Source organism: Schistocerca gregaria, chromosome 9 (assembly GCF_023897955.1).
Source record: "Schistocerca gregaria isolate iqSchGreg1 chromosome 9, iqSchGreg1.2, whole genome shotgun sequence".
NCBI classification, from domain to species: domain Eukaryota; kingdom Metazoa; phylum Arthropoda; class Insecta; order Orthoptera; family Acrididae; genus Schistocerca; species Schistocerca gregaria.
The window spans coordinates 107,957,435-108,101,613 of NC_064928.1; the positions used below are offsets into that span (position 1 = coordinate 107,957,435).

The window sequence follows — 144,179 nt, forward strand, 5'->3', positions numbered from 1 at the left end:
TTCCACTGCTGACCGCTGCCTGCGGCATTGCATGTTTTCCGTCAATAGCAGCGAGACAATGGTGGAAATTACGCTACAGCCAGTTGTTCGTACCTTGAATCTGTCATATGAAATATTGTCATATTTTTTTTATTTTCTGGCTGTTTGGAGCTGACGCCAGACAACACAATAGCCAATCAGAAATTATACCAGAGAAGACTAACGATGTCATCATTGATCCAGTTCTCCACAACTTGTTAAGAAAATTTATTATTTACTTATTTGTTCTTTATTTATTTATTGCAAATTAAAGACCTGTTATCTGATACTTCGAAACAAATCATACAGATTACACTTTTCGTTCGTCATGTTTTTTGTAGCTTTTTTTTCTGCAATATTTGACAAAGAATTGGCTATTGTTTCTTTAAAACACAATAATTTGAGGTTGAAATTTAAATAAAACATTGGGTTTTAAGAAAAATGTAAAAAGATGATATGATAGAGGAGAGATTTGTTAGTGTCATCATCGATTGCGACTGGCGGTGAACACCTCGGAATGGCTTCTTCGAGCTGTTGACGGCCAGTCAGAAAAAAATACTTTACAGTTATTAGGAGAGAAATTGTGTTGCTAATCCTATACATTAACATCAGGTATTCATCCGACTACAATGCCGGGTGCTTTCTTTGCTAGATTGACAACACCTTACTCTACATTTACTCTAGTATTTGCTCTCCTTAACAATTGTTTTACCGATATGTACAACTTGCCATGGTATTTTGTCATGTTATATCATAAGAAAAGTTCGGAGTAGGTATTAAAATCCATGGAGAAGAAATAAAAACTTTGAGGTTCGCCGATGACACTGTAATTCTGTTAGAGACAGCAAAGGACTTGGAAGAGCAGTTGAACGGAATGGACAGTGTCTTGAAAGGAGGGCATAAGATGAACATCAACAAAAGCAAAATGAGGATAATGGAATGTAGTCGAATTAATTTGGGTGATGCTGAGGTAATTAGATTAGTAAATGAGACACTTAAAGTAGTAAACGAGTTTTGCTATTTGGGGAGCATAATAACTGATGATGGTCGAAGTAGAGAGGGTATAAAATGTAGACTGGCAATGGCAAGGATACCGTTTCTGAAGAAGAGAAATTTGTTAACATCGACTATAGATCTAAGTGTCAGGAATTCGTTTCTGAAAGTATTTGTATGGAGTGTAGCCATGAATGGAAGTGAAACGTGGACGATAAATAGTTTGGACAGGAAGAGAATAGAAGCTATCGAAATGTGGTGCTACAGAAGAATGTTGAACATTAGATGGGTAGATCACATAACTAATGAGGAGGTATTGAATAGAATTGGGGAGAAGAGGAGTTTGTGGCACAACTTGACTAGAAGAAGGGATTGGTTGGTATGATATGTTCTCAGGCATCAAGGGATCACCAATTTAGTACTGGAGGGTAGGGTGGAGGGTAAAAATCGTAGAGGGAGACCATGAAATGAATACACTAAGCAGATTCAGAATGATGTAGGCTACAGTAAGTACTGGGAGATGAAGAAGCTTGCATAGGATCTAGTAGCATGGAGTGGCGCATCAAACCAGTCTCAGGACTGAAGACCACAAGAAAAACATATCTGATTCATAATTCAAGGTGTCTTATTTACTGCTACATCTCATCTTCCTCCTCCTTCTCATCCTCTTTGGGTTCACTGTTGTCGCTGTCACGGTTTGTGTCGCAGTCCACCCTCTGCAGATTGTTGTTATGTTGCATATACGTATGTCGATGTCGTGTCCGCAGGTACTCTTCATGTGTTGCTTTTGAAATACCGTTTGTTAGCGCATGTAGTTGTGCCCACTATTCGTCGTCTCTTATTGCTATTACACAGGGTGGTTCAAAAGGTACGGCCAACCTTTCGGGAAACATTCCTCACACACAAATAAAGAAAAGATGTTACGTGGACATGTGTCCGGAAACGCTTAATTTCCATTTTAGTTTCGTCAGTATGTACTGTACTTCCTCGATTCACCGCGAGTTGGCCCAACTGAAGGAAGGTAATGTTGACTTCGGTGCTTCTGTTGGCATGCGACTCATTGCTCTACAGTACTAGCATCAAGCACATCAGTGCGTAGCATCAACAGGTTAGTGTTCATCACGAACGAGGTTTTGCAGTCAGTGCGATGTTTACAAATGCGGAGTTGGCAGATACCCATTTGATGTATGGATTAGCACGGGGCAATAGCTATGGCGCGGTACGATTGTATCGAGACAGATTTCCAAAACAAAGGTGTCCGACAGGAAGACGTTCGAAGCAATTGATCGGCGCCTTAGGGAGCACGGAACATTCCAGCCTATGACTCGCGACTGGGGAAGACCTAGAACGAGGAGGACACCTGCAATGGACGAGGCAATTCTTCGTGCAGTTGACGATAACTCTAATGTCAGCTTCAGAGAAGTTGCTGCTGTACAAGGTAAAGTTGACCACGTCACTGTATGGAGAGTGCTACGGGAGAACCAGTTGTTACCGTACCATGTACAGCGTATGCAGGCACTATCAGCAGCTGATTGGCCTCCACGGGTACACTTCTGCGAATGGTTCATCCAACACTGTGTCAATCCTCATTTCAGTGCAAATGTTCTCTTTACGGATGAGGCTTCATTCCAACGTGATCAAATTGTAAATTTTCACCTTCAACATGTGTGGGCTGACGAGAATCCGCACACAATTGTGCAATCACGGCATCAACACAGATTTTCTGTGAACGTTTGGACAGGCATTGTTGGTGATGCGTTGCTAGAACATGTGCCTTTACAAGTACGACACAACATGTGGTTCATGCACGATGGAGCTCCTGCACATTTCAGTCGAAGTGTTCGTACGCTTCTCAACAACAGATTCGGTGCCCGATGGATTGGTAGAGGCGGACCAATACCATGGCCTCCACGCTCTCCTGACCTCAACCCTCTTGACTTCCATTTAAGGGGGCATTTGAAAGCTCTTGTCTACGCAACCCCGGTATCAAATGTAGAGACTCTTCGTGCTCGTATTGTGGACGGCTGTGGTACAATACGCCATTCTCCAGGGCTGCATCAGCGCATCAGGGATTCCATGCGAGGGAGGGTGGATGCATGTATCCTCGCTAATGGAGGACATTTTGATTATTTGCTGTAACAAAGTGTTTGAAGTCACGTGGTACGTTATGTTGCTGTGTGTTTCCATTCCATGATTAATGTGATTTGAAGAGAAGTAATAAAATGAGCTCTAACATGGAAAGTAAGCGTTTCCAGACACATGACCACATAACATATTTTCTTTCTTTGTGTGTGAGGAATGTTTCCTGAAAGTTTGGCCGTACCTTTTTGTAACACACTGTATATGTTCGTCTGTTTCTGCTATGTCTAAGTGTAGTCTACGTCTCGTGTTCGCGTATTGCACGCAGAAAGACAGTGTGTTCTGGGGAACTTTCCTCCCCACACGTGCACGTAGATGTCTGCCTCACGCTCAATCGGTGTAAGTGCGTCTGATAAGGGTCGTTTACTGTTAAGAAAGGTACCATACGACGTCTGAAATCGGTATGTTTTACTCCCAACCGTTCCCTCATGTCGGAGAAGAAGTCGTGCAGTCTTAACACTTACATCCCACTCACCTTGACATGTATCCAAACGCCAGCTATTAAAATGACGTGTCGTCTGTATCGGTACACCAGTTAGGAAACGAAAAATTACAGTAAATCCTGGGGAAATAATGCTTGTTATTTGGACATTTTAAAAAGGATGTTTAAACACTCGCCAGGATAGCTGCGATGTTTAGCACGCCGTATCCCCGGGTAGAATCTACGCTACGAATAACGAGAGCGGTTATAGTGGTCAGCCTCGATGTACTTGAATTTTAGTTGGTTTCCGACATCCCACTAGGTGAATGTAGGTCTCGTACCACCTAAGTTATACAATTCGCAAACATTTTGAAAACAATGCAGTCATGGCAGTAACTAATAAGGGAAGGAAAAAGAAGAAAAATGGTTCAAATGGCTCTGAGCACTATGGGACTCAACTGCTGTGGTCATTAGTCCCCTAGAACTTAGAACTACTTAAACCTAACTAACCTAAGGACATCACACACATCCATGCCCGAGGCAGGATTCGAACCTGCGACCGTAGCAGTCGCACGGTTCCGGACTGCGCGCCTAGAACCGCGAGACCACCGCGGCCGGCGGAAAAAGAAGAAATGGTAGAAGATAAAGGAAGTCAGAAAAACTCAATCGATGGATTAATACGATGCCTTCGAGTTTTCAGTGCAAATAAATTAAGAACGTGTACGAAATCAGGCAGAGTGTATCTGCAACACCACATACCTTGGCGCTGACCAAGAATAATATGAATACTCCTATGCTTCCAGCTATGGATGAAATACCTCTTTCTCTTGAGTCGACTAACCAATCAGTCAACCACTAATAAAATATTTCGCATGAGTCTTCGACTTCACAGGCAACAGTTCGCATCTACAAACGGCGGCAACCGCATTTATCTGGATACTTTTTTTTATTTCACCTGATCTGATTAGGGTTATTAGGCCCTCTCTTACATAGCACTTTTTTACATCATATTTACCTAAGAAATAACAGTTTTAATATGACAAATAGTTTTAAAATTAGTTGATTGTCTATAACGACAATTTGAATGAATATTATTGATTATGAAGTAATAAAGTCAATACTGGCAGTACTTGTTCTGCTGTCATTGTTGCCATTAATAGTGATCATAGTAATAATAGTAATCAAGATATATTATAAAAGTATGTGTACAAAGTGCGTCCCGCTAAAAACCAGAAACGAGTCCCGGTACGATCAAGGGAATTGCATGGTGTGGTCACCCTCTATCCCCCATCCATGAAGAAGGTTTCTCTTTTTTTACATGAAGGGCTTACTTTTGAAGCTACAAGGGCTGGGAAGTTTCGTCCTTTAGAAATTGCTAGAACATTCCAGAACATTCGAGAGTATTCGAGAACATTCCAGAATGTTCCGGAATGTTACACAATGACCCGGATTTTTCTGAAATGTTCGGGAATTCCAGATCATTGTGGAGCATTCCAGAACAATCTGGAACGTTGTGGAATGTTCTGGAACATTGTGGACCATTCGAAGCCTATTTGGTACGTTCTGGAATTCGGCTACTGATTCGTAGGGGTATATAAAGCTAGACCCGTCGTGGGACCGAATGTCAGTTTCTTATCAGTGACGAAGGCAGGAATCGAAAAAGTAGCGCCGTGAACGAATAAAAACAAACAGCGATGTGTGAGTAGGCAAAGTGATACAGTGAGGAATATAAGTAGAAAATAAAGTGCGTAAAGTGTACTTAGTGTATTTGTTAATAAAAGGTCGAGTTGATTTATATTTTAGACAATGTCATAACGTAAAATAAGAGGAGATCTTCCCAATTCTGAATAAAAACGGCGAAAACAAAAAGGACGGCGAAAAAACGAAACAGACGAAGACTGCGAAGCATTTTTAAGTTCCCAACGAACGGAAATGAACACCGTGAGGAGCAGAGAAACCGAAGAACAAGAAGAATCAAGAATTGCGACACAATCTTATAACAAAAGACTGAAAACTCAAGCCAGCCATTAAAACACCACCCTGAAGGATGCGCGGACTAGAAAAGTAAACAGTACCACGTAACAAATGAAGCATTGCATTACGACCCGACGAAGGAATCTAAAGAACACAAAAAAATCATAGTCGGAAAAATGGACAACATCTGCCAATATTACAACGCGAAAAAATGCAGTAGTAAAACACCAGGATTCTGTTGCATGGATGGAAAAATTCGATTACTAACTCCCTGAACGAAGCCGGACACCGCAGATATAAATAATAGCAATAATAATGATTTTGGCAGAGATGGCCGGCCGCTGTGACCGAGCGGTTTTAGGCGCTTCAGTCTAGGGGACTGATGACCTCAAATAATAAGTCCCATAGTTCTTAGAGCCATTTGAACCATTTTTATAGATGTACAAAACAGGTTTCTCTGTTATAGCGATTTCTGGAAAAATGAAATTTAAAGAGACTTCATCAGCTACGAATAAACGAGGAAGATCTGGATGGAAAGAAGGATGTACAAGGGTAACGAGTGCGTACACCAACAACGTGTATCATTATTGTTGCTTTAATATAGTATGTCATTAATGGTCTTCTGAAGCTGTAGATGTTATTCAGTTCTGTAGCATACTACAGAGGTTATTCCACAGTCGGGTTCCTGCTACAGAGAAGGACTTCGAGAAAGTGGCTTAACGATGGAGTGAGACAGAAACGGTTTTGCTTTCATGGAAACATGTGTTTCTCTAAATTGTTCAGAGAAGTGCATTAAGATCGAGGAGAGATATGCGGACAGTGCAGATTGACAAAACAGTAGAGAAAACAGAGGGTACAGAAATCTCTGCGCTTGTCTGAACACAACCAGGATAGTTGTGCATATGATAGCGAAGTATGATGAAAGAGTTGCACATCACAGTTATAATCAACATGGGCATTCATAACTAGTTGCAAGCACGGTGAACTTCCTGAGAAAGAACTTGTTGGATAACATCGCCATAATTAATAATTGGAAATGTTCGTGTTTGTGCAAGTTTCTTCTTCCGGTCAAGAGGAAAAGCTTTTTACGTTTTTGTTGGGCATGGAGAGATACTGATATCTTGTTGTACGTTGCAGTTACGCGCTCAATCCAATTTCTATTTTCATCTGTTATTATTCCTGGTTTTTGCTGAAGGGGTGAGGTTGATATTTGTCTAATACTTCGGGCTAATGACTTAGACAGCCCAACCAGCACCACTTGGGTTTTGAATGGGTTGTTAGAGTGAAGCGAGTCAAGGAGTCATGTCAGGATTTGGAGACCTAATTATCTATATTAAAAATAACACAGTATGACCTAATGTTACATTAACACGTTGATATCAACTGGACTAAAGATAAAAAGAAACCAGTATGACGATATTTTTGCCTCACATTAACGTATTTCCTTAGCACTCCAACAATTGCTTCGCTTATTTCCTTCACTGCTAATCCGCATCGCTGTCTGTAAATTTTGAATAGGTGCAGCAAAATTCGCGAATGAATCTCCAGTTGCGTAAAAGCGGAATGCAGATGCTAATTCTTCCGAAAAAGTTATTGCTTTCCTGTAAGGCATATGTTGCCTGCTGACTTTTGGTGTAACTAAATTTATAGGTCTTTCAGAGCCTGTTAAAGGCAACCTCGCGAATTTTTTATACTGCCCAGTGAACATTTGATTTTCTGGAACATACAACAGTGGCTAGGCAACTGCTTTCGTACCAGTTCGTGGTCCAAATAAGTTTCTTTTCTTCTTCTTCTTCTTCTTCTGGAATAAAGAGTAACTCACTAAAGCCCAAGAACGAAATTCGACTTCAGTGTGACATCTTCACTCCGAATAAATACGAAGCGCTGTCGAGCACAGCAGGGTTACGCCGCCGCGCCACAGATGAGGTAATGCCGTTAATGCTACGTTACGCATAAACGCAATGGTCAGCCAACACCTTAAGAGACCTAGGGGTATCTTATCCCAACTGTACACATTTCCGTATACCAAGACATATACACTCCTGGAAATTGAATTCATTGTCCCAGGAAGGGGAAACTTTATTGACACATTCCTGGGGTCAGATACATCACATGATCACACTGACAGAACCACAGGCACATAGACACAGGCAACAGAGCATGCACAATGTCGGCACTAGTACAGTGTATATCCACCTTTCGCAGCAATGCAGGCTGCTATTCTCCCATGGAGACGATCGTAGAGATGCTGGATGTAGTCCTGTGGAACGGCTTGCCATGCCATTTCCACCTGGCGCCTCAGTTGGACCAGCGTTCGTGCTGGACGTTCAGACCGCGTGAGACGACGCTTCATCCAGTCCCAAATATTCTCAATGGGGGACAGATCCGGAGATCCTGCTGGCCAGGGTAGTTGACTTACACCTTCTAGAGCACGTTGGGTGGCACGGAATACATGCGGACGTGCATTGTCCTGTTGGAACAGCAAGTTCCCTTGCCGGTCTAGGAATGGTAGAACGATGGGTTCGATGACGGTTTGGATGTACCGTGCACTATTCAGTGTCCCCTCGACGATCACCAGAGGTGTACGGCCAGTGTAGGAGATCTCTCCCCACACCATGATGGCGGGTGTTGGCCCTGTGTGCCTCGGTCGTATGCAGTCCTGATTGTGGTGCTCACCTGCACGGCGCCAAACACGCATACGACCATCATTGGCACCAAGGCAGAAGCGACTCTCATCGCTGAAGACGACTCGTCTCCATTCGTCCCTCCATTCACGCCTGTCGCGACACCACTGGAGGCGGGCTGCACGATGTTGGGGCGTGAGCGGAAGACGGCCTAACGGTGTGCGGGACCGTAGCCCAGCTTCATGGAGACGGTTGCGAATGGTCCTCGCCGATACCCCAGGAGCAACAGTGTCCCTAATTTGCTGGGAAGTGGCGGTGCGGTCCCCTACGGCACTGCGTAGGATCCTACGGTCTTGGCGTGCATCCGAGCGTCGCTGCGGTCCGGTCCCAGGTCGACGGGCACGTGCACCTTCCGCCGACCACTGGCGACAACATCGATGTACTGTGGAGACCTCACGCCCCACGTGTTGAGCAATTCGGCGGTACATCCACCCGGCCTCCCGCATGCCCACTATACGCCCTCACTCAAAGTCCGTCAACTGCACATACGGTTCACGTCCACGCTGTCGCGGCATGCTACCAGTGTTAAGGACTGCGATGGAGCTCCGTATGCCACGGCAAACTGGCTGACACTGACGGCGGCGGTGCACAAATGCTGCGCAGCTAGCGCCATTCGTCGGCCAACACCGCGGTTCCTGGTGTGTCCGCTGTGCCGTGCGTGTGATCATTGCTTGTACAGCCCTCTCGCAGTGTCCGGAGCAAGTATGGTGGGTCTGACACACCGTTGTCAATGTGTTCTTTTTTCCATTTCCAGGAGTGTACATAGCAAGATGATGTAAGTTGCGTAGTCAATTTCTGCTTATACGTGCTCTGTTCAAAAAATTCTGGAACATTCGTAATTTCGCACCAATAATGTACTGGAATTACTTTTGAATACATTGTGGGAATGAACAGTGATCAATTTTTTTACAAATTTTGACTATAAAAAACAGTCTTGATCACAATTTATTTTTTCCGGTGACGGGTTTCGATCACTGCTGTGGTCATCTTCAGACCAATGAGCAACAACCTCCTTCTGGTGGTAAATCAGAGGTGTTTACTCGTTGGTCTGAAGATGACTACAGTAGTGGTTGAAACCGGTCACCGGAACAAATAAATTGTGATCAAGACTGTTTTTGATAGTAAATAAATGTGCTGGAAGTTTCATTGTTGTATGTCTGTTAGCTATTGTTCAGAGCTGTATTGAACAGACTGTTGTGTCGCACAGTTTGCGAATTTCGAGATGGCAGAGTTAGAGGAGCAACGCATCTGTGTTAAATTTTGTGTGAAACTCTAGAAAATCTTTACAGAGACACACCAAATGATCCAGGAACATTACGGTTATGTGTGCTTAAGCCGTACTCGTTGTTACGAATGGATCACACAGTTTAAAAATTTCATGACGGTAGTCAAAGATTATAAAGGCACATTTGCATGCCGTGCTGAGTTTCCTCGGAAACGCGTAATCTTAATTAAATAATTAATTTCTGACAAATAAATAAAGCCTATGGCACAGAAGTGCAGCGCTATGCCGCTGATAAAACAAAATACAATTACGACACTCTTGGTCTTGTACAATAGCTGGTGCGGGAAGCACGTATATTTTATTAACTGGCACACGCTAATTTGGTATTATATAAGAACACTGCGAGTTGCAATCTCACTAGGCACTCGACTCTGTAAAGATACTATATTTATGAAAGTAAGTTGAATTATTTAACTGTAGCCTTATTCGTTGAATATATCTGATTTAACTAACTGTGTAGCGTTGTCGCTTCCCACGCCCGGGTTCCCGGGTTCGATTCCCGGCGGGGTCAGGGATTTTCTTTGCCTCGTGATGGCTGGGTGTTGTGTGTCCTTAGGTTAATTAGGTTTAAGTAGTTCTACGTTCTAGGGGACTGATGACCATAGATGTTAAGTCCCATAGTGCTCAGAGCCATTTGAACCATTTTGAACTAACTGTGTAAACGTTTATATGTTTAGTATACAGTCACCTCTGTACGACGTATTGACATGGCTGGCAGATTATTCTAATATTGAGATTATGAGTCCGCACCTACCGCAGCAGTCTTTGGAAACGATTTAAATACGAAGTCCGATTATTTGGGTTACATTTCACGGTCAGCTACGAATAACATTGCATTTACGAAAAAGCCATTGTCAAGCGTCTGATACCAAATAATTAAACGTCCATGTTCTAGATAAGCAAATGTTAATTACAACCAATCACTATCATACATATACAATAATTAATATTTTATTTATTTATTTATTTATTTTATATGCTGACATCTACCGACGACTCTCTTGTCACGACGTGAACGGAATTGTGCGTGCCTGTCGGAGATTGACTGTCCGAGAAATTGCAGAAGAATGTAGTATTTCAGTTGGATCATGTCATGAAATCGTGACACAGCCTCTCAGAATGCATCGTGTTGTCGCCAAGTTCGCCCCATGGCTCATGAGTCAAGACCAGAAAGAAAAAAAAAATAGTTCAAATGGCTCTGAGCACTATGGGACTTAATACCTGAGGTCATCAGTCCTCTCGAACTACTTAAACCTAAGTAACCTAAGGACATCACACACATCCATGCCCGAGGCAGGATTCGAACCTGCGACCGCAGCGGTCACGCGGTTCCAGACTGAAGCGCCTAGAACCGCTCGGCCACACCAGCCGGCAGACCAGAAAGACCTTCGCCTCTCAATCTGTGAAGAGCTTTTGGATCGCACAAATGAGAACGAGATGTTCCTTAAGAGAACCATAGTTGGTGATGAGACCTGGGTGTACAGTTATGATGTTGAGACCAAGTTTCGATCTTCACAATGGGTCGGGAAAGATTCTCTAAGATAAAAACAGCTCGTCGGGTCAGGTCATATGTCAAAACCATGATTATTGTTTTCTTTGACTTTGAAGGATTAGTTCGTCACGAATTCGTGCCACAAGGATTAACTGTTAATCGATGGTACTATCGGGACGTGTTGCGCGCCTACGGGAAAATGTGAGAAGGAAACGGCCTGCAATGTGGTGAGACAATTCATGGCACCTGTATCGCATTCATCCCTGTTGGTGCATGACTGTTCCACAAAAAACGAAATCATTGTGCTGCCTCATCCTCCGTGTTCTACAGAGCTGGACCCTGCGGACTTTTGTTATATTCAAAGTTGAAAACCCCCTTGAAAGGACGAAGATTTACAAGGATAGACGAGATAAAAGAAAATTCGCAGACGGCGCTTGCGCGATCCGTAAGAGGTGTCCTAATACTTCTTCCAGAAGTGGAAACGGCATTGGGAATGGTGTACTAATTATAGAGGAGAGTATTTCCAAGGATACCGTGCACAATAAGTAAAAGGCAAGAGTAGAAAAATGTTGTGGATGTGGTTCCGGAATTTTCTGGACAGACCTCGTATGTCAACAGCTTTCCAACTCCACTCAGAGTGATTTCCCTAAATCGCTTCAGCAAATGCCGGGATACTTCCTTTGAAAGGGCACGGCTGACATCTTTCCCCATCCTTTCCTAATCCGATGGGATGGATGACCCCGCTGTTTGGTTCCCTCCCCCAAATCAAGCAGCCAACCTCTCAGATACGTTATCTGATCAAAAGTATCCAGACACCTACTGGTGTACATTACGAAGCGGTGTGTCAACCTTTCGCATTTATGACGGCTTGACCTCTGTTAAAAACTCTTCCAGTAAGTTGTTTGAACGTCTCTGGTGAACTGGAAGCCCATTCTTCCTAGAGACCCGATAACAGAGAAGGTAGTAATGTTGAATCCTGGGGTATGGAGCGAACTCAACATTCTAACTCATCCCAAAGGTTTCCATTGGGTTCATGTCGGGACTCTGGGCAGTCAAGTCCATTTCAGGAATGTCAGCATGCGCAAACCAGTGCTTCACAGATGCTGCTCTACGACGGGGGGCATTCTCATGTTGATACAGTCACCATCTGCGAACTGCTCTTCTGCTGTACACAGCACATAGTGCAGTAAAGCATGTTCTTATCCTTCCACATTCAGCGATTACTTACGTGCTATAATGGGATCAGACTCTAACCTAGGAAAAAAACCATACCTTAACACTGCCTCATCCAAACTTCACTGTTAGCACTACACAGGACGGCAGGTGACGTTCTCCAGCCGTCCACCAAACCCAATTCCTTCCACCGGATTGCCACATGGTACAGCGTGATTCATCATTCAAAATCGTTCAATTCCAATCATCTGCTGCCAAGTGGCGCAGCTCTTCACACAACCTCAAGCGTCACTTTGTATTCACTACCTATATGTTTGCCTTATGAGCTGCTGTTCTACTACTGCACTCTATTCTTCATAGCCCGCTACGCACAGTCAATCCACTTATTGTGTCCAGAACACCATAATTAGTGTCTACTCAACTGTAGTAAAATTTAAAGTCTGAATATGTTTTGCCCAATAATGAGCTACCAAATTGCCATATTATTAGCTAGTTGTAAATCTAGTGGGGTACAGTTTAGGCTACAGTCTGAGCATGTCAGCAGGTGGTCCGCCGTTTGGACATTCCCACAGTCAAATAGTGGTTCCCCATCGAAGAAGCCCCCTCGAACAAGGTTATATTCGCTATTTGAGACCTGTAGAGATCTCCCAGGATGTGAAGGATTTGTTACTTCCAGACTCAAGTTCTTCCTTCAGCTGCAGGATAGGATTTATTGTTGCCTCCTGCCATAGCTCAGTGGCCGAGCGGTTCTAGGCGCTTCAGTCTGGAACCGCGGGACCGCTACGGTCGCAGGTTCGAATCCTGCCTCGGGCATGGATGTGTGTGATCTACTTAGGTTAGTTAGGTTTAAGTAGTTCTAAGTTCTAGGGGACTAATGACCTCAGATGTTAAGTCCCATAGTACTCACAGCCATTTGAACCATCCATAGCTCAAGTCTAAGCTTTTCGACAGTGACGCTGATCGGCTCTGACGTTCAGAGGAAGCACTTTCTGGAGCGAAGCCGCCTGGGTTGCTGTTGGTGCCCGTGTATAGGGTGACGATTATTTGTCATCTGTTTTTTCCTCTCCACCTGGGCAACTACTTGTTGGGGGGGAGCTATCCCTGTGAGAGGGTAGGTCTTCTCCGTCGGCGTGGCCCTCAAAATTCCTGAAATGATGCGGGATGACTCATACGCGGCTACATCAATGTCTTTCACTAATCTAAATTCAGCATGTCAGCTCTGCTGACCGACCCACTGTGCTGTTACTGCTTCTCAAATCCTTAACTCCTTTTATAATGACGTGTGTGGCTGTCGAGACATCTAGTGCTCAGTTACGCATTACATAGGGCTGTCTAGAAACTTTTGATCAGATGTTGTTGTTGTTGTTGTTGTTGTGGTCTTCAGTTCTGAGACTGGTCTAACGCAGCTCTCCATGCTACTCTATCCTGTGCAAGCTTCTTCATCTCCCAGTACTTACTGCAGCCTACATCCTTCTGAATCTGCTTATTGTACTCATCTCTTGGTCTCCCTCTCCGATTTTTACCCTCCACACTGCCCTCCAATGCTAAATTTGTGATCCCTCGGTGCCTTAGAACATGTCCTACCAACCGATCCCTTCTTCTAGTCAAGTTGTGCCACAAACTTCTCTTCTCCCCAATGCTATTCAATACCTCCTCATCAGTTCAATGATCTACACATCTAATCTTCAGCATTCTTCTGTAGCACCACATTTCGAAAGCTTCTATTCTCTTCTTGTCCAAAGTAGTTATTGTCCATATTTCACTTCCATATATGGCTACGCTCCATACAAATACTTTCAGAAACGACTTCCTGACACTTAAATCTATACTCGATGTTAATAAATTACTCTTCTTCAAAAACGCTTTCTTTGCCATTGCCAGCCTACATTTTATATCCTCTCTACTTCGACCGTCATCAGTTATTTTGCTCCCCAAATAGCAAAACTCGTTTACTACTTTAAGTGTCTCATTTCCTAATTCAATTCCCTCAGCATCACCCTACTTAATTCGACTACATTCCATTATTCTCGTTTTACTTTTGTCGATGGTCATATATTACCCTCCTTTCAAGACACTGTCCATTCCGTTCAACTGCTCTTCCGAGTCCTTTGCTGTCTCTGACAGAATTACCCAGAATTACAATGTCATCGGCGAAGCTCAAAGTTTTTATTTTTGCTCCATGGATTTTAATGCCTACTCCAAACTTTTCATTTGTTTCCTTTACTGCTTGCTCAATATACAGATTGAATAGCATCGGGGAGAGACTACAGCCCTGTCTCACTTCCTTCCCAACCACTGCTTCACTTTCAAGTCCCTCAACTCTTATAACTGCCATCTGCTTTCTGTACAAATTGTAAACAGCCTTTCGCTCCCTGTATTTTACCCCTGCCACCTTCAGAATTTGAAAGAGAGTATCCCAGTCAACATTGTCAAAATCTTTCTGTAAGTCTACAAATCCTAGAACTGTAGGTTTGCCTTTCCTTAATCTTTCTTCTAAGATAAGTCGTAGGGTCAGTATTGTCTCACGTGTTCCAAAATTTCTACGGAATCCATGCCGATTTTTTCTAGTCTGTAAAAATGCTGCTGAAGCTGTTTTAATATTGAAAACAGTTTACCAAGATGACGCTATTGGGAAATCTGAAGTGTAATAGTGGTTTGCTCAATTTAAAAATGCCGATTGATGACTAACTTCGTCCTGGATGTCCATCAACTGCCCGAATCGACGAAAATATTTTTAAAAAATCGAGACCTTGTGCTCACAGACCGTCGAAAGGCAATTAATCAACTGTGAAAGATTAGTGGGTTATCTTGGAACCCGGTTCAGCGAATTTCAACACAGCATTTGAGAATGAAAAGAGTTGCTACCAAATTTTGTTCCTTGGGTTCTGACTGACAATCAAAAGGACCGTCGAGTTGAAACATGTTATGCTTTGAAACAGCAGCTTGAAACTGATCCAGATTTTATGTCAACGGTCATTACTGGTGATGGGTCATAGTGCTATGGTTACGACCCAGAAACAAAGCAACAGTCAAGCCAATGCAACACGTCATCGTCACCCTATCAAAAAATGTCGTCAAGTCAAATCAATCATCAAATGGTTCAAATGGGTCTGAGCACCATGGGACTCAACTTCTGAGGTCATAAGTCCCCTAGAACTTAGAACTACTTAAACCTAACTAACCTAAGGACATCACAGACAACCATGCCCGAGGCAGGATTCGAACCTGCGACCGTAGAGGTCGGGCGGTTCCAGACCGTAGCGCCTAGAACTGCTCGGCCACCCCGGCCGGCCAAATCACGCATCAAAACAATGCTGATTTGCTTTTTTGAGTCAAGGGCGTAGTTCATTCAGAGTTTGCTCCCCCACGTCAGACCATCAATGAAACCTTTATTTGGAAGTTTTAAGAAGATTGCGCAACAACATTCGTCAGAAAACACGCGATTTGTGGGAGACAGGAGACTGGTTCTTGCACCGCGACAAGGCAACTGCACACACAGCCATCTCTGTTGGACAGTTTTTGGGTGATACTGGCATGGTTCCTCTGCCGAATGCACCTTTACTCGCCTGACTTGTCTCCATGGGACTGTTTCTTATTTCCATGCATATTAAGGGACGTGAAAGAGTACCGATTTGACAACACTGAAACAGTTGAGAAAAAAACGAGGGAGGAGGTGCCAGCCATTTCTAAAGATGACTACAAAAAAATATTTCGAACAGTAGAAGCACCAGTGGGGCAAATGTATAAGTTGTAATGTAGAGTATTTTGAAGGGGGTAAGGCTGTTTTGTAAACAGTTTGAGAATATATAGCTTTTAAAAATAATACCGGTTTTTTGGGTACTCGCTCATATACAACAGTCCTGTTCATACACTTGGACAACGAAAACCAACTGTACAGTGTTTTCAAGATTTACGAGATGATCCGATGGCGTTTGAAAAAATTCATAATGTACTGCTAAGAAAACTGCAGGACACGTGGAAAACCACCTTTAACACATACGTTTTTCTTCTTCTTCTCCTTTTAGTGTTGAACCCTGAGGTTGGTTTGCAGTACACGCCATTCCTCTCTTCTGCTTTCTTTTTCATTTTTACGTATGCATTACACCCAACGTCATTCATGATCTGTTGCATGTATGATATCCTTGGTCACCCCCGCCGATTCCTTTCCTCAATAGCTCCTTCTGTTATTGTTCCAATGATGTTGTGTCTTAGGATGTGCTCTACAAGTTTTTCTCTTCTTGTTTGGAAGTGTCTCCACAGAGATCTGGTTTCCTGTACTGTTCAAAGCACCTCTTCATTTCTTACTTCGTCTCTCCAGCTGATCTTCACCATCCTTCTATAGATCCACATCTCTAGGGCCTATAGCTGTCTTCTCTCTTCTCTTCCCATCTTCCCCGTGGCCGGCCGGCGGGGGAGCGGCGAAGGGAAGCGATAATAGGCAGCTTAGGGTGGCTCAAGCTCTGAGAAAGCGGTAACGGGCTGCCTTAAGATGAGTGACAGTGAGTCGATGGTTGACCCCATGCTGGAGTACCAGAAAGCAGATGGAGAACTTGTACGCCTGTTGATAAATGTCCGCCGTTCTATTTTCAGTGAAACATGCGAGAAAGCTGCGCAAAGCTATGGTGGAGCGGTCAAAATACGCGTGTTCATGACTATAGCAACTTCACACTGAATTCAGAGTCCACAGAGCCTGAAATAAATTAGGTAAAGAGCGACAGAATGAAATACGACGGCCTCCGATGGGAACGTAGGACCAAGGAATTCGAAGTACTCTCCTGGGAGTCAGAATTCCGGAAACATTGGTGTTTGTGCAGACGCTAACCTTGATGGGTGGCCTGGGAGGAGCTAAATAGCAAAAATTGAGAAGAAGGTAAATTTTGTGGGAATTTGTTCACTTCCAAAGGCAGAAATTGGTCCGCACTGGGAAACAACGCATAATTAACGCGACTTGCGCTACAATTGGCATAAGTGATTTTGCTGGAGGGGAAACCGAGGCGAAGAGCGGACTGTGAGAAGTCTCCGTAGGGGTCTTCTGTTCCCAGCTTGCCTAGAGTGCGGACGTGGCGTTCTTTACTCAACTTGCCTGAGAAAGAGTGAGCATCTCTGCAGTTTAGGACTTAGCAAATGGAACGATTGAGCTTGGAGATATGAAGTTTTGGTTCAGCTATGTACTGAGCAAGATAGCTAGGAGTGAATAGACAAGCATAGCCTTGCAGCATCACGAGGTCGGCCGACGCCCACACAACGACAACACTCTGCCACGCTGTATTTGGTGATATTGCGCTCGCTCCACCCACTGATTAATTTGTTGGATCACGTCAGCAAAGTTTCCACGAGTGTTTCATGGGACGTGTACTGTAGAATTCTTCTTGCACTACGCATTACTCCTGGGTCAGTTGATAGGAATTACTTTTGAGTTATCACGCTTTACTCCACGCAAACGCAATTTATTACCACTGCCTGATAGGAGAGTTTTGTAATGTGATGATTGAAGGTCGGGAGTTAAAATAAATTTGTGCTAATCGACTGCATCTGTTTTCACTCAAGTAGTTGAGATCCCAAGTCACTTTCTTAATTAATTTTATGTTCAACATTTGCACCTGGTGTTCAATAGCTGAATATCACATCAATGTGCACCGCTTTTTATTAAAAGTGATCAATTCTGAATCAATCAATGTCAACATTGCCACCACAGTTCAATCAGGAGTCACAGGGCCTTATTACTTTTTTTGCGTTATCCAATATTGCAGCAGTTTTGCGTCTCTGTTGATCTCTTAGTCAATTGGCTAGGCAAACACACGCCAAAACCAGATAAATGACGGGTGGGGTGTTACACTGCTGAGTAAGTTCCTCTTCTGCTGAAATGGAATTCTGGCGTTTTTGTATTCTGCTCACAGTCTCTTTCCGGCTTCTAGCATCCCTTGGATTTTGCTCCCAGGTAAGTAAATTCCTCTAACACTTCCAGCTCCTCTCTTCCAATTCTGATCCTCAGACGTTCATATTCTGATCCTGTACTGCATACCATCACTTCAGTCTTTTTCGTGTTTATTCTCATTTCATACTGATTGCATAGAATCCTTTCCATTGTTCCTCTATATCTTCTTTTACCTCCATGACTACAGCAATATCATCTGCATAACATAGCATGTCTATCTTCTGCCCATTAATTTTGATCCCCACCTCAGTAGTTTCTCGAACTTGGTCTACAGCTTTCACGGTATAAGAACTGAATATAAGAGGAGAGAGAGAACATCCTTGTCTTACCCCTTTTTTAATACTTGTTCCTTTTTCCTGGTGACAATTCCTAATCACTGCCACCTCATTCTTATAGTATCAAAACGGATGTCTTTGTACTGTATTCAACTTTTCCTCAGCACTCTGAGCATCTATTCCCATATAACGTTATCAAATGCCTTTTCCCGGTCTACAAAGACAATATAAGTTGGTTTATTTTTCTGTAACTGCTTTTCGATAAGGAGTCTCAGTGTCAGAATCGCTTCCCTTGTTCCCAATCCCCTTCTGAAACCAAACTGATCTTCATTCAGCATATCCTCCACCTTCTCTTCACTTCGCTTCAGGATTATTTTTATAAGAATTTTTGATGCATGTGATATTAGGCTTAAAGTTCGGTATTGTTCGCATTTTCTTGCTGCTGATTTCTCTGGTATAGAAACAATGATGCATTTCTGGAAGTCTGTCGGTATCTCTCGTATGTTATAGATGGACCTAACAAGTCTAAGCAGCATCGTTTTCAATTTGTCATTAGCATTCTTTATTAGTTCTGCAGGGATGTCATCAATACCCGTTGCTTTGTTGTCCCGTAATTCCTTTAGCGCTTTGTCAAATTCTTCTCGCGGAATGTCATCTCCCTTGTCATCTTCATCTATTTGCTCTTCTCTTCCTATTACATCCTCCGAAAGAGGTGTTCCGGCGTACAGCTACTGTACATATTCTTTCCATCTCTTCACCATGTTTTCACCAAACAGCATTTTCCCCTCTTCATTTTCTATTGTGCCTGAAACTGTTGTTTTACGTTTGTTAAAAAATGTATTTACTGTGCTGCAGGCTAAATCAGTTAGCAATCACTTGTAACATGCAAAATGCTGGAACAGGACTGTGTTTCTTGTTAAAATAGGTCACACAATTTGCAGTATCGTACCCCCAAGTGACCGGGTCCTTTTTATTTGGTGCCGAGTGCCCAGGCTGCAGATTTCTGGATCTGCGATATGAGGCGGGTAATTGTAGGGTTCCCCTTAATGTATCAGGGGTACACTACACAACGGAAGTAGTTACTCGGGTAGCAGACTACTTATGAAATGCATAAATGCATTTTTTTTTAGCGAAATCAGACCGCGTACAATGTAAAGACACTTCAACTGCCAAAATTTTAACAATAAATTGTCGAAGTGTTCGTAGCAAAGTTCCAGACCTTACTACCCTTCAGGAAAGTTGTTACGTTCCAGAGTGCCTTGTTCACTGTCCGTCTCGCTCTTGTCTGTGCGGACCAGGTGTATTGCTGCCTGGTTTTCATTGGTCGGTATCGTCCTACCAACGACCTTCTGCATTTACATCTGCATCTACATGGATACTATGCAAGTCACAGTTAAGTGCCTGGCAGAGGGTTCATCGAACCACCTTCACAATAATTCTCTATTATTCCACTGTCGAACAGCGCGCGGAAAAAAGGAACACCTATAACTTCCCTTGTGAGCTCTGATTTCCCTTATTTTATTTTATGATCGTTTCTCTATATGTAACTCGGCGTCAACAAAATATTTTCCCATTCGGAGGAGAAAGTTGATTGAAATTTCGTGAGAAAATATCGCCGCAACGAAAAATGCCTTTGTTTTAATAGAGTCCATCCCAAATCCCGTTTCATGCCCATGACACTCCCTCCGCTATTTCTCGATAGTACAAAACAAGCTGCTCTTCTTTAAACTGTCTCGATGTACTCCGTTAATCCTATCCGGTAAGTACCTAGGACCGCGCAGCAGTACGAAAAAGCGTAGTGTAGGCAGTCTCTTTAGTAGATCTGTAACATTTTCTAACTGTTCTGCCAATAAAACGCAGTCTTTGGTTAGCCTTCCCCACATAATTTTCTATGTGTTCTTTCCAATTTAAATTGCTCGTAATTGTAATTCCTAGGTATTTAGTTGAATTTACGGCCTTAAGATTATATTGATTTATTCTGTAACCGAAGTTTAATGGATTCCTTTTAGCACTGACATGGATGATCTACTTTTCATTATTTAGGGTCAATTGCCACTTTTCGCGCCATTCAGGTATCTTTTCTAAGGTGTTTTGCAATTTGTTTCGATCTTCTGAAGAGTTTACTAGACGATAAACGACAGCATCATCTGCAAACAAGCTAAGACGGCTGCTCAAATTGTCTCCTAAATCGTTTATATAAATAAGTAACAGCAGAGGGGCTATAACACTACCTCGGGGAACGCAAGAAATCACTTCTGTTTTACTCGATGACTTTCCGTCAATTACAACAAACAGTGGCCTCTCTGGCAGGACATCACGAATCCAGTCAGAGACGATATTCCACAAGCACGCAATCTTATTACAAGCTGTTTTTGAGGTACGGTATCAAAAGCCTTATGGAAATCTATAAATCAGTTTGAAATCGCTTGTCGATAGCACTCAACACTTTGAGTGAGTAAAGAGCTAGTTCTGTTTCACAAGAACGACGTTTCCTAAGTCCATGATGACTGTGTGTTAGTATTCAGTTCTCTTCGAGGTTATTCATAATGTTCGAACACAATATATGTTCCAGAATCGTGCTCCATATCAACGTTAATGATTTGGGCTCGTAATTTTGTGGATTACTCCTACTGCTTTTCTTGGATTCTGGTGTGACCTGTGCAATTTTCCACTCCTTGGGTACGGATCTTTCGTCGAGCGAACTGTTGTGTGTGATTGTTAAGTATGGAGCTAATGAGTTGCATACTTTGAAAGAAACCTTACTGGTGTACAGTCTGGACCAGAAGACTTGCTTTTATTAAGTGAATAAGTAGCTTCACTACTCCGAGGATATTTGCTACTACGTTACTCATGTTGGCCGCTGTTCTTGATTCGAATTCTAGAATATTTACTTCATCCTCTGTGGTGAAGGAATTTTGGCAGGCTGTGTTTAGTAATTCCGCTGTGGCAGCACTGTCGTCGGAAGTATTTCCATTGCTATGGCGCTGAGAAGGCATTGATTGTGTCTTGCCGCTAGCATACTTCACATACGACCAGCATCTGTTTGGATTTTCTACTAGGTTTCGAGACAAAGTTTCGTCGGGGAAACTTTTATAAGCGCCTCGCACTGAAGTCCGTGCTAAATTCCGAGCTTCTATTAAAGATCGCCAATCTTGGGGATTTTGCGTTCGTTTAAATTTGGCGTGCTTTTTTTGTTGTTCCTGCAACAGTACTCTGACCCATTTTGTATACCAAGGGGTCAGTTCCGTCGTTTCTTAATTTATTTGGTACAAATATCTCAAATACTGTCGATAATATTTCTTCGATTTCAAACCACATCTGGTCTACACTAACATTGTTAATTTGGTAGAAGTGGAGATTGTCTCTCAGGAGGGCATCAAGTGGATTTTCGCCCACTTTTTTGAAAAGATACAGTTTTCGTTCATTTTTGGAGGGTTTGGTGATTACAATATTCAATCTTGCCACGGGAATCCTGTGTTCACTAATCCCTATATCCGCTTTGAAACTTGTGATTAGCTCAGGATATTTGTTGCTAAGAGGTCAAGTGTGTCTTCACAACCGTTTGCTATTTTCGTGGGCTCATGGACTAACTACTCGAAATAATTTTCAGATAATGTGTATAGCACAATTTCGGATGATTTTTATGCGTACCTCGGATTTAAACATGAATTTTTGCTTATATATCGAGGGTAAATTAAAGTTACCACCAACTATAATTGTATGAGTCAGGTACGTTCGCAGTTACGCATCTGAGTTAGGAAGTCGGTAAAACGATCCAATTATTATTTTATTCCGGCTGCCGAGAATGACCTCTGCCCATACTAGCTAACAGGAACTATTTGCTTCAATTTGTCTAGAAGATAAGCTACTTCTGACAGCAACAAACAGGCCACCATCAACTGTCTTTAGCTTATCCTTTTGGGACACCTTCAGCTGAACCTATCCCCAGTTTAAGCCAGCTTTCAGCGCCTATAACGATTTGAGCATCAGTGCCTTCTATTAACGCTTGGAGCTCTGATACTTTCCCAACACAGCTAAGGCAATTTACAACTGTTCCAGATGGTTCCTGTATCTACGTTCATCCTATGTTCGACCTGCACCCTTTGAGACTGAAGCCGTTTTTGTATTCCCCCGAGATCTCCTAACCCGAAAAACCGCCCAGTCCATGCCACAGACGTGCTGGATGTCCGTTGGATACGCGCGGCCGGCACACAACAGTAATACCCCCCCCCCCACCCCCCCACCCCCCCCCCCCCTCATGCAGCTTTAAGCTGTGTAGCGAAAGCCATCACCGCTTGGAGATGAGGACCAACTCGGCTCATCTTCAGGTGTCGTAGCTGTGCTGTGGTCCTCGAGCACTGCGTATACCAGGCTGACTCTCTGTTCTTAGCTCATAGGCAGCATACCGCGCCTGGTAGACTCGGCGCTCGAGGATCACAGCACAGCTACGACACCTGAAGATGGACTGATAACAGTCCGAAACCGGTCGTGTGAAAATAATGAAATTTACAAGTGATGCGGTGTGTTCAACCTCTCGTATTTAAAGGAATCCGCTAAATTTCTATTGGACGATAAAACACTCAAATTTAAAGGCTATAAATTCAGCTAAATACTTAGGGACTTCAATTAAATTGAAATAGTCACATAGATACTGTTGTGGGGAAAGCACACAAGAGATTGAGATACATTGGCAGAACACATACAAAATGCAACAGGTCTACTAAACAGATTGCCTACACTACCCTTGTGCTTTCTCTTCTGGAGTACTGCTGTGTGCCAGCCGGAGTGGCCGTGCGGTTCTAGGCGCCACAGTCTGGAGCCGAGCGATCGCTACGGTCGCAGGTTCGAATCATGCCTCGGGCATGGATGTGTGTGATGTCCTTAGGTTAGTTAGGTTTAAGTAGTTCTAAGTTCTAGGTGACTGATGACCTCAGAAGTTAAGTCACATAGTGCTCAGAGCCATTTGAACCATTTTACTGCTGTGCGGTGTGGGATTCGCATCAAATAGGATAGACGGAAGACATCGAAAAAGTTCAAAGAAGGCCAGCTCGTTTTGTATTATCGGCAAACAGCAGAGAGAGCGCCGCGCATATGATACACAGACTGCGGTGGCAATCATCGAAGCAAAGGCGTTTCTCGCTGAGACAGAACCTCCTCGTTAAGTTTCAATAACCAGCCTCCTCAGAGCGTAAAAATATTTAGTTAGCGCCCACCTACATTAGGATGTATGATCATCATAATAAAATAAGAGAAATCGGAGGTCGCATGGAAAGATTTGAGTGTTCATTTTCCCCTAGCGCTGTTCCTGAGTGGAACGGTAGAGAAACAGCTTAAAGTTAGCTCGATGAACCCTCTGCCAGGAACTTAATCGTGAATTGCGTAGTAATCACGTAGAGCAGGGGTCTCCAAACTACGGCCCGTGGGCCGAAACCGGCCAGCGAGGGCCGGCGAACCGTCCCGCGTTACCTGGCCTGGTATCCGGCCCGCCAAATATTTGAGGTGGTACCTAGACTGGCAACAATTGAGTTTCGAGGCCTATCGCGACCAATACACCGCGACATTGTCGGAACTCTATCCTTACAAAGCGGAAGGTCATGGTTAAACTTGTGGCTATCCACAATAAACAGACAGACCATACTCCGTGCGATAGTGGAAAAAAAAACTGTTAACAGACTAGTTTGGCGAAAACATTTCAAGTAAAAAAATTGTTTGCATTTTATTCTACTCGCGAGTCTGGTGCAAGTCTTTCAAATGGACGCCACTTCGGCGACTAGCCTTAGTAATCAATCATTATGGAAGATGCTTCTTAAGCGAGGTTTCACTTTCTTTACGTATTTCGATTTTCAGATGTTCCTTGTCTCTTCGAATTCAAATTTTGAATTGTCCCACACCTACTAGTACAGCGCATAAAACACTAAAAAACTAGTGAGACACTCGCAACATAGACACAATCACGCAACAGAACTATCAAATATATGCTCTGGCTCTGCTACTCGCTACAAGGCTACATAACTAAACTAATTGTTGCCTTGCTTGAAATAACAATGCGTTGACATACTCTACCTCTGTTACATCTTGTAGTAAATAGTGTTTGCTAAGAATGATTTTGAGATTTCGTTAACTTTGCAGGACGCTTTCGTAAAGAATGTGCAGTCACATACTTTTTTGCCGGTGAAATTCACCAGAATAAAATACTCCAGAAATTCGGTCAGGTACTTCCACCAATCAAAATTATGTAATTAAATAAAAATCGTAGGCAGGGGTAAAATACAGGGAGCGAAAGGCTATTTATAATTTGTACAGAAACCAGATGGCAGTAATAAGAGTCGAGGGGCATGAAAGGGAAGCAGTGGTTGGGAAAGGAGTGAGACAGGGTTGTAGCCTCTCCCCGATGTTACTCAATCTGTATATTGAGCAAGCAGTAAAGGAAACAAAAGAAAAATTTGGAGTAGGTATTAAAATTCATGGAGACGAAGTAAAAACTTTGAGGTTCGCCGATGACATTGTAATTCTGTCAGAGACGGCAAAGGACTTGGAAGAGCAGTTGAACGGAATGGACAGTGTCTTGAAAGGAGGATATAAGATGAACATTAACAAAAGCAAAACGAGGATAATGGAATGTAGTCAAATTAAATCGGGTGATGCTGAGGGAATTAGATTAGGAAATGAGACACTTAAAGTAGTAAAGGAGTTTTGCTATTTAGGAAGTAAAATAACTGACGATGGTCGAAGTAGAGAGGATATAAAATGTAGACTGGCAATGGCAAGGAAAGCGTTTCTGAAGAAGAGAAATTTGTTAACATCGAATATAGATTTATGTATCAGGAAGTCGTTTCTGAAAGTATTTGTTTGGAGTGTAGCCATGTATGGAAGTGAAACATGGACGATAACTAGTTTGGACAAGAAGAGAATAGAAGCTTTCGAAATGTGGTGCTACAGAAGAATACTGAAGATAAGGTGGATAGATCACGTAACTAATGAGGAGGTATTGAATAGGATTGGGGAGAAGAGAAGTTTGTGGCACAACTTGACTAGAAGAAGGGATCGGTTGGTAGGACATGTTTTGAGGCATCAAGGGATCACAAATTTAGCATTGGAGGGCAGCGTGGAGGGTAAAAATCGTAGAGGGAGACCAAGAGATGAGTACACTAAGCAGATTCAGAAGGATGTAGGTTGCAGTAGGTACTGGGAGATGAAGCAGCTTGCACAGGATAGAGTAGCATGGAGAGCTGCATCAAACCAGTCTCAGGACTGAAGACAACAACAACAGTTCGTTTCAGTGCTAGCTATTCCCAAAACCTTAGATTTTTGCGATTTCATCTTTCCTTTAGCCTTACATTACGGTGGTCATGGAGTGCTAGGGATCTTTAATCCCACTAGGTAGATCTTGGCCCTTATGACTTCGTGGAGGAATCAATGTGGCCCGCAGGCTAAAACGTTTGGAGACCCGTGATGTAGAGGTAAATGTGTAATGGAGAGTTTCCACAAAAAAATTCGAACGCATTATTTTCCAGCACGCCCTCGCGTGTTTCTTAAGGCCAGATTGTCGTTCAAAATGGCCCAAATTAAGAATTTTTATTGCATTTTTTGTAAGGTATTCATGTTCAGAATGTTGAGACGAAAAGGGTTTTCACTCCGCGCGTTACAATTCGTACAGCTCATTGTTCGGATCAGTGTCGAGGTCCCGGTGGGCCTTTCTCAGACGGAGACGCCCGTCTCAGGTAGAAAACTTGTCTTTCCTGGACGCACTTTCACAAAATGATTTGTACTGCAATATACATGTAAACATATACTTCGAAAGAGAGACGAACATCGTTGGTTGGTTGTTTGGGGGAAGAGACCAAACAGCGAAGTCATCGGTCTCATCGGATTAGGGAAGGACGGGGAAGGAAATTGGCCGTGCCCTTTCAAAGGAACCGTCCCGGCATTTGCCTCGAGCGATATAGGAAAATCACTGAAAACCAAAATCAGGATGGCCGGACGAGGGATTGAACCGTCGTCTTCCCGTATGCGAGTCAAGTGTGCTAACCACTGCGCCACCTCGCTCGGTTGTGCAGGCTGCCAAACGCAGCATATCCAGTTCAGCCAGATCGGTTTTTACCGCGAAGAAGAAAGGGAAATGCTCTCCAGGCACAATTCGAGTTAGAGGAAGGGTCGGGTATACGGTCCTAGAATTGCAGATTAAACGGAAGTAACGAAAACGCTTTCTTTTTTGGGGTCAAATTTTGCTCACAATTGCTCAAAACATAATTTTTGTCCGCCATATTAGATTAGCTATTAGCAATTTTGGAAATCTTACTTCAGATTTGTGATAAGCGGCATCAAAAATACATAACAACATGTAGTTTTTATGCAAACTGAACTAATAATAAAGATAAAACTTGTCCCTAAACTTTAAACAGGTTTTTGTCGGAGAAAGGTATTTTCAGATCTGCGTGCCGCATAAAATAAAAGCGGTTCGATGTAGTAACTTCTACCTTTGACCCCCCAAAAAGTAAATACCTTTCTTCGGAACTTATACCTGTAATATATGAAATTTGTTAATATTAACTATTTTTGTAAAGCCATAAAGAGTGAAAAAGCCAAAAATCTAACTCAAAGTTCGAGTTAACACCATACCGTTAGATTTAAGATTATTTCATAGTGGTTAGGTATTGTTGTTGTGGTCTTCAGTCCTGAGACTGGTATGATGCAGCTCTCCATGCTACTCTATCCTGTGCGAGCTTCTTCATCTCCCAGTACCTACTGGAGCCTACATCCTTCAGAATCTGTTTAGTGTATTCATCTCCTGGTCTCCCTCTGCGATTTTTACCCTCGACGCTGCATTCCAATACTAAATTGGTGATCCCTTGATACCTCAGAACATGTCCTACGAACCGATCTCTTCTTCTAGTCAAGTTGTGCCACAAACTACACTTCTCCACAATTCTAATCAATATCTCCTCATTAGTTATGTGATCTACCCATCTAATCTTCAGCATTCTCTTGTAGACCGCATTTAGAAAGCTTCTATTCTCTTCTTCTCCAAACTATTTATCGTCCACGTTTGACTTCCATACAATGTTGCACTCCATGTAAATACTTTCAGAAACGGCTTCCTGACTCTTAAATCTACTCTCGATATTAACAAATTTCTCCTTCTTCAGAAACGCTATCCTTGCCATTGCCAGTCTACATTTTACACTCTCTTTACTTCGAACATCATTAGTTATTTTGCTCCCCAAATTGCAAAACTCCTTTATTACTTTAAGCGTCTCATTTCCTAATCTAATACCCTCAACATCACACGATTTAATTCGACTACATTCCATTATTCTTGTTTTCCTTTTCTTGGTGATCATCTTATATCCTCCTTTCAAGACACTGTCCATTCCGTTCAACTGCTCTTCCAAGTCCTTTGCTGTCTCTGACAGAATTACAATGTCATCGGCGAACCTCAAAGTTTTTATTTTTTCTCCATGGATTTTAATACCTATTCCGAATTCTTCTTTTGTTTCCTTTGCTGCTCGCTCAATATACAGATTGAATAACATCGAGGATAAGCTACAACCCTGTCTTGCTCCTTTCCCAGCCAATGCTTCCCTTTCATGCCCTCGACTCGTATAACTGCCATCTGGTTTCTGTGCAAATTGTAAATAGCCTTTCGCTCCCTGTATTTTACCCCTGCCACTTTCAGAATCTTAGGTATAAGCTCCCATAAATTTAATTCAAATTGGGTATCGAGAGATGCTATTCATTTTTTATTTTAAATAGCTGCTGAGGGGATACACTACACGCAGTCTATGTACTGCAAACTCACTGACCTTTTATCACAATTAAGGGAGCCATTTTGTTTTTTATTGAAATTAAGTATTGTAAGTAGGATGTTTAGGTTTTTATGTTTGTAACACCACGTAGCGCTCTGTATGAAAATCACTGACTGTGCTGTGTGCAGTCTGCGTCGGTTTGCATTGTTGAAAAACTCTCCATTGTGTTGGGCAGTTAGCTATTAACAGCGCTTAGCGTTGCGCAGTTGGAGGTGAGCCGCTAGCAGTGGTGGATGTGGGGAGAGAGATGGCGGAGTTTTGAGAGCGGACGATCTGGACGTGTGTCTGTCAGAAAAACGAAATTTGCAAGACTGGATGTCATGAACTGATATATATATATATGACTCTTGAACACTATTAAGGTAAATACATTGTTTGTTCTCTACCAAAATCTTTCATTTTCTAACTATGCCTATCAGTAGTTAGTGCCTTCAGTAGTTAGAATCTTTTATTTAGCTGGCAGTAGTGGCGCTCGCTGTAGTGCAGTAGTTCGAGTAATGAAGATTTTTGTGAGGTAAGCGATTCATGAAAGGTATAGGTTATTGTTAGTCAGGGCCATTCCTTTGTAGGGATTATTGAAGGTCAGATTGCGTTGCGCTAAAAATATTGTGTGTCAGTTTAGTGATGATCAGAATAAGTAAAGAGAGAAATGTCTGAGTACGTTCAGTTCTGCTTAGCTGTTTCAGAATCAAATAACGTAAGAGGTTTATCAGCACAGTAATTCATGAATTTTTCTAAGGGGACGTTTCAGTATGTTTTTGTTGTTGTGGTTTTCAGTCCTGAGACTGGTTTGATGCAGCTCTCCATGCTACTCTATCCTGTGCAAGCTTCTTCATCTCCCAGTACCTACTGCAGCCTACATCCTTCTGAATCTGCTTAGCGTACTCATCTCTTGGTCTCCCTCTACGATTTTTACCCTCCACGCTGCCCTCCAATGCTAAATTTGTGATCCCTCGATGCCTCAGAACATGTCCTACCAACCGATTTCTTCTTCTATTCAAGTTGCGCCACAAACTCCTCTTATCCCCAATTCTAGTCAATACCTCCTCATTAGTTATGTGATCTACCCATCTAATCTTCATCTTTCTCCTGTAGCGCCACATTCCAAAAGCTTATATTCTCTTCTCGTCCATACTGTTTATCGTGCACCTTTCACTTCCATACATGGCTACACCCCATACAAATACTTTCAGAAACGACTTCCTGACACTTAAATCTATAAACGATGTTAACAAATTTCTCTTCTTCAGAAACGCTTTCCTTGCCATTGCCAGTTCAGTATGATCAGTCAAAATCCCCAAACAGAACCTCTGCGTGTCTTTTGATTGTCTCGAAAATAATTTTCAAAATTTGTCAATTTTTGGCTCATTTGAATGATGGGCTGGCCTTAATAGTGTGAGACCCGGAAGCGCAAATCTCGGTCAGGCCTGTGTTGTAATCATTTAGTTGGTTATCCCAAAGCGGCCATTAACGATGGCGTAGCATCCGTCAGATGTAGGGTGGCCAATGGTTGTGGACAGCAGGCTTTTCCGCGTGACCTGCTCCAGGAGGTGTCGGCCTGGTGGGATCGCAGAGAACGGCGAGCGTGGGTGAGTTGGATGTCGGCGCCAGGTATCGATCGCGAGTCTGCGAGGTCACCAGACACGCCGGAGCCACGGCGGCTGCGATGGTCCGGCGCCGGCGCCCATCCGGCACCGCGTCTGAGCTGCAAGCGGTGGATGGACCGTTGTCCCTCATCCAAGCGGGATCACCTCGCGTGCGAGGTCACAAGTTCAGTCTTTAGTAAGGCAAGACTTCAAGAAGAATATAATAATTCCAATCCCAAAGAAAGCAGGTGTTGACAGATGCGAAAATTACCGAACTATCAGTTTAATAAGTCACGGGTGCAAAATATTAACGCGAATTGGCCGGCCGCGGTGGTCTAGCGGTTCTAGGCGCTCAGTCGGAAACCGCGCGACTGCTACGGTCGCAGGTTCGAATCCTGCCTCTGTCATGGATGTGTGTGATGTCCTTAGGTTAGTTAGGGTTAAGTAGTTCTAAGTTCTAGGGGACTGATGACCATAGCAGTTGAATCCCATAGAGCTCAGAGCCATTTGAACCATTTTAAAGCGAATTCTTTTCAGACGAATGGAAAAACTAGTAGAAACCGACCCCAGGGAAGATCAGTTTGGATTCTGTAGAAATAATGGAACACGTGAGGCAATAGTGACCCTACGACTTATCTTAGGAGAAAGATTAAGGAAAGGCAAACCTACATTTCTAGCATCTGTAGTCTTAGAGAAAGCTTTTGACAATGTTGACTGGAATAATTTCTTTCAAATTCTGAAGGTGACAGGGGTAAAATGCAGGGAACGAAAGGCTATTCACATTTTGTACACAAAGCAGATGGCAGTTATAACAGTTGAGGGACATGAAAGTGAAGCAGTGGTTGGGAAGGAAGTGAGACAGGGCTGTAATCTCTCCCCGATGCTATTCAATCTGTATATTGAGCAAGCAGTAAAGGAAACAAAAGAAAATTTCGGAGTAGGTATTAAAGTCGATGGAGAAGAAATAAAAACTTTGAGGTTTCCCGATGACATTGTAATACTGTCAGAGACAGCAAAGGACTTGGAAGAGCAATTGAACGGAATTGACGGTGTCTTGAAAGGAGGGTAATAGATGAACATCGACAAAAGTAAAACGAGAATAATGGAATGTAGTCGAATTAAGTAGGGTGATGCTGAGGGAATTAGATTAGGAAATGAGACACTTAAAGTAGTATAGAAGTTTTGCTATTTGGGGAGCAAAATAACTGATGATGGTCGAAGTAGAGAGGATATAAAATGTAGACTGGCAATGGCAAGGACAGCGTTTCTGAAGAAGAGAAATTTGTTAACATTGAGTATTGATTTAAGTATCAGGAAGTCGTTTCTGAAAGTATTTGTATGGAGTATAGCCTATATGGAAGTGAAACATGGACGATAAACAGTTTAGACAAGAAGAGAATAGAAGCTTTCGAAATGGGGTGCTACAGAAGAATGCTGAAGATAAGATGGGTAGATCACATAACTAATGAGCAGGTATTGAATAGAATTAGGAAGAAGAGAAGTTTGTGTTTCAACGTGACTAGAAGGGATTGTTTGGTAGGACATGTTCGGAGGCACCAAGGGATCACAAATTTAGTATTGGAGGGCAGCATGGAGGGTAAAAATCGTAGAGGGAGACCAAGAGATGAGTACAATAAGCAGATTCAGAAGGATGTAGGCTGCAGTAGGTACTGAGAGATAAAGAAGCTTGCACAGGATAGAGTAGCATGGAGAGCTGCGTTAGACCAGTCTCAGGACTGAAGACCACAAAAACAACAACAAGGTGGCTATAATTTCGCACCTTACAAGCACTCATCCACATACTTTACCGAGAACAACAACCACAATTAGATATCATTTGATAGGTTGTGCTTCGTATATATGAATATTTAAAGGAGACTGACATTGTCACGTAAGTAATTGTTGACGCATATTGCACAAAAGGTGACGGACTGTCTTTATTATAAAAACGGCGTAATGAATGATTGCCTATACTAGTAGAGGTTGGAAGGCCAGTGGATGTGAAACGGCAGGCAGAACTCAAGCTCTGCGTGGAAGGCCCGCACAGGTGTTGGTCCTGCTTAAACACAGGAAGTAGCTTGACGGACGTCGTGGCCTCGGAGCTCTGGAGCACAATAGGAAAGATACAAATGAAGACAATGTGAGATAAAAATATGGTGGACATATAAACGGAGACAAACACTTTTTAAAATTCATGGAGCCGTTTACGGGCGTAGAGTCCAAGCTAAAATTTGTTCAGACACTTGGACACATACATAGACGATAATTGTCACACGTGGACGTAGCTGCACAAAACGAATAACATTGAACCACTTAAGCACAGAACGACGGCACACACAGAACACGAGGCGTTGATCTCTGGGACACGAATGTTCACTAACTGTGTACGAGTCTGGTGACCTGCCAAGAGAGGAGGAGGGGGGGAGAGGGAGAGGAGAGAGCAGATGCCATGGGCAGAGGAGATAGGCAGAAGGGAGGAAGGGGGAAGGGAAGCCCGTGGGAAGAGGAGTGAAGGGAGGGAATGGGGGAAAAGGAAAGAGAAGGGTGGGAGGGTGCCTAAGGGAAAGGACACAGTAAGTGGGGGCGAGCAGGAACAAAGTTGATAGGAGGGGTAAATGGAGGGGAGGAGGGCATCATCAGGGAGCCACCTTGGGAGAGGGTAAGTACGGTGGAGAGATGGAGACCGGGTGGGAGGTGGGAATACAGGCGCGGCAGTGGGCGGGGGTGGGAGAGGACGAGCGAGACAAGATGATGAGGATGGTCGAGTTTGTGGGAGGTGTACAGGATCCGTATCCTTTCAAGGAAAACGAGGAGGTGGGGGAACGGAATGAGGTCATACAGGATCCACGTGGGGGAGGGGAGACGGATGCAATAGGCGAGGTGAATAGCATGATTTGAAGGGATTTATAAGGTAGAGGGGGCGGAGATCCAGGCCGCATGGGCGTAACAAAGGATAGAGCGGATGAGGGATTTATAGGTGTGGAGGATGGTGGAGGGGTCCAGACCCCACGTACACCCGGAAAGGAGCTTGAGGAGACGGAGTCGGGAGTGTGCCTTGGCTTGGATTGTCTGGAAATGGGGGGTCCAGGAGAGCCGAAGGTCGAGGGTGACGCCAAGGTACTTGAGGGTGGGGTGAGGACGATAGGAGGGCCATAGACGGTGAGATAGAAATCAAGGAGGCGGAAGGAAGGGGTGGTTTTGCCTACAATGATCGCCTGGGTTTTGGAGGGATTGACCTTGAGCAACCACTGGTTGCACCAAGCAGTGAACCGGTCAAGATGGGATTGGAGAAGGTGTTGGGAGCGCTGCAGCGTGGGGGCAAGGGCAAGGAAGGCGGTGTCATTAGCAAACTGGAGAAGGTGGACAGGGGTGACGGCGGCGGAATGTCCACTGTATACAAAAGGTACAGAAGGGGGAGAGGACAGAGCCTTGGGGCACACCGGCGGAGGGAAAAAAGTGTAGGAGTCCGTGTTATGGATGGTGACGTAGGAAGGACGGTGGGAGAGAAAGGAGCCGATCAGATGGACATAGTTAATGAGAAGGGGGAAGGTTTGGAGCTTGAAGAGGAGACTGGAATGCCATACACGGTCATAAGCACATTCGAGGTGCAGGGAGAGGAAGATTGCGGAGCGACGGGAATTTAGCTGTTCGGAAAGGAGATGAGGTGAAGAAGGAGAGGGTCGAAGGAAGAGAAGGACGGCCGAAAGCCACACTGGGTAACGGGAAGGAGACGGTGCCGGCAGAGATGCTGGTGGATGCGTCGATTGAGGATAGATTCCAGGATCTTGCTGAAGACCAAGGTAAGGGTGTTGGGACAGTAGGAGGAGATGGCGAACGGCGGTTTGCCGGGTTTAAGGAACATCAGGATACGGGCAGTTTTCCATAGGTCGGGGTAGTAACCGGTGGACAGGACTACATTGTAGAGCCTGGCCAGGGTGGAGAGGACAGAGACAGGAGCTTCACGAAGGTGATGGTATGTGACACGATCGCGACCAGGAGCAGTGTTGCGTTTTGTGCGGAGTGTAGCAATGAGATCCTGTGTAGTGATAGGGGCATTGAGTTCCGTATGTGCAATGTTGTCCAAGTACTGGAAACCAGGTGCGAGGGCATTGACAGAGGTGTCAGTTCGATCGCGGACATCCGGGAAGAGGGAGTAATCGAACTGGGGATCATCAGGGATGGAAAACACATCGGACAGGTAGGAGGCAAAGTGATTGGCCATACTAAGGGTGCAGGGGAGGTGTGATCATCATGGAGAAGAGGATAGTAGAGGGAGGGTTTAGTTCCGGTAAGACAACAGAAGACTGACCAGAACTTGGAGGAATTCATAGGTAGGGTAGCATTTAAACTGGGGCATGTCTGTCTCCAGTCCTGTCATTTTTTAGCCGCGAGCAAATTACAAATGTGTCACTGTAGTTGCCGGTGGCATCGTAGTGTGTCCGGGTCACGCATGTGAAGAAAGGCACGGTAGATATGATGGGATTCATGGAAGAGGAGGATGGCCTGTGGGGGTAGGGTAGGACAGTGTGGGTGGATGGCGACAGTAGGGACGTGGGCCTCCACGGCCTCAGACAAGGTCTGTTGGAGAAAGGAGGCGGCATGGATTACATCGTTAGGGTGGTGGTAGGTGAAAGGGTGACTATCGACCTGGGTGGAGATGGTATCCCGGTAGGCCTTCCAGTTGGCACGGTAATAGTCATGGACGTACTTGGGGCGAGGGTCATTACGAGGGTCGGGGCGGGGGCGACGACCGTCAGAAACGGTGAGGAGGACAGGGAGGTGGTCGCTACCCATAGGCTCCAGGACATCCACCGTTATGCAGGCAAGGAGGTTAGGGGAGGAAAGGATAACATCAGGAGTGAAGCTGGATTCGGGATGGGTGTGCTGGGGATGGGGACGAGGTCGCCTTGAAGGGAGGAGAGGAACCGATGCCACCGCCGTAACTGGGCGGCGGAACGACTATGGATGTTGAGGTCGGCGGCGATCACGTAGGAGGAGAAGGTACGGTCAATGTGGGAGAGGAAGGTGGTATCGTGTTGAAGTTGCATGGGCAGCTGTACCTGTACACGCCATACAAGGTCTGTTTGACTCAATGCCCAGGCGTATCAAGGCCGTTATTACGGCCAGAGGTGGTCGTTCTGGGTACTGATTTCTCAGGATCTATGCACCCAAATTGCGTGATAATGTAATGACATGACTGTGCTAGTATAATATATTTGTCCAATGAATACTCTTTTACCATCTGCATTTCTTCTTGGTGTAGCAATTTTAATAACCAGTAGTGTATTACACCACTCAATTAGGAGATTCAAGTGCCGTTGGAGAGAGTGGTTAGTAATGAGAAAGGGGGGCGGATAGTGGGTTGGGAATGACTCCAGTGTGAAAAAAGGAGAGGGGGCAGGTCGGAGCCTTGAGGTGCACCCGAAGTAGGGTGAAATATGCGGGAGCAGATGTGATTGACTGTGCCATAAAGGAAGGATGCCGTACAAACACTTATTCGATTTTTTTATCAGGTCCCTTGAACTTTAAATGATACAGTGAGAAGTACCTTCTGTCATGCAGTTACAGCGTTTTCCAGAATACGGATATAGATGTAGATCAGACCTGAATCTAGGGGGGACGGGGCGGGGCAAACCGGGATATCTGCCCCGGGCGCCAACTTGCAGAGGGGACGCCAAACTGAAATTCTTCAAGAAAAAAAAAAACTTTGTTTCATAAAGCGCCTTGCACCCAGCTTACGTTGGTCTATCGGTTGTTCATTTGATTTCGAACCGCATCCCTGCTGGTTGAACTTCATTGAACACATTCTAAGTTGTTTCTGAACAAATCCAACGTTGATTTTTGAATGCGTGCATAGTGTAAGTAATGGATCTGCCGTCGCATCTACAAATTTAAAACTTTCCCGCAGACAAAAAGGTTGCTTCAAATGGCTCTGAGCACTATGGGACTTAACATCTATGGTCATCAGTCCCCTAGAACTTAGAACTACTTAAACCTAACTAACCTAAGGACACCACACACATTCATGCCCGAGCCAGGATTCGTACCTGCGACCGTAGCAGTCGCGCGGTTCCGGACTGAGCGCCTAAAACAGACAAAAGGGGATTGTACTATACGAACTGATCCGAATCAATCCGAACGGATGAACGATAATTGCTGTTTGTTTATGTGGTTGACTTGGTGCGCTAACGGTAAGCGTTGTTATTATTATTATTATCGAATTCCATAGATCCAGGTTACCAAATGGCTCTAAGCACTATGGGACTTATCATCTGAGGTCATCAGTCCTTTAGACTTAGAACTACTTAAACCTAACGACATCACGCACATCCGTGCCCGAGGCAGGATTCGAACCTGCGACCGTAGCAGCAGCGCGGTTTTGCCAGATTACCGGAGTGGAAATTCACGACTAACAGGAACAGAAGGTAAGAAAGATTACATGTTATCCTCCCGGTGTATCCAAGAAAATGAAATTTTGAAAGAAAGTTTTTGCGAAATCGCTACACTGCTAATGGCCAGTTGTACAGTCCCGGATAGCAGCCGCTTAAGTTCTGTTCTCGGCATAGCGCGAGAAACGCCTTGTACGATCACGTAATGATGTCTGACCGGAGAATAAACGCGGGATTACTAAACTTGTGATTCTGGCAGCGTTACTGAAGTTAACCCAAGAATACGTTTTGACTAGAGTGACCAGACGTCCGGATTAGTCCGGACATGTCCTCCTTTTTAGCTCTTTGTCCGGGGACCGGGCGGATTTATACAGTGTCCGGCTTTTTCGCAAAGTTGAGCGTAATACAGTTAAATTTACAATTCGTCCCGTTGTATTGCTCTTTTCTTAAATACTTTAACTACTGGCACAGTGTTCGTGATAAACACGCACGAAGGCGGTGTTAGTAGGTGGCACCAGGATCGTCGATGTTATCGTTGATCGACCTATAACCGAATGCAAATATCGATTACTTAAAATTTTCGTTTCGTATCTTCACTTTGTATTGGCTTGGCTTCCTGTAGTGCACGTGTGATTTGTGAGTGTAATTTTTAACCGAGAGAGTTACGTAAAGAGTTATCTATGCCTAACCGAAACTGCACATTTTCTGATGTCCTTTCCTGCAAATCTCCGGCTTTCAAGAAAGGGAGGAATGAATTTGAAGCGGAATGTCAGATATGTGGATCTGGAGCACGTCTCAGTGGCCAATAAAGGTAAGAAATAACTCGATAGATTAACTGTCATGGTTTTATTTCAATGTTTCATAGTCATTCAATTTATTTGTATTCGGAAGGTTAAAGTACAGTTTACGTGTCGTCAGCTGCTTCTTGAATTGTGGATGTTGAGAGCGGTGCATCGAATGAAGGGAGGTGAATGGTCTTACGTTTTTCGCTTTGTAAACAATTCCGTGTTGTTAACATAACAAAACAATTGACGCCACACTGTCACCACAACCAATGTTTTTAATTTTTTATATTGCTCAGTTAACCACCGCCAGACCATCAGTAACAATTAACTACTAGTTTTACCGGTAATTCCCTTCAGTCACGTGACTTGTCCAAAGCTGACTGATGGTATCTTGATCTGCAGTTGACCCGTTTGATGTGTCCTCTTTTTTCTTCCTTTGTCCTCCTGTTTGAAGCTGTTTGTCCTCCTTTTTAAACAACTGCATCCGGTCACCCTATTTTTGACAATGGTAGGAATAATTACGGAATTAGTGATGACAAGATTGTTAGAGCGAGGGAGGAGAAGAAACGGATATATCACACAAATTATATGGAAGAATATGACGATTCCAAATTTTTATAAAAATTTTGTACTGCCACCACTTTTCGATCTCATTTTTGAGAAACTAGCATATGAATGAAATGTGAAACTATTTCCTAACATAAAACTTTTTGCTCGGAGTAGGCCTAATAGGCATTTGATATTGGCACTCCTGTCGTGTCATTTATGTAAAACAGGTACATAAAAATGACCATTAGCGCCAAAACAGTCTCTCTTATTTGGCGTGTGTTACAATTCCTCTAACATTACAGCCTATTTCTTTTTATCCAGCAGACAGTGACAGTATAGACGTAATCAAGTGGAGGAACCACACCAGTCTTGGGTACTATTCATGTGTGTGCGTGTGTGTGTTGGGGCTTATGGGAGCTCAACATCGAGGTTATCAGCGCCCTGACACACATTAAAAGGAACGAATGTGGACAGACCTAAGAAACCTGAAAAACACACTCAAAGAAAGCAGGAAAACAAGGAAAATACTACGTCAGAAAGAAAAACCGAAGGAAAGGGAAAACATAGCAACAAGAATGCCACACAAAATTTTCATTGGCTGGCCACTTACATAAAATATGGGCGAGCTTGTCATACAGTGAGCAAATTAAAATCCTCTTTCTAAAAACATTAGGCAGCGACATTTTGACTTTCCATGTAGCAATACGTTTGGCGAACTTTGATGAGGTAATCAGGGGCGGTGGCAAGGGGGGGGGGCGGGGCTATTGGGACTATAACCCCCCCCCCCCCATGGAGTATCATATTACACAGGATAAAAAGACTTCAGAAATCAGCGAATATAGTAGGTACAACTACAACGGAGGGGTATCTGTTGTGAGGCCAGACAAACGTGTGTTTCCTGAAGAGGGGCAGCAGCCTTTTCAGCAGTTGCAGGGGCAACAGTCTGGATGATTGACTGATCTGGCCTTGTAACACGAACCAAAACGGCCTTGCTGTGCTGGTACTGCGAACGGCTGAAAGCAAGGGGAAACTACGGCCGTAAATTTTCCCGAGGGCATGCAGCTTTATTGTATGATTAAATGATGATCGCGTCCTCTTGGTAAAATATTCCGGAGGTAAAGTAGTCCCCCATTCGGATCTCCGGGCAGGAACTACTCAAGAGGATGTCGGTATCAGGAGAAAGAAAACTAGCGTTCTACGGATCGGAGCGTGGAATGTCAGATCCCTTAATCGGGTAGGTAGGTTAGAAAATTTAAAAAGGGAAATGGATAGGTTAAAGTTAGATATAGTGGGAATTAGTGACGTTCGGTGGCACGATGAACAAGACTTTTGGTCAGCCAAATACAGAATCAAATAGGGGTAATGCGGGAGTAGGTTTAATAATGAATAGGAAAATAGGAATGCAGGTAAGCTACTACAAACAACATAGTGAACGCATTATTGTGGCCAAGATAGATACGAAGCCCACACTTACTACAGTAGTACAAGTTTATATGCCAACTAGCTCTACAGACGACGAAGAAATTGAAGAAATGTATGATGAAATAAAAGAAATTATTCAGATAGTGAAGGCAGACGAAAATTTAATAGTCATGGGTGACTGGAATTCGAGTGTAGGAAAAGGGAGAGAAGGAAACGTAGTAGATGAATATGGATAGGGGCTAAGAAATGAAACAGGATGCCGCCTGGTAGAATTTTGCACAGAGCACAACTTAATCATAGCTAACACTTGGTTTAAGAATCATGATAGAAGGTTGTTACATGGAAGAACCCTGGAGTTACTAAAAGGTATCAGATAGATTATAAAATGGTAAGACAGAGAAAAAGGAACCAGGTTTTAAACTGTAAGACATTTCCAGGGGCAGATGTGGACTCTGACCACAATCTATTGGTTATGACCTGTAGATTAAAACTGAAGAAGCTGCAAAAAGGTGGAAATTTAAGGAGATGAGACCTGGATAAACTGAAAGAACCAGAGGCTGTACAGAGTTTCAGGGAGAGCATAAGGGAAAATTTGACAGGAATGGGGAAAAGAAATACAGTAGAAGAATTGTGGATAGTTTGAGGGATGAAGTAGTGAAGGCAGCAGAGGATCAAGTAGGTAAAAAGACGAGGGCTAGTAGAAATCCTTGGGTAACAAAACAAATATTGAATTTAATTGATGAAAGGAGAAAATATATAAATGCAGTAAATGAAGCAGGCAAAAAGGAATACAAACGTCTCAAAAATGAGATCGACAGGAAATGCAAAATGGCTAAGCATAGATGGCTAGAGGACAAATGTAAGGATGTAGAGGCTTATCTCACTAGCGGTAAGATAGATACTGCCTACAGGAAAATTAAAGAGACCTTTGGGGAAAAGAGAACCACTTGTATGAACTTCAAGAGCTCAGATGGAAACCCAGTTCTAAGCAAAGAAGGGAAAGCAGAAAGGTGGAAGGAGTACATAGAGGGTCTATACAAGGGCAATGTACTTGAGGACAATATTATGGAAATGGAAGAGAATGTAGATTAAGATGAAATGGGAGATAGGATTCTGCGTGAAGAATTTGACAGAGCACTGAAAGACCTGAGTCGAAACAAGGCCCCCGGAGTAGACAACATTCCATTGGAACTACTGACGGCCTTGGGAGAGCCAGTCCTGACAAAACCCCAGCATCTGGTGAGCAAGATGTATGAAACAGGCGAAATACCCTCAGACTTCAAGAAGAATATAATATTTCCAATCCCAAAGAAAGCAGGTGTTGACAGATGCGAAAATTACCGAACAATCAGTTTAATAAGCCACAGCTGCAAAATACTAACACGAATTCTTTACAGACTAATGGAGAAACTGGTAGAAGCCGACCTCGGCAAAGATCAGTTTCGATTCCGTAGAAATATTGGAACATGTGAGGCAATACTGACCCTACGACTTATCTTAGAAGAAAGATTAAGGAAAGGCAAACGTACGTTTCTCGCATTTGTAGACTTAGAGAAAGCTTTTGATAATGTTGACTGGAATACTCTCTTTCAAATTCTAAAGGTGGCACGGGTAAAATACAGGGAGCGAAAGGCTATTTACAATTTGTACAGAAACCAGATGGCAGTTATAAGAGTCAAGGGGCATGAAGGGAAGTAGTGGTTGGTAAGGGAGTGAGACAGGGTTGTAGCCTCTCCCCGATGTTATTCAATCTGTATATTAAGCAAGCAGTAAAGGAAACAAAAGGAAATTCCGGAGTAGGTATTAAAGTCCATGGAGAAGAAATAAAAACTTTGAGGTTTGCCGATGACATTGTAATTGTGTCAGAGACAGCAAAGGACTTGGAAGAGCAGTTGAATGGAATGGACAGTGTCTTGAAAGGAGGATATAAGATGAACATCAACAAAAGCAAAACGAGGATAATGGAATGTAGTCGAATTAAGTCGGCTGATGCTGAGGGAATTAGATTAGCAAATGAGACACTTAAAGTAGTAAAGGAGTTTTGCTATTTGGGGAGCAAAATAACTTATGATGGTCGAAGTAGAGAGGATATAAAATGTAGACTGGCAATGACAAGGAAAGCATTTCTGAAGAAGAGAAATTTGTTAACATCGAGTATTGATTGAAGTGTCAGGAAGTCGTTTCTGGAAGTATTTGTATGGAGTGTAGCCATGTATGGAAGTGAAACGCGGACGATAAATAGTTTGGACAAGAAGAGAATAGAAGCTTTCGAAATGGGGTGCTACAGAAGAATGCTGAAGATAAGATGGGTAGATCACATAACTACTGAGGAAGTATTGAATAGGATTGGGGTGAAGAGAAGTTTGTGGCACAACTTGGCCAGAAGAAGGGATCGGTTGATGGGAGATGTTCTGAGGCATCAAGGGATCACCAATTTAGTACTGGAGGGCAGCGTGGAGGGTAAAAATCGTAGAGGGGGACCAAGAAATGAACACACTAAGCAGATTCAGAAGGATGTAGGCTGCAGTAGGTTTTGGTAGATGAAGAAGCTTGCACAGGATAGAGTAGCATGGAGAGCTGCATCAAACCAGTCTCAGGACTGAAGACCACAACGACAACAACATTACGTCAACATATTCAATCATTCCTTAATAATTATTTAGCAACATAGGTTGCAATGTATTTCAAACACATTTTAACAATAGAATAAGAGCGACAAATAGCTTACTATCTAAACCAATAAATATCATTTAACTTAAAATGGGCGTCTTATTATTTATTAATATACATAGGATGTATATTAATGTACGAGTACCACTTACAACAATCAAGAAAGCTAAATATGCCGAGTATGCCAACCAACAACTAAATTGCTGACCCCAGACAAAAACTTCGAGATCGCCAGATATCTGGGTCAAATGGTATTATTTTTCCAGCTACACACATTCTGTAGACACGTATTTGCCCTCAGCGCAAAAGCAGTTACCAAACACTACTTTAAGCAACACCAAATTTTACCGATTTGTCGGATTGTTAAGCGGTATTACGTTCCACCAACCCCCCCCCCTCCCCCTTGTTGACATACTTCTAGAACCGCCCCTGGAAGTAATAGGCAGGAGGGGCACCACAGGACATTTCAGTTTCCACTGTCCTGAACAAAGGTATGATGGCTTCCGTCACAAAATATGCGTGTTTGAATTTCACAGAGCGAAATACAGCGACGCTGTGTAAAGCGGTGTGACACTGCACTTCAACACACTTAAGACCAAATAACATGTCTTATATTTCCTCTAAGAAACATGTTTTATACACTCCTGGAAATGGAAAAAAGAACACATTGACACCGGTGTGTCAGATCCACCATACTTGCTCCGGACACTGCGAGAGGGCTGTACAAGCAATGATCACACGCACGGCACAGCGGACACACCAGGAACCGCGGTGTTGGCCGTCGAATGGCACTAGCTGCGCAGCATTTGTGCACCGCCGCCGTCAGTGTCAGCCAGTTTGCCGTGGCATACGGAGCTCCATCGCAGTCTTTAACACTGGTAGCATGCCGCGACAGCGTGGACGTGAACCGTATGTGCAGTTGACGGACTTTGAGCGAGGGAGTATAGTGGGCATGCGGAAGGCCGGGTGGACGTACCGCCGAATTGCTCAACACGTGGGGCGTGAGGTCTCCACAGTACATCGATGTTGTCGCCAGTGGTCGGCGGAAGGTGCACGTGCCCGTCGACCTGGGACCGGACCGCAGCGACGCACGGATGCACGCCAAGACCGTAGGATCCTACGCAGTGCCGTAGGGGACCGCACCGCCACTTCCCAGCAAATTAGGGACACTGTTGCTCCTGGGGTATCCGCGAGGACCATTCGCAACCGTCTCCATGAAGCTGGGCTACGGTCCCGCACACCGTTAGGCTGTCTTCCTCTCACACCCCAACATCGTGCAGCCCGCCTCCAGTGGTGTCGCGACAGGCGTGAATGGAGGGACGAATGGAGACGTGTCGTCTTCAGCGATGAGAGTCGTTTCTGCCTTGGTGCCAATGATGGTCGTATGCGTGTGTGGCGCCGTGCAGGTGAGCGCCACAATCAGGACTGCATACGACCGAGGCACACAGGGACAACACCCGACATCATGGTGTGGGGAGCGATCTCCTACCTCCTACACTGGCCGTACACCTCTGGTGATCGTCGAGGGGTCACTGAATAGTGCACGGTACATCCAAACCGTCATCGAACCCATCGTTCTACCATTCCTAGACCGGCAAGGGAACTTGCTGTTCCAACAGGACAATGCACGTCCGCATGTATCCCGTGCCACCTAACGTTTTTCTAGAAGGTGTAAGTCAACTACCCTGGCCAGCAAGATCTCCGGATCTGTCCCCCATTGAGCATGTTTGGGACTGGATACCCCAGGAGCAACAGTGTCCCTAATTTGCTGGGAAGTGGCGGTGCGGTCCCCTACGGCACTGCGTAGGATCCTACGGTCTTGGCGTGCATCCGTGCGTCGCTGCGGTCCGGTCCCAGGTCGACGGGCACGTTCACCTTCCGCCGACCACTGGCGACAACATCGATGTACTGTGGAGACCTCACGCCCCACGTGTTGAGCAATTCGGCGGTACGTCCACCCGGCCTCCCGCATGCCCACTATACGCCCTCGCTCAAAGTCCGTCAACTGCACATACGGTTCATGTCCACGCTGTCGCGGCATGCTACCAGTGTTAAAGACTGCGATGGAGCTCCGTATGCCACGGCAAACTGGCTGACACTGACGGCGACGGTGCACAAATGCTGCGCAGCTAGCGCCATTCGACGGCCAACACCGCGGTTCCTGGTGTGTCCGCTGTGCCGTGCGTGTGATCATTGCTTGTACAGCCCTCTCGCAGTGTCCGGAGCAAGTATGGTGGGTCTGACACACCGGTGTCAATGTGTTCTTTTTTCCATTTCCAGGAGTGTATTTCGAAACACATTCATATTACAGTACATTTCCAAATTCAAAACAATACATGCAGTGGAGAAGGCATTTTCTTATAAATCTTTCTCTCTCTTTCAACTTAGAAAAGAAGTGGAGAAATCGAAGTAATGAGCGATGATTTCAACCAGCTTGTCGTTCGCGACACGATAGTGGAATTTTATTATTTTATATATATAGAGATTGACAACTACATTATACTGTATGACCTGTTGAAGTATATTTAAATTTTATAATTAATAGTTTAACATAGTGGTGAATGAAATAAAAAAAATTGCGGGCAGTGGGAATCAGACGGGGGTCCGCTGTATGACAAGCCTTTACCTAATGAATTGCGCTACGCCTGCAACTATGACCTAAGTGTTGAAACATGTTCATTACTCTTTTCGGGCGTTCGGAGAACAACTCGACAAGGTTTCATTGCAATCGGATGATATATATATATATATATATATATATATATATATATATATATATAACAACTCGACAAGGTTTCATTGCAATCGGATGATATATATATATATATATATATATATATATATATATATATATATATATATATATATATATAACGATTTCAGTTTCGTTTACGAACAACATTTAAAGCAAGTTTTCCTTCCAAGCCTTTTGTGTCAGCATGACGCACAATTCGTAGTGCCAGCACTGCAACTGGTAGAGGTGCCTCCCCCCCACGGCTCCTCACCCCTCGCCAGCCAATGCTTGCTTCCTCCTCTCCCCGCACTTCCCTCAAAACTCTGCCGTCTTACAGTTAACACACTTGTATATATACTAATGGATGATGCACTGTGCGCATTTCGTCAGCGACATCCGTACCTCCCGGCAGATCTGTGATGTGCTTCCGCCTCACACCGCTGGGGGCAGCACTGTGACGCGCCTGCGCAGTACAGGCAAGCAGTAGCTTGCTGCCGGAGTAGGACGCGGAAAGAAGTGTGCGGCAGCGGGAACCTCAGACGGGCGCCGACTGCCGACGCCAATGGGTGACAAACGGGTGACTAGCTGCCGCTACATCTGGAACTGATTCACGGACGGCTGCGAGGTACGTTCGTAAGCGTGCGAACCCACGCCTTCTCGCTATCACAGTTCCTTCTCACAGCAGATAGGTTCACGCGTTATTATTTCATCCTTCCCGGATAACGATTATCTTAACTCCAACAGCTTCGTTGTTGCAAGGTGTAGAATCCCGCGAAAAAAGAATGAATGTGTAATATTACTAGCGAACCTGGTGAACAACTGCTAAATAATGTATGGGAATTGTACAAACGTCCTAATATACCCCCCCTCTCTCTCTCTCTCTCTCTCTCTCTCTCTCTCTCTCTCTCTCTCTCTCTCTCTATCCCCTTCCTCCTCCTCCTTCTTCTTTCTCCGACCTTGACCCTTATTTATTATTACTACAAATTGAGATTGTGTAGAAGTATTCTTCTAATAAGTCAGTAAGCAATAAATACAACTCTCCTGTTTTCTGTGAAAACCAACTGCGGAGGAGAAACAAACAGCAGGTTGTTCTGTATAAATCTTTTGCATAAAAATGTATATAATGAGAAAGAACGTGTATGGGGGAAACAATTTGTCTCATGGTTCAAATGCCCTGGTACCTAACTCACGAAGTGTGGTCTCTCAGACCGGGCGACAATTTTCTAACTCGGTCTCCAAGGCCAGTTGTGGTGGAATGCTTCTACACTCCTGCTACCCTCCTTAAATTGCCAAACCTACGATGTTTTTTTGTTGTTGGTTGTGTTATCGCCATCTGTGTTGATTGTTGGCGCGTGCTCTTGATAGGTGTTGGAGTCTCTTAGACCGCGCCTCGTGTACTACGTACGGTGTGTTGCACGAATTTGTCATTTTTAACTTTCCCTAGTTTGATGAAGTTGTTAGTCGGTCTATGGAGGAACGTGTCAGTGATGCAGATCAAGAAATAAACGAAAAAGACGACGATTTCCATTTGCCAGTGACCACAGTTCTGCTATCAAACTAGAGTATCATTCTGAGGAAGAACTTCAGGAAAGTTGTGGTAGGAATCTGACCGTTTCTTCTGTGAAATACTTAGAATTCTCTGTTAAAATCGAATGTGTTCGGAGTGGTGATAAAAATGTAGTTCCCAGCAACGAATATCAATTTGAAAGACTTTCTTTTTGTACCTATCGGGCGGAATTTTTATGCGCAATTTTAAACCATGGAATTTAGTTTTATTTGGAAATTTATTTGATACAGAGATCGTATAATTTTATCAGAACGTAAAATTCAGTTCTCTAACAGTCTATTTATGTGTACTATTTAAAAGAACCACACAAAATTATGTGTTTCCGTGTGATAAATAGTAAAATGCTGCATGCTTTGTTTAGAGCAATAAATTAAACTAGAAGCAATTAATCAACACTTAAGTGTTGTTGTCTTGAGTCCTGAGACTGGTTTGATGCAGCTCTCCATGCTGCTCTATCCTGTGCAAGCTTCTTCATCTCCCAGTATTTACTGCAACCTACATCCTTCTGAATCTGCTTAGTGTATTCATCTCTTGGTCTCCCTCTACGATTTTTACCCTCCACGCTGCCCTGCAATGCAAAATTTGTGATCCCTTGATGCCTCAGAACATGTCCTACCAACCGGTCCCTTCTTCTTGTCAAGTTGTGCCACAAGCTCCTCTTCTCCCCAATCCTATTCAATACCTCCTCATTAGTTATGTGATCTACCCATCTAATCTTCAGCATTCTTCTGTAGCGCCACATTTCGGACGCTTCTATTCTCTTCTTGTCCAAACTATTTATCGTCCACGTTTCACTTCCATATATAGCATAAATTAAAAATTTCAAATGATTTTTGCCTTAAATCTCGGTTTAAACATAGGGGTGCCAGAGACCCCACTTTGTGGTGTACATTACAGAAAAGTCACCTCGCGAGTTAATGAGTAGACCTTTATTAAAAGAATCATTAGTTCTCCATTCAGACCGCCTCAGTCGCAGTGGTGAAAGTCAAACATCAGTCAAGAGCCTTTCCATCATCAGGTATCCAGGAGCGATTACTGCACGTAGACTAGCCTGTGAATATTTCACATACAACTTCAAAAGCCATATTTACGTGCAGTAATCGTTCCTGGATATCTGATGAATAAATTCTTGCATGATGTTTCACTTTTACCATTGCGACCCACACAGCCTGAATGCAGTGATGGTTTTAACTTCAAGTCTGGCGCCGGATAACAAATGATATAATAAATATTTTTCCGTGTGATATAACTAAAAATTAACAACTTTTCGGAATTTTTCCTTTATTTGTTCTGTGAAACACTGCTTCTTGCCAAATTTCATGATTTAAGCTCAACGGGACGTTACCTACGGGTTTCGCTGAGTCTGAGAGTATCAAAATATTTGACATAAATGGCCATACCTTTTGATTGCAGTGACTTAGCTGCTAACGTTTGTTATACCGCCAAGGGACAGTCAACTTGAGTATGTGGTATAATTTAAATTCGACACGTCTGCCACTTACTGAGAAAAACGAGAACAGACGGACGGTCAAACAGTCAGTCAGTTTGATAAAGGAGAAATAATTTTTTTAGTATGATATAATTACAAATATACAAGTTTTTTGGATTCTTTTCTACGGTTTTACTGTGGAACCTTGTTTCTTGCCATATTTCATGATTCTAGGCCAACGCGAAATACCCTACAGGTTTTGATGAGTGAGTTTGTGAGAATCAAAACATCTGAAGTAAATAGCCGTATCTTCTGATCGCACTGACTTGGAAGCTTCACTATTGTATGTCGTCAGAGATCGTACACTTTATATGTAATATAAATTTCAACTTGATACGTCTGTTCATTCCTGGAAAAAGGGGTATTATCAGTCGGACGAACACACAGTCAGATAAGACATAACTAAAAAAGTTTTTTTCGTATGTGATATAATTACAAATTTACAGTTTTCCGATTTCCCCCCCCCCCCCCCCCCTTGGTTATGTTGCGAAACCTTCCTTTTTGCCAATTTACGTGATTCTAGGCCAACGGGAAGTACCGTATGGGTTTTGATGAGTGAATTTCCTGGCATTTTTTAATACGTGACACAAATGGCCGTGCCATTCGATTAAGTTGACTTACGATCTTCAATGTTTTACACCACCAAGGTACCATAGACCTCAATACGTGACATAATTTTCAACTTGATACATCCACCGCTTTCCTCATATAAAGGGCATTTTTTTAAAGTGATCGTATGTATGGTAACTATGTTAAACAAAGACTTATCTTTTTATAATAGTACAGAGATAAGAGTACTAATGATATTTTAATAAATATGGGATAATATCAACGGCAATAAAATTTGTATCTAACTGTGAATTCGCAGGATCTTTGGCAACAATCCAGCTATTCTGTGAGGACGAAAACAGGCGTATTATGATTACTTACTCTCTCGCAGTTACTTTAGATCGTGTCTAAGCGGGACATCGAGAATTTTATTTTTTTTTTTTCTTTTTCCCATCTCTAAGGGAAATGGTGGACTGCAGAAGAGCATAGCCCTGTTCCGCCAGTACGTAGTTGCAACTTGCTCTGCTGTAGCACGATTTATTTAGAATAATTCTGGTGCTTACTTAATTTTGACAAGTTTTGTTGCAGATGAATGGAAGGAAAATGTTATTTATGTCTTCTGCATTCTGAATTCTGGCATTCGCTTTACGACAGGGAAAAACCTCCCTGTCGAAAAACCTCAGCTGGGACTAGTTGCCAAATGTTCTCGCTTATCCTTCTTCTTGTTGTCGTTTCGATTTTAAAAATTTGTCACTGTGATCTTGGAAATCTAGTCTAGGTAGAAAATTTTTGTCTTATTCTGCAGATATTGTCAGAAGTACTATTGCGTAAATAGTTGTTTCCCTATATCATGCTGCTAAATCATCCCAAGTCCTTGTGAGTGGCTTTGGTCTGTGGACGGACTTCTTCGTTATCTAGAGGACTTCTGTGAACCTGGGTGTTGGGACGTCAGCAGTGTGTACTGTATGTAGCAATGGAGAGTTGACAGATAGTGGAGTGAAATGACATTTGGTCTCCACCTTTTGTATGTTGTTGTTATTGTTGTGGTCTTCAGTCCTGAGACTGGTTTGATGCAGCTCTTCACACTACTCTATCCTGTGCAAGCCTCTTCATCTCGCAGTCCCTAATGCAGCCTACATCCTTCTGAATCTGCTTAGTGTATTCATCTCTTGGTCTCCCTCTACGATTTTTACCCTCCATGCTGCCCTCCAGTTCTAAATTGGTGATCCCTTGATGCCTCAGAACATGTCCTACCAACCGATCCCTTCTTCTAGTCAAGTTGTGCCACAAACTCCTCTTCTTCCCAATTCTATTCAATACCTCCTCATTAGTTATGTGATCTACCCATCTAATCTTCAGCATTCTTCTGTGCACCACATTTCGAAAGCTTCTATTCTCTTCTTGTCCAAACTATTTATCGTCCGTGTTTCACTTCCATACATGGGTACATTCCATACAGATACTTTCAGAAACGACTTCCTGACACTTAAATTAATACTCGATGTTAACAAATTTCTCTTCTTCAGAAACGCTTTCCTCGCCATTGCCAGTCTACATTTTATATCCTCTCTACTTCGACCATCATCAGTTAGTTTACTCCCCAAGTAGCAAAACTCCTTTACTACTTTAACTGCCTTATTTTCTAATCTAATTTCCTCAGCAGCACCCGACTTAATTCGACTACGTTCCATTATCCTCGTTTTGCTTTTGTTGATGTTCATCTTATACCCCCCTTTCAAGACACTGTCCATTCCGTTGAACTGCTCTTCCAAGTCCTTTGCTGTATATTATCTATTAAACCGGGGACCTAGAAACGACGGAGAGGCTTCGTGCCGCCCTAGCGGTTCACAACCCCACAACAGGCCACAGCAGTCCACCCACCCCACCGCCGCCCCACACTTAAGCCTGAAGCCAGGGTTATTGTGTGGTTCTCCCCCCACCCTCTCCCCCCAGGAAGTCTCATACCAGAGACGAATGTAACTCCAAATGTTTGCGTGGTAGAGTAATTATAGTGTATGCATACGTGTAGACTGCGTTTGGGCAGCAATCGCCGACATAGTGTAACTGAGGCGGAATAAGGGGAACCAGCCCGAATTCGCTGAGGTAGATGGAAAATCACCTTAAAAAGGATCCACAGGCTGGCTGGCACAGTGGACCTCGACACTAATCAGCCAGTCGGATTCGTACCAGATACCAGCACGCCTACTTGAGGACAATGTTATGGAAATGGAAGAGGATGTAGATGGAGATGAAATGGGAGATACGATACTGCAAGAATAGTTTGACAGAGCACTGAAAGACATGATTCGAAACAAGGCCCCGGGAGTAAACAACATTCCATTAGAACTACTGATGGCCTTGGGAGAGCCAGTCCTGACAAAACTTTACCATCTGGTGAGCAAGATGTACGAGACAGGCGAAGTACCCTCAGACTTCAAGAAGAATATAATAATTCCAACCCCAGAGAGAGCAGGTGCTGATAGATGTGAAAATTACCGATCTATCAGTTTAATAAGTCACAGCTGCAAAATACTAACGCGAATTCTTTACAGACGAATGGAAAAATTGGTAGAAGCCAACCTCGGGGAAGATCAATTTGGATTCCATAGAAATACTGAAACACGTGAGGCAATACTGACCTTACGACTTATCTTAAAAGAAAGAATAAGGAAAGGCAAACCTACGTTTCTAGCATTTGTAGATTTAGAGAAAGCTTTTGAGAATGTTGACTGGAACACTCTCTTTCAAATTCTGAAGGTGTCAGGGGTAAAATACAGGGAGCGAAAGGCTATTTACAATTTGTACAGAAACCAGATGGCAGTTATAAGAGTCGAGGGACATGAAAGGGAACCACACACGACTGACGAGGTTCTGGCAGAAGCAAAGCTGTGGGAACAGGGAGTGAGTCGTGCTTGGGTAGCTCATATGGTAGAGCATTAGCCCGTGAAAGGCAAAGGTCCCGAGTTCGAGTCTCGGACCGGCACACAGTTTTAATCTGCCAGGAAGTTTCATATCAGCACACACTCCACTGCAGAGTGAAAATCTCATTCTGGAAACATCCCCTGGGCTGTGGCTAAGCCATGTCTCTGCAACATCCTTTCTTTCAGGAGTGCTAGTTCTTCAAGGTTCACTGGAGACCTTCTGTGAAGTCTGGAAGGTAGCAGACAAGGTATCGGCAGATATAAATCTGTGAGGACAGAGTGTGAGTCATGCTTGGGTAGCTCAGATAGTAGAGCAGTTGCCCATGAAAGGCGAAGATCCCGAGTTTGAGTCTCAGTCCGGCACACAGTTTTAATCTGCCAGGAAGTTTCAGTATGAGGATTGTTTGATATTTCTGGAAAAAAAAGCAGGAAACAAAATCTTTGTTTCATAGGAAAATCATCTTACTTAGTAGTATAACCTCTTTTGAGGGATGTAAACTTGATCCAGCAATCATTGAGCTTTTTCATCCCATTGGTAAAATAGATTGTCAAACTCTGCAAATACTCATTAACTGCAACTATCACTCCCTTATTTGATGACCATTTCTTCCCAGCAAGCCAAACTTTCAAGTAAGGAAACAGAAATAAGGAAGTTGAGAGTGAGTGTGGTGAATAGGGAGGGTGAAGAACCAATTCAAACCCTCGTTCATGCACTTCACCATTGTTATCACTGATGTGTCAGATAGTGCATTATCCCGATGGAAGAGCACTTTTCTGCTTCCCAACTTTGATCTTTTTTTTCAGACAACGCAAGTTTCAAATGATCCAACAATGAAACACAATAGAGTCCACTTATGCTTCTGCCTTTTTCCAAATAATCTATAAGGATTATTCCTTGTAAAATCCAAAAAATAGTGTTGATCACCTCACCAAGTGACACAGTGGTCTCTATATGTAAATGGAAGGGATTGCTGCTATGTCCAAAAGAACAGTAGTGACGTGTTCATATAATTCATCCAGTGCCTTCTTCAGTGCATTTCCACTAACCTTTTGTTTTGACTGCCATTCTGACTCTGGTGTGTAATGATTGATCCAGGTTTCATTAACAGTCACAAATCAGTGCAAAAGGTCTTTTGGATTGTGAGTAAACATTGCCAGACATTGTGTTGAAATTTTGTGCTAGATATGCTTCCATCTGCCTGTGAACAGAAGTGGCACCTATCTCACACACAGTTTCTTCATAGCCAGCTATCCATGCAGGATATTATGCAGTCACCCAGTTGAGATGCCTACAGTCTGAGCAAACTCACGAATTTTTATTCAGTGGACTTGCTGTACTGTATCATGGATTTTGTCAGTGGTTTCCTCAGTGGTGTCCTCAGTTGGATGGCCAGAGCATGCCTCATCTTTGGTGCTTTTCCAACCACGTACAAATACATTAACCCAAAAGTAAACAGTCATTAGTGATGGTGCAGAGTCCATGTGACTTCATCCATTACTGTTTCGATTTGTGTGACCGTCCAACCCTTTAAATGCAAATGTTTGATAACAGCACAAAACTCTATTTTCTCCATTTTAGTCGACACAGTGACCAATTGAGACAGCTGTTAGCAAATTAACTTTTTGAACTTCTATATATAGTCCTTGGAATGAAAAAAACTTACTAACCATGAATGCACAACATAAATGTTCCATTCTTTCATGGAAACTTACGAGAATCATAACACCACTCCAGTATTTCATCATTGTAGCAGCAGGCACTAAAGGCACAGAATCTGGTGGTCACGCACTGCCCAGGAGGCAGTGTGCTGCTCTGGCATAGTCAGCATGCTTAGATTAGACTAGATTACTACTTGTTCCATAGGTCATGAATATGACACTTCGCAATGATGTGGAATGTGTCAGGTTAATAAAAGGTGTCTATACAAGATATTACATTAGACAAAATATTACATGACACTCAATATTTTTATTTATTTTTTTATTTCTTTTTTTTCTTTTTTTGTGGGGGTTGGGAAATTACCCACTTACTATATCCAAAAATTCATCTAATGAGTAGAAGGAGTTGCCATTAAGAATTTTTTTTAATTTCCTTTTAAATGCTATATGGCTATCTGTCAGACTTTTGATGCTATTAGGTAAGTGACCAAAGACTTTTGTGGCAGCATAATTTACCCTCTTCTGAGCCAAAGTTAGATTTAACCTTGAGTAGTGAAGATCATTCTTTCTCCTAGTGTTGTAGCCATGTACACTGCTATCACTTTTGAATTTGTTCGGATTGTTAATAACAAATTTCATAAGGAATATATATATATTTGAGGCTACAGTGAAGATTTCTAGCTCTTTAAATAAGTGTCTGCAGGGTGATCTTGGATGAGCTCCAGCAATTATTCTGATTACACGCTTTTGTGCAATGAACACTCTTTTACTCAATGATGAGTTACCACAGAATATAATGCCATGCAAAAGCAGAGAATGAAAATAGGCGAGGTAAGCTAATTTACTCAGATGTATATCGCCAAAACTTGCAATGACCCTAATAGCATAAGTGAACTCAAACGTTTCAGTAGATCCTCAGTGTGTTTTTTCCAGTTCAATCCCTCATCAATGCATACACCTAGAAATTTTGAATATTCTACCTTAGCTACCGATTTCTGATCGAAGTCTATATTTATTAATTGGGTCATTCCATTTACTGTATGGAACTGTATATACTGTGTTTTGTCAAAGTTTAATGAGAGCCCATTTGCAGAGAACCACTTAATGATTTTCTGAAAAACAACATTTACAATTTCACCAGTTAATTCTTGTCTGTCGCGTGTTATAGCTATACTTGTATCATCGGCAAAATTACCAGCTTTGCACCCTCGTGAATATAAAATGGCAAGTCATTAATGTATATTAAGAACAGCAGAGGACCCAAGACCGAACCTTGCGGCACCCCATTTTTGATTGTTGCCCACTTAGAGAAATCACCAGTTTTTTTGCTGGGCTTAATTGACAATGGCAACCACAACACGTGGCTCTGGTGCAGCGTGACATAGCTCGCAGTATCGCGGGCATCCTGGTAGGTCGCAGCGTGGTAGGTGACAGTGCTGCCCAGAATCAAGCTCTGAATCATTGTCTGGAGAGTAGTAGCCGGCAGGTGGACCCCTACGATGGTTAACGGTCCCTCACAGTTGGTTTCAGAGTGCTGGCTGCCAGGACATGCTCACTTAGGCAGAGGACTGTGCTTCACAGCACAGCAGTGTCAGTGGTGGCTTTGTTACTGCTTTGGTAGCTCTCATAGCGATAACGACACACAGCTGGCACCTGAACACAGCCTCACCATGCCAGTCACTATATACGCAGATGGACCAGGGTGTAAATGCAGCTGCTTGGCCCGTAACACTAATACAACCTATTCTTGAGTACTGCTCGAGCGTTTGGGATCCCTATCAGGTCGGGTTGAGGGAGGACATAGAAGCAATTCAGAGGCTGGCTGCTAGATTTGTTACTGGTAGGTATCTTCATCATGAGAGTGTTACAGAAATGCTTCAGGAACTCAGGAGGGAGTCTCTAGAGCAGGGCTTCCCAACCTTTTCAGCTGTTGGACCCCTTATTCGGGCGAAAATCCATGGCGGACTGCTAGCCAGTTCCCTATGACTCCCCTCCCCCCCCCCCCCTCCCCCATCCTCACCCCAGAAGAATCAATAGTCTTTGGTTTAGAGATGAATGAAAACAACTTGAAGGTCAAAAATCGACTTATGAAGTATGTAGTTCACTGACAAAGCAAGTTTAACATTTAATGATGCCTGTACTCGCATACGTGCTATCGAGTGCTGTGATTGGTCGACAAAGCTCGCTCCACGCATGCGTAAAAGGTTTCAGGGCATCTACTGCCGTGAGCCGGCGCACAAATGACCCCTGTATTGTTGCAAAACAGTCGATCAGAGAAGCCGCATTCTCCAGCACTAAACTGTGTATGCGTTCTCACTTAGGAACCGCAAAGGCTGCTTCGGAATATAACCTGAAGTAAAAGTACACATTTTTTTCACATGAAAAAAAAATAGTGATGAATCTGATTTTCACATTTTTATTCAATAATTTTACTCATTAGTTTACATGATTTGGTGAATGGTGGCCGTGGACCTCGTAGAAAGAGCTGGCGGACCCCTAAGGGGTCTGCAGATGAAATGTTGAGAAGCCCTGCTCTAGAGGAAAGGAGAAGTTCTTTTCGTGAATCGCTACTGAGGAAATTTAGAGAACCAGCATTTGAGGCTGACTGCAGTACAATTTTACTGCCGCCAACTTATATTTAACGGGAAGACCACAAAGATAAGATAAGAGAGATTAGGGCTCGTACAGAGGCATATAGGCAGTCATTTTTCTCTCGTTCTGTTTGGGAGTGGAACAGGGAGAGAAGATGCTAGTTGTAGTACGAGGTACCCTCCACCACGCACTGTATGGTGGATTGCAGAGTATGTATGTCGATGTAGAAGGGCAGCCTTTGTGTGCCATTGCAGGAAAGTCAGGAACAGGATAAGTGACCATCATCTGCCTGTTTGATGTGATAGTGTGGCAAACTGTAGAAGCTTCCTGATGTCTCAGATCACTGAGCTGCAGGAAGAGGCCGAAACAGAAGTGGATGCACTATGAAGTGTGCCTCTGTCAGCAAAACATTGATCATAGCTATAACACTCCAAACACAGCAGCGGCACTGGCTGTGACCTAGACCATTACATTATGTTATGGGGGTATTTTCTGTACTTAGGTTGTTGTTGCATCATTATAATTAAGAAAACTCTATATGTGGAAGGATTTGGACACATTTTACAGCATTGTGTACTTCATACCACAGAGGAGCAGTTCAGAGATAATGAATTATTATATCAGCATGACATTGCCCTGTCATACAGCAGTTTCCATGAGGCAATAGTTTGCAGATATTCACATTCCTGAAATAGGCTAACCTTCCCAGAGTCCGGACCTGAACCCATGTGGGGTACCTCAGGCTGAATTAGAATGATGGCTTTGCTCCAGAATACAACACTGAACATCACTACCTTTTGGCTCTTGAGGAAGAGTGAGCTGCCATTCCTCCACAGACATTACATCTCATTGAAAGTGCACTGTGAAGACTAAAAGGCACACAGTGGCCACATACCACGTTAATGTCTACTAATAGGTACCTGAATACTTAGATCTGATAGCATATATTCATCTCAGGTAAACGGGTATTATCCTGTTATTTTATTTTTTTAAGGTAGTGCCCTCAACATCAATGTGGCAAGCACTCATTTATCATACACCACCAATTTAGAAACATGTCTCATGCACATTCCTCATTCAGGACTTGTTACTCAGCATGAAACTTTCATTTCTGAAAATTATTCTATACATCAAAATACTCAGTTTTGCTTTCTCTGGTGCTGCACAATTTTGACTCTAATGATTTGTTCTATGTAGATGTGCCTCAGTTTTTGATTTGTATTTTAAAAAAGTAGACCTGGGACTTGATAAGTTTCCCTTGTGCCAGGTTGATGTTACAGGTCCATGGGCCGATTTCGCAAGTGCTGCTGCTGCATCTCACTTAGGAATGCAACACTCTTCATCGCCGTGCTGACCTCGGTACGTATTGCAACTAAAATCTGTGTCTAGTACCATGCTTGTAATGTCTAAACTCCAATAATCCCATTCCAATAAAATGTAGAGTCACATCCAATGAAATGAGTTTTGACATGCACTCCAGACTCAATGTTGGCAATACTGGGTCACTTTGGGCACATGTCAACTAAATCTGTAGTGCCTGTACTAAAATCTTTTATGAGGTAAGTGTGCTTAAGTGACAGGGAAAGTTAAAAAAGTAACTGAAGTATAATAGCACTCTAAAAATCATGCTAACCTGTTCACATACCTTGACAGCAGGGATGTCACCACACCTGTATTGAACTAAGACAGCAGAATAACAACCCTTGGTCTACTACACCAGCCAGCCTGCATGTATTTCTCAGTGCTTTTCCACTGTCATTCAGGTCAATGCTGGGATGGACCTGGATCTCTCTCAGAAAATGTAACAACCAAACAGTTACAATAGGATATGTGGCACACAACTTCCCTCCCTTGGTTTAAAAACTACTGTAGTGACAGGAAGGTTATCCACCAACAAATTAAAAATAATTTATCTCTGCCGTATCATGAAAACAGTAGACCCACAGTATGGGTAAATGATAGGAAAGAGTGAGACAATAAAAGACATACATATGCATACACCCAAGTGTAAATGCTAATATCATGTACTTAGCTCAATTTTAGTCCAAGTATTACAGTAAAAAAAGATATTAATTTCAATGATCTAAAGTAGTACAGCATACAGTATCCAGACATCTACTGGTGGACAGTAATATGTGATTGACACAGCCTTCGCCTTTGACAGATTGAATGCTGCAGGGGACACTTTCAGAGAGGTTTCAAATGCCTGTGAATGAATGACAGCCAATTCTCCCTCAAGAGCCCAAAACAAGGGAGGTAGTGGTTAGGTTCAAGTCACAACTCTGGGCAAGCCAGTCTATTTCAGGAATGCTACTGACCACAAACCATGCCTCACAGACCTGCTGATACAAACCATCATGTACAAACTGTTCCTGTACTCTATGAAGTATACACTGCTGTACATATGTTCATATCCTGCATTTAGTGTGTTCTTAAGCACAATAAGGGGACCGCACTCTTACTACAAAAAATCCCCATACCAAAACACCATCTCTCCATATTCCACTATTGGCACTATAGATGGTGTCAGGCATTCTCCATACCTAAACCCATCCTTTGTATTACCAAAGGATTGTTGTTGTGTTCTTCAGTCCAAAGACTGGTCTGATGTAGCTCTCCGTGCTACTCTATCCTGTGCAAGCATCTTCATCTGTGAATAAATACAACAACCTACATCCTTCTGAACCTGCTTACTGTATTCATCTCTTGGCCTCCTTCTACAATTTTCACTCCCAACACTTCCTTCTAGTACTAAATTGGTGATCCATTGATGTTTCAGAATGTGTCCCATCAACCGATCCCTTCTTTTAGTCAGGCTGTGCCACAAATTTCTTGTCTCCCCAATTGTGTTCTGTTCCTCCTCATTGGTTGCTTGATCTGTCAATCTCATCTTCAACATTCTTCTCTCGCACCACATTGCAAAATCTTCTATTCTCTTATCATCTAAACTGTACATCACCCACATTTCAGTTCCATATGTGGCTGCACTCCAGAAAATACATTCAGAAAAGGCTTCCTAACGCTTACATCTATACTCAGTGTTAAAAACTTTCTCTTCTTTAGAAATGCTTTTCTTGGCATTGCCTGTCTGCAGTTTATATCCCCTCTACTTTGGCTGCCATTGGTTATTTTGCTGCCCAAATAATGAAACTTATCAACTACTTTAAGGTCCTCATATCTTAATCTAATTCCCTCAGCATCACTTGATTTAATTTGACTTTATCCCATTATCCTTGTTTTGCTTTTGTTGATGTTCATTTTGTATCCTCCTTCAAGACACTGACCATTCCATTCAACTGCTGTTCAAAGTCCTTTGTTGTCTGTGACAATCAAAATATCACCAGCAAACCCCGTAGTTTGTATTTCTTCTCCCTGGACTTAAATACCTGTTCCAAATTCTTCTATGGTTCCCTTTACTGCTTTCCGTCTGCTGCCTGCTGCCTGTTGCATTCCGTCTAGTTGTGGCTCCATGTAAATAGTCTCACTGCTTGAGTTTCTGGCTACAGCCCCATTACTCCAACTTATTTTTTTATGGATACTCTTAAATAGTAATTGTGCACATATCTGAACGTGTAGTATTTTGATCATTTGTAGCATGCTACCTTCATGGTGTTTGTATTTTACTAATGAGCTGTGTATATGGAACTTCCTGGCAGATTAAAACTGTGTGAAGAGCTGAGACTCAAACTCAGGACCTTTGCCTTTCTTGTGCAAGTGCTCTATCAACTGAGCTGCCCAAGCACAACTCAACCCATTCTCGCAGCTTTACCTCTGCCAGTACATCATCATTTGCCTTCCGAACTTCCTGTCTTCCTTTCTTCCAGGAGTACTAGTCTTGCCAGTTTCACAGGAAAACTTCTGTGAAGTTTGGAAGGTAGGAGACAAGGTATTGGTGGAAGTAAAGCTGTAAGGATGGACTGGGAGTCATGTATGTGTAGCTCAATTGATAGAGCAGTTGTCCACAAAATGCAAAGGTCCTGAGTTTGGATATGTCTGACACACAGTTTTAATCTGCTGGAGGTTTCATATTAGCACACACTCCACTGCAGAGTGAAAATTTCATTCTGCAAATTATGTGTTAAAGTTTGAGCCCCAAAATGGATCCCTGTGATTCCGTAGTGTGTACGTTAATACGGTTGTTGGCTCTCGAATGTACAGTTATTCTGTTTGTTTACCACTGACACAAAGAATGATTACAAATTAGACATGACATCGATATAGAAAGCGCATTTGCAGGTGTGCAGCGTGGCCGACCTGACAGGGCGAGCCGTGGAGCTGCTGTCATTGGACCCCACGTGCTCCACTGCTGTCTGGGAGATTGCAGCCCTGAGAAGACTCGGCATCGGGCTGGATAGCACAGTCGACGAGGGCTGCCTGACTGGGGCCAGCACACACGGTGGAGGTAACGGCGGTGGCGGGCTTCGTGTTCGCGGTGAAAGCACCAGTGGCATTGAAGTTGACATCCGGGAAAAAGGTGGGGACGTCACCCAGGATGGAAGTGGTGCTGTGGCCGGTGGCTACCGGGGGCGTGAGTACTGTAAGGGAACCTTCATTCCGTTCTAGTCTGTCACTACATTCATAAATAATACAACATGAAGACTGAAAATCAAAAACAAATTATCTATCAAATTATCTACCAAACATTGCCCCATCACATTTTCATACACTGTGTCCAAAACTTAAAACCAAAAGTAGCTTTCACATTGTGTCACTTTCGAGAAACGTAGCTCACAAGGAACCTCCCCATCGCACCCCCCCCCCCCCCCCCCCCATATTTAGTTATAAGTTGGCACTGTGGATAGGCCTTGAAAAACTGAACACAGATGAATCGAGAAAACAGGAAGAAGTTGTGTGGAACTATGAAGAAAATAAGCAAAATATACAAACTGGGTAGTCCCTGAGCAATATATGCAACATCAAGCATAAGCTGAGCTCAGGAACGCCGAGATCCCATGGTTAGCATGAGCAGCTGTGGACTGACAGGTCCTTGGTTCAACTCTTCCCCGCGAGCGAAAAGTTTAATATTTTATTTTCAGACAATTATTGTCTGTCCATCCATTGTTGCAGTTTATGTGACAAACTCTTATGTTTTCATCACTTTTATTGTCTGTCCGTCCATCGTTGCAGTTTATGTGACAAACTCATGTTTTCATCACTTTTTTTGGGAGTGATTATCACATCCACAAGAAAACCTAAATCGGGCAAGGTAGAAGAATCTTTTTACCCATTCGCGAAGTGTACAAGTTAGATGGGTCGACAACATATTCCTATCATGTGGCGCACATGCCATCACCAATGTCGTATAGAATATATCAGACGTGTTTCCCTGTGGAGGAATCAGTTGACCTATGACCTTGTGATCAAATGTTTTCTGTTCCCATTGGAGAGGCACGTCCTTTCGTCTACTAGTTGCACAGTTTTGTGGTGCGGGTGCAAAACACAGACACTAAACGTATTACAGTGAACAGAGACGTCAATGAACGAACAGACAGATCATAACTTTACGGAAATAATAAAGTAAACTGTTCACTTGAGGGAAGACTTAAACCAAGGACCTTTCGTTCCACAGCTGCTCACGTTAGCGACAGGACCATGGTGCTCCTAAACTCACATTATCCTTGATGTTGTCTATCTTGCTCACTACTCAGTTTGTATATTTTGCTTATTTTTTTCATAGTTCCACACAACTTCTTCCTGTTCTCTCAATTGATCTGTGTTCAGTATTTCAAGGCCTATCCACTGTGCCAACTTAAAACAAAATCTGAGGGGGGTTGCGATGGGGAGGTTCCCTTGTCAGTAAAACGTAAGGACCGTATGTGAAAAGAACTGCCACATGCCAATAGGTGACTTTCGGAGTATGATGTAGATGTAACTGAGAGAATTATTCAATGATATGAACAGAAATGACAATTTTACTCAGAGACAATAATTACACTGAAGTCACCTTAATTCATTTTGGTCCGTGAACATTACAAAAGGAGGAATATAGTTCTTAATAGGGCCCCTGCTGGCTGTTAGGTTGGTATGGAGTGCTGTGGTGGGGCACGCCACTCACCCAGGAGCACATTTGACAACTGCCATCTGGCTGTTGGTGCATATGAATGTGCTGCAATACATCTCCGCAATGCATTCCACACATGTTCGATGGGATTTAAGTGAGGGGAATGGGTAGTCTAGTCTGTTTGTGCAGTATCCTCCTATTCCGTAATCTCCTCCACCTGCAGTTTTCAATGCAACTGTATTGTCATCCATAAAAATTAAGTCTGGGCCGAATGCACCCCTGAAAAGATGCACATGCAGATTTAGTACAGTGTCACCAAAATGATTGTGTTTGACAATTTTACATGTACCCTCGTACAGTGAGAGGTGGGAACGTGTAATGCACCCAGGAAAATTATTGAACGTGATGGTTTTGCAGTTCAGGTTTTTAGTGTGGAGATGCATAATGTTGCATGGGAACACTCATCATTATTATGACACTGTATTCCTCCCTCTATGTGTCTTTTCAAGGGTGCATTCAAACATGACTTCATTTTTATGGATGACGGCACAGGTGGAGAAGCTCTTGGAACGTGAGTATATCCAGCCAATGGACTGGTCCACCTGTTCCCCTGACATAAGTCACATCAGGAATATGTGAGAAGTGTTGGGAAGACACATTGCAGCATGAAACTTCCTGGCAGATGGAAACTGTGTGCCAGACCAAGACGCAAACTCGGGACCTTTGCCTTTCGCAGGCAAGTGTTCTACGGACTGAGCTACCCAAGCACGACTCACGTCCCATCCTCACAGCTTTAATTCCGCCAGTACCTCGTCTCCTACCTTCCAAACTTCACAGAAGCTCTCCTGCGAACCTTGCAGAACTAGCACTCCTGGAAGAAAGGATATGCGGAGACATGGCTTATTTGCAGCCTGGGGGCAGGAGAGCTTCTGTGAAGTTTGGAAGGTAGGAGAAGAGGTACTGGTAGAAGTAAAGCTGTGAGCACAGGGCGTGAGTATGGTTGGGTGGCTCAGTCGGTAGAGAACTTGCCCGCGAAAGGCAACAGTCCCGAGTTCTAGTCTCGGTCGGGCACACAGTTTTAATCTGCCAGGAAGTTTCATATCAGTGCACACTCCGCTGCAGAGTGAAAATCTCATTGTACATTGCAGGATGTCCCTGAGCACCACCATCCATCTAGCAACCACACTGGTGGAGGTATGGAACACTCTACCAGAGGAACTCTGGACCAACCTTGTGACTAACATGGGAGCATTGCCATCCGAGGTGATCACACATCTTATTAAAAACCTCCAGGGGAACATCATGAATTGCCTTTGAATAAAAGTGTCATTTCTGTTCATATCATTGTGTATTTCTTTGAGTTTCCTTATGTACTATGTTGCAGTAGTCCCTTGTGTGTCTGGTCCATGTTCCATTGACCTATGTTACTTAGCAGTGACACATCATGCGCAACTTATTTTCATCCTCAGATTGTGCACACCACTGTATTAAATCTGAGCACTGTTTAGGAAGGGTTATTTCCAACGAGGGTAGGTCAATTATTATCGGCAGATGAGTTATAAAATTTTTTGTTATCAAATATTAAACTTATAAGAACATCATTTTTCGATATAGTCTCCTTGCGTTTCAACACACTTTGTCCATCATTGTACAAGCTTCCTGATGCCCTCATAAAAGAAGCCAGGAATGCACAAAAAACAGATCACTGAATGTTGCTCTTATTTGGTGCAAACAGACAGCAAGGCAGTGATAACGAAACTAACGTAGAAGCTTGAAAAGTGCAAAGATACAACAAATAAAAAAAGCATGCATCATCAACATAAAACGAGAGTACTACAAAAATAAACAAAAATATAACTAAATTGCAGATAATAATTGACTTGCCCTTGTATTTAGTGAATTCACATTTGCAGAGTGGCATGTTATAATTATACTTCGTTCATCTTGGATCTCGGTGCATCAGTAAAATACTAATACGAATTCCTTCTCTCTATTAACATTTTGACTGTCATAGAAGTTACCATGATCTCTGTTTCTGTAGTTATTCCCATTATGATTTCTATCATTCTGATTATTATTGTACATACTTCTTTCTACTGCCCTACCCAGCCTGTCAACATATCACAAAAATTATTAAAGACAATCATCAGGTCCATGTACTAAATCCCATTGCAACCTTTCTGGTAATCTCCTTTTAAGTGAATCAATCATTGTCATTTTGTCAAACGGTTTGTCAAGGTGTGTTGATTTCTTAAGTTGATTCTTACAAAACTCTACTCCTATAATTAGGACTATTCAAAAATTCACTTTTAATTCTCCCCTGTTCAGCTTCTGAACAAATTTATTTAAAAACCTTTTTTGAAACTTTGGTATGTTTCCCACAGACTTAAATTTAAATTTATGCAAGACAGAGTTTCGCCTTCAAGACAGTTTTTAACAAATTTAATTTTTTGATTGTCTGTCATGCCTTACACAAAAATATCTCTACAGTGGTGCAGAAAATCCTTTGGCTGTAAATTGTCTGATAAGAAACTTTTGATTGAAGTGTTGGACCATACAATACCATTGTTTGAATAGGCTTTTGTGAATACAATTTTCCTGAACTGCTAAAACTTTTTGATCTAAAACATTTACATTAGTTTGCATATTGTTTGCAACATTTGAAATTTTTTGATCTAAACTACTTAAGTTCTGTTCCATTTTTTTCCACTACGGCCTTCTGTTCAACTCTGACATCATTAACATTCTTCATCTGTTTTGCAGATTCGACTGTGAACTCATTTTCCAAAACAATAAATTTATTTCCTAAGACATCAACTTTTTCATTCACACTTTTTCTCCCCTCTGACAACCCATTTTTAGCTCAAAAACCTGATTACTAAGTTGGTCTATTTGGTATTATACCCTATCCATTGTCCTGTTGTTTTCAGTTTTCAAGTCATTTAATTGTCCTTGTAGTGAAGTAAATTTTTTGGTTAACTGATAATTAATTGCACACTTTTTGCCACTGTTACCTGTCTTCATTTTCTCTAATTTTGCCAAACTTAACTGCAACATATCAGTTTTGACTGTTTGTTTGCTGACTACACTTTCACTCGCCTCAAACATGTCCTGACTGGGTCCCACAGCTTTCGCTTCTGCATCACAACTACTCTCATCTGTATTCATTTTGTTAACAAGCACACTAGTCTGCAAACAAATTAATTTCACAAACAGTTAGTACTTATCTTTCATTTTTGATGTCCCTCATCATTGTTGTAAAGTCCTCTCTCATTCAATCTGGTCTGTCATTTTTGGTAATACCTTGTCACTGTTGATATGACTTTGTTGAGAAGTCCTCGGTCTTCTTTCTTCTCGTGACTGGAAATTCATTCATATATAAACTGTAAATAACAGAAATCACTGTGCCTTCATCTGCATCAGACAAAACTTCATTATCAGTCAATTGATCCTGGTTGATACCACACTTGTTATATTACCCTCCCTCACATCACCTGTTGATTGTCATTCATTTCATAATAAATTCATTTAATAAGCTTCAAGAGGAGAAAGATTTACAATAAACTTTTTACTTTTCTTCTTTTCCCATAGTTGGCTCCAGTTCTTCATGTCTAGGAGTTGGTTCTTGAGGCTGAAATTTTTGACATTGTAGGTTCCAAATGACACGATAATGCTGAAGTAAGCCTGCTCTGTAATTTCTGTTTCTGTCATTTTTTTTACTCTGTCACATTTTTCTATATCACACTGTCTTTACAATCTCCACTTTAAAATATAAAAAATTATGTTATTATTGCCAAAATTAAAAACATGTCCATTCACATCAGGGGCATACCCACTACTACTTCAGTGTGTGTTACTAACAATATTCCAAAGAGTTTTTCAAATTTTGTTGACGAATGACTTCCTGTTAATTTCTATTATTATTTTATAAGTGAATCCAGAAACAAATTTAATAATTGGTGTCAGATTGTGCAATTAATAATAGGAATTTTAGGTGTGCCAAATATTTTATCATTTCAAATGTTTCTAAAAGAGGAGTAATTTTAACTGTACATATAGAGTCAATACATATTGATTGTCACAAAAAATAATAAATTAATTTCTTTTTATACATTTTAGCCTGAAATATAGGTCGTGGTATACAAAATCATATGAAATTCTTTTAGAAAAAGAACTGAGATAATATTAACCTGTTTAAAAGGTAGAAAGTACTTTTGGTATCAAAACCTTCTGTCGAAGAAAGGTAATGTTAGAGGAAGGTGTCCCCTCACAAAGTGCACTAGGGTGATTCATGCACTTGGGTAAAGTCACTGTGGTGGGGAGGGGTAGTGGTTAGTGCACCAGCCTAGAGAGTAGCAGATCTGGGTTTGAATCCTTGCCTTGGTACAAATTTTCATTTGTCACTTCAGCCTGCATATAAACATTTATTTGTTCAATAAACTTGTAATATATTAGACAGTGTTTCTCTTGTATCACAAAGTATGAGACTTCAGCAGCCTTTGCATACTGTTAGTACACAGGTGTTCATATTATTTCACTCAACCTTGTATGTGCTTGTTGATTTTCCAAAGGTGATAAAATATTTCAACAATTGTGTATACATTTTGACCTACTTTTCACTAAAAGATCCACTGGTTTGTGAGAAAGGTTTGCATACATAATTTATAAATATTTCCCACAAATTGTCTGAATTATGGTGAATTAAAGTTAAGTTCTGAAAACGATGCCATTGCCAACTAACAAACAGTCACCATAACTCAAGAGAGCAGCAGGGCTTGAGAGTGCATCAGGTATGACAAAATTCACATCTGGTGTGGTGATCTAGCTCTAAAGCATGTGTCTGTAAACTGAGAGGCTGTCGCATCAAATCCCAGCTGGGTCATTTTTTACACTCTGCTTTTTACCCTAGTATCCACCTCTCAATGATATGGAGATTTGCTAGAAATGAAATGTTACTCAGGTTCCACAGTAGCTCCCCTTTCCCTGGTTGGATAATTGGTTAAGGACATGTAAGTCACCAAGCTGAAATCAAGTTCATTGCAATCATTTCAGAACAACAACAACAACAACAACAACAACAACAAATAAAGAATCCAAAACGTGTGGTTTTCACTTCCTTATACATAAAGTAAAATGTTTCCTGAAAATCTGCTGCAGTTTGGGATCCAGCTTTGCTTAGTTTACATAAAGATAGTTTTGCAGCAGTGCATCAGATGACTCAACTTTCAGCTTTCTGCTTTCCTTGGATCAAACATAGATGCGCACACTTTTCTTTGTGTTGTGTGGCAAAAGACATTATTTGTTTGGACGCTTTTAAATGATGTAGAAGGCTGGTAAATGAATCTCCATTGGTGAGAAAGAGATGTAGGTTTTTTAAAGATCAGAAAGACATGGGAACAATCCTCTTGGATGAGATTCAGAAATTTCTTGCAGATGAATATACACAATCTTGAAATACTGCTACAGATGATCGAGGGATGCATTTCAAAATATCCTCTTTTTTTTCTACAAATAAAACATTTAGTGAAAGACTAATTCAGCTCCTTTGCTTCATTTACATACAGTACACTCTTTTAGCAGTGTAGCAGATAATTCATCTTTCAACATTCTTCTTCCCTTGAATGAAAACTAGATGTGGCCATGATTCTTTGCATATCCTGGGGAAGAAGTCTGCCATAAAGACTATATGACAAAGAACTGTGGCAGTGATTCTCAACAGTGCATCACAGTGTGTGCTAAGCTTCACAAGAAGAGTACTTAAGCATGTTTTTCCCTTCATTTTTATTTTGTGTGTGCCACCACAGCCAGCCCCTGATACATACATGTAAATTCATACCTCCAAACAACTTTCCTAGCAAGTGCTGCTTATGTTGCATAAGCCACGCAGTGGCATGTTAACAAAATATGTTATGCCAGATAAGTCAACAGACATTGCTAGCTGTGTGAAGCTGGGTAGGGTCACTAGCATTACAAAATTCCTAGTTGACAAAAATGGATGACAAATGACATAGCTAAAATGATTTCCTTATTCGAGTATCATGTTATCAGTTTTGAATGATATACACAGGTCTTTCACTTTAGTGCCTCGAGATGACTGGGTGTTTGTGTTGTCCTCATCATTTCATCCTCATTCATGGAAAAACTGAGCAAAGGTTGGGAATTTGTACTGGCATTGAAAACCGCATAGTTGAATGCCCCACAAACCAAGCATCATCACCATCAGTTGGTTGGTTTCATATTCTGTAGATCATATTCTCAATAATACTCTCCCCCCCCCCCCAATCTATCCTCTCTCTCTCTCTCTCTCTCTCTCTCTCCCTCCCTCCCTCCCTCCCTCTCTCTCTCTTTCTCTCTCAAATTGCTCTGTGGTAGAGTAGGAGTTGTTAAGGAGAAAGAAGTTAAATTGACACTGATGGAAGAAAATTGCAACACCTACAAATAATTCATACAGATAATGAAATTTCAGAATACATTTGTTTATGTAACATATTTAAATGATTATCATTGCAAGATCACAGGTAAATGTAAGCACGAGATAAGCCACTGCAAATGTGAAATGCTGGTACATTAATAATGAGTATAACCACCAAAATGTTGAATGCAAGTATGCAAACATTTGTGCATCATGTTGTACAGGTGCCAGATGATCAGATTGTGGGATGGAGTTCCCTGCCTGTTACATTTGGTCAGTCAATACAGGGAGAGTAATGCTGTTTATGGATGACAGAGGAGTTGTCATCCAGTGATGACCCATACATGCTGAAATGGAGACACACTTGGTGACTGAGGAGGCCAAAGCAACATGTCAACACTCTGTAGAGCATGTGGGGCTAGAATACTGGTAGGCAAGCATTATCCTGTTGAAAGCAACCCCCCCCCCCCTGGAGTGCTGTTCATGAATGGCAGTACAGCCAAAGTCAAACCACCAGATTCATGTACAAATTTGGTCCCAGAGTGAGTGGCATAACCATGAGAGTGCAGAGTGCAAAACTGCATCCCAGGTCATAACTCCAGGTGCAGGTCCAGCGTTTATAGCACTCAGCCAGGTTGGTTGCAGGTCCTCAACTGGCCTCCTAACCAACTCACAACCATCACTGACACTGAGGCAAAATAGACCTCCACCCTACTCTCTAGTGAGTTCTTGTTTGACACCACTGAATTTGCAAATGGCTGTGGGTTGGTGTCAGTGAAATGTATGCCACAGGGCATCTGGCTCAAAGCTGTCCTTGCAGTAACCAATTTGTAACTGTTTGTTTTGTCACTAAGGAGCCTGCTGCTGCATATGCAATACAATGCACCAGAACCGTACACCAAAGGTGATGGTCTTCCTTCTCAGAAGTGCCACGTGGACTGTCTGAAGGATGGTCGTCTTTCATCCGTACATTCTTGTGACCACCACTGCCAGCAAATGTGTGCAATGGCTACTTTCCTGCCAAGTCTTTCTGCAGTATCACAGATGGAACATGCAGCTTCTCATAACTCTATTACGCAACCTCATTTAAACTCAGTGAGGTGTTGTTAATGGCATCTTTGTCACCTCGAAGACATTCTTAACTAACATCAACTCACCATGTCCAATCTACATTTACATCTACATCTACATCCATACCCCGCAAGCCACCTGGCAGTGTGTGGTGGAGGGTACCTTGAGTACCTCTATCAGTTCTCCCTTCTATTCCAGTCTCGTATTGTTCGAGGAAAGGAGGATTGTCGGTATGCCCCTGTGTGGGCTCTAATCTCTCTGATTTTATCCTCATGGTCTCTTCATGAGATATACGTAGGAGGGAGCTATATACTGCTTGACTCCTCGGTGAAGGTATGTTCTCGAAACTTCAACAAAAGCCCATACCGAACTACTGAGTGTCTCTCCTGCAGAGTCTTCCACTGGAGTTTATCTATTATCTCCGTAACGCTTTCACGGTTACTAAATGATCCTGTAATGAAGCATGCTGCTCTCTGTTGGATCTTCTCTATCTCTTCTATCAACTCTATCTGGTACGGATCCCACACCGGTGAGCAGTATTCAAGCAGTGGGCGAACAAGTGTACTGTAACCTACTTCCTGTCCTTTCGGCTGCATTTCCTCAGGATTTTTCCAATGAATCTCAGTCTGGCATCTGCTTTACCGATGATTAATTTTATGTGGTCATTCGATTTTAGATCACTCCTTATGCCTCCTCCCAGATAATTTATGGAATTCACTGTTTCCAGTTGCTGACCTACTATACTGTAGCTAAATAATAAGGGATCTTTCTTTCTATGTATTAGCAGCAAAGGTAACTAACACTCGTGGCTGTTACAGCATGTATTAAAAGCAAATGTGGTTTGCATTCTCATAGTGGTCCTTCCAGCACCCCTCTCAGGTGAATGGTGTGAATTTTTAATTGACGTTATCTTTCAGGTGTAGAAACATATCTGTCAAGTTTGCACTTGTTCTGTAACTCCTCCTTGGTGCTGTTGACTTTTTCCATCAATGTATATTTGAAAACACTTTTGCTGCCAGTCAGACATTTTATTTCAGTAGGCTGCTTTTTAAAGAGTTTTGTAGTTGTATATTGTGCTTCTTTCTGTGCTAAAGTTAGATTCAGAAGAGAGAAATGCAAACCATTTTCACTAGTGATGGTTGCGTTCATTTCTGCCTAGCTCTGTAACTCATTAGTCTGGTTATTGCAGGGGATGTGCGGCCCTACCTGGTGGCAAGCATGGTTGTCAGCTCCATATGGGCTGGCGCGGGCTTCTCTCTGTTTGCCGGTACTCTCAGGGTAAGTATTGACATACAGTAATGACCACTAACCTGCTTTCATGATGCAGGTTGTAGTCAACAGTCGGTCAACTGCACGTTCTGAAGCTGTTAACACAATGATGGATTTATTATGCTGTCCAGCTTGAGAAGCTAATTAGCTGCACCTAATTCAAACATTTGCAATGAATAAAAAAATCAGACTAGTCTCACCAGCTGTACAGGTGCAATTAAACTACATCATAATTGATGCAGCTAAACTGATCACATTTACCCTTTTCAAAATTATTGACTATAGACAGAAAAGCTGTTATCCATAAACCAGCAAAGATTTAGAAACCTTGGCTTGTGCAACACACAGCTCACCCTTATCACATCCTGCAAATCGTAGATGCCACCAGGTAGTCTATATTTCTAAATTTCCTTTATGTACCACAGTGTAGATTGGTGACAAGGAATTAAGCATATGGAATAAATTATCAGATATATAACTAGCTTAAACTCTTTTTGAGTGACACAATCCACTTCATTGTCCTGAATGGCAAGTGTTCATTGGAGGAAGGGTAATGTCAGGACTGCTGCAGAGAATCTTGGTAGGACCACTCTTGTTCTCCATGTACATAAACAATCTATTGGATAGGGCTGGCAGTGATCTGAGACTTTGCTGATGACACTCTTATGGCTGGGAAAGTGTCATTGTTGAGTGTTTAACGTGTTTAAGGCATGGGAGCCTTTGTCAGTGTATATCAGTCTCTTTGTTTTATGTAACTGCACAGTATAAATGAATTTAAATTGTCATTTCTGTGTACAAAAATCAGAAAATCATAAGATATACATTTGGAGTAAGGCTTACATAACTAACCTGTTGTGTGTATGATCCTGTTCAAAAAATAGAAAACCTATTAGTACTTTCTTTAATATGTATCTTTTCTAATTGAAATATAGAAATTAAAATGTTACAAAATAATTATTCCATTTTATAAAATATGCATAACTTAAAATTGTCATAAAAGTACGAGGGTTGACTGAAAAGTAATGCCTCCACCTTCATAATTCTTCAACAGTTGGCAGTATTGGTATGCGGCAGCTACTGGCTTCTTCTGTAGCCTCTTATCTACAGCTCCAGTTGGCGAGAAGTCTTAGCATTGAATGATTGTGCTGTTACAGTGTAAAGTATGGAACCCTGAGCAGGCAGTCAGTCAATGTGATTTAAGCAACGTGCAGTCATTGAATTCTTGACAGCAGAAGGTGTCACCCCAAAGGAGATTCATCAGAGAATGAAAGCAGTTTAAGGTGATTGTGTTGATGTGAGTACTGTGCATCGTTGGGCAAATAAGTTTAAAGATGTTGAGGTGGGAACATCTAACCTGTATGACTAACAGAGCTGTACATCCTGTGACAGCAACCACCGAGTTTCACAAGCAAAATGTTTACAGATTGATTCAGGATGGTCGTCGTATCACTCAGAGCAGGGCCGGTACAAGACATGTGTGAAACGTGGGGCCACACGGGGCAGCACTCTCAACATTCGTGTCCAGGAGGGGATTCGAAACCAAACCTCAAAACCAAACAGGGAGCGGCTTCAAGAACTGTGGCATAGTGCCTCGACTACCTGCCAACTGCCCCTGTTGAACAAGGGGAGGGAGGAGGACTAATTTCTTCCTCACAACTGTGGCATCACTCTCATGTTTACCCCAGATGAACAGAGAGGGGGAAGCAGTCTGGCGTACATGCCCGTATTCTTATGAGTGGAGTGCTGCGAGCCTGTTACACGCCGTGTGTTTACTCACAACTAATTTTGCAGAAGACGAAATCTAATTTGGAAATTTGAATGCAATGTTTGATACTGCGGTTACATGTTAAGCCTGAAGCAATTTTGCTAAGCCCTTCAATGGCAGTTTTGAGTGTTTTATTCTTCCCACATTATGGAAAAAAATGGTTGAACATTGCTACAGTAAAAAATGTCCAACACCTACAATGGCTAGAAGTATTCTGAATGGGTAAATACGCTGTGAGTAATTACAGGGGATAAAGACATTGCCAATAAACCTGGCATAAGTTGGGTTTCAACGTATTTTTGAAAAATTTTTCTATCCGTTTCTGAGTGATAGTCGGATGTTTTGGTTTTTGAGCCATGAAACACTTGTCCCTGCCTGCATGAACAACAATTAAACTCTGACCAGCACCTCTGTTTGACAATACTGCTCACACACTATCACTTTGCCTACATTTATTTACTGTATAATGCATATGAATCCATGTTTCATCTTAGTAAACTACTGGTCGCTTTGATACTGATGAAAACCTGAGAAAGTATGGTCTTTTAGCAACTATGCCGTCTCGTCCACACAAAACAAAATGTTAATTTTGACACCTTCTAAAACAAAAATCTGTTGACAGAACATTGCTTCTAAGGATTTCCTTGCTAGCTTTGAAGCTCATTTCTATTTGACAAAAATTGTGCATTTTTCACAAAGTTCCTATTTCCTTCTATTGTTTGTAATGCCATAGAAATTGCTGCCTGATAATACATTTACCCATATCATCAGTCACGTACTTATTGTGAGCTTCTTGCTTCTTCTTCTTGGGTGCTAGTTTAACCGTAGCCTCACTACACCTAGTTCCTGGTGCTGCTGCGTCACCATTTCGCCTTGTTGCGTTCCCTACAACGAAAACTATAGAATTCATTTTGGTAGTTGGCCGAGGGAGTCAAGATTGTTCAGAAGCACTTTCATGGCGTTTCGTAAGAAGAGAAGAATTGGTGCGTCCAAATTTATTGCAACTGGGGATGTAATAGGTAAGTGCTTTTCATATAACGTACAATTAGTATTGCACATGCGTGTTACTCATAAGTTAGAATTTTTCTCCTTCAAGATTGCAGAATAAGAAAATTTATTTTTCTTATGATCTGTTACTTCAAAAATTGGCAAGTTGGCAAATAAGCACACGTTGTCCCAATAGCTAGACTCAAAATGGCTCAAATGGCTCTGAGTACTATGGGACTTAACTGCTGATGTCATCAGTCCACTAGAACTTAGAACTACTTAAACCTAACTAACCTAAGGACATCACACACATCCATGCCCGAGGCAGGATTTGAACCTGTGACCATAGCGGTCGTGCAATAGCTAGAATGAAAATAACATGAAGAAAAGTGAAGTGATTATTTCAATGACTAATTTGTTACCCCTTATTCCATAATCAGATACGAAAGAAGCGACACATGGAAATTACGACAGATGTAGAGTGTCATTTCTTTGAAATGAACAACTGCAATGCAGTGAGTTAATATATTTTGACTAGCATTAGTACCCGTCGACGCCCGGGTGTGTATTTATTGCATTATTATGTTACTCTATCTCCTTATTCTTCCTCTCTCCATTGTCTTCTGGCCCACTCTTTGACAGTTTCACCTATGTCTGTAATGAAATTCGGCCTGAAATTCAATTTCATGTGGATCAATTCTTATGACTTCATCTCCTGAACAGTGTATCCTACAGTAATATAATTTTCCATTTACGTGCCGTGGAATATCAGGAAGTTGTCCGCGAAGTGTGTTGCAAATAAAGTTAGTGCACTGACATTAACAGTTAGTTTCACTTAATCATTCTTTACAGGCTGGATCGAAACATGTCCGACGATAGAAAAAGACTGTCTGGCAGTGAATATAGGAAAAGACTGGTGCTGAAGGAAGATGATGGTAAGAAGCAAAAGGATGCACTACAATGATATTTCAAGCCAAAGAGAGAACGAACTAGCAGTGGCAAGGGTGGGAAAACAGATCCAGAAAGAACAGAAACTAGTGGAGGTACTGCAGCTACATCCTTATCTTCAGGACATGACCAGAGAGTTGATGAACACAGTACTGTGACCAGCGTATACAGTAGCAATGCTGACGGTGGGCCATCCACAACATGTTCAACAGACCTCGTCTAGACTCAAGACTTGCTTAATGATGAAAGCTCCGAGATTGAAACATCAGGCAGAACTGAAATTAAGTGACCTGATTCAGAAAATACTGGAGGAACATCAGACATAATTGACTCAGATCCCGGAAGATGGTTGAAAATTATTACCGACTACATTTGGACGACTCAGGTCATGCAAGATCCTCCCAAACGCATTAAGGAAGCTGAAGAATGTCCTAAAAACTGTGCACTACAGCTATTCTTTTAAGAATTTAGAATAAGCAGATGGACATTGGTTGGTGTACTCAAAGAGCACAGATACTGTGTTCTGCTTTTGTTGCAAACTTTTTTCATCATATACAGTAAAAATTGCAAAGAACAGTATAAGTGACTGGCAACACCTTGCTTCGTATCTCGAAAGTCACAGGAAGTCTACCGATCATTTGAATTCACATAAAAAGTGGATCGTGTTTTCCGAGGAACTGAAAAAGTCATGAACTATTGACGCCCATCATCAAAGGCTTCTGAATACTGAAAGCAAACATTGGAAAGACGTTCTTGAGTGCTTAATAGCAATAATTCATTTCCTGGGTCGGCAATGTCTCCCTTTGAGAGGAAGTACAGATACTCTCTTTCAGCCTGACAAACGAAACTTCTTGAAACTCATTGAATTATTTGGAAAGTTCGACACTGTGATGATGGAGCACCTACACAGAACAAAGCAAGGTGAGAAAAAGGGTCATCATTATCTTCGAAAAGAAACACAGAATGAAATAATTCATCTTATTGGATCATCTATAACCAACAACATTCTATTAATGATGAAATCTGCAAAGTATTGCAGTATAATTCTGGACAGCACAACAGATATTCAAAAGTTGAGCAGATGACAATTGTAGTATGTTTTCGTCCAGGAGACAAGACTCGACGGGGTATGCGATATCCAAATTTGAGAGCATTTCCTGGGATTTCTCCCAGTGCCCGATTCCTCAAGCTCAGCTTTGACGCAGGTAGTACTCAAGCTCTTGGAAGATAAAAAAAATCCTATTGTGTAATATGAGAGGGTAGGGATACGACAATGGAGCAAACATGAAAGGAAAGAAGTCTGGTCTCCAAAAAAGAATTTCATATATGAACAAGAGAGCATTTTATGTACCATGTAGCAGTCACTTATTGAATCTTGTTGTAAACGATGCTGCTATGTCTTCTAAATATACTGTTTCCATGTTTTCGTCAGTGAAAAGCTTGTATGACTTCTTCTTGTCCTCCGTTCGACGTTGGGATGTCTTGAAGAAGTATCTGCCTAGCCTGTCACTGAAGCCACTGAGCGATACTAGGTGGGAAAGTTGCATCGATGCACTTACTCCCCTGAGGTTTCAAATTGGAGGTGTTTATGATGCACTGGTTCAGATACCAGAAGAATTTGATGGCATGACAGCTCACGAAGCAATGTCACTTGCCAATCAAATAAAAACATTACACCTTTCTCACTTCTCTGGTAATCTGTTACAATGTTCTTCTTCACATCAGCATAGTCAGTAAGATCCTCCAGACCATTGACATAATTGCTTCTGAGGCTGTGGAAATGCTTGAAAAAACGAAAGCATATTTTGAGACCTGCAGAACAGAATAAAAGTTTGTATCTTTATTGATGGATTCCAAAGAACTGGCTACAGAATTAGAGCCAGAAGATCTAATGTTACCATGGATAAGTGTTTACCGGCGCCGAAGTAAGAAGCCAATACACTTTACCCATGAAGGAAGGGATGAGATAATAGATGTCCCAACAAAACGTTACAAGACTGAATTCTACTATTTTCTTTTAGATATAGTAACCACATCTTTGGATGAGAGATTCAGTCAACTGAAATCTGATTGTGATTATTTTGATTTTCTCTATGGCATCGGCAAGCTGAAGAATGCACCTCCTGACAGCCTGGACACAAAGTGTAGAAACCTCGCAGCCATTTTGCAAGATCATGAGTCAAGTGACATTGATGCGCTGGAGTTGGGGAAGAACTAAAAGTGCTTTCAACATTGTTGAAACCTGGAATAGGTCCAAAAGAGACACTGAAGTTTATAGCAAGACATAATTTTTGCCCTAATGTTAACATTGCTCTGAGAATTCTCCTAACACTCCCAGTGACAGTTGCAAATAGAGAGAGGAGTTTCTCAAAACTGAAATTGATAAAGACATGCCTCCTATCAACGATGAGCCAATCTCATTTGAATGATCTTGGAACAATATCTATTGAGCACAAACTAGCAGAGAACTTAAATTACACAGATCATGTGAAAGAGTTTGCACAAGCAAAAGCCAGGAAGGTTCGATTTCTCTGGTACCTTTTTAAATTTTTATATTATGATCAGTGTCTTGGTTATTTACTGTGTTGTTTCTTATTTTGTTCAACATTAAATAGTTATTGTAAATATTATTCTTCAAACCAAATTATTGTTAAGTTGCAAATAAATTTTGTTTTCCATTGAATACATTATTTGTTCACAACCATTGAAAAATGTTTATTTACGTTAACTGTAGGTTCATGCCATGCAGGATTAGCCAAGTGGTCTAAGGCGCTGCAGTCACAGACTGTGCGTCTGGTCCTGGTGAAGTTTGAGTCCTCCCTTAGGCATGGGTGTGTGTGTTTGTCCTTAGGATAATATAGGTTAAGTAGTGTGTAAGCTTAGGCACTGATGACCTTACCAGTTAAATCCCATAAGATTTCACACACATTTGAACAGTTCTGTAAATTCAAAAGGCTTATTAAAATTAGCTAGATTTCTGCAATCAGGTTTGGCTCCATTTTTGAGCTGGTGCTCAGCGACTCTTTTGAACAAATCTGTAGAGAATGTCACCAATCACTCGCAATTTTTGTTTTTATTTTCTAGATCTATAAAGATTTCAGGCACAGTGTGGCCATTCTCAATGCTTTGAGTTATGTTCACATCTATACCGTCATGCTGAATGTAACTGTCAACATGATGGTTTAGATGTAAGCACATATAAAAAGCTTTGAGACTGGCCACTCAGTGGCCGAAACCTAGGTAGATCTGAAAAGTAAAAACAAAAAAAGGGATTAATTGCTGACATTTCCTACAGATTTGTTTAAATAAAATTCCACAAACATTTCGTAAAAAAAGAAAAAGAAAACATGGAGGGGGGGGGGGGGGTGAGGGGGGCGGCAAATTAGTAGCTCGCACAGGGCGGCACTTGGGCTTGAGCCGGCCATGACTCAGAGAGAAATTGCAAGCACAATTGGCATTTCACAAGGACATGTGGTTCACATTATTGCTTTGCTTGGCTATTGGAAGATCTGTGCATGATGGGTATCCCGGATGCTGACTCCTAAAATGACAGTGCACAGACTTGAAATTTATCAGGAACTCCTGTTGCATTATAAGAATGAAGGTGACACCTTTCTCCATTCAATTGTGACAGGAGACAAAACATGGGTAAACCATTATGACCCAGAGACGAAACGTCAGTCTATGGAACATCAACACAAAGACTCGCCCCAGAAAAAGAAATTCAATACGCAGCCCTCAGCTGGAAAAATCATGGCCACAGTGTTCTGGGATGCAGATGGTGTTATCCATGTTGATTGCCTTGATCGTGGAACAACAATGAATTCAGAGCATTACATCACAACACTGTGAACTCTGAAATGATGGCTAACAAGTGTCTGAAAGGAAAAGGGAAATGCTTTCCTGCAGCATGACAGTGCCAAACCTCACACTTCAAGTGCCACCACAGCAGAACCTCAGAGACTGAATCATCCTCCATACAGTCCAGACTTAACAACATCTGACTTCTATCTGTTCCCACTAATGAAAGATGATCTGTGGGGACACCATTATTCTTATGATGAAGACATTGAGAGAACTGTGACACTGTGGCTGCAGAAACAGAGTGTCAACTTCTTCCATGATGGCTTCAGAAAACTTGTTCATCATTGGCAACAATGTATCCAATTGGCTGGCGATCAGGTGGAAAAGTGAATACTGGTAATTAAAGATCACATTCTAAGTATTATTTCTGCATTTGATTTATTAAAATATTCCCATCCAAACCCAATTACTGAAGGTGGACACATTACTATTCATTCCACCCTCATGCACAAAAATCTTAGAATCGATTGTACTAGGAAGCAGCGAAAGTGGCAGTTGCAGGGGTTTGTGTAGGAGGCATCCCCTCCACCTTTTCTGCATGCTTCCCATGACTCACGTCCTCTTTACACATCTCAGTTGCCACAAGTCAGAAGCCTTCTGCTTGCATGTATTGAGTTGAACTCGGAAAACTGTACCATCAGATAATGCCATTTGGTGCATTGAAAGACACTTCCTTGAAAATGATATGATAACCCAAAATCAGTATGTAGCACATTCCAATAAACATTTTATGATCCTAAGGGCTGCCATACATCAAGAAAATATGTAAAAAATAATTATGTTAGTCATCTGTTAAATTATAGAGGTATTTCAGTTTTGATTACTTGAACATTTAAGCATTTCTTAACTTTGTTTGTTAGTTCTATCCTGAGTAAAAAAACAGAAAACATAAGTCATCAGTTCCCCATAAGTAAAACCAACAAATATGCCAGCACAGATAGTATAAGCCTGGTGGCTGGTCTGCCTTGTACTAATAAATTTTTGGGAGGAGAGAGGGAAAAGATGATGGGAGGAAAGCAAGCAGAGTGAGAAACAGCTTTCAGGAGGGGAAAGAACAGGAAACACAATATTTAACACAGTTTATTGCTTCTTGAGTGACTCACTATCTGAGGAATCATTTGAGATGACAACAGTTATTTCAATGAATTTTCCTGGATGCCTTCCTTCAGAAAGTCATTTTATTGCAGATTATTTGTGTGGCACCTTCCATTGTGACATCATCAATTGCTTCTTCAAGTAAATTCTACACTGCTTTCATTCTCACTGTGGAATTTCTGAATGTGATGTTTCCTTTCACTAGGACCCACACATTTCCTTTTGAGATGTATTGGCAATGGTAAGCGGGCAGCCTCACAACATCGTGGCCCATTTCTGCTGCTAAGCTCAGCATGAAGCTGAAGGTGTTTGTTGACTATGAAGGTGTTTGTGGCTCCTGACTTTCTCCAGCATCTCTACCTGAAGTTGATGTACTTTCCTCTTCTAGTCACTGTGCAATTTCTTCCATCTTAGTAATTGAATTTGGCATTTCCACCTTTTTCCTTGGTTCGTAACTGATGTTACCCATGTTAGCCACAAAACCCTCTTCTAAACCAGTATTTAAATAAATCACTACTTATTTCTCCATTATAAGCATTGGATTTGTTAGATGTGAATATTATCGTTGTACATTTGGTAAAGCCATAGTTGCATAATCCTATGTAACAGTCTGTTTCATTTGCCGGTTGGCACTTTCAACCCGCCATTGCCCTTTGAATCCTGCCAGATGTGCTTCTGCCATGATTTTGACAAGCCAGGTCTCATTGAGTTAAATAATTGGGTGTCCATAATTTTTTCCATGGTGCATATTTTTCTCAGAAAAGTAGTCCTAGCTGATGCAATGTTGGATCTCTTCATCATAATGTATCTTCCATTACTGCATTTTCTGTAACTTAACTTCAAAGATTTCAGACTTCTTCCTCTCAGATGGCAGCTCCCTGTGAAACAGTCTTCTTGTTTAAAACATCTGCTACATTTTTCCTTGTAGGATACTCGGTACAATCACAAAATTCCAATACAGCGTGATGAACAATGTCTATCTGTAAATTGTCCAAAATCACAGTTCTGCTTCCACTAATGTATTTCTTCATAGATTGCAATTAACTTCTTGACCACAGGTTTCCATTGCCTGTGCCTCTGTGAATATTCTCTGTACATTTTGTAGTGAAACACCACACACCTTTGATGTTGCAATCTTTCCTGGCATTGTTTTTAAGATTACAAAGAAATTTGTATATGTTGTACATGACTACCTTTGTTCGGCTCTGTGTGTCTTGAAACTCTATCATATTTACTTGCAAACAAGAATAACAATATTACCAAATGAAAATCACTGCCCTCTTCACAAAATTACATTACCAAGCAGTTTCATATCAGCACACACTCAGCTGCAGAGTGAAAATTTCATTCTGGAACCAAGCAGTGTGCTTATAAATGATGCTGGGTGATGTGTAGCAACAAAGCTGCAAAGCCATGGCAGTACCAGTGTGAATGAAGTGCAGTATTGCCACATAAACTGTTAATGACAAGTGTTCGTTTACCAGCCATTGCTTCTTATGGTGTTACCTAGAAATCAACTGCAGCAGAAGTGACACTGTGGCAACAATGTCTGCTTAGTCATGCATCATACTGGTCTATACCAAAAACTTTCTTATTGGTACTTGGAGGGTAGATGAGGGCTGGAAGAACTGACCTAGTCCTATTAGCCGGCATTTCACTGCTTCCTAGTGTAATATTATTTTACGAGAGGCATCAAATAGAGACTTTATTTTTTTTTAATTTTAGGTGTTGAGCAGAAGAGGAGCACAAGTCTATCATTTTTCTACATAGTCTTCCTGTCATACAATGCACTTAATATTATCTTACAAGGGATCATCAAATAAAAACATTAATTTAAAAAAAAATTGTTGAGCAAAAATGGAGTACAAGTGTATCAATTTTTGACATAGTCTCCCTATCACTCAACTTCCTCCAGTGTGTAGGAAGTGCACTGACTCCTCTGAAAAAAAATATATATATTCTGGCCATGTGTGCAAACACTCATCTGCTGCCTGGTACGCCTCTTCATCTGAATAAAATTTCATCCCCCTTCCCTCCTGATCACCTGTTTGAGTGGTCTAAACTTATAATAATCACTTAGTGTGAGGTTTGGTGAGTGTGATGGTTGGGCAGAGAAACAAAGTGTAGGTCATCAGTGGCTCAAGCATGTAGTATGAAGATGAACATTGTCATATTGCAAAATGAGGCCTATAGTCAGATGTCCACGTCACTTTGGTGTTATAGCAAGCCAAAGATGATAGAATGTGACACACTGTTGGTGTTTCCCCTAACCATGCAGCAATCCAAGGCAACACCTCAATCATCAAAAAGAGAGTCAGCAAAGCTTCCTTGCGGCAGGCTATGTCCAGAGCTTCTTGGGTTTTGGTGATGAGGAATGGTGCGTTGCTCTCTTTGTTTCAGGTTGATGTAGTTCATCCAGGTTTTATCTCTTCTAATGATTCTTCTAATGATGATAACAGATCAGGAATTCAGACAGGCTGTGAGGGACACATGTGTATTCGGGAGATTCTTTGATGACACTGATCACTATTTAATCTGCAGTCAAATTGGTATTGTGAGGCTGAAAGTGCAGGAGATTAGGTCCATATGTAGGAGGATAAGAGTGGAGGAACTTCAGGGTAAGGAAATCAGGCACAACTACATAACAGTGATCTCAGAAAGGTACCACTTAGTTGAATGTAGTCAACTACAGTCATTGGAAAAGGAATGGACAAGGTACAGGGACACAGTACTAGAAGTAGCTAAAGAATGTCTTGAAAAAGTAGTGTGTAAAGGTAGGAGGAAGCAAACAGCTTGGTGGAATGATACAATCAAGGCAGCCTGTAAAAGGATAAAGAAGGCGTATCAAAAATGGCTGCATACTAGAACTCAGGTAGACAGAGAAAGTTATGTTGAAGAAAGAAACAAAACCAAACAGATAATTGCAGCATCCAAGAAGAAATCTTGGAAAGACTTTGGAAACAGGTTGGAGACTTTGGATCAAGCTGCTGGAAAACCATTCTGGAGTGTAATTAGCTGTCTTCGAAAGGGAGGTAAGAAGGAAATGACAAGTATTTTGGACAAGTCAGGAAAACTGCTGGTGAATCCTGTTGTTGCCTTGGGCAGATGGAGGGATTATTTTGAAGAGTTGCTCAATGTAGGTGAAAATACAATCAGTAATGTTTTAGATTTTGATGTACAGTGGGATAGGAATGATGATGGAAATAGGATCACATTTGAGGAAGTGGAGAAAATGTCAATAGATTGCAGTGCAATAAAGCGGCTGGGGTGGATGATATTAAGTCGGAACTCATCAAATACAGTGAATTGTCAGGTCTTAAATGGCAACACAGGATAATTGAAATGGTGTGGGAGTCAGGACAGGTTCCATCAGGCTGGACGAAAGCAGTAATGACACCAAGCTTTAAACATGAAAACAGAAAAGATTGTAACAACTACAGAGGTATCTCTTTAATCAGCATTGTGGGTAAAATCTTCTCAGGTGTTGTTGAAAGGAAAGTGTGAGTGTTAGTTGAGGACAAATTGGATGAAAATCAGTGTGGGTTTAGGCCTCTTAGAGGTTGTCAGGACCAGATCTTTAGCTTACAGCAAATAATGGAGAAGTGTTACGAGTGGAACAGGGAATTGTATCTATGCTTTATAGATCTAGGAAAGGCATATGACTGGTTTCCTAGGAGGCAGTTATTGTCTGTTCTGTGAGATTATGGAACAGGAGGCAAACTTTTGCAAATGATTAAAGGTCTTTATATAGATAGTCAGGCAGCAGTTAGAGTTTATGGTAAATTGAGTTTGTGGTTCAGAGTAGTTTGAGGGGTTCATGTTATTTATGGATCACATGTTGAAAATAATAGACTGGCTGGGTGAGATCAAGATATGTGAACACTAAATAAGCAGTCTTGCATATGTGGATGACTTAGTTGTGATGGCAGATTCGATTGAAAGTTTGCAAAGTAATATTTCAGAGCTATATCAGAAATGTAGGGACTATGGTATGAAGATTACCATCTCCAAAATGAAAGTAGTGTCAGTGGGAAAGAGATATAAATGGACTGAGTGCCAAATAGGAGGAACAAAGTTAGAACAGGTGGACGGTTTCAAGTACTTAGGATGCATATTCTCACAGGATGGCAACATAGTGAAAGAACTGGAAGTGAGGTGTAGCAAAGCTAATGCAGTGAGTGCTCAGCTATGATCTACTCTCTTCTGCAAGAAGGAAGTCAGTACCAAGACTAAGTTATCTGTGCACCGTTCAATCTTTTGACCAACTTTGTTGTACGGGAGCGAAAGCTGGGTGGATTTAGGTTACCTTATCAACAAGGTTGAGGTTACAGATATGAAAGTAGCTAGGATGATTGCAGGTACAAGTAGATGGGAACAATGGAAGGAGGGTGTCCACAATGAAGAAATCAAAGAAAAACTGGGAATGAACTCTATAGATGTAGCAGTCAGGATGAACAGACTTAGATGGTGGGGTCATGTTACATGCATGGGAGAAGCAAGGTTACCCAAGAGACTCATGGGTTCAGCAGTAGAGGGTAGGAGGAGTCGGGGTAAACCAAGGAGAAGGTACCTGGATAAGGTTAAGAATGATTTTGAAGTAATAGGCTTAACATCAGAAGAGGCACCAATGTTAGCACTGAATAGGGGATCATGGAGGAATTTTATAAGGGGAACTATGCTCCAGACTGAATGCTGAAAGGCATAATTAGTCTTAAATGATGATGAATGATTCTCACAAAGAAGCCAACACTTTCTACTTCTCACAAAAGTTGTTCACAGACATTAAAAGGTCACTCTTTCAGTTCTGGAGTGAGATACCATGCTACCATCTCAAAGACACTTTGCAAAACTTAAGCACTTCCTGAATTATTATTTATTTATTATATGGATATACATGTACAATTCACATCAATATTTAAACAATAAAATATAAAAGAGGAATACAAGAGCTATGGTCTCAGTTGATCTTAGTCATGTCAAGAGCGTCTATCCATTCCAGTGTTCTTGGAGAGGCATTGATGATATGCTTCCAGTCTTCACTGAAACATATTTTAGGATATCCTCCTACAATGTTGTCAATGATCAGCTACCAAGCTTCACATTCACATAATGGAGTGTCCAGAGTCCCCCACTTGTACTTGAAGGACTTAAGTTCTTCTATGTTCATATTGGGCTCTGTTCAGTTGACACAATGTTTTTCTAGGCGGTTGTAAGTCCACTATACTTAGAGGGTCTTCAGAGCCATGACAGTGTATGCTGATTTTGGTTTTCTGTCTCTCTTTCCACACATCTTCAATTTTCAGTGGTTGGTCCTCGTGGGCTATTCAAAATGGTTTCCTTGACCTGAGACACATGCTGGGTGGACTGAGCACAATTTCCTAGACAGGTAGCCTTGGGGAAAAATCTGTGATTAATCTTTTCCCATTCATGGGTCACTGCTTCTTGTCATCTCAAATGTGTTGGAGCAATGTTACAGAGAGAAGGTAGAAGAGTTGATCTTCAGGTACCTGTTAATATTCTCATGGAATCATTGAGTTGAACATCTACCTTACTGACAGGTATATTCTTGTATCATAGTGCTGCACAATATTCAGCCACAAAGTACATGAGATACAAGGCCTCTTCACAGAGCATGTCACCCAGTGTCTGGATAAGAGATGTGAGGTGAGTCCTGAACAATCCAATGTGATTCTGAGGTACTTAGTGTGAGGGTTCTGTACACTATAATTCAGGACTTACCTCATATCACTTGCAGAAAAGCTTAAAAAATGATTTGATGTGCTGAGCCATGAATAATGTCCAGATCAGTGGCTGTCACATGGTGATTTTCCTTTGCAGTGGCTTCAACTTCAGCAATAGACTGGTGTCACATTTCAGTGTGTCTGACTTGGGTGCTGAGTGTCTGTCAAAGAAATCATTCCATTTCCAAACTTTGTATCCCACTCATACACTTACTGCAATAATAGTCATGCAACACCACACTCGGGCTTCATTCGCCAATGGATTTAAATAGTCTCCGTAAATTCACTGTTCAGAAAATGTTTGACAGAACACTATTCTTCCATGGTGCATGTCACATGTGCAAAAGCCATTTTCAAATGGTATTGTGACTGTTTTTCACATGTCTGTAGTAAGTTGCCACTTGTAGGGCATTTCTTACATCATTGCTAACAATACTGTCACAATGGTGTGATATGTCAATTTTTAATTACACTTTTACTCATATATTAACTCAGATAAATCTTTGTATTGTATATTCTTTGTATGCAGAACATATCTGGAATGAGATGTTGTGTATCGATTAGTTAGTTGAATCATGGTTATCAGAGTTTGACAAGCAAAGTTCACATCATTTCAGTAGCGGTGAAGACAGTTGTCATGTTGTGTGTGTGTGTGTGTGTGTGTGTGTGTGTGTGTGTGTGTGTGTGTCTTTTGATGTATTGCCAGGTATATGATTACAGTACAGAGCAACAGGACACAGGGATGAAGTGGATTCTCTACATGGTGATTAATTATTGAGGTGAATTTACAGCAGTCTTTGAAAAAGCAGTGAATGATAAGCTACGCAACTCACAATTGCGCTTAGATTCAAGTTACCCTGACCAAAAGAGTATGAAATAGCGCACATTTTAGTGGCAGGAAAATAACAGTAATGTTTCTCTGTGTCACATTATCATTTGACAGAGCTTTTTGTTTACTCATGATAGAAGTGTAATAAACAAGACTTTTCTTTGCGCTGGACAAACTTAGTATGTTTCTCAACTGAACTGTGGACTATAGCATCAAACATTTCCAAACATCACTCTTGTTCTTATTGAGCACATCTGTGATTGTATACACTGTATCACTTAATTTTCATCTTTCACCCTCCACAACCTCACAAAACACGCATTGTTAGTGGCTATCTGACCCCGACAACTGCTCATTTTCACTTTGTCACTGCTACACTACAGCAACAAGATAGCATGCTCATATTGAGTACTCAGTCACAACTAGCCTTACAGCTCTACATGCTTCAGTAAGAGAGAATGAATTAGTAAGTAGAAAGTGCCACTATTCTTAGATTCATCATACTCTCAGGGCTACAGTGGAATGGAAGGAAGCACCTTGATTTCTACTGTACACTACCCTCAACATTAGATTCCTACTAACTCCTTTAGTGATCTCTTCTACATATGCTTTTGCCTCTGACATTTGTCTCGCATAAAGGCAGAAAATGTAAAATGAGGGAGATCATGCTCACTCAGAGGGATACAAAGTACCCTCCACCATACAATGAACAGTGGCTTGTGGAGTGTGTATGTAGATGTAAGTTCTGAATCATTTGACCGAAAACAGCTGATGTCTCCAATCACAAAATAACAATTGTAAGTAATAACACAGAGGGGTCCAAAAAAATGCATCCACTGTTTAAAAGTCCATAACTTTCAAACTAATTGACAGAGTTGTCTTATTTTTGGTGAAAGTGTAGCTTAAAGTTTAACTTAAAGACATCACTGGTCACCATTAACATCCACACATGAACAATGCCACCGAACTGTAGCATGAACTACTGACTGTAAAATGTTCAGTTGGATATTTGCACATGAATGTATGATGGATTCTAGAAGAGCATCCAATATGCGTGGCTTTTGTTGATAAACGACATCCTTTAGTGTTCCCCACAGGTAAAAATCCAGAGGAGTTATGTCTGGGGAACGTGGTGGATACTCCACAGCACCTCTACAGCCTATCCATCTTCCTGGCAGACTTTCGTCGAGATATGTCCTAACATGATTTTGGTAGTGGACTGGGCCACCATCTTGTTGAAAGTAAACTCTTCCATCTCCATATAAGTCTCAGATGGCAGGTACAATGGATGTCTGAAGCTACTGAAGGTACACCTCACCGGTCACTGTGCCTTCATAGAAGAATGGCCCAATCAAGCCCCTGTAAGACAACCCACACCACACATTAACTCCTGGCAAATTCACGGCTTTATCTACATGGACGTTCAGATTTTCAGTGGCCCAGTAGATGTAATTGTGGCAATTTACTGTACAGTTGAGTTTGAACTGTGCCTCATCAGACCACACAGTCATCTCTGCAAACTCTTCATTGCTGCCCACCATGTTCATAAACCATTCGCAGTACTCCATTCTATGATCTGGGTCATCCTTGTTCACTGTCTGTAGCAATCATGGGATGTAGCACTTCCTCTTTGCTGTCTTCAAAATTTGCCGAACACTTGAGCGACTCACTCCAGTTTCATGAGCACACTGTCTCACATACTTCTGTGGTGAGCGAGTGGATTGTTGTAACACACGACGGGAGATAGCTAGACTTGTTACTGTTACAGGTCATCCAGTTCATTGTTTGTGTACATCTTTAACACAGCCTTCAGCTTCAAATTTGTCTCAAACCTGTCGGTGGTTCTGTTTGGTACTCATTTCGCCATTGCCATTGAACCTCATTAATGTTTTTGTACTTAAAATACCACTTCAAAACAGACTTCCTTTCATCGAATGTAAGCCTTGCGCCAGCCATGTTTACTAAAGTAACTAGGTGCAATTGAGAACAAAACAATGCAATACAAAACTTGTGTGGCGATTGCCAGAACTACAAACTATTATACTACCAAGATGAGACAACTCCATCAGTTAGTTTGCCAGCTATGGACTTTTAAACAGTGGATACATTTTTTTTGACCCCTCTGTATGCCCATTCTATTAACAGTAATCAGTGCCTCAATTTCCTAAGAGTTGCTCATTACTTTGAGGTGAACTAAATGTTTCTTAGTTGGTCATTGGTGTGTTGGCTTCATCAGTTGTTTCATGGCTTCCACACTGCATACCAAAGAAGTATAGCATCTGCGAGTGGTAGTCACATGTGACAGCATCAAGAGAGTTGAAAAAAGTTTCAAATTCTGCCCTGGGTACATTCTCACTTTTACTACCCTGCTCTGATTCATACCCCACTCCACCCCATGTCCTTCCCCAATTTTGTGCACATGCACCTACACCCACTCTCTCTCTCTGTCTCTCTCTCTCTCTCTCTCTCTCTCTCTCTCTCTCTCACTCACACACACACACACACACACACACACACACACACACACACACACAAATCTTGTTCTTGAACTACTTTAGATTCCTTTTTGCCCATCTGTTTAGACTGAAAGGCATAGAACTTCCACAAAAAATTATTTCTTCCAAAAGCAATACAAACTACACTGCCTTGCAAAAAGAGTGAATCTCCCAGGTGACATAGTCAGATGCCACTGTAACTTCTTACATTCTGGTATATAAATGATTAGAGCTGCAGTTATCTGTGACAGATAGAATGGCCATCAGATGGCATTAGTGCTTTTTGTGTTTAGTGTTGTTAGCAGACCTTGTAGGGTATATAAGCGGCATGAAGATCATCAGATGTTGAGTCATCATTTGGAATGAGACGGAGATGCAGATTTTCATGAGACAAAGTAATCACTACCTGATGATGTTTGTATTGGGGTTCTCTATTTGGCCAGTTGGTCAAATCATGCAATATCCTAATTTTTGGGGTACTTGGCTGCAAGAGTGTCCCAGTGTTCGACTGTTCAGGAACATGAGGGCTGGCACATTTGTCATAAAGATTCACCATGTCTGACCGTCAGAAAGTAGGTTTACCATATTGTGCACCAAGCACATTGTAGCCCCTCCACATCTCTGCCTGACATCTGAGAACAAGTAATTGACTCGCTGAAACATTCTGTGTCATCACGCACCATTGGTCATAGACTAGGAGCAGCTGGACTAGGGAACGAAGGTCTCATTTGTAGGCCACCATTAATGCCACAACATAGATGGTGGCATTTGGAATGGTGCTGTGACCAGAAAGTGTGCACTGCTGGTGATTGGCATATCACTGTATTTTGCAATGAATCTTGGTTCTGCAATACACTGGATGACCTTCATCTGCCAGTATGGTAGTAACCTATGGAGGTCCCATTCTTCCACTGTTTTGGGGATGCACAGCCTGTGTTATCCCTGGTTTAGTGATGTGGGGATCCATTGGGTATGACTTCAGATCATGACTGGTGGTGTTTGAGGGAACTTCAACAGCACCATGGTACTTCTCAGAAATCTGGCATCCTGCTGTATTACTGTGGTGCCATTTTTCAACAGGACAATGCTAGTGCAACCACAGTACATGTGTCTATGAACTGCCTGTGTGACATTGAGATACTCCTGTTATTAGCAAAATCTCCATATCTCTGCCTGACAGAACATGTGTGGGACCAGCTGGGAATAAACTCCATCCCAGTGCCAGGACAGTTACAACAATTGGGAGTCAGCTTGCCTCAGGAGAGGGTATGACAGCTTCATGACACCATTCTCAACCAAGTTAGCACACACATCCATACAAGAGGAGCTCCACCATCATACTAAGAAATGAGTGTGTACTTCCAAGTTCTTTGTAAATTTGACTTGATTTTGTAACCACTATAATAATATCTCAATCTGTGGCATTTCATTTTGTTTCTTTCTCCACTCCTGACTGCTTCACTTTATGTTAGGCTATGTATATTGCTTACATTTCTAATATCTTCCCCAGTTTCTGCAAACTACTCCTACATCACAGATATCCTGGTTTTTAGAGTGGTTCCTTTACAGTGCATTATACAGACCAATAAAAATATTTTTTGTTTCCCTTTTTTTTCTATTATGTAATTTATTGTCACAGTGTAACTTTGCTATGAATTACCAAACTACATACACATCTAGATCTATGCCTACATTTATACTCTGCAAGGCACTCTAAGGTATGTGGTTGAAGGTACTTTGTGTGCTATTGCACATCCCTCTTTTTGTGTTCATCATGAACAGCTCCAGAACGAACAATTGAATCTCTCTAATTTTATCTTCATTGCCCCTTATGAAGAAGTAATATAGGAGGAAGAGACTCTTACAGAAATGTACACTCTTGGAATTTTACATGTAAACTGCACACACATTGCCTCTCTTGGAGCTTCTACCACTGGAGCTGGATAAGCATCAGTGTCATGCATTAGTGCTTACTAAATAAACCTGTGATAAAATGTGCTGCTCTTCTTCGTAAATTATCTATTTCCTGAATCAGTCCTACATGGAACAGATTCCAGACATAAGAGCAGTATTCAAGTATTTGTCAAATGAATTTTGTAAGACACCTTCTCCATGGGTGAACTACACTTCCTGAGGCTTTTTACAATGAATCTGTCTAGCATCTGCCTTACTTGCAATTAGTTTGATGTGATTGTTCCACTTTAAATCACTCTGTACATATATTCAGAGATATTTAATGTGTGTGATTGCTTTCAGTGATAATCACACAATAATGGTTCTTTCCTTATATTTATGTGCAACATGCTATGCTACATTCATTTATGTTGATAATCAACTGCCATTCCCTGCACCAAGTATCAATTCTCTGCTGGTCTTCCTGCATTTTACTACAGTCTTCTAGTGTTGAGATTTCTCTGTATGTAACAGCAAAATCTACAAAATCCTCATGGTACTTCTAACATTATCGACCAGGTCATTTATATTACATAGTGAAGAGTAAATAACCTATAACAGCGCCTTGGCATACCTTCACAGTTACATTTTAGTCTAAAACTGCCACTGTGTTGGGAATGACATGCTGTGTTCTGTTTTGGCTAGGAACCACTCAAACCACAGCTGGTCTGATACTCCAAATGTTCATTTTTTGGTCATTAGGTAGCAACAATGAAAAGTATCGAACACCTTCTGGCAGACCAGGAATGTGGCATCATCCTGGTTTCCAGTATTTACTGCCTTTTGGGCTTTGAAGACAGATTGGATGAGCTGGGTTTCACACAATAAACAATACATCCCCCGTAATTGCCCGAACAGGTCAGCTCAGTGGCTGGAGGATATCAAGGGTATAACCGAATTAGTAGAACATGTTTAGTAAATTACTGCAGTTTTTAAATCAACCTTACAGTTGAGGACAGCTTTGCCATACCTTACTGTATCTTACCTGACCTTAACTCATGTGCAGGAACGCTCCTCGTGGCTGACTCCGTGGCTGCTGGTGGACAGCGTCTTGATCCTATTGACCACCGTCTTTGGTTCTGTGGGCATCGGTGGGCTCTGTTACTCCGGGCGGTACCAAGTGGCGGCCACTTTTGCCTTCGTCATCAGCTTCACCTTCAGTAAGTAGTGATGCACTCCATTATGACAGGGGGGAGGGGGTGGGAGGCAACCACAGCCTAGAACACACTCTGAGCTCCAAAACAGGCATGGGTCTGAGAGAAGAAAGAGGGGGGAGGAGGAGGATAGGGGGGGAGGGGCCGTGAGCTTTTTGACCACCCCATCTTCTCTCCCCTTGCCTGAACATCATTTTACAGTGGCTGTTTTTATTTTTATGTACAGGGTGTCCATAAATTATTGTTAAAGCCTTGGATTCTAACCAGTAAGCACCCACACTTCCCAGATTCTCCAAAGAACTGAACTGACATGTATAAAACAGATTCATAAGTCTGATTTTTTACAGATGAGCTAAATATTTTATGTTAAATGTGTGAAATCTTATGGTTCAAGATGCAAAACCATAATTATATTGGTTTTATTAGTTTCCGATTATTCACTGATAGACTTGCAAAAAAGTTTACTAAAGGTTTGAAATTACTTTTAAAGTTTGTTGCAAGGCACTAAGTGCTCTCATTATCAAATACTATATGAACATAGTCTGGGTAATTTGCACTCCATTTTAAGAAAAGCTTGTGTTCAAAGCATTTCAATATTTACAGTGTCATATCTCCTGAATGATGTAGTGTACAATGATATAATTTGGAAGTGCAGTTGGTAGTTCGAAGTTGCATTGCATGGACAGCTAAACTGAGGTAAGTGAAGTAAGTCATTATTTTTTGGGGTGCATCAGCTAGAAAAAGATTTTAAATTATGTATAAAGTTTATTAGAAGTCACTAAGTGCTCTCATTCTCAAATACTGGATGCGTATAGTCATCCCCCCACCATGAACCATATCTATTGAGAGGCCAGACAAACATGTGGTTCCTGAAGAGGGGCAGTAGCCTTTTCAGTTTTGCAGGGGTAACAGTCTGGATGATTGACTGATCTGGCCTTGTGACACAAACCAAAATGGCCTTGCTGTGCTGGTGTTTCAAATGGCTGAAAGCAAGGGGAAACTACAGCCGTAATTTTTCCAAAGGGATATGCAGCTTTACTGTTTGGTTAAATGATGAAGGCGTCCTCTTGGATAAAATATTCTGGAGGTAAAATAGTCCCCCATTTGGATCCCCAGGCAGGAACTACTCAGGAGGATGTCGTTATCAGGAGAAAGAAAAGAGGCATTCTATGGATCAGAACATGGAATGTCAGATCCCTTCATTGGGTAGGTAGGTTAGAAAATTTGAAACAGGAAATGGATAGGTTAAAGTTAGATATAATAGAAAGACCTAAGTAAAAACAAGGCCCCAGGAGTAGACAACATACCATTAGAACTGCTGACAGCTTTGGGAGAGCCAGCCCTTACAAAACTCTACCATCTGGTGAGCAAGATGTATGAGACAGGCGAAATACCCTCAGACATCAAGAAGAATATAATAATTCCAATCCCAAAGAAAGCGGGTATTGGCAGATGTGAAAATTACCAAACTATCAGTTTAATAAGTCACGGTTGCAGAATACTAATGTGAATTCCTTACAGACAAAAGGAAACACTAGTACAGGCCAATCTCAGGGAAGATTAGTTTGGATTCCATAGAAATGTTGGAACTAATGAGGCAATACTGACCCTACGACATTCTTAGAAGATAGAATAAGGAAAGGCAAACCTATGTTTCTAGCATTTGTTTCTTAGAGAAAGCTTTTGACAATGTTGACTGGAACACTCTCTTTCAAATTGTGAAGGTGTCGGGGGTCAAATACAGCAAAAGGATATTTACAGTTTGTACAGAAACGAGGTGGCAGTTATAAGAGTCGAGGGGCATGAAAGAAAAACAGTTGTTGGGAAGGGAGTGAGACAGGGTTGTAGCCTATCCCCAATGTTATTCAGTCTGTATATTGAGCAAGCAGTATAGGAAACAAAAGAAAAATTCGGAGTAGGAATTAAAATCCGGAGAAGAAATTAAAACTCTGAGGTTTTGTGGTGACATTGTAATTCTGTCAGAGACAGTGAAGAGCCTGAAAGAGCAGTTGAATGGAGTGGATAGTGATGAAAGGATGATATTAGATGAACATCAACAAAAGCAAAATGAGGATAATGGAATGTAGTCGAATTAAGTCAGCTGATTCTGAGGGAATTAGATTAGGACATGAGACACTTAAAGTATTACATGAGTTTTGCTATTTGGGGAGGAAAATGATCATCGAAGTAGAGAGGATGTAAATTGTAGACTAGCAACACCAAGGAAAGCGTTTCTGAAGAAGAGAAATTTGTTAACATTGAGTATAGATTTAAGTGTCAGTTTCTGAAAGTATTTGTATGGAGTGTGGCCATGAATGGAAGTGAAACATGGACGATAAATAGTTTGGGCAAGAAGAGAATAAAAGCTTTTGAAATGTGGTGCTGCAGAAGAATGAGAAGAATGCTGAAGATTAAATGGGTAGATCACATAACTAATGAGGAGGTACTGAATAGAATTAGGGAGAAGAGAATGTTGTGGCACAACTTGAGCAGAAGGAGAGATCAGTTGGTAGGACATGTTCTGAGGCATCAAGAGATCACCAATTTAGTATTGGAGGGCAGCGTGCAGGGTAAAAATCGCAGAGGGAGACCAAGAGATGAATACACTAATCAGATTCAGAAGGATGTAGGTTGCAGTAGGTACAGGGAGATGAAGAAGCTTGCACAGCAGATTCAGAAGGATGTAGGTTGCAGTAGGTACTGGGAGATGAAGAAGCTTGCACAGAGTAGAGTAACATGGAGAGCTGCATCAGACCAGTTTCTGGACTGAAGACAACAACAACAACAACAACAACAACATAATATGGATTGTTTGCATGTCAGGAGTTATGCTGCCTCAAGACACTGCACTGTTTCTGACTTTAATTCTTGACTTATAGTATTAACATTCAATGTGAGCTCATCTCTTAATTATGCCATGACAGCATTTTAAATTTGATCAGTAATAAATGAAATATTGAAAATGAAATTTAGATAGCCAATCTCCAACTGAAATTGTACATTGTGCAGTGTTTAACCTGTTTAGTAACATAAATAACATCAGAACTATACTAGAGAATACCAGCTAGTTTCCTCAGTAATACACATCAATTTCTGCACCCTTAGTAGCAAGAACAATACCCGTGTACACTCCAGGAATTATATGATGACGTGTCCAAATGCATTTTGAATGCATTTCTTAACTTTTTTTTAGGTCTATGACCTGAATTTGATGCATTTAATCCATTATAAAAACCAATATGAAGCTATGACAGTTCAGTTCAGTAGGTGCATTTTTTTTCCAAATGGTCATTAGTCTTTGTTAAGATATCTACAGCAGACTGTACATGCTAAGGATTGTCTATCAGCTGTAATGTGCGAAGCATCTGCACCTTAAATGCGTATTGACATAACCTCTTTTCAACACTTTGTGCGCTGTTTATTGAGGGATTCTCAAGTCTGTGGCCACCATACTCACTAATTTTGTCAGCACTGTGCAGATGCCCACCATACACCTTGTCCACTTTGTTTTCTGAAACAGATGGGTGACCAGCCCCTTTTTATGGGGAATACAACATGTTTCCATAGAGGCTAACAGCCACCTACAGCACTATCCTAAATGATTCAATGTTAGCAGTTCTAGAAATATGCCAATTAGACTCAGAAATCAGGAAAAGAACTGAGGTCGATGACCACTGAATGAAATGGTTTTCAAGAATTTACATTGAATTGGTGGAAGTGATGAGGAAAGTGTGGATTCTAAGAAGTTACAGTGAACCATGAAATCACTTGTTATAGTGGAAATGCTGCAGACATGATGCCCTATGCCCAAGAAATCAAGCTGATAATGGCTGTTGACTGGAGTAGTATGAGGCCGGATCCGATAGAGGAAACAACCCTCTACATTTTAGAAGCACTCTAATAATTGAACAAAACAGAACAGAATCTGTAGTGTACTAATTTTAGTATTAGTATTTGGTTAATTGGTTAAAGGGTTTATTGTATTTGGAGTATTAGCATTTTTGTAGTATTAGCATTTTTTTTTTTTTTTTTCCCAGGAAGCTTAGACCGACTTTCTTTTATTTCCACCAATTATCATAAAACTTTTGGTCCATAGACTACCATTACAGTTAGAAATGACCATCTTGAGATTCGTTTTATTACATGTCCTAAAATAACAAAGCCACAGTAGCACTGTCACAAAATATACACAAAACCAGCATAGTATCATCACACATATTTAAGATATAATGTAAACTAGGCCACAGATCTGGCAGTGTGACAGTATGACTGTGGCAAAACTGTGGCCTAGTTGAAATCATGTTTAAGATATGTGCAACAATGGTTTTTTGTGTGTTTTGTGACAATGCCACTATGGTTTTCTTATTTCAGGACATGTTATAAAACTTTTCTGAAGATGGTCATTACTAACTGAAACCGGTAGTCTAAGGGCCAAAAGTTTTATGATTACTGATGGGAAGAGTCTGCCCCCGGTAGCTGAGTGGTCAGTGCAATAGACTGTCAATCCTAAGGGCACGGGTTCGATTCCCGGCTGGGTCGGAGATTTTCTCTGCTCAGGGACTGAGTGTTGTGTTGTCCTAATCATCATCATTTCATCCCCATCGATGTCGCCGAAGTGGCATCAAATCGAAAGACTTGCACCAGGCTAGCGGTCTACCCGACGGGAGGCCCTCGTCACACAACATTTCATTTCATTTCACTGATGGGAAGAAATAATTAATATATGCATCTATTGTTGTTCACAAAAATGTGAATTTCCTGGCCTATTTTAGATTATCTGAAAATAGGTTGTAACTGTGAAAATTAATTAAATGAATAAACTTTCCATGAAAGACATGCGCCAATCCCAAATAGTTGCCGGTACTGAAGTTTCTTTCCATATTGAACCTAAAAGTTTTGTTGTACATTGGTATCAGACTGCATCTCTGTGAACCAGGCTACACGCAGAGCTTTCCCTGTCATGTCTATACTTTCCATCAGACTATAGCACCTGGAAAATATTTAAAAAACTGTAAGTTATCTTATCACATGCTGAAAACCACTTGTTATTTAATAGAGTTTTAAAGTTATAAAAATCTAAAGTTGTAAAAAATGTATTTCGGTATCCAAAATTTACAGCAAATTTTCTGGGAATAATGTAGCATGTGAACTGAAGGTCTTAAAAATAGCAGAGAATTCTATAAAAGTTACAAGCTATGCATAACACAGAATATTTTTCAGTTGCTTGTCTGAGCGCTAGTCCATGTGGACTGACTGGCAGCAGAAAACATCCCAGAAAAGAATTTTTTATGTGAAAACTCTTCAAGCTTTTTAAATAAGACATGTATATTTAATATTCTACATCTTTATTCTTCATGTCTACATATTAGCAGACGTATATAACTAGAGGGCTCTGAATTGTTATGTGTAACTGGTGGTGTTGTGTAATGTGACTATGTCGGTGTATGACAAACAACATGCTGTAATCGAGTTTCAAATTCAAAGAGTTCATCCACACATGGAGCACCATCTCCTTCAGCATACAATGACAGACTGCACACAGTGCTGCAACATCTTCAACGATCCAATGTCTTGTGTTCACTGTCATCGATCATCCTCTACATAGTCCTGTGTTGGCCCCATCTGATTTTCATCTCTTTGAGGACTTCACTCTGACAGCAATGAAGGTGAGGTTGTTGCTTCATTAACAAAGTTAAACATCCTACAATGACAGTGTCAATAAACTGGTCTCTTGTTGGAGAAATGTGTTAGTTGCCAGGATGACTATGTTGAGAAATAAACATGTAGGCAAGGAAGACTGAAGATGTAGAATGTTAATAATGTCATTTTTATTTAGCTTTAAGAGTTTTTATATATGGATGGTGTCTGTTCTTTTGACGTGCATGTCACGCTTCTCTCATGTGACATTCTGAAAGCAGTGGATGAAGGCAATCAGTTGTTGTTGTGGTCTTCAGTCCTGAGACTGGTTTGATGCAGCTCTCCAAGCTACTCTATCCTGCGCAAGCTTCTTCATCTCCCAGTAATTACTGCAACCTACGTCCTTCTGAATCTGCATTGTGTATTCATCTCTTGGTCTCCCTCTATGATTTTTACCCTCCACACTGCCCTCCAATGCTAAATTTGTGATCCCTTGATGCCTCAGAGCATGTCCTACCAACCAGTCCCTTCTTCTTGTCAACTTGTGCCGCAAACTCCTCTTCTCCCCAATTCTATTCAATACCTCCTCAGAAACGGCTTCCTGACACTTAAATCTATACTTGATGTTAACAAATTTCTCTTCTTCAGAAATGCTTTCCTTGCCATTGCCAGTCTACATTTTATATCCTCTCTACTTCGACCATCATCAGTTATTTTGCTCCCCAAATAGCAAAACTCCTTTACTACTTTAAGTGTCTCATTTCCTAATCTAATTCCCTCAGCATCACCCGACTTAATTCGAATACATTCCATTATCCTCGTTTTGCTATTGTTGATGTTAATCTTATATCCTCCTTTCAAGACACTGTCCATTCCATTCAACTGCTCTTCCAAGTTCGTTGCTGTCTCTGACAGAATTACAATGTCATCGGCGAACCTCAAAGTTTTTATTTCTTCTCCATGGGTTTTAATACCTACTCCGAATTTTTCTTTTGTTTCCTTTACTGCTTGCTCGATCAGGTAGATGCAGTATTTCCTGACTTCCATAAAGCATTTGCTTCAGTTCCACCCTGTCTATTAATGAATACACAGTCATGTGGGACATCAAACAAAATTTGTCACAGAATTGAGGACTTCATGGTAGAGAGGATACAACATGTTATCTCCGATTGAGAGTCTTTGGCATAAGTAGAAATAACTTTAGGTCTGCCCCATGGAAGTGTGTTGGCACCATACTGTTCATATTGTATATTAATGAAATTACTGACAGTATTGAGAGTAATCTCAGATGTTTAGCAGATGATGCTGTAATCTATAATGAAGCACTGTCTGAAATAAAACTACAAATATCCAGTCAGATCTTTATAAGATTTCAAAGTGGTGCAAATACTGAAAACAAATTTAAATGTTCATAAATGTAAAATTTCACACTTCACAAAATACAAAAAATAGTATCCTATGACTACAACAGAGAGTCACAATTGGGATTGGTAGACTCTTACAAATACCTAGCTGTGACAACCTGTAGGTATATGAAAACAATTGATAACAGAGGCTTGGTCATAGGTTTTTTAAACTTGTATTAAAAACACAATAAAATATTTATTGGTAATCGTAACCAGTTGCAGTCAAATTGTGACCTTACTACACCATATTGGCAGACAGATATTGTGGATCCATGAATGTCAACTGCTCCATTCAATGCAACCACCTGCCATCATGGTGTCATATGGTCTGAAGAAGATTGTCACAATTTGACTGAAACCAGTTACAATTGTCAATGAATATTTTATTGCAGTCAAGACTATTTTAAATTCAGTTTTTAAAATATTTTATTGAGGCCATTGATATTGTCCATGAGAAATGTTCTCAGAAATTACTCAGTCATAGGTAATGCAGATGGAAGACTTAAGTTAACTGGTAGGATACTGAGAAAATGAAGTCAGTATATGGAGGAGATTCTTTAGAAAATGCTTGTGCATCCTGCCCTAGAATAATGTTCATTAAAGGATGGGATATTGTATGTACACAAAGAAGAAAAACATGAATGTTCATAGGTTTGTTTGGTGTACAGGAGGCTTACAATCACATTGGCAAACCTCAGAGCTTTAATTTCTCTTACCTGAACTATTTCCAGATTTCTCCACAGTTTTCTTTAATGTTTGCTTAATGTACAGATTGAATAACATCAGGGATAGACTACAACCCAGCAGCACTCCCTTCACAACTACTGATGCCCTTTCATGTTGCTAGATTCCTATGACTACAGTCTGGTGTCTGCCCCAGTTGTTGATAACTCTTCACTTCTGTAGTTTTTTCCTCACCTACCTTCACAATTTCCAACCATGTATTCCAGTCAATGTTGTCAAAAACTGTTTCTAAATCTACAAATATTATAAATGTAGCTTTCCCTTTATTCAACCTATTTTTGCAATATGAATCATAGGGTCAGTACTGCCTTGCGTGTTCCCACATTTCTCCAGAGCTCAAACTGCTCTTCTCCAAAGTCAGCTTCTACAGCACTGTCTGATGAAAAGAAGTAAAGCAGCCATGACAGGAATAAGAAACAAAGTCAAAATTCATGGGTTGAAAGGTTAATCAATGTTATTTCAGTGATTGTGAAAACAATTCAAATTTACAAGTAATTTAATGTAATCTCACCAAGTAGTAGCAGGGAACAAGCTCACAAAAAGGCTTAAATTTTACAAGCTTCTGGAGCCAGTGTCTCCTTCTTCTGGCAGAGGAATTGAAGGGGTAAGGAAGAGGGGTGAAGGAAAAGTACTGGAGAGGGTTAGGAAAAGGGCTACAGTTCAGGAAAGTCATCCTGAACACCAGGTCAGGGGAGACTTATGGGACAGGATGAAAAGGAAAGACTGCTTGTTGGGGACTGCACCAGATGAGATTTGAGAACCTGAGAGCTTAAGGGTGGAAGACAGGGTAATATTCAAGAAAGAGATAATTACGAAAACATCGTGCATGAGGCAGTAAGAGTGAAAAGCTAAGTGCATTGTCTATAACAGAGGTGGGAGGTGGGAAGGTGAGAAATAGGCCGGTCAGAAAATGAATGATGTAGAAGACTGACACAGAGTGAAAAAATAGTTACTGTGAAGAAATGCTGAGACAGAAGAAATTAACATAAGTGAGGCCAGGTGGGTGGTGAGAACCAAGGTGATCATAGATCCCACCTGTGGAGTTCTGAAAAACTGGTGCCAGGGGGAAGGGGGGGGGAGAGAATCTGGATGATGTGTGTGATGAAACAGGTACCAAGATCATGACTGTCATGTTTTACAGTATTCTCTGCAACAGAATATTGTGTTCTGCTGTATACATGCTCTGCCTATGCCCATTCATCTTGACTGATAACTGATGTGAAAGGCTGAACAGCTGGTATGACATGCATCATTTCACAGGTAGCTCTCCTTTTGATAATATATGTTTTCCAGTTACAGGGCTGGAAGAGGTGGTGATAGGAGGTTGCACATGGCAGGTCTTGCAGCATGGACAGTCACAGGGGTAGGAGTCATAGGGCAGGGAGATGAATGCAAAAGAAGCATAGGGTCTGACAAGGACATTGCAGAGATTGGGAGGGTGACAAAAAACTATTCTAGGTGTGGTGAGCAAATTCTCAGACAGAATAGATCTCATTTCAGGGCATGATTTTAGGAATTGTGGCCTTGTCAAAGTAGCTGATTAATACATTCAAGGCCAGGATAATAATGGGTGACAAGTGGTGTGCTCCATAGTCATTTTTTGGAGGGATCAACAATGTGATGGCCTGGGAAATATACTTTTGTAATGGGCTGTTGGAATAGTTACATCCAGTGAAGCATGAAGTGAGAGTGGTGGTGTATTGCTACAAAGAGTCTGAACAGATATGTTTGCCTTGAATTCCAAGACTGTATGGGATTTTTCTGATTTTTCCAGATTCTATCCCCTGCTTTTCTTACATTTTTCTTTCTTTTCCCACCCTCCACCTCTTGTTTTCATCACTCTCTCCATTTTTAACAATACAAACCACCCTCTCTTGCCATTATAAAGACCATTACATATTACATATGTTCTTTTAAGAAACATGCTCTTGCACTATCAACATTAAGGTCTAACATTCTGTTTCTTGAAACCTGACAATGAATACACAGTCATGTGGGACATCAAACAAAATTTGTCACAGAATTGAGGACTTCATGGTAGAGAGGATACAACATGTTATCTCCGATTGAGAGTCTTTGGCATAAGTAGAAATAACTTTAGGTCTGCCCCATGGAAGTGTGTTGGCACCATACTGTTCATATTGTATATTAATGAAATTACTGACAGTATTGAGAGTAATCTCAGATGTTTAGCAGATGATGCTGTAATCTATAATGAAGCACTGTCTGAAATAAAACTACAAATATCCAGTCAGATCTTTATAAGATTTCAAAGTGGTGCAAATACTGAAAACAAATTTAAATGTTCATAAATGTAAAATTTCACACTTCACAAAATACAAAAAATAGTATCCTATGACTACAACAGAGAGTCACAATTGGGATTGGTAGACTCTTACAAATACCTAGCTGTGACAACCTGTAGGTATATGAAAACAATTGATAACAGAGGCTTGGTCATAGGTTTTTTAAACTTGTATTAAAAACACAATAAAATATTTATTGGTAATCGTAACCAGTTGCAGTCAAATTGTGACCTTACTACACCATATTGGCAGACAGATATTGTGGATCCATGAATGTCAACTGCTCCATTCAATGCAACCACCTGCCATCATGGTGTCATATGGTCTGAAGAAGATTGTCACAATTTGACTGAAACCAGTTACAATTGTCAATGAATATTTTATTGCAGTCAAGACTATTTTAAATTCAGTTTTTAAAATATTTTATTGAGGCCATTGATATTGTCCATGAGAAATGTTCTCAGAAATTACTCAGTCATAGGTAATGCAGATGGAAGACTTAAGTTAACTGGTAGGATACTGAGAAAATGAAGTCAGTATATGGAGGAGATTCTTTAGAAAATGCTTGTGCATCCTGCCCTAGAATAATGTTCATTAAAGGATGGGATATTGTATGTACACAAAGAAGAAAAACATGAATGTTCATAGGTTTGTTTGGTGTACAGGAGGCTTACAATCACATTGGCAAACCTCAGAGCTTTAATTTCTCTTACCTGAACTATTTCCAGATTTCTCCACAGTTTTCTTTAATGTTTGCTTAATGTACAGATTGAATAACATCAGGGATAGACTACAACCCAGCAGCACTCCCTTCACAACTACTGATGCCCTTTCATGTTGCTAGATTCCTATGACTACAGTCTGGTGTCTGCCCCAGTTGTTGATAACTCTTCACTTCTGTAGTTTTTTCCTCACCTACCTTCACAATTTCCAACCATGTATTCCAGTCAATGTTGTCAAAAACTGTTTCTAAATCTACAAATATTATAAATGTAGCTTTCCCTTTATTCAACCTATTTTTGCAATATGAATCATAGGGTCAGTACTGCCTTGCGTGTTCCCACATTTCTCCAGAGCTCAAACTGCTCTTCTCCAAAGTCAGCTTCTACAGCACTGTCTGATGAAAAGAAGTAAAGCAGCCATGACAGGAATAAGAAACAAAGTCAAAATTCATGGGTTGAAAGGTTAATCAATGTTATTTCAGTGATTGTGAAAACAATTCAAATTTACAAGTAATTTAATGTAATCTCACCAAGTAGTAGCAGGGAACAAGCTCACAAAAAGGCTTAAATTTTACAAGCTTCTGGAGCCAGTGTCTCCTTCTTCTGGCAGAGGAATTGAAGGGGTAAGGAAGAGGGGTGAAGGAAAAGTACTGGAGAGGGTTAGGAAAAGGGCTACAGTTCAGGAAAGTCATCCTGAACACCAGGTCAGGGGAGACTTATGGGACAGGATGAAAAGGAAAGACTGCTTGTTGGGGACTGCACCAGATGAGATTTGAGAACCTGAGAGCTTAAGGGTGGAAGACAGGGTAATATTCAAGAAAGAGATAATTACGAAAACATCGTGCATGAGGCAGTAAGAGTGAAAAGCTAAGTGCATTGTCTATAACAGAGGTGGGAGGTGGGAAGGTGAGAAATAGGCCGGTCAGAAAATGAATGATGTAGAAGACTGACACAGAGTGAAAAAATAGTTACTGTGAAGAAATGCTGAGACAGAAGAAATTAACATAAGTGAGGCCAGGTGGGTGGTGAGAACCAAGGTGATCATAGATCCCACCTGTGGAGTTCTGAAAAACTGGTGCCAGGGGGAAGGGGGGGGGAGAGAATCTGGATGATGTGTGTGATGAAACAGGTACCAAGATCATGACTGTCATGTTTTACAGTATTCTCTGCAACAGAATATTGTGTTCTGCTGTATACATGCTCTGCCTATGCCCATTCATCTTGACTGATAACTGATGTGAAAGGCTGAACAGCTGGTATGACATGCATCATTTCACAGGTAGCTCTCCTTTTGATAATATATGTTTTCCAGTTACAGGGCTGGAAGAGGTGGTGATAGGAGGTTGCACATGGCAGGTCTTGCAGCATGGACAGTCACAGGGGTAGGAGTCATAGGGCAGGGAGATGAATGCAAAAGAAGCATAGGGTCTGACAAGGACATTGCAGAGATTGGGAGGGTGACAAAAAACTATTCTAGGTGTGGTGAGCAAATTCTCAGACAGAATAGATCTCATTTCAGGGCATGATTTTAGGAATTGTGGCCTTGTCAAAGTAGCTGATTAATACATTCAAGGCCAGGATAATAATGGGTGACAAGTGGTGTGCTCCATAGTCATTTTTTGGAGGGATCAACAATGTGATGGCCTGGGAAATATACTTTTGTAATGGGCTGTTGGAATAGTTACATCCAGTGAAGCATGAAGTGAGAGTGGTGGTGTATTGCTACAAAGAGTCTGAACAGATATGTTTGCCTTGAATTCCAAGACTGTATGGGATTTTTCTGATTTTTCCAGATTCTATCCCCTGCTTTTCTTACATTTTTCTTTCTTTTCCCACCCTCCACCTCTTGTTTTCATCACTCTCTCCATTTTTAACAATACAAACCACCCTCTCTTGCCATTATAAAGACCATTACATATTACATATGTTCTTTTAAGAAACATGCTCTTGCACTATCAACATTAAGGTCTAACATTCTGTTTCTTGAAACCTGCTTATTCCTTGGAGTTATTTCCAAAGCCCTAACACTGAAAGTCTAATTCTACTCTACACCAGCCTCGTTTACAGTTTCAAATACAGCAATCTCTTGCACTTATATGACTAATCTGTAACCTCACTGCCAGTTTCCACTCCACCAGACTTCTCTCCTTCTGCAAAATACTGCAGTTATCCTCCTCTAATGTTTCCTTGGGTTACATCATCTGCTATACTAACTTCATACTGCAACAACATGCCAGACTTCACTTCAAAACGCTATCACACCTTCTCCTAAACTACCTCCACAGTGGTGATTCCCTCCTTCCTCTCCCTCTGCAGCTCCCCAGTCACACCATCAACCATCATTCATTTCCTACAAACTAGGCTTTGCTGACCTCCTTAACATCCCACAGCCTCCACCACTGCCTTCCAGACCAGTAATAACTCATAGTCACAAGAACCAGTCCCAATAGTACAGTGTTGGCAACCTCTTGTCCAAAGCACTCTCCCCTCCTGAATTATCTGTATTACCCAAGGGTCTTGCTTTCAGCCCTAAACCTTCATTTAACCATGCTGCTTTTGTGGAGGTCTTACTTGCCTTTACACATAATGTCAACTGGAAATACCACTTTGCAACCCAATCCCAAAACCTTTCCAATACCAAACCTGACATTGAACCTTACCTTGAACAGTTCTGACTATAATTCCAACTTGATCCACCAACACTACCTTATAATCATCCCTTACAAGCTTTACAAGAATCCCTCACATCCAGCATTGCTTCACAACCTTTCCTGAGGTCCCTATAACATGACCCTAAACTAATCTCTGCAGAACTCCAGCCTCTATATTCCCTAAAAACTGATGACTCCATCACTATCCTTCCAACAGACAAAGGATCTACCACTGTGCTACTTGACCAACAGGAGTATGTTACTGAAGATTTACTCCAGCTGTCTGACTCTTCTACATACAGAATCTGCCAGATCCCATCCCTGTGATTCAAACTGACCTGCAGTACTTCGTAAGAACCTCAGGCCCCTCACAAGGACTTACACCTCAAGCCATAGAACTTCTTACCCCACCTAAACCAAGCACCCACAACTTTTACCTTCTGCCTAAGATCCACAAACCCAATCATCCTGGCCATCCTACAGCTGCTGGCTTCATAGCACCCACTGAATGTGTATCTGCCTTAGTTGATCAACACCTGCAACCCATATTACAAAGAAATCCCTCCTGTATTAAAGACATCAACCATTTCCTAGATCATCTGAAATCTGTTCTTATCCCACTCTCACCACACACCTTATTTGTCACCATTGATGCCATCTCCCTCTGTACCAAAATCCACCACGTACATGGTCCATCTGCAGCTAACAGTTCCTCAGTCAACACCAACCTGATTCCAAACCTATGACATCTTTCTTCCTCACTTCAATCAACTTTGAGGGGCAGACATACAAACAGATCAGGGGTGTAGAAATGGGAACCAGGATGGCTCTTTCTTATGCCAACCTTTTCATTGGTTGTTTGGAGGAGGGTGTTGCTTGGGATCCAAAAAGCCTTCAGCCCTTTGTTTTGTTTAGATACATTGATGACATCTTTGCTGTATGGACTCCCAGTGAAGCTGACCTGTTAAAATTCCTGGAATCTGTAAGTACCTTCTCCCAATTAAAGTTCACATGGTCCTATTCCAAAACCCATACCACTTTCCTTGATGTTGATCTCAGCCTCACTGAAGGCCAGCTACTCACTTCTGTCCACATCAAGCCAAGAAACAACAGTACTTACATTTTGACAGTTGCCATCCCGTCCATGTCATATGTTCCCTCCATACAGCCTTGGCACATGAGGCAAACATATTTGTTAGGATGCAGACTCTGTACAACAATACACTACCACTCTCACTTCACCCTTCACTGGACATAATTATCACAACAGTTAGTTCAAAAGAGATTTCCTGGGCCATCACATCCAATCCTGATATTTCTGGTCCCTCCAAAAAACAACTTTGGAGCACACCACTTGTCACCCAGTATTATTTTGGTCTTGAATATATTAAGAGCTACATTGATAAGGCCATGACTTCCTAAAATCATGCATGAAATGAGATCCATTCTGTCTGAGATTTTGCTCACCACACCTACATTAGCTTTCCATTCCCCTCCCAATTTCTGCAACATCCTTGTCAGACCCTATGCTCCTTCTGCATTCATTTTCCAATCCTGTGACTGTCCATGTTGCAAGACCTGTCATATGCACCCTCCTACCACCACCTATTCCAGCCCTGTAATTGGCAAAACATATACTATCAAATGGAGAGCCAACTGTGAAACGAAATCTCATATACCAGCTTTTATGTAAACACTGTTCGGCCTTTACATTGACATAACTACCACACAGTAATCAGTCAGGATGAATGGCCATAGGGGAGAGGGAGAGGGTGTATACAGACATTGAATAATATAATGCTGAGAACATGCTGTACAACATGACAGTCATGATCTTGATACCTGATACCTTGATACCTTGATACACATACCATCTGGATTATTTCCCCAAACACCAGTTTCTCAGAACTACACAGGTGGGAACTAGCACACAACATGTCCTTGGTTCTGGCCACCCACCTGGCCTTAATGTACATTAATTCCTTCTGTCTCGGCATTTCTTCACAGTAATTATTTTTTCACTCCATTTCAGTTTTCTACATCTTTCATTTTCTAACCTGTCTGTTTTTCACCATTCCCCTCCCACCTCTGTTACATTCAATGCACTTAGCTTTTTACTCTTATTAAATCATGCACTATGTTTTAGTAGTAATCTCTTTCTTGTATTACTCTGTCTTCCACCTTTAAGCTCTCAGGTTTTCAAATCTCATCTGGTGCAGTGCCCAACAATCAGTCTGTTCTTCTCATCCCATCTGGTAAGTCTCCCCTAACCCAGGGTTCAGGGTAACTTTCCTCAACTGTACCCCTTTCCCTAAACCTCTCCAGTCCTTTTCCTTCACCCCTCTTCCTCCCCCTTAAACTCTTCTGCCAGAAGAAGCAGCCACTGGCTCCAAAGCCTTGCAAAAGTTTCGTGAGTGTGTTCCCCTGCCACTGCTTGCTGAGTAGATTTTTTACCTATTGATTTACATTTAACTGTCAATAACTCATTATTTTCATTTTTACAAATAATTCAGCAATATAAGTCCATTTAAAGTATGATACGGCACCCACTTTGGTCTGGATGCATACGTAGATTTGGTTGAGAAAGGTGGCCTAAAATCATTCTATCCTCTCCCAGAACAATCTGTCCGACAAGAGAGTTGACGTCCAAGCTGGTCCCACACATGTTCTATTGGTAACAAATCTGGAATCTTACTGGCCATAGAAGTACCTCAACATAATGCATTAAGTTCATAGAGACATGTAACGAGTGTGTATGAGCATTGTCCTGTTAAAAAATTGCACCATGATACTGCTGCATGAGAAGTAATGTATGAGGACAAACAATGTCTGTGACATAACATTGTGCTGTTAAAGTCCTGTCAGACATTATCAGTTGCAGCCTGAAATCATAGTAAGTGACACCAAGGTTAATGCCACTGTGCCTCTAAAACTATTGGAAGAATGGGACCTCTCCCCTGGTCACTGCCATACTCATTGATGACTGTCATCTGTGGTATTGCAGAACTGTGGTCCATCACTGAACACAGTGTGACACCATTAAAGAGCAGTCTACTCCTCCTGGTCATGTGACTATTCCAAACACAGTCATCTGAGTTGTGTTGTTAAATGCAGCGTATGCATTGGCCTGCAATACCTTAGTCTGGCTGCTGACAATCTCTGACCAATAGTGCAGCATGCCACAGAATGATTCAGAGAGTCCATTACTTGTTCATGGATGGCAGGAGAAGATGTGTATAGGCTACAATGTGCTTTGTGCACAATACACCTATCTTCCCTTCTAGTGGTCAGATGTGGTCGACCAAAACCATGGCAATGAGTATACTTGCCCTCACGTTCCCAAGCAGTCCAACATCACCTTACTGTCACATCTGATGGTCCTCAGATTTGGATATTGCATGATTCCACCAGCTAGCCTACAGAGACTCAAAATGAGGACTCTTTCAGACTCTGTCAGGTGCTGAAATGCTGACTGGCATGAGTACATGGCATGTCTGTGTCCTTCAATGTTCTCACTCAACCATGTGATGCTGTTCACACCCCTTATATAACATAGTGGACCTGCTGACAACACTAAACATGAACAGTACTAATGCACACCAGTGGCCATTCTACCTGTTCCAAGGAATTGCAACTCTTAATCATTTATATACACACCAATGGTGTGTACGTGTACAAAATTACATCGACTATTGACCATGTCTTCTGGATGCTACACCTTTATCAGGCAATGTACATTCATATTCATAACAAAAAGGTCAAGGGAATTTTCCATCAGGGATTAAAATTGTACAACAAGCTGCCCAAGAAAGAGTAAAATATTACTGAAATACATCTGCTTAAAAAGGCAGCTAAATCATACTTCATAAGTAATGCATATTAAGCAATGAAAGATTACTTAGAGAACTTAGATTAGGGTTAATACCAAAAAGGGAGAACTACAACATCTTGTCATTTTACAATACTTTATCGCAGTGTAACACTTCTAAAAGGAAAAAAAATGTGCCCAGATATACAGTACACAGTACTAATGTCTTGTCAGTCTCCTGAACCCAACATCTGCTCATAAAGAAGGAATCACACTACATTTTCTAGATTGTCTGAATGGAGAACACAGAGACATGCTTTGGGGCATAGAATCATGGTTACAGACCTGTAGTCAGTTTTTCTAGAAGACTGAAGGGACTGAAATGGGTAATAGCATGTTCATGGTCTAAGAGTCACAAGTGTGTATCCAAAAGGGTGCACAGGGATGCAGTGCAAAACCTTGTTTTGTATTACAAGTTTTCTGGTACAAATTAAGCATGACAAAAAGAACATTTTACAATTGGGACATACAGAATGAGAGAGTGCAATTGTTAAGATGCTGGCCTAACATTCTGGAGGATTGAGGCTATCCTGATGTATGTTTTCTGTGATATTCCTAAATCATTTTAGGCAAATGCCAGGATGCTTTCTTCAGCAAGGGCATGACCAACCATTATCTGTTTTCATTAAATCATGTTAGCAAATTCTGTATTATTGCAAGATGATTAATAAATAAATGAAATTAATGCAATGTACAAGATAATATCCAAAAGTTATAAAAACACATTAATTAAAATTATTGTATCTTACCAAGATATTGTTCTGCTGCATTACATTTAAAATAATCCCCTTGGGAATGAATATACCAAGCCCGACATTGCTGTCACTTATGAAATGCATTCTGGAAGGTATTCTTTTTAGGGTATCCAGTACCCAGTTGTTGTACCACTCTTGTGGATATTTTCTCCTTGTATCATTTTTGAAACATCTCAGAACATAGCTAAAGAACTCTTTATTAACAACTGCTTAGTCTCAGGGTCATAGCCATAAACCCAGATTTCCTCACCAGTGGCAACCTCTCAAAGAAAGATTAGATTATCTCAAGGCAGTTTTTTATGTTACTGCAAATTTCACTGCAATCCATCTCGCATGCAATTCTTCTAACAGGAAACATTCTTATTTACTATGACTTATTTCCAAATGTGTTGCAAAGGTTTCAGATGGTCTGCCTACGAGCTGTCATTTTTTTAGCGTGATGCTGGTTGACAGCTGACTGGAACAGTCAACATCATCAGTCAACATCTGCCCATTTTGAAATTCTTATACAAGATAAGTGTCTGACCTAAAGTGTATCTCCAACAGCTTGTTTCAATATTTGGTGCATTTTTAGAATAGTTTTCCAAAGGTTAAAACAAAACTTTATACAAACATGCTGCTCTTTGAAGTCGTACATCACAACACTGCAAACTCATGGAAACATGACAATAGCTAACCAAACCACTCAGTCCACAGCTGCTGCCGCACTGTGGGGGACATGTAGTATTTCAGTTATGCATAACCATTTGCTTGCAATATTCAAATTTCATGAACTTTCCGACACTACCACACATGTAAGAAAACTGCAGCCAAAATTCGTTACTGATATTTATGCTTGTCTCAGAGCATAATTACTTAGATCTTATTCTAACTATAATTGATGATAAGCTCTCTTTTGACATTTTTGGAATAGAAACTAGTACAGACCAATTGTGCCCTCCAAGTCAGCACATCCCTAATCTCATACAAAAGGCTTTTTCCATTCAGTCATTCTTTAGGCTGTTTCAACACCTTTCACTCAAAAAACTTAGAGTTGAAATGAATTTAATAAAAACTGTAGAAGTTAATAATGGTTATCAGACTTCCTTAGTTGATAATATTTTCAAAGCAAAAACTACTTTAGGCAATATTGCCAATAGAGCAGAAAAATTTTCTCATTATCCATGTTAGGGACAATTTCCTACAGAATTCATCATCTAATAGAAAAAAAGATATGGATGCAAAGTCACTTTTTCCACTAATGTCAGTTTGCAGAAAAATCTTAATTCACAATTTGAAATGTTTTATTATTCTTTTGTGTAATTCAGGGGTTTATAAACTCAGTTGTGGCTCTTGTCCAGTTTACTATATAGGACAGACCAGGAAAGCTATCAGATCAGATCCAAAGAGCATTTATTAGTAAGATGGGGTACTGCTGTGCATAATTCATCCTTTGCAGATCATTGGGTAATTATGGGCCTCAGAGTGAAGAGAGTCTATGAAGTTACTATCCTCCATTAAAAAAGAAAGATTATAGGCTTGATATTTTTGAATAACTGAAATTTTTTTAGCATAAGCCTATTAATGAGGATCTCATTCTCAATGAACAGACACAACTGCAAAAAAAATTCTTTAATGGCTTTACATTGTTACTCACAACTATTAAGTACATTGGCAGAAGGTCTTTAAACACAATTTTGAAATATCATTTCCCTCTTATTTTAATTGTTGGTACTGTATTCCACAGCGGTTATCCCTACTATGTTTATTTTGTTCATTTAAAGCACTTTGTTGCTATCTACACTAGAGAGATGGTGCATACTACTTGTATTTCATTTTACAACATTTCCTGTATATTTCATTTATTACCTTTTCTACTTTTGTTATTAAGCTTGGTCTCTGGTTGTAACTATTTTCATTATAATATAACTGTTTTCTGCCTTATTATGCTGTTCATATCCATAGGTGTTAGGCACTGTGCTGCTTCCACATAGTGGCAAAATCAGTTGACAAACCTTTTAGTATGATGTCAGTCATATTGGCTTGCTGTACTCATCGGTTTAACATTGGATTTCCAAGATAACTTTTACTTATTTGACTTGAGCACTTAAGCTCGTATGTTTTTATTATATCTCCATGCATTATGAACCTGCGTGAGTAATACATTTTCCATTTTTAATACTTCATGGACCTTGCCGTTGGTGGGGAGGCTTGTGTGCCTCAGCGATACAGACAGCCGTACCGTAGGTGCAACCACAACTGAGGGGTATCTACTGAGTGGCCAGACAAACATGTGGTTCCTGAAGGGGGCAGCAGCCTTTTTAGTAGTTTCAGGGGCAACAGTCTGGATGATTGACTGATCTATAACACTAACCGAAATGGCCTTGCTGTGCTGGAACTGCGAACGGCTGAAAGAAAGGGGAAACTACAGCCATAATTTTTCCCGAGGGCATGCAGCTTTACTGTATGGTTAAATGATGATGGCATCCTCTTGGGTAAAATATTCTGGAGGTAAAATAGTCCAACATTCGGATCTCTGGGTGGGGACTACTCAGGAGGACATTGTTATCAGGAGAAAGAAAATTGGCGTTCTATGGATCGGAGCGTGGAATGTCAGATCCCTTAAGTGGGCAGGCTAGGTTAGAAAATTTAAAAAGGGAAATGGATAGGTTTAAGTTAGATATAGTAGGAATTAGTGACGTTCGGTGGCAGGAGGAACAAGACTTTTGGTCAGGTGAATACAGGGTTATAAATACAAAATCAAATAGGGGTAATGCAGGAGTCGGTTTAATAATGAATAAAACAATAGGAGTGCAGGTAAACTACTAAAAACAGCATAGTGAATGCCTTATTGTGGCCAAGATAGACACAAAGCCAACGCCTGCTACAGTAGTACCAGTTTATGTGCCAATTAGGATGCAGTCGATGAAGAAATTGAAGAAATGTATGATGAAATAAAAGAAATTATTCAGACAGTGAAGGGAGATGAAAATTTAATAGTCGTGGGTGACTGGAATTCAGTAGTAGGAAAAGGAAGAGAAGGAAATGTAGTAGGTGAATATGGATTGGGGCTAAGAAATGAAAGAGGAAGCCGACTGATAGAATTTTGCACAGAGCACAACTTAATCACAGCTAACACTTGGTTCAAGAAGGTTGTATACATGGAAGAAGTCTGGAGATACTGACAGGTTTCAGATAGATTATATAAAGCTAAGACAGAGATTTAGGAACTAGGTTTTAAATTGTAAGACATTTCCAGGGGCAGATGTGGACTCTGACCACAATCTATTGGTTATGAACTGTAGATTAAAACAGAAGAAACTGCAAAAGGTGGGATTTAAGGAGATGGGACCTGGATAAACTGAAAGAACCAGAGGTTTTACCGAGTTTCAGGGAGAGCATAAGGGAACAATTGACAAGAATGGGGGAAAGAAATACAGTAGAAGAATGGGTACCTTTGAGGGATGAAGTAGTGAGCGCAGCAGAGGATCAAGTAGGTACAAGGATGACGGCTAGTAGAAATCCTTGGGTACAGAAGAAATATTGAATTTAATTGATGAAAGGAGAAAATGTAAAAATGCAGTAAATGAAGCATGCAAAAAGGAATACAAACTTCTCAAAAATGAGATCAACAGGAAGTGCAAAATGGCTAAGCAGGGATGGCTAGAGGACAAATGCAAGGATTTATAGGCTTATCTCACTAGGGGTAAGATAGATACTGCCTACAGGAAAATTAAAGAGACCTTTGGAGAAAAGAGAACCACTTGTATGAACATAAAGAGCTCAGATGGAAACCCAGTTCTAAGCAAGGAAGGGAAAGCAGAAAGGTGGAAGGAGTATATAGAGGGTCTATACAAGGGCGATGTACTTGAGGACAATATCATGGAAATGGAAGAGGATGTAGATGAAGATGAAATGGGAGATACGATACTGTGTGAAGAGTTTGACAGAGCACAGAAAGACCTAACGCAAAACAAGGCCCCAGGAGTAGACAACATCCCATTAGAACTACTGGTGGCCTTGGGAGAGCTAGTCCTGACAAAACTCTACCATCTGGTGAGCAAGATGTATGAGACAGGCGAAATACCCTCAGACTTCAAGAAAAATATAGTAATTCTAATTCCAAAGAAAGTGGGTGCTGACAGATGTGAAAATTACTGAACAGTCAGTTTAATAAGTCACGGATGCAAAATACTAACGCGAATTCGTGACAGACGAATGGAAAAACTGGGAGAAGCCGACCTCGGAGAAGATCAGGTTGGATTCCGTAGAAATATTGGAACATGTGAGGCAATACTGACCCTATGACTTATCTTAGAAGCTAGATTAAGGAAAGGCAAACCTACGTTTCTAGCATTTGTAGACTTAGAGAAAGCTTTTGACAGTGTTGACTGGAATACTCTCTTTCAGATTCTGAAGGTGGCATGGGTAAAATGCAGGGAGCGAAAGGTTATTTACAATTTGTACAGAAACAAGATGGCAGTTATAAGAGTCGAGAGGAATGAAAAGGAAGCAGTGGTTGGGAAAGGAGTGAAACAGGGTTGTAGCCTCTCCGATGTTATTCAATCTGTATATTGAGCAAGCAGTGAAGGAAACAAAAGAAAAATACAGAGTACATATTAAAATCCCTGGAGAAGAAAAAAAACTTTGAGGTTCGCCGATGACATTGTAATTCTGTCAGAGACATCAAAAGACTTAGAAGAGCAGTTGAATGGAATGGATAGTGTCTTGAAAGGAGGATATAAGATGAAAATCAACAAAAGCAAAATGAGGATAATGGAATGTAGCCGAATTAAGTCGGGTGATACTGAGGGAATTAGATTAGGAAATGAGACACTTAAAGTAGTAAAGGAGTTTTGCTATTTGGGGAACAAAATAACTGATGACGGTCAAAGTAGAGAGGATATAAAATGTAGACTGGCAATAGCAAGGAAAGCGTTTCTGAAGAAGAGAAATTTGTTAACATAGAGTGTAGATTTAAGTGTCAGGAAGTCATTTCTTAAAGTGTTTGTATGGAGTGTAGCCATGTATGTAAGTGAAACATGGACAATAACTGGTTTGGACAAGAAGATAATAGAAGCTTTCTAAATGTGGTGCTACAGAAGAATGCTGAAGATTGGATGGGTAGATCAAATAACTAATGAGGAGGTATTGAACAGGATTGGGGAGAAGAGAAGTTTGTGGCACAACTTGACTAGAAGAGGGGATGAGTTAGTATGACATGTTCTGAGGCATCAAGGGATCACCAATTTGGTATTGGAGGGCAGCATGGAGGGTAAAAATTGTAGAGGGAGATGGAGAGATGAATACACTAAACAGGTACAGAAGGATGTAGGTTGCAATAGGTACTGTGAGATGAAGCAGCTTGCACAGGAAAAGTAGCATGGAGAGCTGCATTAAACCAGTCTCAGGACTGAAGACCACAGCAACAACAGTGCTATTTATGGCTTTTGTTATGGTTGTTATTTTCCTATGTTAATTAAAATTGTTTTGTAGATAACTGTAACTTATTCTGATTAAGATACCCATGGTGGTTATAGATATCAAGTCAGTATGATAAAATTTGTGCAATTGGTTGGCTGTTTTAATCCTTCATTAAAACTTAAATATGATTGTTGGACATCAGTCATGTTCAGAACTGCCTTACACTAATGGTAAATAGTGTGTAAAATGTAAACTGAGTACCCACTTACACTTACAGTGGTGAGTGTGTACATGAAGTTGGTGGTGTGGAGCTACTACTGTGAGCTGAGAGAGCGTCGGCATGCCACACAGCTACCAGAGCGAGTCTGACGGTGTCCTTATGGCCTCCAGCCTGTGCTCGCCTGGGTCTGAAGATGCCACACTGTCGGGGGCCAAAACATCACCACCACAACTAGACACAAGATTGCCACATCCTCCACAACAGACATCATGCATCTTCTGAAAGTGGAGCACAGAAAGGTTGTAGTTACTTATTTTGTACTAACGAAGACAGAGCTGTCTGTCTTAGTCGTGTAATTTGAACTCATCACCCACTGGTTGAGCTCAAGAGATCCATTAATTTAAGCTCATTCTTTTGACAGAATGTGAGGTACGATCAAAAAGTAATGGGAATTTTTCTTTTTCTTAAAGAATGTTTATTTATTCAACAGCATCAGCTTTGTCCCCTACAAAGTAATTCCCCTCAGATGTAATACACAGATGCCAGCACTTTTACCAATAGTGGAACCACTTCTGGAACTCACTTTTCAGTATGGTGTTCAGCTCCTTCAGTGATTCTTTTCTTATCTCATTAGTTGTGGCAAAACGACGTACTTTCATGGTTCTCTTTAGTCTCAGGACTAGAAAGAAGTCATAGGTGGCCATATCCAGTGAATACAGTGTATTTAGGTATGCACGGGAGCATTATCATTCATTTCTACGAGTTGTTTTGCCACAATTCTGGTCATTTTCTTTGGATTTATTCATTCATATGGCACATAACTTCAAACTTACTGGCTCTTTTACCCTAAGGCAGATAAATTACCCAATTGTAATTTAAAAAAAAAAACAGTGAGAGGAATCTTCCCACGTGATGAAACCTTTTTGTTGGGGGGGGAGGGGGGGAAGGGGGGGAGGGGGGAGGAGGGTTCGTGGCTCTTCAGCTAGTTTCCATTGGAATGACTGCGTTATGGGTCTGACTTCTAACTCAGATACCCATGTTTTGTCAGCTTTCCATGTTTTGTCAGCTTTCTTTAAAAGTTCTGGATCATTGTTGGCTTTGTTCAAAAAATTCTGAGCAGTGTCTATTGTGACATTGCTTCTGGCTGAAATGAGACAATTTCAGAAAAAAAAACTTTGGTGCTAGATGTTTCATGCCTAAAACATCCAAAAAAATTGCTTAGCATGAGCCAAAAGATATAGGTACTGATGTACAAGTAGGGTACAGAAACTGAAAATTTCCTTTAGCATTATCTTAACAACAGCAGTGCATTTTCTGTAATGTTTACAGCAAGTGGAGGGGTTCCTTATGACCACCACAGAAAATTTAAAAAAAAAAATCATTCCTTGTCATTGATTTTAACTCGCAACATAACTTTTAAAGTTATATAGATGTGTAAGAAGGGCCCTGAACATAAAAGCATGAGTATGACATTTGTCACCAATTTACATTCACTACTAATATTTTTTTTTTAACTGAGATATTTAAAACAGTTACAAAATCTGATACAAGATTTCATTAAAAGTAATACATATTTTTTCAAACTTTTGGCGTATAAAGTACCAGACTAGATATGATATTTTCAAAAAGTGAGCACAAAGTATCCCTCCTCGGTATTCCAAAGGTTAACTCACTGCACCTGCTGTGGTAATTACTATTCATTTACAACAAAAATGAAGCTGAAAGAATACTGCAAAAATCAAACAAAGAAATCACAAAAAGTGTAAATTCTGCATAATTGCACAAGAACAAAGTGCTGCATAGTTTGAGTGTTGAAACCATCATGAGGCTATTTGCAGGTGATGCTGTTGTTTACAGAGAGGTTACAACACCAGAAAACTGTAGTGTAGAGCACTGATGGCCGGTGCAGGGCCTACTTTGCCTCTGTCATTCAAAAGACAAATGATGTGTTACTTTTAAGTGGTAGCAGTTTTTTTCTTAGTGAAAAGATCACTTTGTGATACATCCCACCTCCATCAACTGAAACCTTGACTCAGGAACTGTTTCCCAACTTACAAGCAGTAAGAATGTGCCACAGCTACCCACACTTACGTTTGTACAGGGCATATTGATGCAGGCAACAATATCAATTTCAGTTGACTTGTAGTTCAGATTCTTGTCAATATAAACACCCATGAATTCAGAATATTTTGATTCATTTGTTGATTTTTCCCCATGGGATATTTGTAGTGTTGTGGTGCTAAGGTGGTCTCCAACAATACCTGAAAAATTTGCTGTCATGTCATCAAGTTGAAACCACGTTTATTATTTTGTGATAATATCTTGTAAGAAATCAGTGTAAAGGAAGGATGGAAAATTATGGTTTAACATCTTTTCAGTAGTCATTAATAGCAAGAGCAGGCATTGAGGATGGATGGCGAAAGCGATCGGTCATGTTCTTCTCAAAGGAGGCATCCTGACATTTTCCGGTATATTCAGGATACCACAAAAAACCCAAATCATGATGAATGCACAGGAATTTGAACCCCTGTCTTCCCCAGTGTGAATCCACTTTCTTATACCTTGTCATCTCATTTGATGAGATCAACGTGGATGTCTCTCAGTACAGGAAAACAACATAAGAAATGTAGTAATAATGTGGCAGCTAAAAATGGGCATCAGTTTCACTGTTCTTGACAATGGTAATGGGCCAGCTCTGGTCAAACAACTGAGTGCAGCAATTTCTGCTCTTTTCTAATTCTTACTTCTGGGAACAAAGAAATCAACAACTCAACATATTTCCATTCGTGGCACAATTTTCTGGGAGAACTTATCACTTATAAAGTATAGACAGCACAAAAGCAAGCAATGACAATAATATATTGTGTTCATGCAGAATTGTCTGAAAGGACTCAGCATTTTAACTGCTCCTTCACAGTATGTGTATCCACTAGCGAAAATCATCGTAAATAATGTATTAGTTTGAGGAGCACAGATGTCACTAGTTACAATACTATAAGATTTTTCATCACTCTTTATTGAAGTTATCGATGGCTCAAAAAGGAGGTAAATAAGCAGCTATAAATCTTTGATCATTTACCCGGTAACACAAAATTTCTGAGATACAGAAAAAAGAGTTTTAAATAAGCCTAAAATTATTTCATCTGGACAACTTCTATCCCATATAAGGATTTTAATTGAAAATTGTTAGAATGTGCATAATTTTTTTCTTTCATTTTATGTCAAAAAGAAAAAAAGAAACCATATATTTAAGTGCATTACTGGTTACAGGCACATCATTAATAACTTCAGCTGCAAATTATTTTGTTTTTTAGCACGGGGCTATTTTCATGCTATTTTTCGACTCAGCTGTGTTTGTCATTTATTTTATTTGTAATCAATTTTGAAGCCTTTCATGGTTTAATCCTTGTTCACTTTGGCACTCACAAGTATCTCTTGTTGCTATACTGCCCCATCCACCAAAGTAGTATATATGAGACTGTAAAGTTTCTCTCAATTTCTTATCGTGAATTTGATAGTCTTGTCTTTATACATTAGAAGATGCAGTGGTTCAGCACAAAGATATGCTTATGGGAGCATTTTATTTTGATTGCTGTGCCTAAATGTCTGAGTATGAAACCATAAAATGCTTCAAAACCAACTGGAAAAAAAGCAGCTGAGTTGGAAATTAGAATGAAAACGGCTCTAAAACAAAACCTTTTAGTGCTCGAACAGAAAGGTTTAGGTGTTCGTTTTTCCCGCTCACTGTTCGGGAGTGGAATTGTAGAGCGATAGTATGATTGTGGTTCAATGAACCCTCTGCCAAGCACTTAAATGTGAATTGCAGAGTAGTCATGTAGATGTAGATGTAGATAGATGTAGATGTATCTTCTTTCTGAGAAAAGTGGCTGACTGGATAAACATATGCTTACTTTTACAGCTGAGAAGAAACTGAAAACATTCAATGAGATGGGATTATTAGTGGTACCAACAAAGTGTCTATTACACAGCAATAAGTTACAAGCTTTGTGCTGAACTGGAATGCAATGCCAGACACTTTCCTTTCGCTCTAATAATTAATCCACTCAAACCAAAGTTCAAACAGAAGATACACAGAAAATACACCCGCATAAATACTTTTTTTTAAACCTGTTCCTTGTCACATACATAATGAAATATGGAGCACTTCAGTTGAAATAAAAAATTGAGATTTTGTTTGCAAAGTATGGCACATGTCGGCAGTGGTAACACAAAAAGTAATTTTGGTATAATTAAACTTCACCGTAAAAGTTCAATTATCATGCCTTATATATATGGTGATACAGGTCGATGCCTAACACCTTTAGTACTACTTGACTGAAAAAAATAACTGCTTCACATTTAGAGAGTAGTTAGCTCATTTTCCACATCTGTTCAGATAACAATGAAAATGCAAATAATGTAGATTCAATAACTTATGGACAGACTGTGTTCATAAAATTACTCCCCTTAGATTAAGACAATAATGCAGGCAGAATAAAAAAAAATGGTGTTGTAAAGAGAGGTAGATCAGAAGATAGTTTGCTGGGTTCTGAAAATAATTCAGACACATGAGAAATTACTGTACGAGTCCCTAAGACTGTATTTTTATAAATACTAAACATATATAATAAAACTAGTATTATTTTGCTAGCTTAGGCACTAAATGCACTGCAAATTTACAATAAATAAAACATCACCATATTTCACTTTATTATCAAAAGATTCTCAGTGGTGACTGCCATGTACTTCTCACACATTATGATTGGTTTCTCCTTCAGTGTCAGTAGAGGTTTTAGTCAAAAACATGACAGCACTTTAGCTACATAATTGTTCTCGAATCACATTTGTTTTTTGTCTGTGCACCACACTTTTAATCTATAAAATGTGTTCACAGAACCTCACACCAATTCACCCTGACTGTATTATTTTTAACAGGTAGCTACATATGTTTGTTTGGATGTAAAACACACATCAACAATAAAGTTTGTGAGAGGATACCCACAGTAAATAATTCTCAGAATCATAGTGAAGTGCACATTAAAAACAAATCAAGAAAAGGCAGAAAAAAGTGACTACTAGAAAGTTGCCATGATGCACCACATTGTTATGTGAGTGTGTGCTTCCATATAATGAACATTATATTTCATGCAGCTATAGAGTTGTATCCTATTTATTATCTCTGTAGTCACAGGTTCTTGCTGGGAATGTTTATTATTAGTATCCAGATATTACTATAATTTGCTCAGTGCCATAAGTTAATAGTATTGGAATAGTTGTCTTTTCATCACTATAGTTTCAGCCAGAGCTGAACTTTCTTTACTTGATGTGTGAGATACTATTAAACTTAGGCTTTCTCTTGAATTTGTGACCTATGATATATTCAGTACTTGTATATCTTTCCTTGCTTTCTTTTAACCAAAATTTTATATCTTGAAACCTTGTAATTCTTATGTACAATTGACCTTTCCATATTAGTACTTCAGAAACATATTATCTTTGACTGATTAATCTTCTGTAACTGTATAAAAAAACATTTCATTTCATTTCAGTCCTTAAAACTTATAATAAAACATAAGTTTGTCAGATTAAACTCTACAGATAGCACAGCTTATTTTTACATTATAACAATAAAATATTTATTTCCACACAATACAGAAACAACTTCACAATTAACATGTGTTTTGCTTTTGTGATCAAAGTTACATGGTCTTCTGTCAGTTACCAAACAGACAACCTTTCAGTAACTGGTGCAACACCAAGACTGAACATTACAAAGGTTAAATTCATTACCACTTTTACAAGTCAGTTTTTGTTTTATAAGTACAGTTACAGTAATAATGGTCACAGGAGATTAGAACAAAATGGCAGTATCTTCCCGTTATCACTAGTCATTGGCTAAATGCTGCTCGGACAAGCTAAACGATGGTCCACTCCCTACAAAGTATACCCTCTCATGTTAATCCAGTTCTCACTTGTTCAACATGAAACATAAAAATAAACATTTTGCAATTATTTTACAAATCATAATGAGTAAAAATTCCTTAAGTGTCTTTTAAAGAGAAAGATTTACTTTATGTTGCTCAGGACAAATGACTAAAATGAGTAAGGTACAACTAGCACTTGGCCAAAATTGACCAATTAAATATGATGCAAATGTAAACATTAGGTAATGCTGTAGATCAATCTGTCACCACAGTCTGTATTTGGCTTCACCAACTCATAACCAATCAAGAGTAAATCGAGCAAACCTATAGTTGTGACGACCACGGCGGACAGAGCCATCACACCAACGTCATCTCAGACGTCGTCGTAATCTGCTCCACCGCGCGACCATGGCGCGAACGGCGGAGGGAGCGCGGCGGAGGGTATTTAAATTGGCCACCGCCGCAACCGAAGCCAGTTCCCTCTGAGCAGCCATAGCATAAGGATCTCCGTGCCGGCACGTTCACAGGAGCTCAGTCCGTCAGTTCACCTGATGATGGCGACATGTTTGATCACTGAAATATTGTGCCCGTTGGACACTATAGACCGGCAGTACACCCGTGGATATTTTCATTAACTCATAACCTTTCAACCTAACCTAGGTGTCACGTTACACTACAGATCAGTCTGTCACCACAACCAGATTGCAGATTTCAGCCAAATGCTGGTGTACGATGCTCATTTTAGTGATTCACTGCTCAGGTGGCAAAGACTTCTGACAATGAAATGGAAAACCAGGTATCATAACATGTGAAAATAAACAGTAAATGGCAAGTTACAACTGAGGATGTTTTATCGAACATGCAAAATGTATGTGGTGAAAAACTTTCTTTGTTTGTGATACTCTTATGACAGAAAAAAAAGCAAAATAATACTTTTTATAGTAGTCTTTGTACAAGATTGCTATCCAAACATGTAAAAAATAAAGTAAAATTACAAGCAGACAGAATGGCTGGTAAGGCTTTAGGAGTTAATATTCAAAATACTTGTTGATATAAACACTTAAAAGTAGGGAAAAAAAAATATCTAGCTTCCAGAACTTGTATGTTCCTTCCTCTGGGAGAAAAGAGTAGCTTAACAGATTGAGAAAGGTTTCAAAAGAGAGACAGGCCACTCAGATCACAGGTTAAGAGAGATGTAAATCTGCTGTGCATCTAAAATCAAGGGAGAAGAGATAGATATCGTAGGAGATCAAATATAGTACATTGGTAAAACCATGTTGAGAGGGATGCATCATCTGTCAGGCTAAAATGACCGTAAAGATGTCAGAGAGAGGGAGAAGTGAAACACAGCACATCAGTAAGAACTGTGCTGGCTTCAGTCCTGAGATACTGTAAATTTGTTGACCTGGTATTTTCCACTTGGTAGCTCCACCAGCACTCTGTGTTGATGACCTTCCTGTTAAGGAAGCTGCTAATAGACACATGTCAAATAATTAATGAATTATCTTTGTCACAAGCAATAGTTTCAGCATATAAACCACGCCCTCAGTTACCTCTGTAGGCACTATATGACACAGTTTTTTGGTGGCAGCTTAATGTGCAATTCACACTAATTAGATAAGAAATGTACATTTCTGGTGACTAAATCACACATTAGTTAACATCTTGATAGTTGATCTTGCACTAACAGACATCGTGACATGTAAATGAACTGTCTGATCACATGATGTTAATGATCAGACTGACTTACACAAAGTTACTATACATTTTGACTGAAACCAACCAAGAAACATCATCAAGTTAGGTATTTAACACAGACTGGCTTTCTACATCTATATACTCTGCAAACCACTGTGAAGTGCATGGCAGAGTGTACATCCCACTGTAGACTTATTTTTGTTCCACTCACATATGGAGCATGGAAAGCATTATTGTTTAAATGTCTCTGTGCATGCTGTAATTAACCCAATCATGTCATCACAACCCCTATGGAAGCCATATGCAGGGTGTTGTAGTATATTCCTCAAATCGCCATTCCAAACTGCTTCTCGAGACTTTGTTAATAGATTTTCTCAGGATAGTTTAGGTCTATCTTCATGAGTCTGTCATTTCAATTCTTTCAGTGTCTCAGTGACACTCTCCCATGGGTCAAACAAACCTGTGACCATTTGTGCTGTCCTTCTCTGGATAAGTTCAATATTCCCTGCCCAGTTCTGTGTGGTGCAGGTCCCACACACTTTAGTGATATTCTAGGATGAATCACATAAGTGATTTGTAAGCTATGTCCTTTGTAGACATTTTCCTAGTGTTCTGCCAATAAACAGAAACCTGCTACCTGCTTTACCCACAACTGAGCCTAAGTGATTGTTCCACTTCATGTCCCTACTAGGAGTTACACCCGGTATTTGTATGAGCTTACAGACTCCAATCATGACCCAATAAGATTTTACTCATAGGATACTATGTCCTTTTTTCTGTTTTTCTATTATGAATTTTTACATTTTTGAACATTTAAAGCAAGCTGTCAATCATTACACTGTTTTGAAATACTATCAAGGTCTGACTAAATATTTGTACAGCTTTGTTCAGATTGTATTTCATTGTAGACAACTGCATCAGCTGTGGAAGGTCTGATGCTACTATTGATATTGTCCACAAGATCATTAATATACAACATGAACAGCAAAGTTCTCAACACACTTCCCTAGGGGCACACCCAAAGTTACTTCTACATGTGTCACTGACTCTCCATCCCTACCAAGAAATTTTCAATCCAGTCACCTGTTTCATCTGATACCACATATGATCGCACTTTTGATAATAAGACAAATGCTTTTTGGAAATTGACTGCCTTGATCCATGACTCTCAGGATGTCATGTGAGAAAAGTGCAAGTTGGGATTCATATGATCCGTGTTTTCAAAATCCATGCCGGAAGGCATCGAGAAGGTCATTTTGTTTTAGATACTTCAGATTGTTTGAACTCAGAATATGTACTAAAATTCTACAACAAATGGATGTCAAAGATATGGGATGGTTGTTTTGTGGATCACTTTTTCTACCCTCCTAGTAGACATGTGTGACCTATGCTTTCTTACAGCTACTAGTCACAGTTTTTTTTTTTTTTTTCTTTTTTAGTATCTGTGATAGATTATGGTTAACAGAAGGGCTAATTCAACCACAAATTGGGTACAGAATGTGATAGGTATTCCATAGGACCCTGAGGCTTTAATACTGGCTGTATGATATAGCAATTTATCTATTGGACAGTGACTGACATCATTGTCCTGCAGACCTACTTATGGATGTACCTAAGATTAAAAATCAAATTTTGTTATTACTTATTAAGCACCGACTTAGAACAAACAAAAAATAGAGAATACAAAATTACAATACACAAAAGAGCAGGTCTCTTTAACTATGATCTGTAGATCTAGAAAAAAGGCAAAATTATAGATATTGTTTGATTAACATGGTTTCTATTGACACACCTGCCAAAAGTTAATAGGATGTGAAATTTTCCAATATGAGTAATTAACAAAGTAATAACAAAGATTCCAAGACTTACCAAGCGGGAAAGCGCCGGCAGACAGGCACATGAACAAAACACACAAACACACACACAGAATTACGAGCTTTCGCAACTGGCAGTTGCTTCGTCAGGAAAGAGGGAAGGAGAGGGAAAAATGAAAGGATGTGGGTTTTAAGGGAGAGGGTAAGGAGTCATTCCAATCCCGGGAGCGGAAAGACTTCCCTTAGGGGAAAAAAAGGACAGGTGTACACTCGCGCGCACACACACACACACACACACACACACACATATATCCATCCGCACATACACAGACACAAAACTTTGTGTGTTTTGTTCATGTGCCTGTCTGCCGGCGCTTTCCCGCTTGGTAAGTCTTGGAATCTTTGTTTTTAATATATTTTTCCCATGTGGAAGTTTCTTTCTGTTTTATTTATAACAAAGTAATAAGTTATTCAAGTGAAAGTAGGTATTTTTCAAATCAGAAAAATCTGGGCTATAAAGCTATGATATTGAATTTTAGTGAAACAATAGAAACTCCAGAAAGGAATATCAACAGTGAAGGATAGATTGCTACTTACAGTAAAAAAGATATGTCATGTTGCAGACAGGCTAAATTGAGACACTCACACATAGCATTCGACCACAACCTCCATCAGTAAACACGCACACACACACAAGATTACCATCTCAGCAACTCGCACCAGAATGCAACATCATGTGGGATGTGAGCAACGATGTGGAGGGGGTGTGGAAGGGGAAGGGGGAGGGACAGTAGTGTACAGGTGAGGAGAGAGACAAATGCTGTCTGTTGGAGTGTGCAGGGAATAGACTGCCAACAAGCACAGCATCAGGTGGTTGTGGGGCAGGCAGGTGAGGAAAAAAGGAGAGAAGCTGGGAAAGACAGGTGATTCTGTTGGCAAGGGGCTGCAAATAAACGGGTTGGGAGACAAGATTGGGGAAGAGATGGCAGGACGAAGGGGGTGGAAACTGTTGGTTGGAGGGTGTGGTGACAGTATGTTGCCATAGAGTGAGGATAAAATACTTGTTGTTGTTGTTGTTGTCTTCAGTCCTGAGACTGGTTTGATGCAGCTCTCCATGCTACTCTATCCTGTGCAAGCTGCTTCATCTCCCAGTACCTACTGCAACCTACATCCTTCTGAATCTGCTTAGTGTACTCATCTCTCGGTCTCCCTCTACGATTTTTACCCTCCACGCTGCCCTCCAATGCTAAATTTGTGATCCCTTGATGCCTCAAAACATGTCCTACCAACCGGTCCCTTCTTCTAGTCAAGTTGTGCCACAAACTTCTCTTCTCCCCAATCCTATTCAATACCTCCTCATTAGTTACGTGATCTATCCACCTTATCTTCAGTATTCTTCTGTAGCACCACATTTCGAAAGCTTCTATTCTCTTCTTGTCCGAACTAGTTATCGTCCATGTTTCACTTCCATACATGGCTACACTCCAAACAAATACTTTCAGAAACGACTTCCTGATACATAAATCTATATTCGATGTTAACAAATTTCTCTTCTTCAGAAACGCTTTCCTTGCCATTGCCAGTCTACATTTTATATCCTCTCTACTTCGACCATCATCAGTTATTTTACTTCCTAAATAGCAAAACTCCTTTACTACTTTAAGTGTCTCATTTCCTAATCTAATTCCCTCAGCATCACCCGATTTAATTTGACTACATTCCATTATCCTCGTTTTGCTTTTGTTAATGTTCATCTTATATCCTCCTTTCAAGACACTGTCCATTCCGTTCAACTGCTCTTCCAAGTCCTTTGCTGTCTCTGACATAATTACAATGTCATCGGCGAACCTCAAAGTTTTTACTTCGTCTCCATGAATTTTAATACCTACTCCAAATTTTTCTTTTGTTTCCTTCACTGCTTGCTCAATATACAGATTGAATAACATCGGGGAGAGGCTACAACCCTGTCTCACTCCTTTCCCAACCACTGCTTCCCTTTCATGCCCCTCGACTCTTATGACTGCCGTCTGGTTTCTGTACAAATTATAAATAGCCTTTCGCTCCCTGTATTTTACCCCTGCCACCTTTAGAATTTGAAAAAGAGTATTCCAGTCAACATTGTCAAAAGCTTTCTCTAAGTCTACAAATGCTAGAAACGTAGGTTTGCCTTTTCTTAATCTTTCTTCTAAGATAAGTCGTAAGGTCAGTATTGCCTCACGTGTTCCAACATTTCGACGGAATCCAAACTGATCCTCCCCGAGGTCCGCATCTACCAGTTTTTCCATTCGTCTGTAAAGAATTCGCGTTAGTATTTTGCAGCCGTGGCTTATTAAACTGAAATACTTATGGGAGCATAAATGTGTTGTAAGGATAATTTCCATCTGCGTTGGTCAGTAAAGCTGGCGGTAGAAGGAATGATCGAGATGGCTCAGGTACTGAAGCAGCTATTGAAATCAGTGTGTTACATTCAGCTACATGTTGTGCCCCGGAGGGGGGGGGGGGGGGGGGGGGGGGTACATCCACTTTGCTTGTGGTCACAGTTTGGTGGTGACCATTCCACCTGGTGGACAGCTAGTTGGTTGTCATACCAATATAAAAAATGGAGCAATGATTGCAGCAGATGATGTGGCTGCTTTCACAGGTGGTTTGGCCCCTGGTGGAGTAGGGTAAACCTGTGACAGGACTGGAATAGGAAATGCCAGTTATGTGGATTGGGCAGGTTTTCACCTGGGTCTTCCACTGAGATATGATTCTTGTGGTACAGGGCTGGGATTGGGAGGGGCATAGGAACAGGCTAGGATGTTGTGGTGGTTGGGTGGGCAACAGAACATCACTTTAGAAGGGGTGGGAAGAATCTTGGGTGGGATGTCCAACATTTCAGGGCATGATGATAGGTAATCAAAGACCTGGTGAAGTATGTTGCTCACCTGTTCTACTCCAGGATGAGACCCTCAGCTTATTGGGCAAAGGAGCTTTTGTCACTGCAGGCTATATGTGAGGGATTTTTTTGTGTGAAATCTGTTAAAATGCAGGTATTATTGGTGGTTGGTGGATTTAATGTGGACAGAGGTGCAGATGGAATCATCAGAGAGAAGGTGGTCAACATCGAGGAAGGTGGCACGCAGGTTGAGGAGGAACACACTAAGCAGATGGGAGAGATGATGTTGAGGTTGTGAAGGAATGAAGATAGGGTGTCCTGGCCGTGGCTCCAGATCATGAAGATTTCATCAAAGAACCTGAACCAGATATAGGGGTTTGGTGTTTTGGGAGGCTAGGAAGGTCTCCTCTAGATGGCCCATAAAAGGACTGGCATAGGAGGAAGCACTGCGGTTATCCATGGCTGTACCACAGATTTGCTTATATAACTTCCCTTCAGATGAGAAGTAGTTGCAGGTTAGGATAAAATTATTAAGGCGTATCAGGATTGAGGTAGTGGGTTTGGAGTCTGAAAAACGTTGGAAAAAGTGTGGTTCAATAGCAGTAAGACCATGGGCATGAGGGATTTTGGTGTATAGAAAGGTGCAGTCAACAATGATAAATAGTGATCCAGGAGGTAAAGGGCTAGGGATGGTGGAGAGTCAATGAAGGAAGTGGTTGGTGTCTTTGATGTGGGAGGCTATATGATGGACAATTGGTTGGAGGTGTTGGTCAATGAGTTTCTTTCAGTGTGGGCACAATAATCAGCCACAATGGGGCATCCAGGATTATTGGGTTTGTGGATTTTGGGGAGCATGTAGAATGGGGGTGTGTGGGGTGTTAAAAGGGGAAGGAAGGAAATACATTCAGGGGAGATGTTCTGGGAAAAGCCTAAGGCTATAAGTGTGGATTGGAGTTTGTGTTGGACTTCTGGAATGGGATCAAAATGGCACAGTTTATAGGTGGAGTAGTCAGACAATTGGTGGAGGCCTCTCTACCATCCCCACCCCTTTACCTCCAGGATCCCTACTTACCACTGTTGATGCCACCTCCCTATACACCACATCCCTCATGCTCACGGTCTTAGCACTATATTGTACACTACCTTCTCTAATGTCCTTTAGACTCCAAATCCACTACCTCATTCCTCATACACTTTCTGGCACAAGGCCTCTGACAGTTGTCTGTCTCCTCCACATACAAACCTGGTCATTGTGATTCCATCCCAGATGTTCAACACAAACACCAATCTCTGTTTAAAGCCTTATGCCCTTCCCAGAACACCTACCCAGAATCCATTTCCCTCCTCCCACAATGACACCATTCACACGCCCCTTCTACATGCTCCCCAAAATCCACAAACCCAACAATCCTGGACACCCCATAGTGGCTGGTTATTGTGCCCATAATCTAGCCTCCCATGTGAAAGACACCAACCACTTCCTTCACCAACTCCCCACCATCTCCACCCCTTTACCTTCTGGATTCCTACTCATCACTGTTGATGCCACCTCCCTATACAGCAACATTCCTCTTGCCCTTGATCTTACGCTATTGAACACTACATTTTCCAACATCAGCTAGACTCCAAATCCACTACCCCATTCCTCATACACCTTACTAACTTTATCCTAACCCATAACTACTTCTGATTTGAAGGGAAGGTTTATAAACAAGTCCACGGCACAGCCATGGGCACCCACATAGCACCCTCCTATGCCGATCATTTTATGGGCCATCTAGATGAGACCTTCCTAGCCTCCCAAAACATTCAGCACCTGGTTCAGCGTCATTGATGATATCTTCATGATCTGGGCCCAGGACCAGGACACTCTATCTTCATACCTTCACAACCTCAACACCTTATCTCGCATCTGTTTCACATGGTACTCCTCAACTCAGCTTGCCACTTTCTAGATGTTCACCTCCTCTCTGATGGCTCCATCCACACCTCCGTCCACATTAATTCCGCCAACCACCAACAGTATCTGCATTTTGACAGCTCTTCCCATATAGCCTGGCTAATTGCAGTGAAAAAAACTCCATTGCTCAGTATGCCGAGTATCTCACCGAGGCCTTCACAGAAAGGCACTATCCCCCAAACTTAGTCAGCAAACAGATCTCCTGTGCAGTTTCCCCTCACAATCTCAATCCTCCCACCACACCCAAAAACAAGACACAAAGCAGTGTCCCCTTTGTCACAGAGTACTGACCTGGACAAGAACAACTGAACTACATCCTTCATCAGGGCTTTGATAACCTATCATTGTGCCCTGAAATGGGATATCCTACTCAAGGTACTTCCCACCCCTCCAAAAGTGGTGTTCTGTCACCCATCCGACCTCCACAACATCTTAGTCTCTCCCTATGCCACTCCCATTCCCAACCCCTTGCCACAAGGATCATATCCCAGTGGAAGACCCAGGTTAAAACCTGCCCAATCCACACATCCTATTCCAGTCCTATCACAGGTTTACCCTACCCCATCAGAGGCAGGACCACCTGTGAAAGCAGCCATGTCATTTACCAGCTCTGTTGCAATCATTACACAGATTTTTATATTGGTATGACTACCAACCAGCCGTTCACCAGGATGAACGGCCATCGCCAAACTGTGGCCAAGAGCAATGTGGACAACCCTGTGACACAACATGCAGCTGAACATAACACACTTCACTACCTGAGACATCTGCATCATTCCCTCCACCACCAGTTTTCTGAACGGTGCAGATGGGAGTTATCCTTACAACACATTCTCCACTCCCGTAATTATCTCGGCCTGAACCTACAGTAACAAGCTGCCCACACACCTTCTATCCAACAGTTTGCACTCCCTCTGTCCTGTCATCTCCTCTCCATTCTCATCTCCCATCCAGTTTCTTTGCAGCCCTCTGCCAACATATCCACCTGTCTTTCCCCACTCCTCTCCTTTTTTCTTCCTTTTTTCCCCACCTCCCAGCTACACAACCTCTTGACGCTACACCTGTTGGCACTCTAGTCCCTGCACACTCCACCATACAGCATTTGTCTCTTCCCCATCCATACACTACTATACCTTCACCTTGCCCTTCCCCACCCACTCCAGATTGTTACTTGTATCCCATTTGATGCTACATTCCAGTGCAAGACACTGTCTTATGTGAGTTGTGCATGCTTGCTTGTGTGTTTGTGTGTGTGTGTGTGTCTGTTGGAAAAAGTAAAATGTTTGTTGTAAAAAGAGGAATGAGAGTTTTTAAATGAGATAGGTCATGTATCAATTTAGAAACAAAGTTACTTGCTCACTAAAAATTTCCACCCCATATGTTTTTTTATGAATCTTAAATTGCGAATATTTCTTTAGAGAAGATACTTCCAAATGAAGTAACTCTAACATCATTGTCAGTAATTGAGAAACTATATAATCATTTTTCTGTGCCCTTCAAGAAATTAAGTTGTCTACTATTTTGTTCACTGGTGCTTTCTTCATATCAGTAATGGTTCTCCAGGCTTCTGTTGTTTGTGAACCACCTATTAATCTCAACTGGAATACATTTCTGTTCCCACATCTTGTTATTTTCTGATTTAATTCTGTTTCTTCTGATTTGTTATCTGGTAATTTTGTCTACCTTGAGGTGATTTAGTTTATAACTGTGCAGAGAGATAATAAGCATGTATTAACAGGGGGTCAAAATTATCAGAACCTATTGTAACAGAAGTGCTCAGACAAGGTTGCAGTATGTCACCCATCTTGTTCAATTTACATGAAGAAATACCTCTCTGAAAATGGAGGAACATCTGGGGAATTATTATCAACAATGTACAGGTATTTCCATTAATTTTTGCTGATTATCAAATCAGTCTAGCACAAGATGAATACAATCATGTATTAAGGATATGACATTTATATCAAGAGTTAGACACATGGGGACTACAGATGGGTCTAACAAAAAGCGAGGTGTCTGGTAGTGAATAGTTCACATTGATTTCAATTTGAATTTCACATCAGTCACAACACAGTTAACAGACTGGTAGAAAATTTTAAAATTATAGTTCAATATAATAGAGGGAAACATTCCACGTGGGAAAAATATATCTAAAAACAAAGATGATGTAACTTACCAAACAAAAGCGCTGGCAGGTCGATAACACACAAACAAACACAAACATACACACAAAATTCAAGCTTTCGCAACCGATGGTTGCTTCTTCAGGAAAGAGGGAAGGAGAGGGAAAGACGAAAGGATGTGGGTTTTAAGGGAGAGGGTAAGGAGTCATTCCAATCCCAGGAGCAGGAAGCTCCTTACCCTCTCCCTTAAAAGCCACATCCTTTCGTCTTTCCCTCTCCTTCCCTCTTTCCTGATGAAGCAACCATTGGTTGCGAAAGCTTGAATTTTGTGTGTATGTTTGTGTTTGTTTGTGTGTCTATCGACCTGCCAGCGCTATTGTTTGGTAAGTCACATCATCTTTGTTTTTAGATATAAATATATAGTTGCATATATGGGAAAAAGAGGATATGATAATAAAGAAGTAAAGTACAGAATACAACAAAGTTGAAAAGTAACAGGTTGCATTACTCCTTTTTAGTGGGACAAAGACATTTTTAGCAACAATAAAAAAGAGTGTCTAGTGGTTGAATCTGACCTATGCTATGAATCAGAACTACTGATTTTCAATGCTGACCTCAAAGAAGACTTATATCTATGGAAATGGATTATTTAAAATGGAGTTCGAGGATATCAAGAACCAAGGAAAAAATTAATGAAGTAAGGGCAGTGATATATGGAATTGTACTCCTAGAGTTTCTGGACTGCTTACTGATGAACTATATTTTACCTCCTGCTTTCCTTTCATCTTTGTTTCTCTTCATCCTCACAACAGGTGGATTCACCTCATCCTGGAGTCTGAATGACCCACATTTTTCTCCAGCTTGCCTCATACCTGCCCTTCTTGCCTCCCAGAAGAAAAACCACACTATTTATAAAAGCTAGGTACAGTTTTTTCTACTTTTAAGGATTTCTCTCAGCAAGTATTTGAAATTTAGCCTCCTGTATGTAAGTACTGGTGAGTCATACCATCTCCTTATCCTTCTTTTTTCTCATTAATGGGTCATGTAAGAGAATACAAGAGCAAACCTTGTTGGCCTTCCTTTTAGTATTCTGTTATAGCAACAAGTGAGTGTGTTTCCATTGCTCCATCTCTCTTCCTCCTTGAAATCTCAGGTCTGTGTCACTTTCCTTATTGCATCTTGATCTTGTAGATTTAAAGATTTCTTTTGTTTCATCAGTTGGGTCTAGTAAAGTTATTTTTCAATAATGTGTAAATCTGATGCGTTAAACTGTTTGGATGCATTCTCTCTACACTCCCCACAAGTTGAATTTTTTGAATACACATTGTACCTGTGGAAAATCCATTTTTTTCATTGGGAGAATTCCATAACGTACTCAGTTAATTGTACTAATATGCATTGTAACTCTAACTTTGTACACTGAATTTTGAGAGATATTTTCTGTTTTTGTTCATGGCCCTAAAGTTTTTCTCATAACTGCTATTTGAATATGAGCAGTAAGAGTCTCTGAGTGCCTTTGGTTTAATTCAGTGTGGACATAAATTTTTCATTCATATGTTACAAATGTACCAGATGTGACCTATTTGAAGTTGCCTTGCCGGCTGTATGAATAATATATATTCTACCTAACAACTATTTTATCCTGGGATGTAGTGTTTATTTTCCTCATAAATTGCTGCTGAACTGGTACGATCTGGTACATTTGATATTTAAAAATATGTCCACATAAGTGTCCTACAATAGTTCCTTCGGGGAAGGTAACTGGGCCAAATAAGGCCCTTAAACATGACAAAACACACTTTTCTCTTGTCATTTTATCCTAGTGGAGGTCAGCAGAGTTGTCCCAGGTGCAACTTTGGGGTACTTTTGTGCTGGCACATCGCTGCTCGTGCATGTGTCACATTTCTCACCAGCTCTCACCTTGTATCTGTTCACATTGCTATTCAAGTGGGTTACTTGCAGTGTGTGAAGTGTTGTTCATTCATGCCAGAAGTGTGGTTATTGATGAGAGGAAGAAAGAGGAAGTATGGACACACACTTTGAATGTAGACTGCACACACTCCAGATAGATCTGCCAGTTGTACCAACTACTCAAAAATTATCCAGAGCACTTCCTCAGACAATTACGAATGTCACAACCAATTTTCCAGTTTATTTCATGTATTGCTGAATGAGAACAAAACATTGACAATGTAATTTCTATGGAAAGAGATTCATAAGCCTACTCACTCACAGATAATATTGTGTTAATTTTTATATACATCTACTTCATGTTTTACATCTGCAACTTGTAGATTTTCAAACTAGAATTCTATTGAAAAAAGAAAAAAACATAACTTTGATGTAACAGATAAACTTATTTCCATATATATAAACAAACAAAAGTGTTGGTATGTTGATAGACACACAAACACACACACAAAATTCAAGCTTTCGCAACCCACGGTTGCTTGTTCAGGAAAGAGGGAAGGAGAGGGTAAGACGAAAGGATGTGGGTTTTAAGGGAGAGGGTAAGGAGTCATTCCAATCCCGGGAGCGGAAAAACTTACCTTGGGGGGAAAAAGGGACAGGTATACACTCGTGCGCGTGCGCGCGCGCACACACACACACACACACACACACACACACACATACAGACACAAGCAGGCATATGTAAAGGCAAAGAGCCCAAACTCTTTGCCTTTACATATGTCTACTTGTGTCTGTATATGCGCGAATGGATGGATATCTGTGTGTGTGTGTGTGTGTGTGTGTGTGTGTGTGTGTGTGTGTGTGTGTGTGTGCGCGCGCGCGAGTGTATACCTGTCCCTTTCTCTCCCTAAGGTAAGTTTTTCCGCTCCCGGGATTGGAATGACGCCTTACCCTCTCCCTTAAAACACACATCCTTTCGTCTTTCCCTCTCCTTCACTCTTTCCTGATGAAGCAACCGTGGGTTGCGAAAGCTTGAATTTTGTGTGTGTGTTTGTGTTTGTTAGTGTCTCTATCAACATACCAATGTTTTCGTTTGGTAAGTTACGTCATCTTTGTTTTTAGATATATTTTTCCCATGTGGAATGAGATCTTATAATATGTACGATAGCTGTGCATTGAAAAACCAACTGAAATAAGTGCCTGTTTGAAGTCATTACTTGAAGTTCTCACTCTTGAAATTATCTTATGAACTCACAACAATCATTACTGATGAGGTGAAGTCATTCTACAAAGCAGATTGCATATTAAATGCTCATGTGTCTCACTCACCCTAGAATATTGTTCATGCCTGTGGTGTTCGTACCAAATAGGACTGTGAGCAGACATTGAACATATACAAAGAAGAGCATAACCTGAAGTCACATGTTTGTTTGATCCACAAGACAGCATCATGGAAATGCAGAAAAACCTGAACTGGGAGGTGAAATACAAACTCACTCTCAAAATTATATTATAAGAAATCAGGACTTCAGCCACCTACAGGCACTGAAATAAATAAGTAGTGAAGGTTGAAAATTTATGCCGAACTGGGCCTCGAACCTGGATCCTCCACTTCTCTAGAATGTGGACTGTATTCACAGTTGCAAATATAGACAAACTTTAGCTGTATAACATAATGACGACAATGAAAATTTGTATCGGATCAGGACTGAAACTGAATTTCTTGCTTACTGCAAGTGGTTGATATACCACAAAGCTATCCATGCATACTTCAGAGCCACACCCAGACTTCCATATGCCATGAAGCATGCTCAGATAGCCTAATGTTACAGTGACCACTTCCAATAAGCAGGAAATCTGGGTTTGAGCCCCGGCCCAGCACAAATTTTAATTGTCGTCATTTCATTATACAGCTGATCATTGTCCATATTGGCAACTGTGAATAGATTTCATGTATTTCATAATGGCTGTAGTCACCACAGCGCCTATTCCTTTCAACGTGCATGCATGTCCAAAGGAACACTGCATTTTACTTCTCAACAACATAGGCACTGCTGTATCAAACTTCACTAGAATGGTTGCCTTAACTGTCTCATCCATCCAGACATGATTCCAGTCCAACCCAAATTTTCAACTGTCAAACACTCCATCCATTAGCCCCATTGCTGATAGCATTCATTAAGTCCCACAAGTCCCACTAATAGTACCTAAAGTTGTCCTCGCTCATATGTGATATCCGTTCATTTGAACATATATCAATATGTATCTCTTGAATGATTACTTACAAAATTTCAAGAACCAATGTTAAATGAGTAATTTAGGAATATACTACAGCCCACTACCATTGCTCTTGTAATGATGTAAAGAAAAGGTTAAACTAATTACAGCTTGCACAGAGGCATTTAAGAAGTGATTTTTCCCCATTCCCACACAGAGTGGGAAGAAATCTTAATAGTGGTACAATTAAAAGTATTCTCTGCCACGCACTTCACGGTGCAGAATATAGGTGTAGATGTATAAGTAGATGTATGGCATGGGACAAACCATGTAAATGAGGTGCAGTTCTTTAAATAATGGTGCTACTAGAGACACATCGAAACAGTCAATCACGTCTCAAGTTTTAGGACGGCTCCAAACACAGACCACCCCAATACCCTCACCTGATGTTGACTGTAGCGAGTATCAGGATGAGCAGTAACAGTCTGGGTTAAATGTGCTGGTGAGACTCAGTGGGCTCGTTTCCTTGTTGCCAGGCCATGCCAGTGGGCAGCAAGCAGTGAGGTTGCACCATAAAATAAACCCTTACGGGAAGAAAGCTGACAGAATGTGTATGACACAAGAGGTGGACTGAAAGAGGGTACATGGGTTTTCCATTACTAGAATGAATCTGTGTACTGTTTTGAAACTTCCTGGCAGATTGAAACTGTTCACCAGACCAAGACTTGAACATGGAACCTTTCCCTTTTCCGAGCACTCTACCAGCTGAGCCATCAAAGTACAACTCATGATGTGCCCCCACACCTTCATTTCCACCAGTGCCTCTCTCCCACCTTCCAAACATTCCCCATGAAAGGCAATGTTCTGGGTTCGAGTCCCGGTCTGGCACATAGCTTTAATCTGCCAGGAAGTTCAAAGTTTGCACTAATCTTTCTGGGGGTTGCAATTACACTTTCCTTTGGTGAATTCTTTCCTTCACATCTACACACCAGAATCTCCACTATTTGTGTTTTGAATGGCAAGAATAATTATTTTTCATTTTTCTTGTAAGGAGACAAGTTTTCCTCGGCTGTCATCCCCAGATTGTCAAATGGCAAAAAAAAAAAAAAAAAAGTAATCACTGATTAGGCGAAAAAGAAATACAGATGTGCAATTGAGTTCACACAAATATATACCCCCACAAAGGACACAATGTTCTCAATCATATTACTGCATCAGGCAAGAAATGCAATATTGAATATTCTACAGGCAAAAGACCTGACGGTATGCCACTACAGACAGTCACAAAACTAGAATTTTTAGACCAAAGATTGATCTGCTCTTTCTTTTGTGACTGATATTGTTGCTCACATAACAAAATTAGTTGTATATTACTATTTTCCTTTATAAAAGAAGGTGGTCTCTCTGAAACAGTACTAACTTCATAAATTTATATGTATTAAAGTTTGCAAATATTTAATTAACATCCTCAGAGGAAATCTGCAATCTTTTGTTGTAAAACAGATTTTTTTTATTGCCCAGCTTCACTGCTTTATTTATTTACATTAAAATTCATAAATTTTAGAGGAACTGAAAACTTAGTCACAAAAAGCAAGATTCAAATCTAATTTGAGTGAATTCAGTCACAGTCCTACTTTCACATTTATGATGGTTGTTGCTACTGGATGTCCAAGGTGATAGGGAGAGAAAGTGTGTGGTGGGGCAGCTGAACTTGTGTGCTGTGCCTGAAATCACTGAAGGAGCCCTCCTGTGCACCCCTCTGCCCATGGCAGCAGTCAGCTTTTAGCACAACACCAGAGCAGTGGCCATGAGACGGATCAGGCCATGACATGCCACGACAAAGGCATGGCTGCAGCAACAACATGGATACAGACACCATCTGCCATTCAAATTCCACATTTTGTGATGTTTTTATAATTATCCCCCCCCCCCCCCCCCCCCGAAAAACCACAAGTTTTAACAAAGTATTTTGAGGGCAGTGTTCTCGAGAGTTAAACAAAAAAGTATTAATTCAGTGTGGACATAAATTTTTCATTCATATGTTACAAATGTACCAGATGTGACCTATTTGAAGTTGCCTTGCTGGCTGTATGAATAATATATATCCTACCTAACAACTATTTTATCCTGGGATGTAGTGTTTATTTTCCTCATAAGTTACTGCTGAACTGGTACGATCTGGTACATTTGATATTTGATGATATTGTATAATAATTATGTAGTATTTCACAGAATATGTATTGATTATTTTACTTTTATCTACAGATTTGAAGATGGCTCATGTTGTACTAAAATGAGTCATTTTAGAAAATAAAAGCACTCAATACAGACAATAAAAAAATCCATATTATGGTATGGTAAAGTTAATATGCCCTGACAGTTTAGTATAAACTACTTAGATGCATTATTGAAATGGGAGCAAAGACAATATACAACAGTCTGCATCAAACTATTAGGCCACAATTAACAGTGACAATATTGTAGAAACAGTTTTTTTATATATATAGATAAAAGATACTCTAGTTCTTGCTGTTGTCCTTAGGACTTTCCCAAAACAGTTTGCCATGGACTGTACTGCTGCAGTAAAAATTAGAAGAGCTCCTTTTCAAAATTAAAGGAACCTAACTCTCAGTAACATTTACATAAAATCTTCCTGAAAGGGCACATATGCCTTTTGAAATACTGTATATGAAAATGTATGTCATTAAAACTACTTTTAATCTTTTGATGTTTTTGTCTTTTGGACATAAAATATGATAAGAGTCTGTACCTGAAATCATACGCTTAGTGGCAAAAGCAGCAACTCCATTTTCCAGAAAGAAGCTGTTTTCGCTTATGCCATTAACTGTTCAACTATATATTTTGACATAGCAAGTCACTGTGTACCTGAATTAAAGCATTTAAGATTCTGACTATAATTATTGTTCTGTATTTTTTAGACAGCTTGGTGCCTTGTTGATTTCAATGTACATCTACTGTTTATAATAAAAAAAATGTATATGCCAAATGTGACTTCTTTTCTTGTCAACCATACACACAAAATAATTTTGAAACTCAAAAACATGACACTGTTGTAGATGAACACAAAATGAGTTCCATAAGTTAGTGTAAAAAACATGAATCAGATCCCATGTTGCTGCCACAGCAATGTTCAACAAAACTACCACATGCAAACCAGTGGTACCTGTAGTCTGTCCTGCAAACACCTAGCGGACAACTGTGTTTCTCAGAACTAGATGACTAGCTGCAATGAAAGTGATGCAAGACAGCACAGTTAGCTATTTTCCTGTCAAGACATTGTGATATAATTATAATCAAACAGTGGAAAATCCTTTCAGTTGCCTGAGACTGCAGTTTTGTGTGTGTGTGTGTGTGTGTGTGTGTGTGTGTGTGTGTTTGTTTGTTTGTTTGTTTGTTTTGGTTTCTCTTTTAGAAATTATCCCCAGCTTTACTAACACATATTTGACCTTAGAATCTCTTATTGTGGTGGAATTGTTTATTGCATCAACAAATATTACTTCATAATTTTGTCTTTGAGCTGTTTGCTTCAGGTTATACCAGTCCATTGTTGTTAAATCATCGGCTACATATTCTCCCTTTATTGTTCACCTCCTACAGTGACCATACAGTAATTTTGTGTTGACACATTGAAGATGTAGAATTAACACCAGAGAAGAAAGCTGCTGTACAGCTATGGCAGTTGATCTCACCAAAAGAGAGAGATGTTCTCTAAGATAGGTTTTAACCACACTACAGTTTCAAGGTTAACACATAAATACACGAAGAAAAAAATGTTTATATTGAGAAGGGGTAGGAAATGGGCATCTGTCACCCAAGGCAGGATATTCAAAAGATTCTCTCTTATGAATTGTCAACTGACGTATGATTGAATTAAAGTGGGACAAAAGAAATCTTTGATGACTCACTAACCAGCAGAACAGACTGCTGGAAGCTAGTCTCACTGCCTGTCCAAACTAGTAAGAAGCATTTATTGGCAAAAACCATGCAACAGCAGCAGCTAAAATACGCAGAAGCACATGACGTGGATGCCAGAGATGTGGGACAGAGTAATCTTTGCAGACGAGTCTGAATTTAATCTGCATGGTTCCGAAGCAAACTGTTCGTGTGTTGCAGAGAAGGTGAAGAACTTTTGCCTTCATGAATAGCAGAAACAGTCAAACTTCTGGCAGGACAGATGGTCTGGGGATGCATTTCTACCCACAGAGTATGTCGTCTGCACTTCATAAATGACACAGTCAACGCACATTTACATCAGCATCATTGAAAGGAATCTTATGACCACAAGAAATCAGTTTGGAGATGTTTCCAGTTACATTTTCCAGGATGATTCTGTTTTCGACATATAGCTTTGAAGGTAAGTCCTGTTATCAATGTTTGTATCATACATGGAGCAGATATGTTCCTACTTAATTGTTACATATTTATACCCCACTGTGAGAGTGGGTCACTAGTTGTGCTTGGATAGCTCAGTCAGCAGAGCACTTGTCCAAGAAAGGCAAAGGTCTCACCAGAATAGATTCCCAGTCTAGCATACAGTTTTAATGTGCTGCCACGTTTCATGCCGGTGCACACTCCACTAACTGGCTTCCTTTGGGTTGATGGCAGCTTTAGCGTACTCTAGAGGTGCATTTACACTTGTGTCCGTAACTGCCTTAGGGCAAGAAGAGGCACATATGTGTTTAGACACTTCTTTCTTGATGCAATCTGCATTTGTGATTCCATTCACATTTGGATCGAAGCACACATACTCCTCCGGTGTTTAAGATGTCTGTTCTGCTAGCAGTAGCTGTTTCACACAAAAGGTATCGTTTTGTATGAAAATATGAAACATTTGTATTGTGTGTGCTTGAGCTTACATTTTAGGCAGCACAGAATTTGTAGCACCATTTTTCATTGTGTATTTTTCAAATGTGAAATGGGAAATATTGCTATTGAGAGTTCCATCTCCTTGCTCTCATTCCTTTACTACATCAGATGTAATAACAGACTGCATGACGTGAGCCACCAGTATCTTCACCCATGCCACCTAGCAAAGCTGACAATAATTAAATATATGTAACCAAAAAAGCAGGGTAATCTTAAAATCCATGAAAACCTGCCTGGAGAGTCATGCATGACAAAGCACCGTTTCTGGAATGGGGAAGCATGTCAGCCTGGATTCCACATGATGGTCAGTGCACTGGCCAACCTGTATGTGGTTTTATGAGGTTTCCCTCATCTGACTCTGCAAATACTAGGATGGTACCCATGTCCCACCTAAGTTACACAACTGCAGACATTTAGAAAACTCTTGCACACTTTTATGTGGATATTGCTGCACACAATCTGTCCCAGGGGTTAACGGTGGCGATAGGAAATACATCCGGCCACCCTTAATGTTAACCATGCCAAATCCATTCGTAACCATACCAACCCTGTTCAGGTTTGGGACAAAGGGAAGAAGAAGTATTATAAAGTCAATGAAACATAAAAAAACTAATATAAGCGAATGGCTAAAGACAACATCACAAACGACACCGTATGTGAAACGCAAATACACTGGACACTTGATTAACTGGAATAATTGTTGTCATAATTATTCAGCCAATTGAAAATCCAAATAACTGAATGTTTGAAGAAAACCAATTTTTGTATTGTTAACTCTAGAAATATGACCTATGTCACCCAGGAAAAATTATCTTTCAGATGTGTTGTCATATGGTTAAACTTCTAGGGTTAATACATAATGTAGATGTTTATTCAAAACAATGAAAGCAAATTAAAATTATCAGAATCAATAAAAATCAATGTTTATTTAGAGATCAGAGACACATTTTTGTATGTTCATTCATATTGGCTTACAATTACTAAAACACTGAAATCTTAATCATCAAACACCTACCAAGTCACATACAACAGTCACTGTAGTTTTAATTTCGTTTAAAATATTTGTTAATTGTCACTTCATGTAAACTATGATTTCTCTTCATTGCTGCTACATCACGAATTCTTTTTAATTGTAGTTCCTCATATCACACTCTGGGTTCAGACGACTCTCATGCACTTTGATATTTTTAAGCACAGATAAGACATGGCTCAATTGGCAGTTGTCTAACTCAAACAATGAAGAAACAAGTGGGGCAGAGTTTGCATGGATGGGTAATGCACACATGGACTAAGTCACAAAGATATTTCCTACCAGTTGACAATCCAAATACTTGTGAATCTGTACAACTGAGGTCAAGATAATTGAGTCTCTCCTGTGCCTGTCAGGAGTTCATATGTAAAGAGTATTCTGTGGCAAATTTTATCACAAGACACCACCAGTTTACCATATCATAGTGAAGTGGTACAAGAAATTTGAGGATGAGTACAGTTTGTGCAATCCACCATGTGTGTCAGAACAGTCACTGGAGCTGTGATGGGTGTGCTGTTGTGAAGTCCCACTAGGTCTACCTATCAAGGTAGTGCAAAATTTACAGTGGGGAAAGTCCTTCACACATGATTCAGAATGAATCTGTACAAATTGCACCTTCTATAAGCAGTAGAACATGGCAACAAATTGTGTCATCTGCAGTTCTGCACTGATGTGCAGAATCATCCTGAAAATGATGTAAACAAATTAATCTTCAGTGATGATATCGCTTCCCATTCATCCTCTGGAATAGGTCAACCAACACAACATATGCATATGGTGGACAAAGAAACCACATGCAACTGTCTAACAGGTTTAGGATACCAAGAAAGTTAACATAATGTCTGCCACATCCGACAAGGCAGTCTACAAACCTTTCCTCTTCACTGATAGAACTGTCACATATCACCTATTCTGACAAGCTACAGTTGTTGGTTATGGCAAAATTTAAAACTGATAGCAGATATTTCATGTTTCAATAAAATAGCTCCCCTCCACATTTCTAGAATTTTGTATGAGATTATCTGAATGAGACGTTGCCACTTCAATGGATGGGTCATGTTGCACCCACTGACCTGATTCTGCTCGAGTGACCACCCATCACTGTACTTGGCACCTACCATGTTGTGTTACATCAAAGATAGCATGTATTTTCCACCTCTAACACAGAATCTCACAGATTTACAATCCCGCATTGCAGTAGCTGTTCTTACCATCACAGATGGGCAGAATAGGGAGAATGATTAGGTGTGTGCTGTGTGATGAAGAATGGACATACAAAACGTTTATATACAATGTAAAATAAAATTGAGACTTTGTCTCTAACTTACTGTACAGGTACGTTGTTCTTGGACATTTATCTATACCGGTTTCTTGAAATGTTTTGTGGATAATCCAATCATTGTAAAAGTTTCTCTGTCATACCTTGTATCTTCCCTGATCTGAATTGGGCAAAGTAGTTCCTAGAGGAAACAGGGTGAATTAAGAACATCAAGTGTACCATAAACTTTGCACTTTTTCAACATTTGTTCACTGTGTGCCCTTTCATAAGAACATGTAAAGGATCTTCTTTTATTCTGTTCAAGCATGTGTTTGTTGTTCCAAGTTGTACTTATCTGTGAGAGACTAAAAACAGTCATTTCACTTCACTCTGTCTTCATATTCATGTAATTAAATAATCACAAACAACACAATACACAATAATCCTCTACAAATTCCACATGTTTATCATTAGACAACTTGGTGATAGTGTTGCTGCAAAGGTAAATCTTAATATGTGCGATAAACCATTTTTCAACAATCAACAGTCGTGAAACAAAGCAACAAATGAATATAACTACTGACAGACCCAAGACCTGCATTTGTCTCCAGAGTTGAAAGGGGAGATTGTGGCACCTGCGCACTGTTGCTCATGTGCACCAATCACATGCATGTGTGCCTTTCCATCATTCCCTGCATCTTTATGTAACAGCCATGTGCACTCAGTAAGTTTCAAACATGCATATTGAGCCAACATGTCTTATGCCCTAGCAATTTAGGGCAGTGCAAAAAGGAGATGAAGGACAAGCTTTGCCAGCAGACTTCAACGGCAAAACTCCATGTCCATACCACTCCAAGCAACAGTGAAAATTGAATGACATGCATTTCCAACAGAGCTCTTACAACACCAATTTGAGATGTGAGACAACATTGTTTATGCTTTCTACATTCTGTCTTGGTTTCCTTTCTTTTCTGAAATTAGATTTTTCAAGTTTCACCTGTATAGTGCAATATGTTCTACACTTTGCCTAAGTTGCACTGGTTTTACAATCAATTTGTAGAGCTGTAATTTTTGAGACTTTTCCTTAATTTATAGAATCAGCAGAGGGACTACATAAATATGCAGTACTTCAAGGAACTGAAACAGGGGCTAAAAATGCATCTCCATTTTTATAACTAGACACACACTATGTAGTAAGAATGTTACGGCAGAATCCTCTCTTGGACATTAGTTAGAAGTCCTTTATAAAACTGTTGGAAATACAAAATTATGCATAAGCAAGGCAATACCAAGACAGCAAAGCTTATAAACTCATTGTATAACAGCAGCCGTTTCAGATAAGTTAGAAATATGATTGAAATTAAAATAACTGGTAACTGCACATTAATGCATGGCTGTTAACGTGCTACGTAATTCAATATCTTAATCCACATTCATTTTACAAACAGGATCCTCATTCCCAAACACTTTATCATATGTGGTTCTTCATCAATAAAACAATGTAGCAATTACAATAAACTCTTAAGGTTCTGAAATTTGCATATTTAAAACTTTTTCTTCTTCTTTCAGAAAATCCATCTTACCATAGGTATCAACTGGACATTCTCCATATCTGTCCTAAGCATCCTCCTCCACTTGTTTTTAGCTTCCTCTCTTCACATCTGTTAACATTCTAAACTTTCTTCTTCCTCTCTCTCTTTTTCTTTTCACTTTTCCCTCCATGATTCTCTGTAGTAGACAGTTCATACATGATGTGTGTCCCATCCACGATGCTTTCTTCTTCTGTATAAACCTAATGAAGTTCCTCTCCTCTCCTACCCTGTTCCCTCATTTCTCATTCTGTCAATCCATTTCACATTCTCCATTTTCCTCCATAACAACATTTCAAAACTTTGTAAATATTTTTGGTCTTCTGCCTGGCTGTCCATGTTTCAGAACCATAAGACACCACAATCCACACAAAGCATTTGGGAAACCTCTTCCTAAGTGTAATGAGTACACTTCTGGTTGTCGGCAAAACAGAAAAATAAAAAGAATGTATTGAGCAATTTCATTTCATTTTGTATTTACAAACTA

The 144,179-nt window shown here is 40.9% G+C and overlaps 1 protein-coding gene across 1 annotated transcript; it reads left to right on the top strand.

Moving 5' to 3' along the window:
* Positions 1–44,877: 44,877 nt before the first annotated feature.
* Positions 44,878–114,589, top strand: LOC126291861 (uncharacterized). Its single transcript, XM_049985582.1, has 6 exons — positions 44,878–44,955; positions 56,375–56,466; positions 59,344–59,635; positions 69,781–69,869; positions 90,544–90,697; positions 114,461–114,589. The coding sequence occupies exons 2-6, from the start codon at positions 56,392–56,394 to the stop codon at positions 114,550–114,552; spliced, it is 702 nt and encodes a 233-aa protein (XP_049841539.1). The 5' UTR covers positions 44,878–44,955; positions 56,375–56,391; the 3' UTR covers positions 114,553–114,589.
* The last annotated feature ends 29,590 nt before the right edge of the window (positions 114,590–144,179 follow it).

Bases quoted from the DNA above. Each gene is read 5' to 3' on its own strand.
- LOC126291861 (XM_049985582.1), top strand. From the start codon at position 56,392: ATGGGCCGATTTCGCAAGTGCTGCTGCTGCATCTCACTTAGGAATGCA. The intron at 69,870-90,543 runs GTAAGTATTGAC...ACTCATGTGCAG, and splicing joins TGTTTGCCGGTACTCTCAGG to GAACGCTCCTCGTGGCTGAC. The intron at 90,698-114,460 runs GTAAGTAGTGAT...TTACACTTACAG, and splicing joins CGTCATCAGCTTCACCTTCA to TGGTGAGTGTGTACATGAAG.